The sequence below is a fragment of the Leopardus geoffroyi genome, chromosome D4, assembly GCF_018350155.1.
Source record: "Leopardus geoffroyi isolate Oge1 chromosome D4, O.geoffroyi_Oge1_pat1.0, whole genome shotgun sequence".
In the NCBI taxonomy this organism is placed as follows: domain Eukaryota; kingdom Metazoa; phylum Chordata; class Mammalia; order Carnivora; family Felidae; genus Leopardus; species Leopardus geoffroyi.
This window is the reverse complement of record NC_059342.1, coordinates 53,349,585-53,493,763: the sequence shown is the minus strand read 5'-3', so window position 1 is coordinate 53,493,763 and position 144,179 is coordinate 53,349,585.

Below are 144,179 nucleotides of genomic sequence, written 5' to 3'. Positions count from 1 at the left end.
AGATGGATTATGAAAAAATGCAGTTTTATAGCAATTAGCTATCTATTTTATTAGGGAGGGTGAGAGAATAACTGTCAATCGTTGCATTCACAGATATAAATTTCAAATCAGTTCAGTATCAGAACAATAACAAAAATTAATCAACAAACTGCTGAAAATATAAAGAGGTTGTGGAAAGCCATGTTTAAAACCTTGGAGCAGATTATAATTTGTTAATTTAAAACGGATAAACTAAAAAATAAAAGTAAAATGTATTTCCAGTATCAGGAAACAAAGATGACTTACAACTATTGATCCCAAAGATATTAAAAAAAAAAAAAAACAACAAAGTAATATTGTGAATGACTTAATACCAATACATTAGATAACTTAAATGGACAATTTCCTAGAAAGATACTACCAAATCTCAATGAAGAAAAACACTGATAACCCATATATTCCTATATGTTTTTAAAAATTTAAATACATAACTCATAATATTCCCAAAAAGAAAACTACTGCCCAGATTGCTTCATTTTTGATTTCTACCAAATATTTGAGAAAATACTTCTACACAAAAATTTCCATAAATAAAAAAGGACACTTTTTAAAATCATCTTATAAATTCACTTCATCTTGATATCAAAACTAGGCAAAAATATTATAAGCAAAGAAAATTGCAGACAGATATCCCTCATGAACATAAATGTAAATATCCTTAATGAGGTATTAGTAAATCAATTCTAGAAATTTATGAGAAAGATCATATATTATAATCAAGCCAGGATTACTCTAGGATTGCAAGATGCATTCAACTCTCAAAAATGAATTGTTTTTCATTATATGAACTGACAAAAACAATTTCGGAAGGTATTGGATTTGTTGGGTCATGCTAAACCAGAGGTACCTGTGAAAAGAAGCAAGTAGTCTGGATATTAGAGATGTAGAACTCAGCGAAGAAGCTTGAAATGGGTATATAATTATGATATGTCATTATAGAAATGATTTATCTAAAATGGATGTGGTTTAAATTAGGTAAGAAAAGTGCTCAGAATAAGAGAAAAAGAGGACTTTGATCAGAATTATTAAGATGACCAAAAGTAGGAGAAATATGACAAGGTGAAAACACTGAGAGAATGACATACTTGAATAGAAAAACAACAAGAACAGCAACTATAACAGTTAATCTCTTGAAGTCTACTAAAGATAACATTTCAAGAGAAAGGAAAAACCAAATACTTTTTAATGCTGCTAAAGTGCCAGGTGAAACAATAAACAAACAAACAAATAAATAAACTTGCATGCTATAATAGTGTAGAAAACAATCAAATTTAAGATCTATTTCAGTAGAATGATGCTGAGTGTGGGGTGTGTTGAGGAGTGAAAGATGAGAAGTAATAGAAATGGCAATACTTAATGGAAGTTTTTTTTTTTAAATGTTTTTATTTATTTTTGAGACAGAGAGAGACAGAGCATGAGCAGGGGAGGGGCAGAGAGAGAGGGAGACGCAGAATCCCAAGCAGGCTCCAGGCTCTGAGCTGTCAGCACATAGCCCAAAACGAGGCTTGAACTCACAGACTGTGAGATCATGACCTGAGCTGAAGTTGGACGCTCAACAGACTGAGCCACTCAGGCGCCCCAGTTAATGGAAATTTTAATACTTAGGTTTTAGGGGAAGGTTGAGCAGATGAATTTAGCAAAGATAACTGATGTACAGAAAATTATTATTTTCCTTTTCTTTAATATTTTTTGTTGTTATGAAGGAAACTTCTTGTTAGAGATAAGTTAATACTGATACTATTTCCTTAAGCCTCCTTTTGGAACTTACCGCAACAAATAAACGAAGAAATAAAGAAGGAAGGAAGGAGAGGAGCGCTGGGTGGCTCAGTTGGTTAAGCGTCCCTCTCAGCTCAGGTCATGATCTCACGGTTTGTGGGTTCAAGCCCCGCGTCGGCCTCTGTGTTGACAGCTCAGATCCTGGAGCCTGCTTCGGATTCTGTGTCTCCCTCTCTCTCTGCCCCTCCCCTGCTCATGCTTTGTCTCAAAAATAAATAAAACATTAAAAATTTTTAAGAAGGAAGGAAGGAAACAAAAAAGAAAGGGGGGAGGAACAATTTTCATGTCTTAAAAAACAGGAAAGGATCTGTTATCCATAATTGTGAAATGTTATTTGTATGTGCCATGTACTGGAAGGGATGGATCAAAATGAAGGGGATATTGAGATAGAACAATATTGTCTTAAACATTAAGCCGTAAAGCCAATTATTATAGAATTAAATATCACCCACCAGATGTAGATATTGATCTATCTCAAAATTATTTATTAAAACAGTGAGATCAAGGGGCATGGATAACCCAATGCAGAGACCTAGATCTATATGAATACATGACTGTGGATGGGAGATAATACCATGTTTGAGTCTCTGGCTCAGACTTCCACACTTTCTCAAATTGAAGAAAGAAGAGAGGGGGTAGCAATGGCAAATATCATCAAGTGCTCATGGTTATAAGAAGCTTTTCCAGAACCACGCTGATAAAAAAGAGTTAAATGGGGAATCAGGAAATAATAAAGCAAATATGACTGCAAATAGAGTCAGGAAATTGTAAGATTTCATACTGGAAAAGAGAAGCCTATACAGTAATTATGGTGTGGATAATAGATGTGGAAGACTACAAAATAAGTATACAACTCGTATTCCTGAAGAATAAAGAAAATGGAACTAAAAAACCCCTAAACCAACACAATATTTATACATACAATGATATATATATGGTTAGTGTATCTATCCATCTATCTATATAGTATGTGTATATATAAGCTATATATATAAGCTTTATATTTATATATATAAACATATATAAACTTTATATTTATAAATAAATATATATGTGTATGCACACACACACACACACACACACACACACACACATATATATATAGAGAGAGAAATAAAAGAAGGATATTAGTGGAGGTGATGGAGTAAGTACTTCCAAAATTCCTCTTCTCAATGAAAGCAATCCATGCATTTGCAAAAATTGTCATTTCCAACATTTTCAGAACTTATGAAGTCAGTCATAACTGCAACAGTCCTGGGAGCATTTACTCAAAAAATGGTTAAATTCAAGTAAGAATAGTGAGGTTTGTGGCATTGTAACTTTTTCTACTTTAATCCTTTTTTTCTTCTGCTCTGAGATAGCTTTGAAAGCAAAAGGGCTGAGATGATGTTGTAAACCAGTACCCTAGAAGCCTAGCATATAACATAACGGAATTGAAGTTCCTCTAAAGCCATATATCCTGAGAGTGGTCATTACTGTACCTGTATAGAATTTTCCTGGAAAAACCCTACTCACCAGGCTTGTCTTTATTTGATTGCAATCAGAGATATTCCTGAGCTAACAAATAACATTTACTTTGGGTGCATTTTCAGAAACAATCAGTAACAATTGGTTGGTTAACAATGAAAGCTGCCTACAACAGTAATAAAAGGGAAAATGTCAGACTGACACTTATTTAAAAGGAAAAACTAGGGAAGAAGATGTTCATAGGGGACTTTGAAAAGTTTCAACATATTCCTGGGACTCTAGAAGGCTACACGCAAGTGTAGGACTGTGCATGAGATGGGTGTATCCTGAAAAAAGCTGAGAAGGCCCTTAGCTCTCACTGCTAGCTGACTTTGAGTCTCTATGTAGTCAAAAATGAAATCTAACCAGAGCTCTAAACTGCCTGCCTGAGCAATAAAGGTATGCCTTAAGTGCACATAGAGTCCCTTGGCAAATGCAAGAAGATTTATTTATTTGAGACATTTAAGGTAATTTCTGTCCTGTCATTATCTGTCCACTAAGATAATTGACCTGGGATTTCAGTAGCTACTGCTAAAAAATAATATAGACTTTACAGAATAAGTTCAGGAAAAGCAAATTAAATAAAAAGGAGCAACAAGTCCTATGGAGGAGGGAGAATCTGATTTCCAGAGCTATCACATTATATTATTTAAAATTTAAAATTTCAGGGTGCCTGGGTGGCTCAGTCGTTTAGGTGTCTGACTTTGGCTCAGGTCACAATCTCACGGTTCATGGTTCGAGCCCCACATCAGGCTCTGTGCTGACAGCTCAGAGCCTGGAGCCTACTTCGGATTCTGTCTCCGTTTCTCTCTGGGCCTACCCTGCTCACAGTGTCTCTCTCTCAAAAATAAACATTAAATTTTTTTTTAAAAAATAAAATTTCAAATTTTCTTTTAAAAATATATGAGACATGAAATTACGGCCCATACACAGGGAAAAGAAGCAGTCATTAGAAACCATTCTATGGGGCACCTGGGTGGCTCAGACGGTTAGGCGTCCAACTTCAGCTCAGATCATGATCTTGGGGTCCATGAGTTCAAGCCCTGCGTCGGGCTCTGTGCTGACAGCTCAGAGCCTGGAACCTGTTTCGAATTCTGTGTCTGCCTCTCTATGACCCTCTCCCGTTCATGCTCTGTCTCTCTCTGTCTCAAAAATAAATAAATGTTAAAAAAAAAAAGAAACCATTCTAGAGTTAGCCCAAATATGGGACTTACTAAACAAAAAAATTAACTTTCCTGTTTTAAATATGTTTTTAAAAACATAGAAACCATTCTAGAGAGCTATTGGAAAATATGAGATATCATATATATGATATATCAAATAGAAAGTATCAATAATGATCAGAAATTATAAAAGAAAACCAAATAGTAGAAATTATCAGGTTGGAAAATACAATGGCTAAACTGAAAAATGTACTGAGTCCTCAACAGATTTGTGCTAATAGAAGAAATAATTGGTGACCTTGAAGATAGGTCAATTTATGTTACTCTGTCTCAGAAACTGAGGGAAAAAAAAGCAAAAACACCTCAGAGACCTAATAACTGGCACTAACTACCATATAAATGTAGGCATGATGGACTCTCAGAAGAACAAGAGAGGGAGAAAGTAACTAAAAGAAAATTTGAAGAAATAACAGCTTAAAAAGTCCCAAATATGATGAAAATCATTAATGTACATAATCAAGAAGCTCAATTATACCCAAGTAGAATAAACTCAAAGAGCCATACTTAGACATACCATAATCAAACTCAAAAACCAAAACATATGAACTTAACCAGATGAAAAATCTGTACTCTGAAAGTTATAAAACATTGATGAAAGAAATTGAAAACAATAGAAACAAATGTAAAGACATTCCATGCTCATGGAGTGGGAGACCAAATATTGTTAAAACATTTATACTACCCAAAGAAATGTACACATTTAATGTGATCTCTCTCAAAATACTGACAGAATTTTCACAGAACTAGAATAAACCATCCTAAAATTTGTATGAGACCAAAAAAGACCCTGAATAGCCAAAGCAAACTTGAAAAGAAAACAAAACTGGAGGCATCACAATCCCATGTTTCAAATTATACTACAAAGCTGTAGTAATCCAAACAGTATGGTCCTGGCACAACAAAAGACACATAGATCAAGGAAATAGAATAGAGAGACCAGAAATAAACCCACAATTTTATGGTCAATGGTCAATTTATCTTCAAAAAAGGAGGCAAGAATATATGCAGTGGGAAAAGATAGTCTCTTCAACAAATGGTGTTGGGAAAACTGGACAACTTCATGCGCAGGAATGAAACTGAAACACTTTCCTACACCATACACAAAAATAAACTCAAAATGGATTTGAAGAACTCAAAACTTGTTCACAGCAAAGGAAACAATCAACAAAACTAAAGACAACCTACTGAATTGGAGAAGATTTTTGCAAAAGACATACCCATTAAAAGGTTAATATGCAAAATATATAAAGAACTTATACATTTGAAAACCAAAAACCTCCACAAATAATGAAATTAAAAATGGGCCAAAGACATGAACAGACATTTCTCTAAAGAAGACATACAGATGGCTGATACATGAAAAGATGTTCAACATTACTCATCATCAAGGAAATAAATACACCTCAAAATGACAATGAGATAACACTTCATACCTGTCAGATGACTAAAATCAAAAACACAAGAAACAAGTGTTGGCAAAGGTATGAGAAAAAAAAAATGACTCATGTGCACTGTTGGTGGGAATGCAAACTGGTGCAGCCACTATGTAAAACTATCTGCAGGTTCTTCAAAAAATTAAAAATAGAATTACCCTACAATCTAGTAATAACACTACAGGGTATTTACCTCCAAAATACAAAAACAGTAATTCAGGGAAATACATGTACCTCTATGCTGAATGCAACATTATTTGCAATATCCAAGATGTAAAAGCAACCTAAATGTCCATCAACTGATGAATGGATAAAGAAGATGTGAAATATATAAGCAATGGAATATTATTCGCCGTAAAAAAGAAAGAAAGAAATCTTGCCATTTGTAACAACATGGATAGAGCTACAGAGTATAATGCTGAGTGAAGTAAGTCAGAGAAAAACAAATACCATTTGATCTTCCTCATATGTAGAATTTAAGACACAAAACAAATGAACAAAGGGAAAGGAGAGAGAGAGAGAGAGAACTCAAGAAATAGACTTTATAGCGTATAAGCACATGATTACTAGAGGGGAGGTGGGGGGGTGTGGGTGAAATAGCTGAAGGGGCTTAAGAGTACACTCACCTTGATAAGTACTGAGTAACATATAGAATTTTTATATCACTATATTTTATACCTAAATATAACATAACACAGTATGTTAGCTATACTGGAATCATTTTTTAAATTTTTTTAGAGAAAGAGAGCATGAATGTGAGCGAGGGGCAGATGGAAAGAGAGAGAAAGAGAGAGAGGAAGACTCTTAAGCAGGCTCCACACCCAGTGTGGAGCCCAACACAGGGCTCAATCCCATTGTCTTGGGATCATGACCTGAGCCAAAATCAAGGGCTGGATACTCAACTGACTGAGCCACCCACACACCCCAGAATCAATTTTTTAATAAAATTAAAAATAAAGAATTTCAAATATCAAGAACAAAGAGAATATTTAAAGGCAGCAAGAGTACAGTATCTGATCATTTAAAGGGGATCATGAAGAGTAATGGCAAACTTCTCCTCAGGAGCAATGGATGCCAGAAAATAGTGGGCTGGTGTATTCAGATGCTATAAGTAAAACAGTATCAACCAAGAATTCTATATCCACCGAAACAAACTTTGAAAATTGTAGGATAAATTGAGACATTCCAAGAAGAACAAAAAGTGAGAGAGACTATTGGTACCGTATCTACCCTTACAGGAAATACTAATGCAAGTCTTTGGAAATGACATGAAAAGATGCTGAGCCATAACTCAAAATTATGTAAAGAAATATGGAGCACAGTTAAAGGTAACTAGATAGGTAAATATAAAAGAGAATATAAATGTATTTTTTGTTTCTAGCTGTTTTATTCCTCCCTAACTAGTTGAAAGGAGAAGTGCATAAAGCAGTGATTCTAAGTATGTGTTACTAGACATACATAGTATAAAGATGTAATTTATGTCATTGTAATTGTTTAAAGGGGAGAGTACAGGAAGAAGTTCACACAGGAGCAAAGTGTTTGTTTACCACTGAAATTAAGTTGGTATATATCTGAACTAGATTGTTATAAGTTAAAATGTAATTGAAACCCATGTATATTTCTAAGACAATAACTGAAAACTATTGTTAAAAAAGGAATTAAAATGGGTACATTGTAAAATATATCTTCAGTGACAAAGAAGGCAATGATGGAGTAATGTAAGAAGAAAAGAAAAGAAGAGGAAATATGAGGAAAACAACATAGTGGCAGAATTCTACCTTATCTGAAGGGCAGCCTGGGTGGCTCAGTCGGTTAAGTGTCTGACTTTGGCTTAGGTCATATCTCATGGTTTCAGTGAATTTCAGCCGCACATCGGGCTCTGCGCTGACAGCTCACAGTCTGGAGCCTGCTTGGGATTCTGGGTCTCCATCTCTCTCGGCCCACCCCTTCTCAAAAATAAATAAACATTAAAAAGAGATTGAAAGAAGGGATTTAAGAAATGATGCAGGTTTATGTTGTCTATAAGAGACAAACTTAGATTCAAAGACAAATAGTTTGAAAAGGGGTGATAAAAAAACATACCATACAAGCAGTAATCAAACAAAACAAAGAGCTGGAGTAATGATAGTAATGTTAGACAAATAGACATCAAAGCAAAGTTGTTAATACATAATGAGAGTACACTTTTAAATGAGAAAGATGTCAGCCAAGAATATATACCATCTATAAACTATATAAATACAGTTAACACCAGAGTCCTAAAATATATGGAACAAAAGTACAGAATTTGAAATAGACAATAGAGAAATAGACAACACAAGAGAATTCAGCACACCGCATTTGATAATAGAATACATAGATCAAATACAAAGTAGAAGACTTAAATAACACAGTAGTATAACACAACTAGAAACACCAGGCACATATAGAATACCCTCACAACATATGCAGGATATATATGCTCGTCAAATGTACATGAAACTTTTTTCAGGATAGACTACATATGAGATCATAAAACATTTCAAGTTTAAAAAGATCGAAACCATACAATATATGTTCTTAGACCTCAATGCAAAGGAGTTAGAAAATAACAAAGACATTTGAGAAATTCACAATTTTGTGGATGTTGAAAACAACAATCATAAAAACAATGGGTTAAAGAGAAAATCGGGACAGAAATTAGAAAATACCTTGTGATGGGGGCACCTGGGTGGCTCAGTCGGTTAGGCATCTGAACAGCTCAGGTCATGATCTCAGGGTTTTTGAGTTTGAGCCTCATGTCAGGCTCTCTGCTGTCAGCACAGAGTCTGCTTCAGATCATCTGTCCTCCCTCTCTCTGTTCTGCCCCTCCTCTGCTCACTCTCTCTTTGTCTCTCTCTCGCAAAACAAAACAAAACAAAACAAAACAAAACAAAACAAAATGAAACAAAACAAAACAAAAAGAGCCCTTTGAGAAAAAAAAATACCTTGTGAGAAATGAAAACAAAACAGCATACTAAAACTCCATGGACTTCAGCTAAAGCAGTACTAATAGGGATAATTATCTGTGACTAGCTATGTTAAAGAAAAGAGATACTTCAAATTACTAATTGAATTGGTGCAGCCACTATGGATTACATTAAGGAGGTTCTTCAAAAAACTTAAAAATAGAACTACCATGTGATGCAGCAGTTCTATGTCTTGAGTGTTTATCTGAAAAAAAAAAAAAAAAAAAACGACAAAGGCACCAAAATGAAGAAATATGTACACCCCTGTGTTCATTGCCACATTATATACAATAACCAGGAATTGCAAGGAACCTAATGTCCATTAATAGAGGAATGAATAAAGAAGATGTGGTATATATAAACAATGGAATGTTACTCCATCATTAAAAGTAATGAAGTATTGTCACGTGACAAGATGGATGGATCTGAAGGGTATTATTGTAAGTGAAATAAATCAGAGAAAGGAAAATATCATTTCATTTATGTGTGGAATCTAAAAAAAAACAGAAACAAGGGAAAACAGAAACAGACTTTATAGACACGGGAAACAAACTATTGTTACCAGACGTGAAGGGTTTGGGAGGGTAGGCAAAATGAGTGAAGGGGATTAAGAGCTACCAATTTCCAGGTATGAAATAAATAAGTGATGGTGATATAATGTACAACATAGGTAATATAGTCAATAAGATTTTAGCAACTTTGTTGACATGGTATCTAGAATTATGGGAATAATTTCATAGTGTATAATAATATCTAATTACTCTAATTCACAGCTGAAAATAATAGGATATGTGTTCATTATCTTTCACCCAATACAACAACAACAACAACAACCAAAAACTGAAAGTCCATGTTAAGACACTAGAAAAAGAAAAGCAAGCCACACCCACAATAAATGGAAATAAGGAAATAATAAAATTGAAACAGGGCGCCTAGGTGGCTCAGTTGGTTGAGCTTCTGACTCTTGATTTTGGCTCAGGCCATGATCCCAGGATCGTGTAACCAGTTCCACCTCAGGCTCTGCACTGAGCGTGGAGTCTGCTTGGGATTCCCTGTTTCCCTCTGTTCTTCCCCTGCTCGCATGTGTGTGTGTTCGCTCTCTCTCTCAATTTAAAGTTAAAAAAACAAAGTAAACAAAAATAATGAAATAGAATAGAAAAACAGTAAATATTTTAACAAAACAATGTTACTAAGAAAATACTAATACAATTTACAAACCTTTATTTAACTGATAAACACTCCTGTGTTTAAACAAATGGGATAATTTACATGCAGATGTCAGTATACTTATAGGTTTGATGATTGAGAGGGTTCATATCTAACAGCTCTGGATATCTGTAGAAAATACGATGTTAGATAATTCGATGCTGGTAAGAGACATGCAATGGGGATCTGGATGGATACCTGGAGATTTAAAGGAAAGTGAATAGAAGAGTGTAATAGGCATTGCATTTTGTAATTCAGGGCCCAAACAAGCATAGTAGAATTTATAGGCAATCTAGGTTAATGATCATGAATATTTAGCTTCTGACATTGGATTTTATCCATCAGAACAAAAGCACATTTTCCCAAATGTTATTTATTTGTTTGTGTATGTCAGGCAAGATGAGATGAGAGTAGTATTTTTATTGAAAACCTGAGACTCAAGGATATTGATTAATATATGGAAGGACATAGGTAGTAAGTGATAAGGCTGAGAGTGAAGGGAGACAGTCTGACAAAGAGAAAAATGATATAAACACCTCACCACTACTCCTCCCATAGGAAAACTGACAGGGATTCGCTTGGCACCTACTGTTCAGATTTCATCATAATGTTTCTTTCTCTCTTTCCCAACACAGGTAGGTAATTGTTTTGATAGGATCTTTCAGCCTGCGTGTAGAAAACACTCATCTTCATGATAGCACCCAATGCAATGATTTACCCATGCTTGTCCAAGGCCACTTGAGAGTCATGATGCAGAACTCTCAAGTATAAAAGTAATTTTTTGAGCAACAAAGCAAAAACATATGAATAAATACAGTGCATATGAATGTCAAAATACCAGAGATGGCAGATGTGCACAATAGACTATTAAAACTACTTTTGGAGTTCTAACGTGTAATGTAGCAGATAACAGATAAAATAATGTGCCTTATTTTAATTGAATAACACGAGGGAAATAAACCCTACACCAAAAAAAAAAAAAAAAAAGATTCATTTTCCACTATAGCAGTTAGAAATACATTTATATTTTACATTACTTTTTATAATATAATCACATCAGTAAAGTAGTAAATGATGTTACAGACTTTAGTTCTTGAATGGAATTTTTAAGGCATATATAAAATATGTATCTCAGCCCATTCAGTTTTGTATTAAAATAACCAGTTAATAATGGATATCCCTGGTAAACTGTCTTGACATAGTGATGGGTAAAATGTAAGTGTAAATCAATTCTACAAAGCCCTGCTAACTACAAGACCGAAGAGTAAAGGTTTACAGCTTGCCTGTACAATTATTTATGGGCGGGTTGTTTATGTTTCAACAGAAGAAAATAACAAATCTTTCAGCAGGCATCTGGACCTATTACTATTTTTATCCTCCTGTTTGAACCAAAGCCCAGGGCATCTTTTCGTCCAGACATTTTGCTACACTTTTTTAATCTGGCTTGAATATTCACTTAAAGAGATAATTAGATGTACACATGGTCAATTGTGCAAAATTCCCTGTGTTTCTATACACATGGCCTCTTATGTGTTATATTTCATTTTTTTCCATGATTTGAAGTGATTATAGGACTGTGGCAAATTGGGATGGATTAATAAGATCTCAACAGAGTGAAGTCAATTAAGTACTGGGTGTGCATTCCAAATATTCTAATGCCCTCAGTATAGTAATGTGTAAACTTTATATTATAAATATTATAGGATATCAATATGTCATATTTGGATGCGTGGTACTCTGATAAAATTGTCTCCAGTCATCAACTGTTATTTGCATCATTAATATTTCAATACAGCATTAATATTTTTCCAGATTTTTGAGATATAATTCACACATAATATTGTGTAAGTTTAAGGTATACAACATGTTGATTGATACTGTGAAATTACCAGAGTAACATTAGTTAATATTTCCATAATCTCATATAATTACCATTTCTTTTTTGTGGTAATAACATTCAAGATCTCCTCTCTTAACAGCTTTCAAGTATATAACATGGTATTATAAACTATAATCACTACGTTATATATTAGCTCCCAGAACTTATTTGTCTTATAACTCAGTTTGTACCCTTTGACAAACATTTCACCCAGCCTCTAACCCAGCAATCCCCATTCTACTTTATCATTCTATGAGTTCAGCTTTTTGAAATTCCACTTATATATGTCAGATCATACAATGTTAGTCCTCTGTCTGATTTATTTCATTTACCTTAGTGCTCAAGGTCCATCCATGTTGTTGCAAATGGCAAGATTTCCTTCTTCTTATGACTGAATAATTGAGATAGATGTAGATAGATATAGATGCAGATATAGATATAGATATATAGATATAGATAGTCTTATATTTCACACTTCTTTATCCATTCATCTGTAGAATTTCCATATGTTGGCTATTGTGGATTATGCTGCAACAAACATGGGAATATGATATCTCCTTGAGATAGTGATTTTATTTCCTTTGGCTATATGCCCAGAAGTAGGACTGCTAGATCATATGGTAATTCTGTTTTTATTTTGAAGAACCTCTGGACTGTTTTCCATAGTGGCTGCACCAATTTACATTCCCACCAACAGTGCACAGGGCTTCCCTTTTCTCCACATCCAGCCAACACTTTCCCTTTATCTTTATTTTTTTCTTTTTTGATATCCATTCTACCTGGTGTGAAGTAATATCTCATTGTGATTTTGATTTGCATTTACCTGATGATTAGTGTATCTCTTGAGTATCTCTTCATGTAAGTGTTGGCCATTTGTATTCTTTCTTTAAAAATGTCTGTTCAGACCCACACTCTTCCAAAACTCAATCAGGAGGAAATAGAAAGCTTGAACAGACCCATAACCAGCGAAGAAATTGAATCGGTTATCAAAAATCTCCCAACAAATAAGAGTCCAGGACCAGATGGCTTCCCAGGGGAGTTCTACCAGATGTTTAAAGCAGAGATAATACCTATCCTTCTCAAGCTATTCCAAGAAATAGAAAGGGAAGGAAAACTTCCAGACTCATTCTATGAAGCCAGTTTACTTTGATTCCTAAACCAGACAGAGACCCAGTAAAAAAAGAGAACTACCGGCCAATATCCCTGATGAATATGGATGTAAAAATTCTCAATAAGATACTAGCAAATCGAATTCAACGGCACATAAAAAGAATTATTCACCATGATCAAGTGGGATTCATTCCTGGGATGCAGGGCTGGTTCAACATTCGCAAATCAATCAACGTGATCCATCACATTAACAAAAAAAAAGAGAAGAACCATATGATCCTGTCAATCGATGCAGAAAAGGCCTTTGACAAAATCCAGCACCCTTTCTTAATAAAAACCCTTGAGAAAGTCGGGATAGAAGGAACATACTTAAAGATCCTAAAAGCCATTTATGAAAAGCCCACAGCTAACATCATCCTCAACGGGGAAAAACTGAGAGCTTTTTCCCTGAGATCAGGAACACGACAGGGATGCCCACTCTCACCGCTGTTGTTTAACATAGTGCTGGAAGTTCTAGCATCAGCAATCAGACAACAAAAGGAAATCAAAAGCATCAAAATTGGCAAAGATGAAATCAAGCTTTCGCTTTTTGCAGATGACATGATATTATACATGGAAAATCCGATAGACTCCACCAAAAGTCTGCTAGAACTGATACATGAATTCAGCAAAGTCTCAGGATACAAAATCAATGTACAGAAATCAGTTGCATTCTTATACACTAACAATGAAGCAACAGAAAGACAAATAAAGAAACTGATCCCATTCACAATTGCACCAAGAAGCATAAAATACCTAGGAATAAATCTAACCAAAGATGTAAAAGATCTGTATGCTGAAAACTATAGAAAGCTTATGAAGGAAATTGAAGAAATATAAAGAAATGGAAAGACATTCCCTGCTCATGGATTGGAAAAATAAATATTGTCAAAATGTCAATACTACCCAAAGCTATCTACACATTCAATGCAATCCCAATCAAAATTGCACCAGCATTCTTCTTGAAACTAGAACAAGCAATCCTAAAATTCATATGGAACCACAAAAGGCCCAGAATAGCCAAAGGAATTTTGAGGAAGAAGACCAAAGCAGGAGGCATCACAATCCCAGACTTTAGCCTCTACTACAAAGCTGTCATCATCAAGACAGCATGGTATTGGCACAAAAACAGACACATAGACCAATGGAATAGAATAGAAACCCCAGAACTAGACCCACAAACGTATGGCCAACTCATCTTTGACAAAGCAGGAAAGAACATCCAATGGAAAAAAGACAGTCTCTTTAACAAATGGTGCTGGGAGAACTGGACAGCAACATGCAGAAGGTTGAAACTAGACCACTTTCTCACACCATTCACAAAAATAAACTCAAAATGGATAAAGGACCTGAATGTGAGACAGGAAACCATCAAAACCTTAGAGGAGAAAGCAGGAAAAGACCTCTCTGACCTCAGCCGTAGCAATCTCTTACTCGACACATCCCCAAAGGCAAGGGAATTAAAAGCAAAAGTGAATTACTGGGACCTTATGAAGATAAAAAGCTTTTGCACAGCAAAGGAAACAACCAACAAAACTAAAAGGCAACCAACGGAATGGGAAAAGATATTTGCAAATGACATATCGGACAAAGGGCTAGTATCCAAAATCTATAAAGAGCTCACCAAACTCCACACCCGAAAAACAAATAACCCAGTGAAGAAATGGGCAGAAAACATGAATAGACACTTCTCTAAAGAAGACATCCGGATGGCCAACAGGCACATGAAAAGATGCTCAGCGTCGCTCCTTATCAGGGAAATACAAATCAAAACCACACTCAGGTATCACCTCACTCCAGTCAGAGTGGCCAAAATGAACAAATCAGGAGACTATAGATGCTGGAGAGGATGGGGAGAAACAGGAACCCTCTTGCACTGTTGGTGGGAATGCAAATTGGTGCAGCCGCTCTGGAAAGCAGTGTGGAGGTTCTTCAAAAAATTAAAAATAGACCTACCCTATGACCCAGCAATAGCACTGCTAGGAATTTATCCAAGGGATACAGGAGTACTGATGCATAGGGGCACTTGTACCCCAATGTTCATAGCAGCACTCTCAACAATAGCCAAATTATGGAAAGAACCTAAATGTCCATCAACTGCTGAATGGATAAAGAAATTGTGGTTTATATACACAATGGAATACTACGTGGCAATGAGAAAAAATGAAATATGGCCTTTTGTAGCAACGTGGATGGAACTGGAGAGTGTGATGCTAAGTGAAATAAGCCATACAGAGAAAGACAGATACCATATGGTTTCACTCTTAGGTGGATCCTGAGAAACTTAACAGGAACCCATGGGGGAGGGGGAGGAAAAAAGAAAAAAAAAAGAGGTTAGAGTGGGAGAGAGCCAAAGCATAAGAGACTGTTAAAAACTGAGAACAAACTGAGGGTTGATGGGGGGTGGGAGGGAGGAGAGGGTGGGTGATGGGTATTGAGGAGGGCACCTTTTGGGATGAGCACTGGGTGTTGTATGGAAACCAATTTGACAATAAATTTCATATAATAAAATAAAAAAAAAATAAATAAAAAATAAAAATGTCTGTTCAGTTCCTCTGCCCTTTTTCTAATCATTGTCTTTGCTATTGAGTTGTATGAGGTTTTTTTTTTTTATGTATTTTGGATATTAACCCTTTATCAGACACATGATTTTCAAGTAGTTTCTTTTGTGACTTACCTTTCATTTTGTAGATTGCTTATTGCTATGAAGAAGCCTTTTAGTTTGATGTAGTCCCACTTACTTATTTTCGTTTTTGTTGCTTGTACTTTTGGTGTAGTATCCAAAAAATTGTTGCTAAGACCTATGTCGAGGAAATTTTCCCTGTGTTTTTTTAATAGGATATTTACAGTTTCAGTTCTTATGTTTGAGTCTTTAATCTATTTCAAGTTAAATTTTGTGAGTAAAGAGAGATAGAAGTCCAATTTCATTGTTTTGCACATGGTTATCCAACTTTTCCAGTCTCATTTCTTGAAAAGACTATTTCCCTGTTGAGTATTCTTGGATGCCTTGTCAAATATTTGTTGACTGTATATGTGGGGTTTCAATTCTGGGCTCTCTATTCTGTTCCACTGGTGTGTCTATGTTTATGCCAGTATCATATTGTTTTAATGACTCTAGCTTTGTGGTACTGTTTGAAATCAGGACATGTGATGCCACCAGCTTTATTTTTCTTCCTCAGGATTGCTGTGTCTATTCAGAATCTTCTGTTGTTCCATACAGATTTTAAGATCATGTGTTCTTTTTTTGTGAAAATGCTGTTGGTATTTGATAGGGATTACATCTATAGATGGCTTTGGGTAATTTGGGCATTTTAATAAGATTAACTCTTCTAATCCATGAGCATGGAATATCCTTCCATTTATTTGTATCTTCATTAGTTTCTTTCATCTGAGTCTCAGAGTTTTCAATGTATAGAAGTTTTACTTCCTTGGTTAAATTTATCTCTAGGCATTTCATTTTTTGGTGCTATTATAAATAGGATTGTTTTTCTATATTTCTTTCTCATACATTTAATTTTTATGTGTTGAAAGGCAACTGATTTTTATATGTAGATTTTTGTATCCTGCAACTATTCTGAATTTTTTTTTAGTTCTAATAGGGTTTTTTGTGGTGACTCTTTAGGATTTTATATATATGTGATAATATAATTTGCAAACAAAAATAGTTTTACTTCTTTTTCTTTCTGTTTTAAATGTAATTTATTTATTTATTTTCTTGCCTGATTGCTCTGGCTAGGACTCCCACACTGTGTTAAATGGGCACCCTTGTCTTGATCTTGCAGGAAAAATTTCCAACCTTTCACCATTTTGGATGATATGAATTCTGGACTTGTTAAATATGACCTTTATTATGTTCAGATACATTTCTTTTGCACTCAATTTGTTGAAAGTTTTTATCATGAAAAGATGGTCATTTTTGTCAATTTTTTCTCCTGTATTAGTTAAGAGGATCATATATTTTTTCTCTTTAATTCTATTACTAGGTATATGACACTTATCAATTTGCTTACGTTAAATCATCTTTACCTCTTAGGGATAAATCCCGCTTTATCATGGTGTATGATCCTTTTAATGTGCTCTTGAATTTGTTTGCTAATATTTCATACAGACTATTTGTATCTATTTATCAGAAATATTGGCCTATAGTCTCTTTTCTCATAGTATACTTACCTGGCTTTTGTATCAGTGTAATTTGGCTTTATAAAATGAATTCACGAGTGTTCACTTCTCATTTTTTGTAAGAATTTGAGAAGGATCGGTGTTTATTCTTTAAATGTTTGCTGGGTTCACCAGGTAAATAATCTAGTCCTTTACTTTGTTGGGAGGTTTTGGATTATTGAGTAATCTCCTTACTCATTATTAGAGATCTCCTACTTCTTCATTACTGGGCCTTGGTAGGTTGTATGTAGCAGTTTAACCATCCAATTTGTTAACCTGCTATTGTTCATTGTAATCTTTTATGATTATTTGTGTATTTGTGGTATCAGTGGTAATGTCTCCTCTTTCATTTCTAGTGATATTCATTTGAGTCTTCTTTTTTTCTTAGTCTAGTTAAAAGGTTGTCAATTTTGTTCATCTGTTCAAAAAACCAGCTCTTAGTTTTATGTCTTTTCTATTGTTTCTCTGGTGTCTACTACACTTATTTTTGCTCTTCTTTGTTATGTCTTTCCTCATGTTAACTTTGGAATTAGTTTGTTCTTTTTCGAGATTGTTGAGGCATAAAGTTAGCTTATTTGAGATCTTTCTTTTTTCTTATGGTAGGTATTTATCACTTTAAATTTCCCTCTTAGAACTGCTTTTACTACATCTCATAGAATTTAGTATATTATGTTTCCAGTTTTGTTTGTTTCATGATATATTTTTTTCTTCTTATTGATTTTTTTTTCAACGTTTATTTATTTTTGGGACAGAGAGAGATAGAGCATGAACGGGGGAGGGTCAGAGAGAGGGAGACACAGAATCGGAAGCAGGCTCCAGGCTCTGAGCTGCCAGCACAGAGCCCGACGCGGGGCTCGAACTCACGGACCGCGAGATCGTGACCTGGCTGAAGCCGGACGCTTAACCGACTGCGCCACCCAGGCGCCCCTCTTATTGATTTTTTGATACATTGGTTATTCAGGAGTGCTTCGTTCAATTTTCACATGCTTGGAATTTCCCCACTTTCCTTCCATATTAATATTTAGTTTCATATCATTATGGTGAGAAAAGATACTTGGTATGATATCAATCTTCTTAAATTTGCTAAGACTTGTTTTGTGACCTATTATATGACCTGTCCTGGGGATGTTCCATGTACACTAGAGAAGAATATTCCTCTGCTATTGGATAAAATGGTCTGTATATATCTCTTTGGTCTAATATATAGTTCGTGTCCATTTATTCATTGATTTTCTGTCTGTATGATCTATAACTTTTTGAAAGTGCACTATTGAAGTCCCTAATATTATTATATTCTTGTGCACATCTCCATTCATATCTGTTAGTATTGCATAATATCGTTGAATGTTTTGATGTTACCTAGATATATATTTATGATTGTTCTATCTTCTTAATGGATTGACTCCTTTACCCTTATATAGCAAATGTTATAGTATCTTGCTATAGTTTTTGCCTTAAAGACTATTTTTCTTGATACAGGGAACTCTTTTGGTTTCCACTTGCTTAGAATATCTTTTCCCATGTCTTAACTTTGAGCCTTAGTGTGTTCTGAAAGCTGATGTGAGTCTGTCATTGGATCTGGTTTTTTGTGGTCATTGTTTTGTTTTTAATCCAGCCAGCCATCTTATGCCATTTAAACAGAGAATTCAATCTGTGTACAACTTAGAGTAAATATCGATAGGTATGGACTGAACAAATGCTTTTTGATAGAATGTGTAACACACGTTATAGGGTCTCTATGCCTTTCATGCCTTTTGAGAGTCCTGTCTGACACTCTTCCAGCCTTCCTGTCCTTCTGTTTTATAGCCAGTGATTCAAGACTTTTGAGGGAGTGAGAGAGAAATGAGCCCCTTTGGGAGCATTTCACACAGTTGAGGAAGTCTGACGCTCACTCACACCCTCTCTTTCCTCCAAAGGAAAAATTTAAGGCCAGAAAGATTCTAAGCCCTGAGTTTTGCCACCTTGGGGTAGTGGTGATTGGGTAAAGTCAAACCATTCCTCTTAATCCTCTCTAATGCAAACAAGCTTATATTTTTGTATTCCAGTGGTATAGTGGAACTCCTCTGGCACAAAGGCTCTCTCATTCATGGGTAACTGTCTAAGATAGTGTTTGCCAGGGACTCTTAGACCATAGCTGAGAGGGGTTGAAGCCAGTTCATGGGCCACTGTAGAGTCTACTGCCACAGCCAAAATCTGTATGCTTACTAATTGACACACAGGTAGGCAGGACTCCTGTTGGGTCCTTTGACATAAGATGCTGACTCTCACATCTCGCACATAGGCACTTTTGTCCATGGATGCTAGCCAGTTTTTTATAGCTAAGATGAGGAACATGAACAAAGGATGCCTTATTTAGCCATGGTACTGATATCGCTCCTCCTCATTGTTTTTTTAAGTAATAGCTATCATGTACTGAATGTCTTTTTATATGTTGAAGCCTTAATCCCCAGGGTGATTATCTTTGGAGGTGACGACTCAGAAATAATTAAGTTAAAAGAGATCATAAGGATAAGGCTCTCATGATGGAATTTATGTCCCTCTAAGAAGAATAAGAGAGACCAGAGCTCACTGACTCTTCCATGTAAGACTCAGTAAGAAGGTTATCCATCTACAAATCAGAAATAGGGCCCTCACAAGGAACTTAATCTGCTGGAAAATTGCCTTATACTTCCCAGGCTCCAGAACTGCGAAAAACAAATGTCTGTTGTTTAAGTTACCCAGTGTACTTTATTAAAGCAGCCTGAGCAAACTAAGACAATAGCTATTTCTATAAATAAGTTATGAAATATTATAGCTTTAATCCTCTCTTATAAGTAATTTTAATGAAAATAGTCCAGTTTATACAGGAACAGAAAGCTATAATTGGGTGACAGTTTATAACTAATATCTATGCCTTTAAGGATATTAGATAATATCCCCATATAGTAGGTAAAGTTCAGAATTTAAAAGGAAGGAGACTAATCAACATTTTCAGCACTAGGCATCTACTTATCCTATTCACCAATGAGAGAAAAAGAAGTTCTGTATAATGGAAAACAAAGAGATGCCTATCCCTATAGGGATACAACAGTATGATTTGACTCAGTATTTCATATTCATGTACCTGCATATTTCACTTGCAAATTTACTATTTCTGTATTCAATTTTTGTATTTAATACTTGTTTTTATTAACTTTCCTTTTATTATTTTGTCTTGGAAAGGACACTTAACACGGTGTCTATCCTCTTAAATTTTTTTAAATGTAAAATATATTATTGTTGGCCATAGGTAAGTGTTGTACAGTATATCCCTAGTGGTATTTATCTTGCTCAACTGAAACTTTATGCCCATTGATTAATAACTTGTCATTTCTCACTTCCCTCTCCCCCTTAGAAATGACCATTCCACTCTTGATTGTATAAATGTGACCATTTTAGATACTTCACATAAGTGGAATCATGTAGTATTTGTCTTTCTTTGACTGGCTTATTTCACTTAGCATAACGTCCTCAAGATTCATTATGTTGTGGCTTGTTGCAGAATCTTCTTTTTTTCCAAGACTGTACACTGTTCCATTGTACGTATATACCACATTATCTTTATTTATTCATTTGTCAGTGGGTATTTGTTTCCATTCCTTGGCTATGGTAAATGCTGCTGCAGTGAACATTGGCATGATAATATCTCTTCAAGATTCTAATTTAAATTCTTTTGGGTTAGTACACAGAGATGGGATTATTGGATCATGTAATAGTTCTATTTTTAATTTTTTGAAGGACTCCCTTACTCTATTTTCCATAGAAGATGTGCTGGCTTGTAGTTCTACAATGTGCAACGGTTCCAATTTTTACACATCCTCACCAACACCTATTTTATTTTATTTTATTTTTATTTGTGATAGTAGACATCCAGTCAGATAGGAGGTAATATCTCATTACAGTTTTGATTTGCATTTCCCTGATGATTATTGCTGTTGAGTATTTTTTTATTTATCTGTTGGACTTTCATGTGTTTTCTTTGAAGATACATCCTTTAGCCAGTTTTAATTGTGTTATAAGTTTTTGTGTGTTCTTTTTGTTTGTGTTTTTGAAACCTGGTATCAGATCTATGGTTTGCAATTTTTTCCCCGTGCTATAGGTTGTCTTTTTACTCTTTCCCAATGTTTATTTATTTTTGAGAGACAAAGATACAGACAGCGAGTAGGGGAGTGACAGAGAGAGAAGGGGACACAGAATCCAAAGCAGGCTCCAGACTCCGAGCTGTCAACACAGAGCATGACATGGGGTTCGAACACACGAACCTCGAGATCATGACCTGAGCCAAAGTCAGATGTTTAACTGACTGAGCCACCCATGCACTCCTGTCTTTTCACTCTTGTTAGTGATTTCCTTTGCTGTGAGAAGCCTGTTAACTTTCACTTTGCTAAACTTGGAAAATGTTTCTATTTTCACAACCTAATCTATTTTTAGTGCACTTGCTTTTTTTTTCTTTTTCATTTCTCACTCATAAACGTTTTTAGAATGAGTTCCCTGCCAAATTAGTTATGCCAGTGTTGAAAAGAACAAGAAAAAAGTTTATTTTTATTAAAATTTCTTTAAAATTATTCTTCATTCCCTCACAGTATTTGTTCTTATTTCTGATAGCATTCACTAGGCTAATAATGAGGGTCAAGTTGTAGGGTAACCAACCCAGCCTTGGATGTGCTGGATTGAATAACAGAAGAAAGGAACCTTACTCTGTAGGAACTTCAAAACCTTGGCATCATGTACTTGAAGAAGCAGGAGGGTACATGTATGGCAGGATCTGAACTTGCCTAATCAAGGGAGCCCAAACATGGAATAGGGAATATAATTCTCTGAAGATACAGGATTGGAAAATCTAGTGGTATGCAAGATGTAATATGAACTTGCTACTTGGAAAGGTCCTAGAAGATATAAAAAGTGATGGCACCATTTCAGAAAAGTTGAAATACCAGGATCACTGTGGCAAATGTAGAGGAAGGAATTTGAAAGCTTTGAGAAGTAGCCATTGTAGAATAGATAAATTATGTCAGTCTAGAAGACACACCAGATTGCCTAAAGGATTCTTCATTTACAAAGTATGTAAGGTATGTGTTGGTAAAAAATGTAGGGTTGCTTTTTTCTCTGTGCCAGGATTATAGGTAGAAGAGGTCATTCCAAAAACAAGGCTCACTGAAAGCAATGATGATGATAAAACTCTAACATTACAGAGGCCATTTTGTTAACCCAAAAAGTCAAGGGGATACAACCATAAATGAAAGAGAGTGACAGCCAAAGGATCAAGAACAGTAGAACATTAAGGACATGGTTAAAAGAACACAAAATCCCTGGGACCAAAATATATAGTCATCCCAAAAGAGTACAACTCAACTTTGTTAGTAGAAGACACAGGATGCATAACCTTAAAACAGTTATCAAAATAAGAAGTGGTGATCCATTTCCCAGTTTCTACTTCTGAGCCAATTTTCACTTCCCAAACCCATTTGGCCAAAAGGAAACGGAGTCCCAGGAAGAAGGATCTTATAACATATAGCGGGTATATGCTGTAATTATGTCCCAGCCCTTCCTGAAGAGATGTTAAAACATTTACTCAAGTAATTGTACACAAGTAATATAAAGTACCAAAAGGTTTTGAGGATTATGAGACATAGGTCTGAGTTGACATTGATCTTGATGGCCCTTCTCAAAGTAGGGACAAACTAGAGCTGTGTAATAGACAAGATCTGGTTTCTAGATAAGATCTGGTTTACGTTGAATCTACTATATCTCCACTTTCATTTGGTGATTGCATACCCATTTCCAAAAGTGTGATTGAAATGTGCATACCTGGTGGTTGGCACAAGCCACCCATTGGGTTCTTGGCCTTCAGGATAAGGGCTATTATAGTAGGAGAGAGCCTGTGAAAGCCTCTGAAACTGCTACCTCTGCTCATTAAATTAAATCAAAACTAATACTGTATCTTCAGGGGATTCCGGAAATGAGGGTCACCTTTAAAGATCTAATGATGCATGATGGTTATCCTCATTATGTCCTCATTTTATTAACAATTTTGGTCCTTCAAAATCAGATGATTACTGTAGTACGACAGCAGGCTACAAACTCACCGTACCTCCCCTACAGTTGAAGCCACTCTGCTAGATGCATATCTTCATTACAGTAGATTGAAAATGCCTCAGGCACATGATATGTGGCCATTGATTTGTCAAATGCATTATTTTTTATTCAGATCAGAAAAGGGGTGAGAAATTTTGCAATCACATGATGTAGACAAAAATGTGCATTTATGGTTTTACTGCAGAGGTACGTTAATTATCCAACTGTATGTAATAATATAGTCTGAAGAGATCTGACCTACCTAAATATTCTATCAGACATTATGTTGCCCAACCTCCTTCATGATATTATGCTCATTTGGTTAGATGAAAAAGAGTGGCTAGCACCGTAGAGACCTGGATAAGGCATATATGCTTCAGAAATGGAAAATAACCCTTATGAAGATTCAGTAGCTTGCCACACCAGTAAAATTTGTAAGGGTCCGATGATCAGATATGTGCAAAATATCCCTTTCAAAGTAGGAGTTAATTTATTATACCTTGAATTTCCAACCATGAAGACAGAAGTATATTAAATATACCATTAAGGCTTTTAAATACTGGAAGTGGCACATCCCAAACATTGAAATACTATTTCCATTCATATACTGGATGACATGACAGACTACCACTTGGATGGGTCTTGAAAGTGCTTTACAGCACATCCAGGCTGAGGTACAAGCATCCCTGTTGCTTCAGTCATTAAACTAGGAAGACCCGATGGTATTTGAGCTACCAGTGTTTAGAAAAGATGCCATGTGAGGCTCTTGGCAAGCCACAGTCATAGAATCATGGGATTGGCCCCTGAGATTCTAGTTTGCTGCTAGAAGCTATATTCATTTTATTTATTTTTTCAATAATTAATCAACTATTTTTTAACTTCATACTTTAAAAAATTGAACCCCGTTATAAATACACTTTTTTACATGATCTAATGTTTTTGGATTTTACTTACTTACTTACTTACTTACTTTATTTATTTATTTAAAGTGTTTATTTAACTTCCGGGTGGATAAATAAATAAATAAATTCCGGGTGGTTAACATACAGTGTAATATTAGTTTCAGGTGCACAATAAAGTGATTCAGGGCTTGCATACAACACTCATCACAACAAGTGCACTCCTTGTGTGTGCTCATCACAACAAATGCACTCCTTAATCTTCATCACCTGTTTAACCCATCCCCCCTCCCACCCTGTCCACCTCCCTTCTGGTAACGATCAGTTTGTTCTCTATAGTTAAGATTCTATTTCTTGGTTTTCCCCTCTCTCTTTTTCTTTCCCTTTGCTCATATGTTCTGTTGGTTAATTACACATGAATGAAATCATGTGGGATTTGTCTTCCTCTGACTGACTGACTTTGCTTAGCCTAATACTATCTAGCTCTATCCATGTTGTTGCAAATGACAAGATTTCGTTCTTTTTTTTTTTTTTGCACTTTCATAAATTTCTTTAATTACCTTCTCGAAACTTGATCCATTCTTTTTTTAATAAGATTATCTCCATTTAATGTTTCTATATATTTTTTTCAATATATGAAGTTTATTGTCAAATTGGTTTCCATACAACACCCAGTGCTCATCCCAAAAGGTGCCCTCCTCAATACCCATCACCCATCATCCCCTCCCTCCCACCCCCCATCAACCCTCAGTTTGTTCTCAGTTTTTAAGAGTCTCTTATGCTTTGGCTCTCTTCCACTCTAACCTCTTTTTTTTTTTTTTCCTTCCCCTCCTCCATGGGTTTCTGTTAGGTTTCTCAGGATCCACATAAGAGTGAAAACATATGGTATCTGTCTTTCTCTGTATGGCTTATTTCACTTAGCATAACACTCTCCAGTTCCATCCATGTTGCTACAAAAGGCCATATTTCATTCTTTCTCATTGCCAAGTAGTACTCCATTGTGTATATAACCCACAATTTCTTTATCTGTTCATCAGTTGATGGACATTTAGGCTCTTTCCATAATTTGGCTATTGTTGAGAGTGCTGCTATAAACATTGGGGTACAAGTGCCCCTATGCATCAGTACTCCTGTATCCCTTGGGTAAATTCCTAGCAGTGCTATTGCTGGGTCATAGGGTAGGTCTATTTTTAATTTTTTGAGGAACCTCCACACTGTTTTCCAGAGTGGCTGCACCAATTTGCATTCCCACCAACAGTGCAAGAGGGTTCCCGTTTCTCCACATCCTCGCCAGCATCTATAGTCTCCTGATTTGTTCATTTTGGCCACTCTGACTGGTGTGAGGTGATATCTGAGTGTGGTTTTGATTTGTATTTCCCTGATGAGGAGCGACGTTGAGCATCTTTTCATGTGCCTGTTGGCCATCCGGATGTCTTCTTTAGAGAAGTGTCTATTCATGTTTTCTGCCCATTTCTTCACTGGGTTATTTGTTTTTCGAGTGTGGAGTTTGGTGAGCTCTTTATAGATTTTGGATACTAGCCCTTTGTCCGATATGTCCTTTGCAAATATCTTTTCCCATTCCGTTGGTTGCCTTTTAGTTTTGTTGGTTGTTTCCTTTGCTGTGCAGAAGCTTTTTATCTTCATAAGGTCCTACTAGTTCATTTTTGCTTTTAATTCCCTTGCCTTTGGGGATGTGTCAAGTAAGAAATTGCTACGGCTGAGGTCAGAGAGGTCTTTTCCTGCTTTCTCCTCTAGGGTTTTGATGGCTTCCTGTCTCACATTCAGGTCCTTTATCCATTTTGAGTTTATTTTTGTGAATGGGGTGAGAAAGTGGTCTAGTTTCAACCTTCTGCATGTTGCTGTCCAGTTCTCCCAGCACCATTTGTTAAAGAGACTGTCTTTTTTCCATTGGATATTCTTTCCTGCTTTGTCAAAGATGAGTTGGCCATACGTTTGTGGGTCTAGTTCTGGGGTTTCTATTCTATTCCATTGGTCTATGTGTCTGTTTTTGTGCCAATACCATGCTGTCTTGATGATGACAGCTTTGTAGTAGAGGCTAAAGTCTGGGATTGTGATGCCTCCTGCTTTGGTCTTCTTCCTCAAAATTCCTTTGGCTATTCTGGGCCTTTTGTGGTTCCATATGAATTTTAGGATTGCTTGTTCTAGTTTTGAGAAGAATGCTGGTGCAATTTTGATTGGGATTGCATTGAATGTGTAGATAGCTTTGGGTAGTATTGACATTTTGACAATATTTATTCTTCCAATCCATGAGCACGGAATGTCTTTCCATTTCTTTATATCTTCTTCAATTTCCTTCATAAGCTTTCTATAGTTTTCAGCATACAGATCTTTTACATCTTTGGTTAGATTTATCCCTAGGTATTTTATGTTTCTTGGTGCAATTGTGAATGGGATCAGTTTCTTTATTTGTCTTTCTGTTGCTTCATTATTAGTGTATAAGAATGCAACTGATTTCTGTACATTGATTTTGTATCCTGAGACTTTGCTGAATTCATGTATCAGTTCTAGCAGACTTTTGGTGGAGTCTATCGGATTTTCCATGTATAATATCATGTCATCTGCAAAAAGCGAAAGCTTAACTTCATCTTTGCCAATTTTGATGCTTTTGATTTCCTTTTGTTGTCAGATTGCTGATGCTAGAACTTCCAACAATATGTTAAACAACAGCATTGAGAGTGGACATCCCTGTCGTGTTCCTGATCTCAGGGAAAAAGCTCTCAGTTTTTCCCCATTGAGGATGATGTTAGCTGTGGGCTTTTCATAAATGGCTTTTAGGAGTTTTAAGTATGTTCCTTCTATCCCGAATTTCTCGAGGGTTTTTATTAAGAAAGGTTGCTGAATTTTGTCAGATGCTTTTTCTGCATCGATTGACACAATCATATGGTTCTTATCTTTTCTTTTATTAATGTGATGTATCACGTTGATTGATTTGCAAATGTTGAACCAGCCCTGCATCCCAGGAATGAATCCCACTTGGTCATGGTGAATAATTCTTTTTATATGCTGTTGAATTCCATTTGCTAGTATCTTTTTGAGAATTTGTGCATCTATATTCATTAGGAATATTGGCCTTTAGTTCTCTTTTTTTACTGGGTCTCTGTCTGGTTTAGCAATCAACGTAATACTGGCTTCATAGAATGAGTCTGGAAGTTTTCCTTCCCTTTCTATTTTTTGGAATAGCTTGAGAAGAATAGGTATTATCTTTGCTTTAAACATCTGGTAGAACTCCCCTGGGAAGCCATCTGGTCGTGGACTCTCATTAGTTGGGAGATTTTTGATAATTGATTCAATTTCTCCGCTGGTTATGGGTCTGTTCTAGCTTTCTATTTCCTCCAGTTTGAGTTTTGGAAGTGTGTGGATGTTTAGGAATTTGTCCATTTCTTCCAGGTTGTCCAGTTTGTTGGCATATAATTTTGCATAGTATTCCCTCATAATTGCTTGTATCTCTGAGGGATTGGTTGTAATAATTCCATTTTCATTCCTGATTGTATCTATTTGGGTCATCTCCCTTTTCTTTTTGAGAAACCTGGCTAGAGGTTTATCAATTTTGTTTATTTTTTCAAAAAACCAACTCTTGGTTTCGTTGATCAGGTCTACAGTTTTTTTAGATTCTATATTGTTTATTTCTGCTCTGATCTTTATTATTTCTCTTCTTCTGCTGGGTTTAGGCTGCAGATTTTCTGTTCTGCTTCTATTTCCTTTAGGTGTGCTGTTAGATTTTGTATTTGGGATTTTTCTTGTTTCTTGAGATAGGCCTGGATTGCAATGTATTTTCCTCTCAGGACTGCCTTCGCTGCGTCCCAAAGCGTTTGGATTGTTGTATTTTCATTTTCATTTGTTTCCATATGCTCAGCAGTTGAGCATCTATCTGACTTTGGCCCAGGTCATGAACTCACTGTCTGTGGGTTGAAGCCCCACATGGGGTGCTCTACTGACAGCTCAGAGCCTGGAACCTGCTTCAAATTCTGTGTCTCCCTTTATCTCTGCCCTTGCTGCACTCACACACTCTCTCTCTCTCAAAAATAAACAGTACAAAAAAATTTAAAAACAAAGTAATTATTGATAGATGTATATGTAGTGCCATCTTCTTACTTGTTTTGTCATTGTTTCTGGAGATGTCTCTGATCCTTTCTTGTCTTTGTCACTTTTGGTCTCTCATTTGGACTCTCCTTTGCACTCCTGTAATATTTTGTGCAGGGCTAGTTTTGTGGTCACAAACTCCTTTAGGGTTTTTTGTTGTTGTTATTGTGGTGGTGGTGGTTTTCTCTGTTTGTTTGTTTTTGTCTTGGAAAGTCTTTATCTCTCCTATTCTGAGTAATAGCCTTGCTGGGTAGAGTACTCTTGGCTGCAGATGTTTCCCATTCAGCACTTTGAATATAACATGCTGCTCCCCTCTGGCTTGCCAAATTTCTGTTGAGAATCTCAAGCCAGCTTTATGGAAATTCCTTGTAAGTTAAGGACTTCTTTTGTTTTGCTGCTTTAAAATTTTTTCTTTTTCATTTTATTTTGCAAATTTAATGACAATATATCTTGGTGTTAATCTGCTTTTGTTGATTTTGATGTAAAGTCTCTGTGCTTCCTGGATCTGGATGTCTGTTTCTTTTCCTAGATCTGGAAATTTTCTGTTAAAATAATTTTTCTTAAAATAAAGTTTCCTTCCCCCTTTATCTCTCTTCTTCTCCTGCACCTCCTATAATACAGACGTTATTATATTTGATGGAGTCACTGTGTTCATTAAATCTATTCTTGTGTTGCATAATTTTTCTTTCTGTCTTTTGTTCAGCTCCATTATTTTCCATTATTTTGCCTTCTAGGTCACTAATTTGTTCCTCTGCTTCTTCTAGCCTGCTCTTCATTGCATTAAGCTTGTTTCCAATCTCATTTATTGCATTCTTCATCTCTCATTGATTCTTTTTAATGCCCTTGTCTCTGGGGTAAGGGTCTCACTTATGTCTTCTATGCCTTTCTCGAGCCCAGTGAGTGTTCTTATGAATGTTGCTTTAAATTCTCCATCAGGCATACTACTTATATCTGCTTCACTTAGATCTCTGACCATAGCCGTATCTTGTTCTTTCATTTGGGATAAATTCCTTTATCTTGACATTTTGTCTAAGTTTCTGCCTTCTGTGTATTAGAAAGGCCAGTTATGTCTCTTGCTCCTGACAGTAATGGCTTTAGGAAGAAGAGGTCGTGTTGTGCCCAGGGCCTGGTGCTTCAGGGAATGTCTCCAGTGTGTGCTGCAAGAGCGCTGCTGTTGTGTTTTCTGCTTTATCCTTCAGGCCAGTCCTCTTCTGAGGCTTTCCTTGTCTGCTATGAGCAGTGTTTGGGCCCTGAAATGAATGTGGCAAGTTTTAACTAGGTATACTCTGGTCTGCTTGTGCTCTGCTCTGACACCAACTCCACCAGAACTGAGGCCTTGCACAGCTTTCTGGTTGGTAGACATGGTATGGGCAGAAGTTTGTGCTGCTCTTTTGGCAGAGGGGCCCTCCATACTGGGACTGAGGCAAGCTTGACTGAGAAGGGCAGGTCCTCCAAAGCACAGGGTGGGGAGTGCTTGGTGTCAGCCTGACTTTCAGCCAAGGTCCATACTCAGTTGCTTCCCTCAGGTGGCTCTTTGTCTATGCTGAGAGGGGTGGGAAAGGGAAATGGCACCAGTCAGTTCTTTTTCTCCTGAAAGATGTCTCTGTGAATTCTCCCTCTCAGAGATGCTTTCCAAAAGGAGCAATAATCTTCCCACTGTGTACCCTAGGTATTTTCTTCAGATTGTTGTTTCCATGCTGTCTTCCGCCAGATTGTTTGCCTGCCGTTTCTGGCAAAGTAGAGCAGTGCCCTCCAGGCTCTATGTCAGCCAAGCCCACTGACCTTTAAAACTCCAGGCTTTAAACCCCAGTGGTTGCAAGAACTGTCACAATTCAGCCCCTCTTGTTTTCTAAGCCGATGGCTATTCTTGTGCTTTCCCCTGTATGCTTCTGTCTCTCTCTTTCTCTCTCTCTCTCTCTCTCTCTCTCTCTCTCGTCTTTCTCCATGACCACAGGTCCCTCCCCTCCACAGCCCTCCTGATCCATTTCTCCCCTAAACTATATTTCTTCACTTCCTACCTTCTTTGATATGGACTCTTCTCTCTTTATAGTTGTGGAGTTTGTTCTGTCAGTCTTCAGGTCAATTTCTGGGATATTTAGGAAGAGTTCAAAAGTACATTCATTTTTAAAAGTTTCCTTGGCTTGATTTTGAGCCCTGATAGAAGACCACAGTACTCCAAATGACCATGCAGCCCAACCTACCTAAAATGAGTCAGTTCTGTCAGACCAATCCAGTCATGACTTTGATGGATTCAGGGGCAATCCACTTTAAATTTGAAGTGGAACATCCAGGATTGGGCACAAGCATGACCTGAGTTTTCCTTCATGCAAAATGTATGAGCAGGTAATCCAGACTCCTGTTGTCTACCCTTTTTTTGCACCTTAACTCATTCCTCTGACCCCATGGGGGATTTATTTTAATCAGTTTATAGAGGCTAATAAATCCTGAAACTGGAAGATAAAAGGATCCCACTAGACATTTCACATACTATCCCCCCAAAACCATCAGGCTGATGGTCTGTGGCTGGAATGGTCTGTAAAGGTGCACATGAAATGCCAGTTCAGAACAGATAAGCTATAAGAATGGCACACTGTCTTCCAGGATTCAGTATATATATTGAATACCCAGTTTTTAACAGAAAGAATATGTGATTTCCAGAACCAAAGACTAGAAACTGTGGAAGAAGTCCCCACTTACCCTTATCATCACCCCCAATGACCCACTAGAGTATTTTGTGGTGTTTCATTCCCATGAATCTGGCTTTTGAAGGGTGGGTCCCTGTAGCAGGCACACTTTCTCCAGGATAACAGAAAAAGTACCACTGATCTATAAATTATGCCTACTTCCTGAGTACTTTGGGTTCCTTACATCCAGTGGGAAGCAGGGAAGTAAATAATTCACTATCCTGACTGGCCTAATGGATCAGATCATCAGGATGAGGCAGGCCTGCTGTTATACAATGGGAGAAGGTAAGAAAATATATGTGTGGTATTCAAGTGATCCACTGGTATTTCATTGCCAATTTCAATGTGAATGAACCAGCACAGCAACCTTGGCCATAAATAGGCATGATGGCCAGGAGCACAGACTCCTTGGGTTAGAGGGTCTAAACTGTGCCACTGGTTAGGTCATAAAAATCAATTAAAGTGTTACCTGATAAGGGGAATCTGGAAAGGATAGGAAAGTAATCTAAGTTGACACCTCAAGACTAGTTTCAGTGATAGGGTTATGATTTTTCTCACTAGTCTTCTTCTTCTAAGTTCCCCCCAGGGAGCAAGGCCAACTAGAATGTTGTAGATGCTCTTCCCTATATGTGTATGAAAAAGTGTATCTGAGCAGCAGAAATGGAAATTGCCTGCCCAGAACTCCTCAGTGGTTTGGCTTAGGACTTCTCAAGCCTACATCACATGTTGGCTACCCTAGCTACTCAATCCTACTTATTTCCTCTTCCTTCTGCAGGTGTGAATTCCCAGTGAACACCCAGAATGCCAAACTCCTCAGTGTCTCCTTACAGAGAACTGACTAGTAGCACAGTAATATAAATATATGTCTAGAATAAGGACTAGTCACATTATATCTAGAATTCTGTATTTTATTTTAAGAATGCTTTACCTAAGCTTTCCAATGCAGTAGAAATGAGACACATATAGCTGTTTAAGTATTAAATTAAGTAAAATGTTTACAAAATCAGTCCCTCCGTCACATTTCCCGTGTCTCTAGTGGTCCACAACCTCATGTGACTATCATAACGGAAACAGCATTTGGTGCACGGAAGAGAAGTTGGAGAAAGGGCTTCAAGATTGTAAAAATATAAAAATATATATGATATGAAATTGCTCTATGTCTGACATTGTGGGAGATGCCTTATTTAATTTGAGATAATATTATGTTGCTGGTATCTTATTTCCATTTGAAAGGTGATGAACTGTCACACAGAAGGTATGAGAGCTAGGACTCTAACTCCAAAGCTCTTGCTTATTCTGCTATATCATTTTTAATTTTTATTAAGGAACACACCTTTATCTTACATTTACATACTAGTTTAATATGCTTACCATATCACACATTTTATCTACATAAAAATGACTTAGTAATGATGATAATTATATTAGAAAGTTAGTAATAAAACTACAGTTGTCATGATGATGACAGTTAAGTTACAGTCATAATCTCTGTGAGGAATAATACACTGTTAAATGTCTGGGATAGAAGCAAAAGTTTGCAATGGAGCATGTTTAAAGGATTAAGTCTGTGAATGCCAAGACTGTTTAAAAATGACTTGCATTGATTTGGCTTCTCAGACAGAAAAGTAATCCTCTCCCAACAGTTTTACCGTTAATATACCCTAACTCCCACCAAGAATTACAGTGCCTTGAAAAATTAAACCTACTTTAAATACAATGATTCTATTTCATTCTAGCAGCCAGTAGCCCAACGGTTACAGGGAGTTCAAGGTTTACATGTTTTTCCCTTATCAGAAGCCGACATAGTAGAGAGATTATCTGTGAATGGAATAGGAAGGAAAGCGGGGAGAAAGCAATTGCTGTTCTCCAGTATTTGAACAGACAGTTGCAATTAGTTTCTAATGAGTTTGGACAGACCCTAAGAGGAGATGGGGTTGTGTATTCTCTATGTGAGTTCAAGATTCTCATGGACAGTCACTCTTTGCTCAGATTCAGTGCTCCTTTCAGTATTACAGGAAGTCTTTCTCTGTCCATTTGCATCAAAATTCTCACTCCACACCAGTGACCTGTCCTTGTTCAGCTTGGATCTAATTTTAATGTTTACTTTCCATGATGTCAAAGAGCTGTGCAATTGAACCTATATTACGTCCCTTGCTCCCCAGTAGTTTAACACCAGAGTAATTTTAAAACTGGAAGAAAAATGCATTTTTTGTATAATTGTATTTTCACATCGTGTGCTCAGTTACTCAGGACGCTTTCACATTTTCTATTTGTATAAAGAAATAGATGCAGTGGGTGTAGAGTATAGAAAGACAAGCCTCTGAGATAAATTTTGTTCCATGATCTCTTATGAAAAGTACTAGAAAAACAGTAACAGGTAATCTGTATTACGAGATGTTTTTCAGTTAGCACAGATACAATTGAATTATGCAATTATTAATCTGTTTCTTTATTAAAAACAGTGTAAATCTTACCAGTCACTCAAAAATATTTTTCTCATTCATTTTATTATATGCTAGGTTTGGATTTAAGACAATTTGAACTTAATCTTTCTAACAGGAAATCACAAAATGAGGGTGCCATTTGTGTCATTATGTACTGTGAAGATTTCAACTAGAGATTCCTTCATTACAATTTTCTGCTATTGGAAATAGTTTCTAAAATATAAGAAAAGAGGCACTAAAACTGAAATAAAAGAAAATCAAACAAACAAGAAAACCAGCTAACATTATGTGTCTCACAGAGTGTTAGGATATACCCAATTCTTGTATACTTAGTATATTTTTTGTTACTTCCTATCATGTCTTTTGCTGTTAGCGTAGTTCACACTATTTACATTAAGGCTTAAGGAAATAAAGATGAATAGATTTTCTTAGAATGAACTGCGTCTTGCCTGCGTCATAAAGAAGCCTGACATTGATTTCCATAGCCAGCACTTCTGATGAAAATCAAACTGGGACTCTGGAAAACAAGCTACATATTTAATTTAGTCTATGAATAACAATATTTGGAGCATCCGTAAAACATTTTCATTAACATTTGGACTCAGATTTCATTGCAGGATTCGGATACGTCATAACAATACATGCGTAGTCATGCTTATGGATCTTTATAGTGAAACCATTGAATCTTATAATTGCAGAAGTAGATACCCTTAAATTAAAGATACCCTTATATTAAAAGGGAGATAGGCTTACATCTGAGTTGCATAAAGGATTACCTTAGAAATCTCATCATAGATTAATGCAAAATTATTAGAGTATAACCTACATACACCAAAATAATTAGAGTATAACCTACATACACCAATATATGTGCAAACTCTAAATAAAGGAGTTGGTTAAATTATACTTCATACATATAATAAATTATAATGCAGATATTAAAATATGACAATTTTTAAATATTTAAAGATTTTAAATTTAGCTTTATATTGATATTATTACTTTTAATTTTACTTTGAGATATGAGCTTGATAATGAGAATAGGCTACAAAAAGCTTATCTTCCATATGAGTCACATTATGCCAACAATTTTGTGAATACATATGAACACACATATACCTATGCACAGATAAATGTTTACATTGAAACACACCAAGTGTTTAATTAGAATGTATATCTCTATATTGTAGGAGTACAGTTGATTTTTAAAATTGCTTCTTTATTCTGTTCTATATTTTGTGCATTTCTTACCAATGGATGTATATTACTTTTACTTTAAAAGAGAGTAGAAAGGGGCGCCTGGGTGGCGCAGTCGGTTAAGCGTCCGACTTCAGCCAGGTCACGATCTCGCGGTCCGTGAGTTCGAGCCCCGCGTCAGGCTCTGGGCTGATGGCTCAGAGCCTGGAGCCTGTTTCCGATTCTGTGTCTCCCTCTCTCTCTGCCCCTCCCCCATTCATGCTCTGTCTCTCTCTGTCCCAAAAATAAATAAACGTTGAAAAAAAAATAAATTAAAAAAAATAAATAAATAAAAGAGAGTAGAAAAAATAAGATGGTGAATCTATGAGTTATTTATTTTCATTTAAAGAAAATAAAAACTCTTTGCTTTCATAATAAGCACTTATAGTCTTGCTTTGTAAATGAATCTCAGATGAGTGGATTGTCTTTTTGTGCTATTTTGACCATTCCCAGTACTGATATCATCCGTGATGATATTGTATGGTGGCCCCATTTCCCATGTTTGATTACATTTGTATATAATATTTAGCATATGTGTCATGTGTGCCTTGAGTTTGTATCATTCTAATGTGTATGTACTTATACCACATCATAATGTTGATAAAATAATAATTGAAGTGATATGAATATGACATGAATATAGAATCAATTTTGGAAAGTTATCGTTTTATAAATGATATGAATATAGAATAAACTTTGGAAAGTTATTGTTTTTTAAATGTTATGTCCTTGTGTATTTAGAGTGAATATGAATCTAGTCAGTAAATACTTGTTGAACAAGCATAGGCCAAGCTGTGTCCTTAGAGCTAGGAATATAAACAGGAATGAGATGTATAACCTAGCAGTGATTGTAACTAATATTGAGGGGAATCTGATGCATAAATTTCACTTGATATGGCATTATTGTATTTCCACACTATTATAGAAGTGTGTGTAAGGTGCAATAGCAAAGCAGAAAAATAGATGATTTATTCTCAGAAAATGAGAGAATGGAGCTGAATCTGGAAGGAAAATTTGTAGTCATCAAAGGCCATTTGGACAAGTAGAGTAAACCAATGTACAAAGAGAGGTGAAAAAATAATGCAGAATATTAGATACAGTCTCTATCATTAAACAATTTACTTTATGCTTATGGATTTGTGTGTGTGTGTGTGTGTGTGTGTGTGTGTGTGTGTTTGAAATTATGTTTATGGGCAATCTCTGTACCCAGAACTGTCAAGATAAACACTTTATTCATAGGTAATGGAACATTTCATGCATAAGTTTATCCATATGTTTTGGACTAAATCATTCTAAGTGATTATAACTTCCAGAGTGAACTCATTCCTGCATTTTTACAATTTCCTTTCATAGAAAAGAAATATGTAATTATCCCATATGTGTGTAAAACTATGACAAATTGTAGAAAGCAATTTTCATAGGTAAAATTATACTCTCAATTATATATCAGTGGTTATACAAAGAAACTTTTGTTAATAACATACATTTCACAAGTGATAGTCTCTAGGTTTGTATTATCCTTGTTTAGTGCCAGGATGAACATTTAAAATTAGTAACAGTGATGCATTTATCACTGAAATAACACAAGCATAGGACTGGAACTAGAATTTTATTTGTTTTTTCATTTACTGATAAGATGATGAAACATACAATGAAAACTGGTTATTTGTTTCTAAAAAGGGGGTAACCAGGAGCAAATTGATTCATTCTAGTACTAATTATAAAGAACATAAGAAAAATAAAATATATTAAGATTAAAAATAACCTAATATCTTAGCAACTACCCACTTTTCCTTTTCCCCAGCCTCTTGGAACCACCATACTACTCTTGTTTCTATGAATTTGACTATTTTAGGTACTTCACATAAGTGGAATCATGTAGCACCTGTCTTTCTGTGACCAGCACCCTCAAGGCTCATCCATGTTATGGCATACTGTAGAATCCTTTTTCCTTTTTTTAAGGCTGAAAAATGTTCCACTGTATGTGCATATCATATTTTCTTTATCCAGTTATCTGTCAATGGACATTTAGGTTGCTTCCACATCTTTGCTATTGTGAATAGTACTACAGTGAACATGATGGTGCTTATATCTCTTTGAGATCCTGATTTCAATTCCTTTGGATAAAAGAAAGAAAGAAAGAAAGAAAGAAAGAAAGAAAGAAAGAAAGAAAGAAAGAAAGAAAGAAAGAAAGAAAGAAAGAAAAGTGGGATTGTTGGGGCGCCTGGGTGGCACAGTCGGTTAAGCGTCCGACTTCAGCCAGGTCACGATCTCGCGGTCCGTGAGTTCGAGCCCCGCGTCAGGCTCTGGGCTGATGGCTCAGAGCCTGGAGCCTGTTTCTGATTCTGTGTCTCCCTCTCTCTCTGCCCCTCCCCCGTTCATGCTCTGTCTCTCTCTGTCCCAAAAAAAATAAATAAACGTTGAAAAAAAAAAAATTAAAAAAAAAAAAAAAAAAGAAAAGTGGGATTGCTGGATCATATGATAGTTCTATTTTTAATTTTTTTTAGGCACCCCAGTATGATTTTTCATAGGGACTGCAGGACAAAATTGTACCTATAGAAAATCATAATATATTAGAAATTTAAAAAAAATGGTTAAGAGGGTAGGTCTTTGGTAAGGATAGAGTGTTCTTACCAGCATAAAATCAAAATTTTTAAGAATTTTAATTTGGTAAAGAGTAAGTGTTCTTACCAACATAAAAAAAATTAAACAAATAAGAAATTCTTTTTTGAAGTTTTTGAAAAATTATTTAAAAATCTTGATTGCAGACTGAGAAGCAAATAGTATAAATGGGGAATGTGAGAGATGAAACTGCATTATCTTTAAAAGGCTATTAGCAGGGGCGCCTGGGTGGCGCAGTCGGTTAAGTGTCCGACTTCAGCCAGGTCACGATCTCGTGGTCCGTGAGTTTGAGCCCCGCGTCGGGCTCTGGGCTGATGGCTCGGAGCCTGGAGCCTGTTTCTGATTCTATGTCTCCCTCTCTCTCTTCCCTCCCCCGTTCATGCTCTGTCTCTCTCTGTCCCAAAAATAAATAAACGTTGAAAAAATAAATAAATAAAAGGCTATTAGCCATAAGTTTAGTAGCCATCAGTTTGAAGAAACATATTTTTATGGTCATATTTGCAATTGTAATAATTATTCTTAATTAGTGAATTTACTAATAGTTATTCTCTTCCTAAGACCATTTGCTCTATTTCTGATGAAGCCACATTATGAAAACAGTTTCAAAAAAATTCAACATCAAATGATTTGTTGTATTTTTTAAAGACATAAAGGGAATACTTTCTCTTATAATTTTTATTAAAATATATTTACAGAAAAGTCCCCAATCTCTAAGTATACCCTGCATAATGATTTATTTTACAAAGTGAACATATGTATATAACCAGCACCCAGAATATTAGCAGCATCCCAGGATATGCCTGTATATCTCATCACATCCCTGCTTCTCTCCTCCTCCAACTCCCAAAAACACTCTGTTGAGTGCAAATAGCCTGAATTGCTTTTGTGTATTTAAGAAAGAAATTGAATTTTAAGTATTAAAAAAAATATGAGCAAGAATACATTTGGTACAATTAAAGGCTACAAAATCAATTTGACATTCTTGGAATGCTATATATTTGGGTAAATATGAAATTATATCCAGCACGCTTTCATGTAGACTGTACTCCAAAAAGATAATTCCTTAAATCCCCTTTGACATTTTTAGTTCAATTTAAAATGCATAAAAAATGTTACACAAACCCCATAGGCAGGGGACAGATATTGATTCCCATTCATGCATTCATTCATTCATTAATCAAAACTTAGCAGAAGACTTATTATATGCAGTGCTGTGTGAATTATGAAAACCCAACTAACATTCGTTTCTTGCTCTCAAGAGTCTCATAGAGGAGAGGTCGAGAATGACAGGTAAATAAATATTAGCAATTTAAAAAATTCAATGCCATTATAGTCTAGAGATGTGTATAGCAGAAGCCAGAGCAAAACAGATAGATTAATAGCAAAATGAAACAATGAAAACTTAGTTTGCTTTAGAGATATCACTAGACTTTTTAGATGAAATTAAATTATAAAGGATATTAAATATTAAATCCTATAGTAGATTATTAGCTCATATGAGTTTTTATTATACCTAAATGTTATATACATATGTGTTAAGGTAAATATATTGTGTAATTATGCATAATAAACTTTGTTTTTACAATTTTAGAAGATTTTTAAAACCCCTTAATTGTTTTTCAGCTACACCAAAACAAAATTGTAAAATATAAAATGTCAGATAGATTAGTTGGTGTACAGAGGGAAGAAAATAAAGGAATATTTTTCCATAATCATTATTTTGATATTAATTGCTAAGGGAGAATGAAATTTTGTAGTGACTGGTTTTCTACACTTGAGTAACTGTGCTGGATTATTGAATAAAGCATAACATGTAAGATGCTCTTTATGAACCTAAAAAGCATTTGATATTTTTATTCTTTTAGAAAAGACATTTAATTGTTAATAGTTATTCTAGGAATAAGATCATCGAAAAGCAGAGGAAACAGGGTGGTAGGCAAAGCAAAGGATAAACCTAAGAATGTGTTCTATTAAAGAGATCTGAACCCCCATGTTTACTGCATTATGTACAATACTTGAAACACAGAAGCAACCTAAGTATTCATCAGTGGAGGAATAGATAAAAATAAAATGTGGTATATATCTACAGTGTCTACAATGGAATAGAATATTATTCAGCCATAAAAAGAAGGATATCTTGCCAGGTAACACCATGGATATACCTTGAAAGTATTATGCTCAGACAGAGAAAGGCAAATGTTGTATGATCTCGCTTATATGTGGTATCTAAAATACAGACAGAATAAAAAACAGGAGCTCATAAATACAGTGAACAGATTGGTGGTTGCCTGAGGCAGAGGATGAGGGGTGGGTGAATTGGGTGCAGGGGGTCAAAAGGTAAAAACTTCCAGTTATAAAATAAATAAGTTCCAGGATGTCATGTACAGTATGGTGACTATAGCTAATAATGAATACATTGTGTTTTAAAATTGCTGAGAGACCTTAAAAGTTCTTATCAGAAGGAAAAACAAAATTGAATCCATATGTTGATGGATGTTCAACTAGACTTACTGTGTGATCATTTTGTAATACGTACAAATGTCAAATCATTATGTTGTACACCTAAAACCAATATAATGGTAGATGTCAATTATATTTCAACTTTTAAAATCTAACTTGAAAGAACTTTTGAAAAGAGTGTGAAAGGAAAAGTTGAAAAAAAAAAAAGAATTTTTCTGAGTCTAAAGTCACATGTCTCTATTTGAAAACACAAAAAAGTACCTAATTATGTACTATGGAGTTATATTTAGAAAGCTTATTCTTCCCTGAAGTAAACAAATATGGTAAATTAAAATGGATGACATCTATGACATCATCTGGAAAAGCTTTAACATTAAATAATTAAAGCCTCAATTGATGAATAGTATTTGTATTATTTGTGAACTAACATGAGTCATCTTCTAGGTTAGTTTCAGTTCAAGGTAGATTTTAATAGCATCTAGGGCAGGACTCTGCATACAATACTTCCTAAATAAGCATGGTTGTTTGAGGGAGCTCAGGACAATATGAAAGCAGTTAATCTTAGAGTATAAGCCCAAAGGTACAGTGAGATTTTCAGTCAGAAATTTTGTGTGTTGGGACCATCAGTAAGTATCAATGGAGTGGAACAGGAAGAATCAAATCATCAGACGTTAGGGGTGCCTGGGTGGCTCAGTTGGTTAAGCATTGAATACTTGGTTTCCACTCAGGTCATGATCTCGTGGTTTGTGAGTTCAAGCCCCACATTGGCTCCACGCAGATAGTACAGAGCCTGCTTGGGATTCTCTCTGTCCTTCTCTCCCTGCCCCTCCCCTCCCCCCAAAAAAATAAATAAATAAACTTAAAAAAATTTTAAGAGAAAATCTGTTCAATGGACAAAAAGGATTAAGTATTACATGCAATTCAATATCTGTATACATGCCTTGATATTCTCCATTTTGCTACATTTCCTGATTTCTGATTCTTTAGTGATTTTGATGTCTGATGATTTTTTTAAGTTTCAGTAAACATGGGAAGCACTAGGAAGAATATTTCACAACAGTTTATGTATTGGCAGTTTTAAAATTTAGGCTAAGGGAAAATAATGCACGTGTTCTTCCCAATAAATATCCAATATTCTATAATCAGAAATCCAATGCCACTAATTTGGTAACACAGGTACAAGGTAGAACTAGAAAATCAGACAATAAATGACTTGTTTGACATGTAGAAATCATATTCAAACTTTTGTTTCGTTGAAGATATACTTCAACAATGCACATGAATAAGTAATGACCTTAAGATTATTAATCATTTTATTTATTTTTAATTACAATTTGGTTGATAATACAAGAATAAGTAATGGCTATAAACAACTAATAATTTCATTTAATAATTACCAATTTTATTACTAGCAGATTATTAATACAATACTTATCTATTGACTTTTGTTTTTGTACTTACCTATCTACTATTCTCTCCTCCTATGAATCTATTTATTTCTGGTGATTACCTTGTCTGCTCTCATTTTAAGTCAGTGTCAATTTAACTCTTTGATAAGGTAGGATGGGCCATCACCCACTATGCATTAAAAAGAAATAATTTTTCTATCTGTCTCTTTCATCAATATTAGTTGTTTATACTTTAGTATATATGTCCTCTGATGTTTATTCTCTTGCAAATATATTTATCACATTGAAGCTCATTTTCACTCTGTCCATCATGTCTTTTACTGGAAGTTTTAAATTTTAACACAGGGTTATCTTTCCTTTGTGGTTATTGCCTTGTTTCACTTGTATAAGAAAATTAACAGCATCATGGTAGCCATCTAATGTTTTCTTTTAGAAACTTTGCTGATTATGTGTCCGTTTGGACCTAACATCAATTTGCAATTGTGGTGCATGGAGTAACATTCATGGTCAAAATTCATGTTTTCCATTTGGAAAAGACACTGGTATACAGTGTTATTATTTCTTACCATAAATGAAGTGAAATTTTTGTTTTCCTTATTTTGGTCTGTTTTGTTTAGCCTTACACAAATATCACACTGCCTTAATTATGTTAATTTTATAATAAATCTTGATTTCTTTAGCTGTGTTTAGACCATTTGTTTCCAGATGAATTTTGGAATCTCCTTGACACAAAACACCTGCTGGTACTTTGACAAGGATTGCATTAAATCACTATATTACTGAAGGAAGGGTATTTAATTAAACTTTTAATATTTTATTCCCCATGGAATTATGCAGATTTTTTTACACAAGGTAAATAAAGAGATAGACAAATATTGGTAATAATGATTCTGGAATAGTAAAATGTAAATCAAAAACTTTGAGTGTTGAATAGACAATATAAGTTTGAAGTAAAGATATGTGATAAGGATACATGGAGGAACAAGATTTAGTTGAGGTCAAGGGAGTGGAAAATAAATTTGTGAGGATATTAGGAAATCAGAGAAAGCATAAGGCCAGGATGATGAATGAAACATTTATTTAAGTGTCAGGCAGTAGAAGAAGGGGCATGAAAGAAAGTCAGAAAAGAAGTAAAATGAAACTTGTTCAGAAACTTGTTCAGAAACTTGTCCATAAAAACTTGAAATTGTCCTTAAAGAAACACCAGCATTAGTATGGAGATACTAAAACAATGGTGACGTACTTTACCCTGGGGATAGAATGAATAATAAACAGAGGTGGATTACAAACCTTAAACCAAGCTGTTATGACTTTGTTAAATTAACATTCATTACTTGGAACACAGGGTGCGGGATGGTGAAAGGCACTTCAACAACAGACCACAAGAGAAAGTGAAATAGACAAGTTCATCATTCTCAGTCCCAGAGGAAATACACAGCACCCCTTGAGGGTACCATTCACAGAGATCAAGACAGGGTGCCAGCAGAGAGAGAGTCAAGATATGGGGCACATGCTTTTATTAAGGTCTCTGAGTGGAGTTCTTGGGGGTTCCTGGATTAAGGCTGGATTGGTCAATTCAAACTAAAAAGAGCAGAGTTTTGGTAAACTCCAGAAGGAGTTTGCACTCTGTAAGGGTACAAACGGAGAAGGCCCTGGAAGGCAGAGAGACTGTTGATCAAAGGCTATTGGGGAAGTCATAACAGTATTTATGACTTTACAGTCTTTTCTGTAGGTCATGCTCTTGAGTGAGGGGCTAATGTCAGTGAAGATCCCTGCAGGCTTTCTGGCCAAACAAAATGAACGCTGAGGCATTAATACCATGAAGTGGCTTAGCCAAACTCAACACAAGCCATGAATAAGTTTCAAGGCTGGCTATGCAATTTATAGGACTCAGTCCAAAATAAAAATATAGGTCCTTTATTTTAAAATCCAAGAAAAACACTGTTAATGATAATAATAATAAAGGTTTTTTTCCCCATTCTTCCATGGTCTCTCTCCCTCTTTTTTTTTTTTTTTTTTGAAACTTTTCTTAAGTTTATTCATTTATTTTGAGAGAGAGGGAGAGAGTGTGTGTGCATACGCATGAGTATGCATGCAGATATGTAGGGGAGGGGCAGAGAGAATCCCAAGCAGGCTCCTGCGCTGTCAGCACAGAGCCCCAGGCAGGGCTCGAGCTCACAAACCATGAACCATGAGATCGTGATCTGAGCCGAAATCAAAAGTCAGAGGCTTATCTGACTGAGCCACCCAGGCGCCTCCCCCTCCCCCTTTCAAATGGTCATGGAGCTTTTTACTTGCTATTGAAAGTCATTCAAAGAAAAGAAAAACGAAAATTTTAGACAATTACCATGACTTTGACTGTTCATCTTATATTGTGCAATTCCAATTTTAAATGCAAATGTAAGAATATTTTGCTGATAATGTGGAATAACCAAATTGCCCAATTAGTATGTACACGTACTAAGATTACACATGTGTTTTTTCTTACCAGAATCATGAAAATGCCCTACAGACCTTAATCAGCTGTTTATGTTTCATCTTTTGGTTATGTAAATTCTACCAACACTCTCTACCTTCAGCATACTAATGAGTAAGGAAAGACAGGAGGGAAAAGGAACTAGAAGGTGTCTTTCATGTGGCTGAAACACTTACTGTACACATCTCTGCTCATGCTTTTGTTTCATTGTCCCAGCAGACGTCCCTGACAAAACGCAGTTCAAAGATTAAATTATTAAGAATGTAAAGGTAGGGAAAGTAGAGCATTAAACTCAGTGTGGGACCTTTCGGAGCCCAGGACCCCGTGGTGCTGCATAACTCACCTGTTCATGAAGCTGGCCCAGCTATGGTTGGAGTAGCCAGGTAAAGCTGGAGGATAGGAGTTCCTGAAATGTTGCTGCCTGTCTTACTTTTCACTTACTCACCAGTTGCTTATATGTGATGGTAGCACATTCTGTAGCTCCATTACTTTTCTTAGATTCTTCCCAACCAATTTGCTCTGCTTCATCTAGATTCCCGTTTGTTTTTGTTTTTGTTTGTTAGATTGAGCTAACTGATTAGAAACAACATTTAATGATTGATGTATTCCTCCTTTCAGATTCTTTTGAATTTTCAAATGGTTTCCATTTGGCTGAAGCAAAAAAGAGCAAATGTTGATTCTAAGCTGAGTATGCAATCCCAGATATTTAAGAAGAATCCAGTTTTACCAGTAAATGAGCACATAGTTATATAATTATTATGTTTAGTTACTTTCTGAACAAATCCAGTGATGAAGATTCTGTGAGTTAGGTTTTTTACAGTCAATTCCTCGATGGTTGGAAGAACAAATATTGTCAAAATGTCAATACTACCCAAAGCTATCTACACATTCAAGGTAACAGCACTTTAAAACTTAGGTGCTTGGGGCACCCGGGTGGCTCAGTTGGTTAAGTGTCTGACTACAGCTCGGGTCATGATTCCATGGCTCATGGGTTCTAGCCCTGCATCAGGCCCTGTGCTGACAGCTCAGAGCGTTGAATCTGCTTTGGATTCTGTCTGTCTGTCTCTCTCTCTCTCTCTCTCTCTCTTTTCCCTCCCACCCTCCCTCAAAAATAAACATTAAAAAATTAAAAAAAAAACTGTAAAACTTAGGTGTCTATTTTACTAAAGCAAGATTTTTGAAAGCTGTGCACTAATTTAAAATTTATGAACTTCTAAGTTACTTTGAAATAACACTATTTATCCACTTTTATACTTACAGTAAAACTTTATTTGTGCTGAGTATAGGAAATGGGTGAAAAATGAGATTGTCTATTTCAAATTGATGCATTTTACTTATTTACCTCATAGTTAGACTAAATTATGATCTAGAAACATTGGTTAAACCTACTCATGTATTTACATCAAAAATTAACTTTCATGGCAATTTTTCATACTGATACACAATGTAAAAGACATTTTTCTTTATTTCTTCTTTTATCTCATTGAAGTATTTGGAAACCTGGATGTATATGTTAGGGTGAGGAGTTTATCCTGTAATTTTCTCCTAAACTTCTCTCAGTATTCAAACTATTTATAAGATTTTAAAGAACTGGGCATTTTTGAGAATTCAAATGGTAATCATGAAAAGGAAGATATACTATGCTTTTTCAAGATAGATGTTTCTCTCTATTCAGTATCAATGAAACACCAATAGTTTTGTGACGGAAAACACTTCCAAAGATCTATTCTTATCCACTACATTTTGTTTAGTTTGTTAATTAATAGTGCTTGATCATGATGTTCTCCTTTAATCTACATACTGTCTGTAAATAAAATAGAATTAGTGTTTGCCAGGAAAGTGTATCCCAGCTTGAGCCTTTGTTTATGTATTCATTTTTTTCTTTCCTCATTTTCATTTTTATTCAGTATATACTACATGCCAACTGTCAGAATTTCTTTGTGGATAGAAGTGACAACACAGTTTCTATTTTAAATAATGATTTGCCTGTTTGGTTGAAAGAAGCTATACTAATCACAGTTCATTTTTCTTTATTTTTTTTTTAAATTTTATATCTTATAAATGGAAATAAAAACATTTGAATTTTGAAAATATTTATTTTTTTAAAGAAATATTACCTACCTCTTTACTTCCCACTTTAATTACTATCAGACGAATTTATTAAAAAAAAATTTAAGTCAAAAATTTCATTAACATAAAATTAGTTGAGTATATATTTACATTAATGAATAATAATAAAATACATCCTTAAAATATTATGAACTAGTGATTGAAAAAACTGGTCATATATCACATTTATAAAGTCTTTTAAAATGGAAAACATGACATGAAAATTTAGAAATAAGAAAATAAAATCATCTAAACATATCTGAAAAATAGGTAACAATAAAATGATTAAAAAGCTGAAAAAATGCTTACCATACTGCTCTGAACCTTTTGATAATAGACAATATAGAAAAAATAGGTTATATTTTCTACAGTTTTTTAGTTAAATTGTTCTTTGAAACATCTTATTTTCCTCAAATTGCTTTTCTTCATTTTTTTTTTTTTTTTACACAAAATGGCTGTGACCAAGAAAAAAATTTGCTATTAGCTACTACAACGAAAGACTGCAGGGGCGCCTAGGTGGCTTAGTCAGCTGAGTGTCCAGCTCTTCATTTGGGCTCAGGTCATGGTCCCAGGGGGGCAGGGTGGAGCTTCACACAGGGCTCTGTGCTGAGCGTGGAGCCTGCTTAAGATTCTCCCTCTGCCCCTCTCCCTCAGACTGTATCCCCCATTTGCTCTCTTGCCTCTCTCTCTCTCTCTCTCTCTGTCTCTCAAAAAAAGTCTCTTAATAGTCAAATGAGTTTAATAAAAATACAAATAATCATGTTAAGTCCACTTCCACTTTAGGTATTACAGGACCTTGACTAGGACAATGCCCACAACTTTGTTACCCCATATTGTGAACTATTTGGTGGGTTGTAGAACAGGATTCCTTAGTATTATTCTTTTATACCTATAACTTAGAAGGAAACAGAATTTACATTTAAGCTAATATGCGTTTCTATTATAGAAGTAAAAAATCTAGATTGTATATGCTCTTCCGTTCAATTTGTCCCTAACATCCAGAGAGGTACTCAACTGCAATCAAATTATTATTATGATTTGTCATGTAGGGGCACCGCATCATGATTTAGAATGTATTTCCAGTGCCTCCACTGCTCAAGCCTTGCTTTTCTTTTTTTAGCCATCTCAAAGCTTTGACAAAAGCTAAATTTTCTAAATTACCTTTGTTACAAGTTCTATATTAAGAGTGAAGTAGATTCTCAGCATCCTTGGATCCCAGTTATCCTTACTTGTGAAATGGTAGGTATTTTAATACCTATGATGAACATATATAAATTATTCTTGTTAAATACACAGACAACCAAAAATGAAAAGAAATGCATGCTTATTGAAAGGTATAATTAGAAAGCAAATTTTTCATTACTTTCAAACACACGACATGATTTAGATTTCCATTTTAATTAGGATGTGTAATGTTGCAAGAGACTTTAGTGTTACCATAAAAAGAATCTGGACCAGCTACATTATTATAGTTTTGGGTTTTGGTTTTTTTTGTTTGTTTGTTTTTTTGTTTTTTTTTTACTTAATGCAATAAGTCACACAACAATCCTGCACCTACCTAATTAAACTTTTGCTCTGAAAAATTATACTTTTGTTCTGAAAGTTCTGGGCCTAAGAGCTGAAAGAAACCATTGGAAATTTGTGGGAAGTTGCTTAAGTGCACAACAGTGGGCTGGTAAAGGCTGTGTGTATACCACACAGAGTTCTCAGAAATCCCATCAATGTAGTTGTGTCCCTAACCAAGCTTAAGTCAGCAGTTTCTAATAGCTAGGGACAAGACAGCAAGCAATGATAAGATGTTCTATGGTAAAAAACACAAAAAAAACCACACAAACAGAAAAACAAAAAAACCTGGAATAAGATTAGATAGTGAGGAAAACTCATCTGTGATCCAAACTGCTGGCAATTGGGTTAAAAAAAGCAAAAAAGGCGGGGGCTGGGGGGGAGACAGAAAGAGAGAGGGACTGATTTCCAAAGTCTTGCTAGTCTTCCAATTCCAAACACTTCTGAAAGCCAATATAAAATAAATCCATCTGAAGATGAACTAAGGCACAAAGTAGAAAAATACTATCGAAATTAATTGTTTACCCAATACTAGAAGCCTGACAAGAAGGAGCATGCCATTTCTGGAGATAAATATTACTAACTTTGATCTCAACTCTTCCCTTACCCAGTCTATTCAGCATAAATAAAAAATAATGAGACAAAGGAAAATAAAACAAAAAAAAAAACAAACAATAAGAGCAGATTCAGAGATAGCCCAGATATTAAAATTAGCAGATTAAGACTTTACAATAATTATTGTAAATATATTGAAAAGGAGAAAACCACGCAGGAACATATAGGGGGAGAATCGGCACAGATGTAAATAAGGATGTAAATGAAAATACCAGGAAATGAAAGCCATAATAAAAGGAATAAGGATTGCATTTGATAGTTTAAGATGTAACCCCGTGCCAAGGAATTCAGTGGAAAAGAATAACTGTTTTTTATTCTGTTCATGAAAACGATGTTGGAACACCTGTATATACACATGGAAAAAAATGAAGTTGGAACCTTATCCACATGAAATACTAATAATAAATAGTAATAACAAGGCAGAAATGGAGCAAAGACCTAAATGTGAGGGCTGAAATTATAACACACTTAAACAAAAACAAATGAGTACATTTTTATGATTTGGGGTTAAGCAAAGCATTTCTAAATACAACACAAAAAGACAAGCAGCAAAAGAAAAAAAAGAGATAAAGTGGACTTTGTCAAAATTAAAATATTTCGTGTTGCAAAGATATTAACAATAAAATCAAAACAACCCCTAGAATAGGGGAAAAAAACATTTGCAAATCATATATCTGATAAAGGACTTGTATCCAGAACATAAAAGGACTCTTAAAACTCAGTTATAAAAAGAGAACATAATGAAAAATTTGCAAACACTCTTCATATACATTTCTTCAAAGAAGATATACAAGTGTCTAGTAATCACATAAAAAGGTGCTTAATCTCCTTCGCCTTTGGGGAAATAAAAGTCAAAACACAATGAGATACCAGTTTACAACTTCTAGGATGGCCATATTAAAAAAGATAATAAAGAGTGTTAAGAAAAAAATTAGAAACCCTATACTTTGCTGCTAGAGTTAAATGATGCATCCATTTTAGAAAAATCCTTGGCAGTTCTTCAAAATGTTAAGTGTTGAATTTAAAGTGAGCCAGCATATCAACACTCAATTATCCTCCCAAGAAAAGTGAAAACATGTCCACATGAAAACTTGTACATGAAAGTTCATAGCAGCATTATTTATAATAGAGGGTGTCCATGACTGACAAATGGATACAAAATAAAGTGGTATTGCTACAATGGATTATTAGTCACAATATTTAAAAAATAATAAAGGAGGAAGTACTGATGAATGCTACAATAGAGACAAAGCTTGAAAACATAAAGCTAATTCAAAGAAGCCAGCCACAAAGACCACATACTTTACAAATCCATTTATATAATATCTCCAGAATGGACATATATACGAGAGAGAAAATAAGGTGAGTGGATGCCTAGGGTTGTGAGGTAGAAGTAATGGAGAGTAGCTGCCACTGAGAACATTGTTTCTTTGAAGGTTGATCAAAAACAAGATATTATTATTTTAATTTATTTTTTTTTAATTCAAATTAGTTACCAAACAGTGTAGCGCTGGTTTCAGGAGTAGAACCCAGTGATTCATCATTTACGTGTAACACGTCTTGCTCTTCTCAAAAAGTGTCCTCCATAATGCCCACCGCCCATTTAGCCCATCCCCCCACCCACCTCCCCTCTAGTAAACCCCAGTCTGTTTTCCGTACTTACAAGACTCATGGTTTGCCTTCTCTGTTTTTATTTTATTTTTCCTTCCCTTCCCCTATGTTCATCTGTTGTATTTCTTAAATTCCACCTATGAGTGAAATCTTAATATTATATTATTGTGATGGTTTTACAACTCTGTGAATATACTAAAAATACCATTGAAGTGTACACTTACATCTAGGCAATTGTATGGTTTGTAGATTATATATCCATAAACCTATTTAAAAGGAGAAGAAAGGAAGGAAGGAAAGAAGAAAAAGACCAGACCCAGCCCAGAGAAGAAAGTGTTAATAAATGTGATATCAGTGGGAATTAAACCATACTGATACATAATTTGCATCCAAGAAAGAGAACAGACCTAAACTGTTTGAACAGATATTTGAAAGTAATTGTATTAGTTTTCTAGGGCTGCTTTAATAAAGTACTGCAGACTGGGTTGCTTAAACAATATACATTTATTTTGTCACAATTCAAGGAGTGTCTGGGTGGATCAGTCAGTTAAGCTTCCAACTTTGGCTCAGGTCATGATCTTGGTTCAGCCCCACATCGGGCTCTGTGCTGACATCTCAGAGCCTGGAGCCTGCTTCAGATTCTGTGTCTCCCTCTCTGTCTGCCCCTCCATCTGCTCACACTCTGTCTCTCTGTCTCTCTCTGTCAAAAGTAAATAAACATTAAATATAATTTAAATAGAAATAAAAGAAAAAAAACAATAAAACAAAAAAAATAAATTCCCAGGGGGAAAAATAAATAAATAGAAATAAAAGATTTATAGGGGATAATAACAGTATATGGTGTGTCTAAAGTCAATCTATCACCATGTCTTTTATATGTGAAAAATTACTAGACAAGTGAAGAGACAGGAACAATATGATTCCTGGTCGAAAGAAAAAGCGGACAGTGGAAACTATAACAGGCAAGCATTTTTTTAAAAAAAATATTTATTTATTTTGAGAGAGAGAGAGAAAGAGAGACAGAGAGAGAGAGGAAGAGGGAACAAGCAGGGGAGGGGCAGAGAGAGGGGGAGAGAGAATCCCAAGCAGGCTCCACACTGTTGGCACAGAGCCCAATGCAAGGCTCCATCTCACAAACAGTGAGATCATGACGTGAGCCAAAATCAAGAATCAGATGCTTAACCAGTTGAGCCACCCAGATGTCCCTTCAGGCAAGAGTTTTAAAGCAGTCATTGTACACATGTTCAAAGACTTAAAGAAAAAAAATGCCATAATGAATAAACAGAGGAAGGATTTCAACATAAAGATGGGGAAATGTTTTAGAAATGAAAGGAACAATATATAAAGTAGAAAAATCTTTTTTAAAATGTTTATTTTTTGGAAGAGAGAGCAAGCACACGAGCAGGGGGTGGGGGCAGAGAGACAGGGATACAGGGAATCCCAAGCAGGGCAGAGTCTGACAAGGGGCATAATCTCACAAACCATGAGCATGGTGGCCCCCAAAATCTTTAAATTTTTTTAAACGTTTATTCATTTTTGAGAGACAAAGAGAGACAGAGCATGAGCAGGGGAGGGGCAGAGAGAGAGGGAGACACAGAATCTGAAGCAGGCTCCGAGCTCTGAGCTGTCAGCACAGAGTCTGAAACAGTGCTCAGACTCACAAACCATGAGATGATGATCTGAGCTGAAGTCAGACACTTAACCAACTGAGCCACACTGGCTCCCCCCACCAAAGTAGAAAAATCTTAATAGATGACATGAACAGTAAGTTGTAGATAGTGGAAGAAAGTGTCAGCAAATTAGAAGATAGTTAAGTAAAAATCTTCAATTTCAAGAACAGAAAGAAAAAATGGACAAAAACAGGTACATAATCAAGAACTATTTTAGAAATTATTACACTGTATAACAAACACAGAATTTCCAGAATGAGGATAGAATGTAACACAAAAATATTTGAAACACTAGTGTGTAAGTACTTCCCAAGTCTTGTTGTTGTTGAAAACCAACAACAAAAATATACAAGCCCTAGTTTAGCACATTCCAAAGTTAAATGCAAAGAAATAAAAATCTAGGCATGTCATAAACAAAGGGCTGAAAAATAAAGAGAAAATATTGAAAGCACCCAGAGCAAAATGAGTAGAATGGTTGCCCCTAAGTGGAGGTTGGATTGACTGGATAGTTGTGAAAGGGAATCGCTGGGACTAGTGGAAAATTCCACGTCCCAAGTTTGCCTGGTGATTGATTATATGGGCATACACAGTTTTCAAAATTCATCAAGTTGAATACAAGATTTGTACATTTTGTTGTACATGCATTGTACATTGCTAACAAAAATATTTATTCCATGATGTTCCATGAAATCAAAGGAATAATACTTTTATTGAATGTTTTGTTGATTAAACATTATCATAAGTACCTACATGGATTACCTAAAAAATAGCGTTCATTGTCACAAAGATAAGTAGTGGAATAGTTAGGACTTAGTTTCTTTTTGATATGATATTTATTAACCTGAGTTTCATTTTGATATATAATTTATTAGCATGATAAAATATTAACTGATGATTTTCCCATTTTGTGAACACTCAAAATTGATACAAATTTTACGCTAAATTTATATAAACATTTTAGATGTTCTGGGTCAGAAAGTATGCTTGTTTCTGTTCATTTCTCTGTTTAATGCTTCTTTACTTACTCCCCGGGTCTGATCACTTGTCTTCTGATACATATACTTTAATGGTAACTTCTAAAATTGCATTATGTAGAACAAACTGAAAATCATTTTCAGAAACTTACCACTTACAACTTCTTAATTACTTTGAGGCAACTGGAAACATCTAGTCTTGGAAATGCTTTCAGCAGTTACATTTTGACTTCCTGTTACAGGCATATAGGAGATTAGTCTTTTTCTTGTTTTGCATTCCCCACTTACCAGTAATAGAGGTGCCATTTTGTTCTCTAGACACAAGAGCATAGTCAGCTGTAAAAACATATTCATGGCAGGGGCGCCTGGGTGGCTCAGTCGGTTAAGCGGCTGACTTCAACTCAGGTCATGATCTTGCGGTCTGTGAGTTCGAGCCCTGCGTCGGGCTCTGTGCTGACAGCTCAGAACCTGGAGCCTGTTACAGATTCTGTGTCTCCCTCTCTCTGACCCTCCCCCGTTCATGCTTTGTCTCTCTCTGTCTCAAAAATAAATAAACGTTAAAAAAAATTAAAAAAAAACCAAAACAAAACATATTCATGGCAATGGATATCAAGGAAGTCCTTAGATGAATCTGACTTTTAATCTAGTCTGAATTTTACCATTGATTTTATGAACCTTTACTCATAGCTAAACTGATATTATGAAAAGAGGCAGTTTCAGAACTGCAAGGCTGTATTGTTACAGCGTTTCCAAAACTTAAAGAAGACTGTGAGTATAAAGTGGGGGTGTGGAGAATTTCAGATTTGATTAAATAAATTCATCACAACATGATTCTGTCAACACAAGGCACATAGATATTAGATAGCGTCATTTTGTAGATCAGAAGTTTCCAAGAAGGGAAATAGTATGAAAGAAATAGAGCTGTAGTAAGATAGGCTGAAAAACAGAGAAGCCTAGACCCCAACTTTACTGTAATCAAATAAATCTGCATGTGTATGGACCTCCAGTTTTGGAATATGTTCACGATTCTGCAACATCCTATCTGAGTAATCCTCAAGCAAATCCATTCTTTGAGTTTTAGAAAACAACCATTTTGCTTTTTCCCATAAATTGATGAAAGTAGACAATCATAAAATCATAAAATAAACAAGAAACTTAAAAAAGAGCTTGACTCACTTAGTTTTACAAAATAGGAATCCAAGGTCATGGGATAGTTTTTTTTTTTTTTTTTTTAAGGTAAAACTTATATGGATATTTACATATACAAAGCAAGTATATTTCTAAACCTGAATTCACAAAACTTATTTTCAGTCACACCCATAGTGAGATTTGCATTAAAAAAAAACAGAATGCTTATTTTCAGCAATAGAAGATATTGCAATGCCATACAATTCTGTACAACTGTCATTAACTATATAACATAATGTAATCATTGATGTATATAGATGAAAATGGTATCAATGCATAAAAACAATCCAATATGGTTTGGAGCTCTCTGCAGTCATTGTGCAATGACACGGAAATCCACATCGAGAGAAAAACTGAGCCTTTCAATTGGATGCAAAACTATAAATAGAGTTTTTAAAAAGTCACCTTAGCACAGTTCTTATCATACAATCCACAGTGTGATTTTGAGTTTGGTTGGCAACATCTATGAACTATTTGATTTTATTTCTGGTTTTGATCAGATGATAGAATTGCCAGATTCTAATCAAATGGCAACCTCTATAACTATGAAATGGTCTTTAATTTTTCATAAACATAAAAATGGTTCAGAGCTTTAATGCTGTCTTTTATCTAAGCAATTTTTTAATATTCTAATAAAAACCCATAAAAGGAATGAGCTTGGAAATGGTGTACTAAATGGAATAAGCATTATATAAATATTTTCATTAATAAAATGTTATGTTATATGGAATAGCTACATGTTAATTTTTCATCACATAAGGCAAAATAAGCCAAAAATATATTTTGACTTGTATAAAAGTATTCTTAGGCATAGGACAATATAGCAGCCATTCTAGATTACAAAGTAGCATTTATATATAATAAAATGAATCACATATTGGAAAAAATTAATTCAATTGAAAACAATACCAAACGTATAAAAATACATTATGAATCTGGTTTTAAAAATTTTTAAATGACCAATGATTAAATTGTACCGTCACTAGATTTGGGAAAAAAATACTGATTTAAAATGCCACTTCTTAATAAACTATGATGTATGTGAAAGGAATTATTGCTTAGAGGTAAGCTGAGATTCCATAAAGCACTTTACATTTGAATTGAATGCTTTAGTACTTTGTGGTTTATATCCCAGCAAATTATCAAATTAGCAGAAGCAAAATAGGTCTATCACTTTCAAATTCAGTTTTCCGTGTGTGTGTGTGTGTGTGTGTGTGTGTGTGTGTGCATGTGTGTGTGTGTGTGTTTGTGTGTGTGTGTGTGTGTGTGTGTGTGTGTTGGCTTTGCAATTTAAAAATACATTAAATATGGGGGTGCCTGGTTGGCTTAGTGGGTTAAGCCTCAAATTCTTGATTTCGGCTTAGGTCATGATCTCATGGTTCGTGATTTCAAGCCCCACATCAGGCTCTGCACTGACAGTGCAGAGCCTGCTTGCGATTCTCATCTTTTTCTCTGCCCCTCAACCATTTGTGCTCTCTCTCTCTCTTTCAAAATAAATAAATAAACTTAAAAAATACATTAAATATGGATTTCTAATTTATTTGCCAAGAGTTAAAAGAAGTAAATAGGTTAGGGCAGGAGAGTCTAAATTCCTGTGAAATGTATTCGGTCACATCAAGAGGGAGGGATTTTTAATAGAAACGTCAAGCTTTTAAAATGAGATCGATATTAATTAGAACATTAACATCGCGGGGCACCTGGGTGGCTCAGTCGATTGAGCATCAACTTCGGCTTGGGTCATGATCTCTCAGTTGACGAGTTCGAACCCCATGTCGGGCTCTGTGCTGACAGCTCAGAGCCTGGAGCCTGCTTTTGATTCTGTGTCTCCCTCTGTCTGCCCCTTCCGTGCTCATGCTCTGTCTCTCTCTGTCTCAAAAATAAAGATAAACATTAAACAAAATTTAAAATAAAAAAGAACATTAACATCAAAAAATGGTATGTAATATAATAGTTTATATTTTTTAAGAGAACAGAATTATTTACTGTCTCTGTTATTATGTTTTCTTAGCTAGTTGACCAGAATGAAGAGCATGATATTTGAAAGTGAAGGCCCTGAAGTGAAAGCTTCATGCCGGCTACTACCTCGTATATGAAATAGAATTGAGTAGATTAAAGGGACAATAGAAAAGTTTGTGATGTGCAGTGGGAAGCCATAATGGTGGAGGAATGATACTTGCGTGGTAGGGGAGCAGACACGAAGAATGGAAGAAGTGTTATTTGTATCTTAAGATGATGAAATGAAACAGGTTGGGATTGTTTGGATAGAAGACTGTTATCAAAGAGACAGGGAGCATTGTACTTAGATTTGAGTGGAATTACAGGAGAGGAGTAGCATTTTAAGATTAATTTGCTGCCAGTATGACTATTTTGGGGTATAGCACAAGGCAGAAATCAAAGAGAATAATTAGTATTTTTCTTCTTTCAGTCCAAACCTAAAGTAATAAAACCAAAAACTGTGAGCTTGAAAAAGGAATGGAGTAAGAGAAGGGGAAGCTTTAATGAATAAGTCTACTTAGGAAATTTTTCAAAGGAAGAAATGACTAATTTAATAACAGAGCAGATGATAAAGAAAAGAAAAAAATCAAAACATCTGATATCTCTCAGTGTGCCTGGGTGGCTCAGTCAATTAAACATCCTACATAGGCCAGGTGATGATCTCATGGTTCGTGAGTTAGAGCCCCACATTGGGCTCTCTGCTTTCAGCGCAGAGCTTGTTATATAGACCCTCTGTTTCCCTCTCTCTCTGCCCCTCCCCCATGCGCTCTTTATTTCTCTGTCTGTCTCTCTATCTCTCTCTCAAATATACATAAACATTAAAAACGTTTTTTGAATAATAAAATGTCTTATATCTCTAGTTGAGGACATGGGGTATCTAAATAACATGGCAGAGACTGGCTTTCTGTTCAAAGCTTTCTTTTATTATGTGATTTCTTTCCAGCTATAGATACAGTATATTTATCATACACTTTGAAGTGTTTTTTTTTTTTTTTTGCTAAACTGTAAATATTTCTAACATTTTCAGAAAGATTTACTTTTCCTTTCAAATTCTTTTGGGAGCGAAAATTCTAAAATGTTATTCTAGGAGTTATATTTGTTCTGCAAGTTCAAAATACATTTTCAATTTAGAGATTAATCTGTACTGTGATGCCTGGGTGGCTCAGTGTTTGAGAATCCAACTCTTGATTTTGGCTCTGGTCATGATCCCAGGGTCATGGAATAGAGCCTGTGTTAGGCAACTTGCTGAGCATGGAGCCTCTTTAAGATTCTGTCTGTCTGTCTGTCTCTCTCTCTCTGTCTCTTTCCCTCCCCTTCCCCTCCCACTCATGTGCACATACTCTCTCCCTTTATCTCTCTTTCTCAAAATAAAATAAAATAAAATAAAAAAGTAAAGATTAGTCTATATCAACAATTGCAAAACATTCAAAAGAATGCTTCTCCATTGGGCCAGCCAAAATGAAATGAATAAACAGTTCAGTAAACAGCTCTAAACTGTATATTTTATTTATTTTCTGGGGAAAATGTGAAATTTTGCTTATTTTTATAGTTTTTAAAATTACATAAAATATGTAGATATGAAATATTGTGTTATGAATGCAGATTACATACCTTTTCTCTTATTTTTATATTTTCTTCTTTCCAATTGCTTGGGGTTTGTTCTGCTTTTTTTCTTTAAAAGTAGAAACATAAGGCACCTGGGTGGCTCAGTCACTTAAGTGTCTGACTTCAGTTTAGGTCATGACCTTGTGGTTTCTGAGTTTGAGTCCCACATTAGGCTCTTGGCTGTCAGCACGGAGCCCACTTTGGATCCTCTGTTCCCCTCTCTGCCCCTACCCCCCTTGTGCTCTCTCTCTTTCTCTCAAAAATAAATAAACATTTTTTAAATTAAAAAATAATAAAAATAAAAGTAGAAACATAGGTTATTGATTTTGAGACCTTTCCTCTTATGGTATAATTATTTAGTGTTTGACTTCTGTCATGACCATTTAAACTGCATTCATCCAAAATTGTATGCTGTATTTTTGTTTTTACTTAGTTCTATGTATCTGTTAAACCATCTCTGAGAATTCCTCACAATCCATGTGGTGTTTAGAGATGTGCTGTTTAATTTTCACCTGCTCAAGAAATTTCCTATTGTTTCTCTAATGTAATTATGGTTTAGTTATGGTTGGGTAACATGCCTCATATGATTGGATTTTTAAAAAAATTATTTACATCTGTTTTGTGAACCCAAATACTGTCGATTTTGGTGAATACCCAATAATTGGGAATTTTTTGCCTGGTAGTTCCATGGAATACTGTGAATGGAGTACTGAATATATTCTTTCAACTTCTGTCTTTTAGTTGGTATATTTAAAACATTTACCTTTAATTACTGATATGTTAGATTAAATCTCACATTTTTACCTGTTTTGCTTTTCATTATTTCTCATGTCTTTGTTTCCCTTTTCTTGCCTTCCTGTCGGTTACTGGGAAATTTTTGTAGAATTCCATCTTTTTAAAATTATGGTGTTTCTAACTACAGCATTTTGTGGGTGATGGGTATTGAGGAGGGCACCTTTTGGGATGAGCACTGGGTGTTGTATGGAAACCAATTTGACAATAAATTTCATGTATTGAAAAAAAATAACTACAGCATTTTGTTTAGTTTCCTTAGTGGTTGCTCTAGGGATACAATACATATAAATAGCCTAGAAGAGCCTACTCTTCTTGACAGTTTTCAACTTAGTGAATGTTGAAATCATATTTCCACTTAGTTTCCTTTACTGTCCCCACTTCTTTTTTTTTAAGTTTATTTATTTTGAGGCAGGAAAGGGCAAAGAGAGAGGAAGAGAGAGAATCCCAGTAGGCTCTGTGCCACCAGTGCAGAGACCAGCACGGGGCCTGAACTCATGAACCTTGAGATCACCACCTGAGTTGTAGTCAAGCGTCGGAGGCTTAACTGACTGAGCTCTTCAGGCGCCTCCACTCCCCCACTTTGTAAATGTAGTTGTCTCAATGTATTTTCTTACATACATTGAACACCACATTATGTCATGATTTGCTTCAACCATCAAATATGATCTAATACATTCATGAAGAAAATAATCGATTGTATTTATCCTTCTGGTCACCAATTCTATGCCTTTTTTTCTTTTCTTTCTTTCTTTCTTCCTTTCTTTCTTTCTTTCTTTCTTTCTTTCTTTCTTTCTTTCTTTCTTTCTTTCTTTCTTCCTTTTGCCATTCCAACCCTTCTCTTATTATTACCTTTGTGACCAGACAACTTCCTTTAGCCATTTTTTAATAGATGGTCTGCTAGTGACAAATTATTTTAATTTCCCTCCCAATATTGTCTTTATTTCTCTTTTACTCCTTAAGTATATTTTTGCCAAATAAATAATTTTTGGCTGGCTGTTGTCTTTGTTCAGCAGTTGAAAAATACTGTCTCACTTCCTACTGTTCTGCCTAGTTTCAGATGAGAACTCCGATGTCATTTAAATTAGCATGTTCCCATAGGTAGTATGCTATTTCTTTCTAGTTTCTTTTAATGTTTGTTTCTTTGTCTGTAGTGCAGAAGTTTAATTATGATGTGTATTGGGATGGATATCTTTGGATTTATCCTGTTTGCCGTTTTCTCAGCTTCTGAGCTTCTGTCTTTATGTCTTCATCAAATTTGAGTTTTTAGCCATTATTTCTTCACACTTTGTTTCAGTTTCACTTCTTTCTTCTCTCTGCTCCTTTTGGGACACCAAAGTAGAAATGTTAGTCCTTATGTTCATTAAGACCCATGGGGCGCCTGGATGGCTCAGTTGGTTTGGTGTCTGACTTTGGCTCAGGTCATGATCTCATGGTTCATGGGTTCAAGCCATGTCGCACTCTGTGCTGACAGCTCAGAGCCTGGAACCCGCTTCAGATTCAGGGTCTCCCTCTCTCTCTGCCCCTCTGTCTGCTCACACTCTGTCTCTCTTTCTGTCAAAAATAAAATATGAAAAAAAACCTTATCTACTATTAATTTTCCTTCCAATCTATTTTCTTTCTCTTATAAAAGATTAATTTATATTAATCACCATAAAGTTCCTTGATTCTTCTGTTACTTCCATTCTAGAATTGAACCTATCCAACAATTTTTTATTTCAGCAATTGAATGAGTATTTATTTCAATCCTACAGTATTCATTTGTTTCTCTTTTAAAAACGTGTTTCCTTGTTGAGAATATTTTTCCTTCATTTGTTTCAGAAGAATGTGAACTGATTGTTGAAACATTTTTGTCATAGTCCTAGTCAGATAGTTCCACTATCAGATTCATTTTAGTGTTAACATTAGTTGATTGTATTTCCTCAATCATGCTGTGATTTTCCTGGTTCTTGGTATGATAAGTGATTTTCAAGTACCTTAGACATTTTGTGTATTATATTAGAAGATTCCCAGTTCTATTTTAATGTTTTATTTTAGAAGGCATTTGCCTGTTTAATATGTTGGGCTATACTTCTGATGGCAATTTCGTTTACTGAACCCTTGCACTGCTATTATTGTCTGGTTTCATTGAGCTCAGAAGAGGTTTCTGCTGGAGCAGCCTGTGGGAAGGAAGGTATTTTCCTGGTCCACACTGTCCTTATGCTGAAAGAGAGGTGCTGATAGATTCCAGAAATTCATGACAGAGAGTGTTTCTCTTGACCCTTTCTCTGGCCATCCACTGTTGACAATCTTCCCACTCTGTCTTTACCAGTTATACTGGGGGGAGAAAACACCCCCCTGGACAGCCTTCTGACCCTGGGCAGAGGACCCAGGGCTGTGGGGTTGGGTGGTTCCCTGTTACTGGGTGGACATTCAGGAGCTGCTGGAAGGAGTTACCTTGTGCCATTGAATGGAGAGTTGGTGGTACCTGGGCTGACTCATCATTTGCTGCTGCATAGAAGGCAGGAGTTACTGTGTCTGAGTGACCACTACTCTTAGGTAGAGGATTGGAAGACACTGATTTAAGGTTGCTTTTTGCAAGTGGGTGGAAGTCCAGGAGACACGGGGCCTGTTGTCATCTCTAGTTCTATGAGAAGAACTTGTGTTCTGCCTATGCATGTGAAAGCTGGGTTGAGTCACCCTGCCCACTCCCACTGTTGCTGCTGTTGCAAGAACTTCTTGGGGCAAAGGTTAGTCCTTGTTCTTCTGGAAGATTCAGGACACTGCTGACACTAGCTATACACCTTCCAAATAGGCACCTCCTCAATTCCTCTTTCCTATTATTTTGGCCAGAGAGTACAGACTTCTTTTCATTTGTTCCTCCCCTCCCCTTCCTCCTTTCCTCCCTTCCTTCCTTTATTCTTCCCTTCTTCTCTCCCTCTTTCTCTTTCTGTCCCCCTACTTTTCCTATTCCCTGTCTCACTCTCTGCTTTTCTTTTCTTTTCTTTTTCTTTTTTTCTCTTTGCCTATGCCTATTAGTCATTCATGGTTGCAGGTCTCCCTGACACTCAGTTTGAGCTCTATAGAAGATTTAAAAACCCAATGGAACTTGCCACGTATTATTCTTTAAGTCCTACTGTCAAAGTCCACTGTCTTCTTTCCAGCATTTAGGTTATTTCTACCTTTCTATTTTCAATGACTGTTGGATTATTTTCACAGCATTGACTTGTATTTAAAGTGAAAGAACAGGAGAATGTGAGTCTATATCATCTTGTCCAGAACTGAAACTATACCTTATCTTTTATATTTTAAGAAGTCAGTATGTATGAAGAGTATAGTTGGAAACCCTCATTCTGAAATGACCCTGAATAAGTGTTACCATTGTATTATCATTGATCCAAAAATTTGATAAATTTTTAATTTATTTAAAAACTAAAATAATGGCTATCAATGTTAAGTGCCTTATGTTACCTTTTTCTTCACAGAGCTCTATTTTCTTCCCTAGAGGCAATCACTGTGATGAATTATGTATAGAGATGGCAATTTCATACTTCTGGTACAAAAATATGCATTCACACACAATATTGTTTGAACTTTTAGAAAAATGAGCCAGTGGTGTCTTAGTATGTATAGTATCAATAGTCAACTGATCAGTCTTATATCTGTTCCCCCACTCTTCTAAGATACTACACATGGAATTGCAAGAACTGCTGAGGAAATCTGTATTTTCTGAAACAGTATTCCTAGAGCACAAGAATGAGGTTGATTGTATCAGCCGTGGACCTAGGCCATCCGTGCTATGCTTGGTGTTTGTTTTACTACAAGGTGCTCTGCTCGTTGGTGTTCCATTTTCAGAAATCCTTACACAAGAAGCTGGTATCAGTCTCCATGCTCATATAAGTCCCCAGACTCCAAAAGACACATGTCGTTCCATCCCCAAGAATATTTCACCCCACTCTGATCTTTCCTCTGAATACAAAACGGTAGGCCTGGCGATTCCACTAAAAAGTTGCACTCAACATGAATCCCCCCACCTTTGTTTTCTTTGACTCTCCCACTTTTCTACAGTTTTCTCTTATAAACTGTGATAGAGTGATTTTCTAATAGCTGACGGTAATGGAATTTGTTCTATTGTAATAAAAGAGAGAGAAAAAGAGAAAGGAAGAGAGAGAAACCCTGCCTTAATGTTTGGAGCCTATCTATATAATGTGAATTGCACATATTTGGGGGTAACATTTGGAGTACCAGTTTATAGCTTTAAAGATTTAAATTTCAAAAAAAAATCTATCTGCAAATACTTTTCTGGTTCATAGGGTGGTAAGAAACACAAAGTTCACATTTTCAAATTCCAAGGTTCTAATGAATAATGAACACTTTAACTTTAAAATGACTTGCGTTAAAATTAGAGCCATCACGTCTTAGAATTCCATTGGGAGATCTTGTCGTATTTTGAATGTCATGATGACTAAAATTTCTCACTCGCGTCACCATTCCCCATCCTCCACAAAGTCTTTGAGATGAAATTTCCTGTGAATTCTTCAGCTATTATGACTTGTACTGGGGGAGATATATTTAGTCATAACCTTACAATTACCGTGAAATAGGAGACTCACTCCAACTGAAGAATACATCCTTTGTTCTCTCAGGAAAATGTCCTATGAAGATGTCTATTGGCACTAAAACTGGTAACATGCATGGACCAATGCTTGTCCCCCAAAAAAGGAGTTCCACAGAAGGCTATACTCTCAGTCCTCATACAGAAATTAGTGCCTGTTTCCTAGGGTTAGGATTTAAAATTTTTCTTGGCTATAGTATTCCTATTTAAGATTATTTCTGGTATACACTCTGAAAAGCTGTTCTTTTGGAAAAGGAGATGCTTTCAAATGTGTTATTTTCATTTCCTAACTTTGTCTTACATTTGGAAGATTTGTGTTAATGCTTTTATTAGTTAACTCTACAAATGTGTCAGAAAATTGTCCCCACTCTGTCACTAGCAAGGGGGTATGTATGTAGTACATTTGTGCACAGTTTAGAGCCCTGTGCATTTCTAAGTCTGGCAAGCACATCAAAAGAAATACGAGTGTTAATGTGACATTTTGACTTTGTGAGCTAGAAGGTCACTTGAGTAATTAGTGCTAGATAAACCCAGAGGACATACTGTGCTAGCGTGATCATTCTAGCAATACCCGTTGTGACTAACAAGCACGAAGCTGAAGAAACTTATTTATGAATTATGAAAATCTTCTTAGCTATAGTTTAAATACTTTGGGTTTGCTTAAACTTCAGCCTCTTTGAGAGAAGGGACTTGGCCTAATTTGACGAAGGACACAAAAATCACAGAGTGTTATGTGCATCAGATAGAATCTGAAGGTAGCTAAAAATATTGTTAATGGCATGGTTGACCTTTGTGCTCTCCAAAATAGATTTTAATAATGATTTTTGTAAAATATTTTTTCTCATAAATTTCATTTTTTTAATTATTTTGACTTCATAAAGAGTGTGAGTAGAATTAGGGGATTCCATTATTCCAGATGATCAGTAAACATTTACCACTCTCAATGGAATTTAATTAGATATCTTATCTATTCTTTTGAATTAATTTATGCCTTAGATTTATTTATAAGGATTTTTAGGTTACTTTCTAGGTACTTAAACAAATAGACAACATAAAATAATTAGAATAGGAAGCCAGTAATAATGAGAACAACACACACATGCCAATATTGGATATTTACTTTAAAGAGATTCAGTTAATTCTGAGATTGTGGAAATGAGGGGAATGTGTATATATTCACCAATGTTATTTTCCCCACATCACAGGGCCACATGGAGAGTGTATTATTTTAAAGAGTACTTCATAATCAAACATATATACTTGAGTGATATCAGCAAAGTAGCAGAGTAAGGAGCTCAGCTTATGCTAGATCTTATTCCTCATACGAGGGAACAGAAAAGATGATGAGCCCTTATTTTTGTAGTAAAATTTCTTTATTCCACTATTTTAATTTTTGTGGTTCTAATTTTATAAGTTATAATGTAATTAGAGATGTAAAATATTAATATACTTTTGTTTTATATATATATAATGTACATATGTCTGTTGATGTGGATATGTATGTCTGTACATGTGTATGTATGTATATGTATGAATGCATGTGTATGTATACACATTCACATGTTATAGCTAAGCCAAAAGTTCTTGTATTTTATCCATGGTATAGAACATTACATTGGGCACCTGGGTGGCTCAGTAGGTTAAGTGCCCAACTTTGGCTCAGATCATGATCTCACAGCTCCTGAGTTCGAGCCCACGTTGGGCTCTGTGCTGACAGCTCAGAGCCTGGAGCCTGCTTCGGACTCTGTGTCTCCCTCTCTCTCTGCCCCTCCCCGCTAACACTCTGTCTCTCAAAAATGAATAAACTTTAAAAAAAATTTAAAAACACATTACTGCGGCACCTGGGTGTCTCAGTCAGTTGAGGTCCGACTTGAGCTCAGGTCATGATTTCATTGTCCGTGGGTTCGAGCCCTGCATCGCGCTGTGTGCTGACAGCTTGCTCAGAGCCTGGAGGCTGCTTTGAGTTCTGTGTCTCCTTCTCTCTCTTCCCCTCCTCCGCTTGCACTCTGTCTCTCTGTGTCTCTCACAAATAAATAAATGTTAAAAAAAAAAAGACATTACAAAGCAAGGATCATAGTACTGATGAATATGAAAGCATTTAGGACACAAGTATATTCTCAAATTAGCATGCATAAATCACACTCTATGATTTATGAGCTCTGTATCCATCGCACATTTCGTTTGGAAAAGCTGTATCTAACAATGATGAAATTGGTTTCCAGGTGCTGTCAACATGAGTTTGTTTCTGTTGACAATAAATCAATAACTCTTTCCGACATGACTCTCATAGTAGTAAGAATCCTTGCAGTAATCTACTTTCTTAGTGGCAGACAGATAGCTATGCCTTGGATTCTTTGAAGGTGCTACTCAGACTAACTGTTGTTCCAGATGGACATTATTTCCTTGGCCCAAAGGTGAATGTCCACTTATGTGATGAAGAAAAGCAGTTGTCATTTAGGATTAAACAAAAGGAAGTAGGAAAGGCACTAGTCATGCACACCAAGGTAGAACAGGAAAAGGAACTGATACATTCAATTGTAATCAGTGGAGAAAATTCAGATGGCAGATCAGAATATGAATGATTTTTTTAGCATGTGAGAATTAGCAACTGAGAGAACAGTACATACATGGTCTCTTTGGGTCTCTTAAACCTTGTGAATTGGTTTATATTTTGAAAACCTACTCTATGAATTAGATATTATGACCTTAGATTATGGATAAGGACACTAAGTTAATTAAGATCTCACACCCTGAAAATGAATTAAGTTCCAGGTCTCTTGGACATCAAAACCTTTGGCTTTCTAAAACACTGGTAAGGGGCACCAGGGTGGCTCAGTTAAGTGTCTGCCTCTTGATTTCAGCTGAGGTCATGATCTCATGGTTTGAGAGATCGAGCCCCGTGTAGGGCTCTGCATTGACAGTGTGGAGCTTACTTGGGATTCTTTCTCTTCTCTCTTTCTGCCCCTACCCCACTTGCTCTCTCTCTCTCTCAAAATAAATAAATTAACATTAAAAAAATGAAATATGGGTAAATTTCATAGTTGAGATAAATCACTAGTATAGTATAACAAACTAAAGCTTTTTTCTTCCCAGTTAATAATGTGTAATGCACATAATACATTCTGCAATGTATGACACATGCTAGATAAATACATGTTTTTACATATATGAATTTTAAGTTATTAATTCTTTAGTGACAATAATTTTGTATTCATTTTAGTGGGGCAATGAAGCTTTGTTTTTGACTGTCAAATTTCACACAAAGAGATGAATTTTTGTTAACTCCACTTTTTGTCAGATTCTGCTTTGCATGATGGAAATATTTTGTAACAAATTCTATGTCCATGACTATGCTTCATTCCTCTTCTCTCTTAGCTTCTGGCTTTTCAACTCTAATAAATCTACAATATTTATATAGGAATTTTGTATAGCTAGAGAATAATGTCTTATGGAAATACCTAAGAGGTAGTGGAAATCTGTCTGGGGACTAGGAGTCATGGAGGTGACTTTAGTTTATTCATATCTCTAGAGTTAGGTTTCTCAATAAATATCCTGAATAGGTTTGATTATTTTTACCATTCAAGATTTTTTCCTAGTTTAAAGGTTGTAGCATTCAGTAGTGGCCAGATCAATTCTGAAAATCAGTTTTATTGACTGACCACACAGATAGCATAGCTATTTGTAACAAGTCAACCAAAGATAACACATGGCATTAGTAGTGAACTTTTGCAAAAATTTGTGTTGTCTGAATACTTCCAACATTAAAATCCCTTCTATCTTAGTATCTTTCATCACATACCAACTTACATTCTATAATGATCAAATCTAGTAATTAAAATGGCTCATTGCATGATTTCACACATGCTTAATCATTTCATATTATTTTGAAGTAAGGGATGAATTTCCCGGGGTGCTGGAGTCTGCATATTAATCGTGTATCTGTCATCATTATGCTAACTTATCATTGGGTACAATTTTTTGAGCCCTGTTGTTAATGTTGATATTATTTTTCTGCTGGCTGTCTGAACCATCGAAATGCCTTCTTATTTAGAATTAGACATCTCTTTCATTTTAACCTCTTTCTTCTTACTTTGTATAATAGAAAATTCTTACCACTAAAGCTAAATATAAATAGAACAGGTGCTTGGCAAAAATTATCCAGGTTCTAATATCCTGTACTTGAGCAATATCAGGTATTCCCCAAGTATGAGTGGGACTCATGACCTATACCCACTGTAGACCCCCAAGGAAATGTTAGTTAACAGAATGAATGCAAAAAGGAGCTTTAACAAGCAATGTGTGCAAATGTGTCTATAGTGACATAGACATTCAGGGTACACGTCTTCATGCCATTGCTTCTCAAACTTTAGTGTGTGCAAATTACCCAGGGCTCTTATTAAAATGCAAATTCTTATTCAATAGATCCAGGGTGGAACCCAAGATTGTGTATTTCTACCAAACCTCCAAGTGATACTGTTTGTCCAAGTACCAATATTATGATAATTTCTGTAGACTTCTCATGGACTTTAAAATACTTGAATATAGTGACTTTGTCTTTAATCTCAGCATTCTCCTATCTTGTAACAATACCTAAGAGCTGCTCAAGAAATTTTGGTTGGGTATTAGTTGAATGAAGAAACAGGTGAAAGATAAGTGAAAATATATTCTCTTTGTTCTGATCTTATTTAATAATTGTGAATAAGATTAGTACTTTTTTTTCAATTCCTTTGTGAAACATTGTATAACAAAGTGGGGACAATCCAGTATAGAACAAGAAGGCAGTATGATGCAACAAGAAGGCATTGTGGCAGTTGAGTGAGAGCAGATTCTGGAGTCAGATTACTTTGGTTTCAATCCTGGCTCCTGTAATTACTGGAAGTGTGATCTTATATAAGTAATTTGATCTATTAGTGCCTCACATTTTTCATTATAAAGTAAGGATAAAAAATAAATTTCACTTATAGGTGAGATTTAAATAATTCACGTAAAATACTTAAAAGAGTGCCTGGCCAATAGCACACAATACATAGTAGCTATTTTTATAACTGAAATATTAATGCTTACTCTTTTCAAAAATTTTAATTATGTTCAAAGTTAAGATAACGAGGTTCACATGTTATTGGGTAACTTGTATACCTATCTGATAGCAGCCCATTAAATCAGTATTTCTATTTATACAACTATGGAATATTTCTAGAGGCTCTTTCCATTGGAAAAATTATGCTAACACTTTATTACTTAAAATACTATAACATAGACAGAGTCAAACCACAAAAGGGGTGTGAATATTTAGAACAAGTTAAAGACAGATAGTTTTAAAAGCAGTGCAAATTGCGGTTACGTATTTTATACCTTCATTTTGCACACATCTTTAATTGATTCAATTACAGTTCCTAGGTGCATTTGAATATACATTGGAATATGGGTATATTCTGTATAAACTAACGGGCAAGGTTTACTATGCTCTATTTTTAAGACAGTTACCTGCTGCTATCGTATAAAATTTCTCTTTCTTTCTGAGTCATTATTACAGTGACACATTTAATAAGTTATCTGGTTGAGTCTTTATCTTAATCTTGCTTTAACTTTTGCATGAAAACTTGTATGTGTGAATTATGAAGGGATTCTATAACACAAACTTTTAAAGAAACTAGAATCTAGCTTGCAGCTCTTTTTACAAAGTGATGAGGGAAGGGAATGCTATACATAGATAAGTGTGAGGTAGAATTATATTATTCTTTTGTAATTTATTTATTTAAATTCAAGTTAGTTAACATGCAGGATAGTATTGGTTTCAGAAGTAGAGCCCGGCGATTCGTCACTTACATGTAACACCCAGTGCTCATCCCAACAAGTGCACTCCTTAATGCCCATCCTCCCACCTAACACCCCCCCAGCAACCCTAGGTTTGTTCTCTGTATTGTCTCTTATGGTTTGTCTCCCTCTCTCTTTTTATCTTATTTTTCCTTCCCTTCCCCTATGTTCATCTGTTGTATTTCTTAAATTCCACATGTGATTGAAATCATGTGATAATTGTCTTTCTCTGAATATAAGTCAGAGGAAGAACTATATCATTTTTATGCATAAATAAAAATGCTCAGAAATAATAGAGTGAAACAAACTATAATGATGACTAAAGGGCCTGTTATGAAGATCATCTGATTTTGAGCAGTGATCATGCTAGCATTGTAATTTGAGGTAACTTTTATAATCTGTCTGGACCATTTTGTTTGATTAATATGACAATTAATTAATTAATTTAGGAGGCCTCTCAGGTCTTTTCCTATAATAATGTTCACCAGTTATGTTCCCCCTCCACCTACTTTTCCCAGTCACTTATGTAAAAAAGTCATTCTTTTTCTATCTCAAAAACAGTTCCTGGTGTATCTGTCTTTCCTTTTTCACTGCTACAAGGTTAGTTCAATTCTCATCTTAATTAAGTTATTCTAGTAGACTCCCAATAGTTGTCCTTTGCCTGCTCTTACCCTAGAACAATTGTTATACCACAATATAGCCAAAGCCACTTTTTAAAAGATGAGCCTGATCATGTCATTCCCCTACATAAAACTTCCAGTAATTTCCCAATATATTTAGAAGAGAATCTATTCCTTAGCTTGACCTACAGTAACCTACCTCTTCTTACGCCTTCTGTATCATTAACTTATTTTTCTGCCACTCTCCCACTCACTTGTTATGTCCTACCCACAGTGGATTTGAACTTGCTAATAAACCTTTCCTTCTTAGAGGCACTGGGTGTGAAATATTTTCTTTCTAGAGCACTCTTCCCCTTTATTGTCACTAGGCTAGAACTGTTTTGTCATGAAGGTCTCAAATTAAATAACATCTACTTAATAAGGCCTTTCTTAACCATCAAGCATAAATTAGATTTTTCTTATAAATTTGTTAAATGTTTATTAATTTTGAGAAAGACAGAGAGATAGAGCACAAGCAGGGGAGGGGACAAAGAGAAAGGGAGACAGGAATCCGAAGCAAGCTCCAGCCTCTGAGCTGTCAGCACAGAGTCCGACATAGGGCTCGAACTCATGGACTGCTAGTTCATGCCCTGAACCAAAGTTGGTCACTTAATCCCCAAATTAGTTAGATTTTTAGTGAGCTTTAAAATATAGAGTTAGAAAGTTGTCATTCTTATCCATACAACAAGAAAAAAAGAGGACAAACAAAAACCAGGGAATGTTTTGGACCCATCAAAGAAGTGAGTTTGCAGGTAAAAACATATTCCAAAATCTGGAGAGACAGGCAACTCTAGTGAGTCAGAACAAAGATCTGTTTACCAATAGCAGAAACTGCTGGAGAAATACATTAGTGGAAAACTTAAATAGTAACTTTGAAAAATTGCTGGGGACTGAATGGGACCAGTGACGAGAGTGAGAAACTCCTGGGGGCTTCAGTAATAGCCTGGGAAGGTCACACTTCCATGAATTGTCCCCATGTTCTTAAAGAGAAAATTTGAGAACAACCCCTTCTGGTTCTGATGGTGAGAGGGAGTAACTCTTATGAAATACATCCAGATTCTTCTTCAGTAGCAAGGCCTACTGCTGTAAGAGAAAGACTTTACTAGAGTCTTGTCCCAGAGTGGTAGGAGGAGGGCATTCCTCTCACTCCAGTCCTCTCACATCTTCCTGGCTGAACTAAATAAAGGAGGGGAGGGAGCTCTATGGAAAGAAACACTTGCAAAGTTCACAGACCAGAGCCAGAGGCCTCTCACCCTCACCTAACCACCACATCAACAAGGTTCTACTATATTAATACTGGGTTACAGCTGAAATTTTAGCAAGACAGTCTGTGGGGGAAAAAAGAGTATTTAATGAAAACCCACATAAAGGAGAAGAGACTAAAACAGGGACACTAAAGGAATTTTAAGCTTCCGTCGTCTGCCACTACAGCAAATATTAAACACAGCGTAAATTCCAGTGAGATCAACATAAATTTCCCCATTTGAGGCTTATTTACTTCAGTTCATATTATCTAACACAGGTCCAGCTTTTTTTTTTCTTTTTTTAAAGAGTGAAAGTGTGCCTAAGTTGGGGAGCAGGGTAGAGGGAAGGAGACAGAGAGAGAGAGAGAGAGAGAGAGAATCTCAAGCAGACTCCATGCTTAGTGTGGAGACTGACTCGGGGCTCAATCCCCCAATCCTGGGATCATGACCTAAGCCGAAAACAAGAGGTGGATGCTCAGCTGACTGAGCCACCCAGGCGCCCCCAGGTCCAGCTTTCAACAAAAAATTATAAGGCGTGCCAAAAGACAAGCAAAATGCAATCTAAAGAGATAAAACAAGGGGCGCCTGGGTGGCGCAGTCGGTTAAAGCGTCCGACTTCAGCCAGGTCACGATCTCGCGGTCCGTGAGTTCGAGCCCCGCGTCAGGCTCTGGGCTGATGGCTCAGAGCCTGGAGCCTGTTTCCGATTCTGTGTCTCCCTCTCTCTCTGCCCCTCCCCCGTTCATGCTCTGTCTCTCTCTGTCCCAAAAATAAATAAACGTTGAAAAAAAAAAAAAAAGAGATAAAACAAGCCTCAGAACCAGTCTTAGATAGGGCATGTATGTTGGAATTCTCAAACATGGAATTTAAAATAAATATTAATATGTTAAGGGTGCAATAAAAAAGAATAGATAATATGCAAGAACAAATGGATATATAAGTAGAGGATGAAATTCTAAGAAATAATCAAAGGAAGTGCCAATGTTCAAAAACATTGAAACAGAAATGTATAATGCCTTTAATGGGCTAATCGGTACACAAGATATGGCTGAAGAAATAAGCAGTGAGCATGAAGACAGATCCATAGAAACTTCCAAAAATTAAAGGAACATCTAAGAACTGTGGGACAATTTCGAAATGTGTGATGTGCATGTAAGTGGAAAATCCAAAGGAAAAGCAAGAGAAAATGGAGAAGAAAAACATTTGAAGTCTTAAGGCTGAGAACTGTCCAAAATTAATGACAGGCACCACACCACAGATCCAGGAGGCTCAGAGAACACAAAACAAAATAAACACAAAAGTAACTACCCCTTAGTCATATCATAGTCAAAGTGCAACAAATAATAATAAAAAAAGTCTTGAAAAAATGCCAGGGTTGGTAGGGAGGTGGGGAACCTTGTCTATATATAGGAGCAAGGGTAAGATTTACATCAGGATTTTCATCAAAATTATATCAAAAACTTGGAAAGAAAGAGAGTGGAGTGAAATATTTAAAGTGATGAAAGAAGAAAAAAGCACACCAGCCTAGAATATGCAGTGAAATGATCCTTCAAAACTGAAGGATAAATAAAAACTTTGTCAGACAATAAGTGAGGCAATTCATTGCTAGAACACATGCCTTTTAAGGAGTGTTAATGAGTGTCTTTGGATACGAAAAAATGGTATAGGTTCGAAATATGGTTCCATATAAAGAAAGGAGAAGTAAATGAAGGTGAAATAAAATACTTTAGTTTTTTTATTCCTAACGGAATTAAAATGCAATTTATTTGTTTAAACTAATGAGAGTGGCAAGTAATTGGATAATTATAGTATGTGGATAGGTAACATTTATGGTATTAACCTCACAAAAGACAAGAGAGATGAATTGGGAATATTTTGTTATTTGGTATCTGAACTACACGTGAAGCAAAATAGTGTTATTTGAAGGTAGACTTAAATTAGTTAAAAATGTAAATTCTAGGCCAATCACTATTTTTTTTAAGAGAAGTATCATTGATCCACTTAAAAAAGAGACACATGGAATAATACTCAGTTAAAACAAAAGAAAGCAGAAAACTCTTGGAACGAGAAGAAAATAATTACAAATATGGTGTATGTTAATCCAAATGCATTAATTCTTACTTTAAATATTAATGACATAAATACACCAATTGAAAGAGATTATTGAAATGTGTATATATATATATAATATAATATTTATCTCCACCCAAGTATATGCTGCCAAATACAAAACTCACCTAAAATGTGACTCTGTAAGGTTAAAATTAAATGAATGAAGAAAGATACACCATACAAAAACCTTCTGAACAAAACTAAAAGAGCTATAATAATTTCACACAATCCAGTCTTTATAACATGGGCAATTATTGGAAAATAAAGAGAAGAAGTATATAATGATCAAGGGATCACTTCTCTCCAAAGACACTACAATCTAAATGGGAACACACTAATCCAAAAGCATCAAAATATGTAAGGCAAAACAATATAACAAGACGAAACAGATAAATCTACAATCATAGTTGAGGACCTCAAAACTGCCCCCCCACCAATATTTACAGATCAAGTAGACAGAAAATCAGTATGTACATAGTTGACCTGAACATCAATATCAATCAATGTGATCTAGTTGACATTTGTAGAATGCTCCATTCAAAAACAAAAGAATATATATTCTTCTCAGACTCTCACAAAACAGTCGTTCACCAAAGGACCATATATATATATACCAGGTCATAAAACACACCTTAACAAATTTAAAAGAATAGAAACCATACAGAGTATGTTCTTAGACAACAGTGGAGTTAAACTAGGAATCAATAACTGAAAGATAGCTGGAAATTTCCCAAATATTTGGAAGTTATGCAACACACTTTCAAATGACACATGGATCAATGAAGTGTCAAGTGAAGTTAAAAACCATTTCAAACTGAATGATAATAGAACTTAAAATTTCTGGGAGGCAGCCAACAAACGAATAAACAAAACAATTCTTAGAAACTTGGAGCACTAAATACATATATTGGAAAATATTTGAAATTATTAAACTAAGTTTCTAATTTCCTCTATAGTCCCGGAACCCAGAATAGTCTGTCAAGCACATTTGTTCCTGAAGTCATCACATTGGCAGCAGGTACTGTTTTAATTACCTATAATAATAAGCTTAACACAGACAATACTAAGTCTTAAAGAGAACAGACTTTCTGAGAAAGTACTTTGGGTTGGCCCCAAAACTTAAATGAAATGCATTATACTTGCAGAATCTAAGAGTAAACTTATCCACTGAAGAATATAATTACATTTGACCATTTTTAGTATTGACTATTTTAATAATATTAAGTCAATATTATAAGCTACACATTTGGTCTATTTAACACTATTTTAATTATTTGACTTTTATTTGTAGATACATTCCTTTCTTTCACAGTAATTTCATTTTATTATTATTTTTTTATCCCTTTCCCAGCCTCAATTTGCATTTAGAACGCTTGTTATAGAAGTACACAGAGTGAAGTTTTTCAAGAGGCATTAAGTGCTGCAGAGGCTTTGGAAATGAGGCCTTTACAGAGCAAGCAGAAACTCCTTCTAATATATTGCTTTGGTTATGATCTTACTGTGAAACCCATCTATTATATATGAAGAGTACGAAAAACTCCTTACTACTTAATCAAGTCCTCTTGAATATTCTCCCTGATTTTTAATTTTGGCTCATGGTCTCATGATCTACAGGACTGATACAGTTTAAGATCACAGGCTCTCATCTTGGCTGACTAAGCATTAATTACAAAGAGACAAAGTGAAAAAATGATGTGCATTGCCTTAGGTGTTATTTTTTTCATCTTCCATAACCTTCTTCAAATAAGTTCTATAGATCAAATAAAGGGAGTGTATCGAATTCTTTACTTTGTTGCCATAAAATATATCACCTTATGTTTTAAACTGCAGTAACTTCTTATCCACAGTATTAGTTTGGAAGAAACTAAAAAAAAAAAAAAAAAAAATAGGTCATCAAATAGCTGCACAAGCAGAGTGACATTATCTGTCTCCTTTCAGAGACTTCATTTTTCTTTTACGTTTATTCATTTTTGAAAGGCAGGGAGAGACAGAGTATAAGCAGGAGTGGGGTGGAGAGAGAGGGAGACACAGAATCTGAAGCAGGCTCCAGGCTCTGAGCTGTCAGCACAGAGCCCGATGCAGGACTCGAACTCACGGACTGTGAGATCATGACCTGAGCCGAAGCCGGATGCTCAACCGACTGAACCACCTAGGCGCCCCCAGAAACTTCCTTTTTAATTTCAGGAGAAATACATGCTTTTTAAAAAGATTCCGGCTGCATAAATTAAAAAGTGAAATTACTCTTCACTTGGCCCTGTGTAGCTTTATGGCCCTCTTCAGAGACAACCTAACAGCTACCAGTTTAGTTTATATAATTAATGACTTTTTACTATATGCATTTTTCTTTATATTTCTGTATACACATAGAGTATTGTACATATTCTATATTCGATCATTTACATAGTTGTAAGTTATTCAATACAATAGGAGTGGTATAATGTGTTTGACCATTTCTATTTTAAGCCACTGTGATAAATGTATAAACTGCCACAGTACACACACACACACACACACACACACACACACACACACACAAACACACGTGTTTTATGTAAGAATTTCTATAGTATAGATTCCTGGAAACAAAGCACCAGATTGTATGTGAGTTTATACTAATATGGCTGAGATTATATTAAATGTATATATTAATTTGGGAAAAAACCTGATGTCTTTAAAATTGTATTGTCTCATCCAGATAATCACTGGTTTCTTCATATTCTTCATGTCCTACAGAAATTTTTTAGTTTTCTTATAAATATCTTGCACATTTATTTTTGGCTTAATACCAATTACTTTAAAATTGTGTTGCTAGGTTTTTTTATGTACGCTAAATTCTGCTGTGGTTATTTCATGTTATCCTAAATGCGGTTAACAACTGGTATACTTTAAATATTATTGGTCATATCAATTTAGCCAAAAGGATTTATTTTCAATTTCTAGTTTATCTTTTGATGATATAAAATTGATGAATATATACATAGATTAGGTATTTTGGATGGAAGAGAAGAGGGAATACAGTTATTTGAAATCTCAACTTATTTAAAATGGGATTTGGGGGGAAATGGCTCAAATATTATTTATGCAAATAATCAAATTGTAAGGTACCTGAAATACAGGCTGAACATGTTTGTTGATACAATTAAATGAATGAGCAAATGAATCGTGATTAACTTAATGACTAGGTATCTGAATATTTCTACCAAACTATACTCACAGGTTTCTATGGCTAAGATTATCTTTTAACCACAAATAATCTTTTCTCCTTTACTTCTAGGCAACATGATTATTCTTTACTTTTATATTTTTCTTATAGTTATATACAGCTATAGAAGTAATTTAGCTTCAAGAGAAGTAGAACAGAGACCCCAAGGCTATTGGTATGGCCTCTTCACTCTTTCTCCCATTTCCATTGACTGCAGCCTCCACATGATGCAGACCTCTCATGGAGCATGCAGTGCCCTGGGTGATGACAGAACTACACAAGGTTAACCATCTAGAACTCTGGGAATAGGACTGCTTGCAAACTTAACACTCATATTCAGAATTGGACGTGCAAACAGGGGGAAAAATTTCAAACAAGCAACAACAATAGTAAAACCATCTTTCATTGGGTCTTTTTGTGACAGTGCCTTGCTTAGTATAATACTGTAATACCATCTATTACAGCTTCCCAAATTATTACCCAGTTGGCTATCCTCTAGTTGAAATATCTCTTAATTGATTTCATGACATCATACTTTGCAATTGCTCCCATATCAAGAAGTCATTGCTTCCTAACCTTCTTTGCCAGCTCCACCTTTTCTACCTAAATTCCAAGCCCAAAAAGTAGATGTTGGCCTCCTATCTTTTCGATACTCTGCCCTAAAAATATCTCATTTATACTTATGGATCAAAATACCACAGTTTATAGAAATAGCTCCAACTACATCTCCAGTCTTATCCACAGAGTTCAAGATTCATATATCTAATACATGACTTAAAAAGTATGATTAGTTTATAAGAGCATGGATTCTCCAGCCAAACCAGCTGATGCTTAATAAATGTGTGACTTGGGGCAAATCAGTTAACTACCTTTTTCTCATTGCAGTATCATAATAGTAAGAAGGCTTATTTCGTGTGGCTGTATTGAGAATTAAATGAGTTTATGTAGTCCATATATATACAAAACACTTGTAAAACTTGTAAAAAAAAAAAAAAAAAAAAAAGAAACTGATCAGTTGCCTGATCAGAAGCAGTGTTATGTGGAATAACATAATGGTGGGTAAGGCATTTTGTAAGTCTATAGCTGATAGTTTGGACAGATATAATGTGTGCAAGGAAGGCAAGTCTGTATCCAGGGTAAACATCTATTCTGGTAAGAACAATGCAAAATATCACCCTTCCATGATAGAAGTGGTCCAGTATAATCCACCTGCCACTAGGTAACTGGCTGATCACAGTGGCGAATGGTGTCATAACGTAAGGTACCATGCTGGCAGACTGGGCACCCAGCAGTAGTAGTAATCAGGTCAGCCTTGGTGAGTAGATCTCCTTGTTGCTAAACCCATGCCTAACCTCCATATCTGCCACCATGGCGACTTTATGAGCCCATTAGGCAATGACAGAGGTAGCTGGGGAATGGGGCTGACTGGAAGCCAAAGAATGGGTCATCTTATTCACTTGATTATTAAAATCTTCCTCTGCTGAAGTCACCCTTTGATAAGCATCCACATGGGATACTGTTATGACTTTGTTAAATTAAGAAACTCAAAGAGTTCTGGGTGCTTGGGTGGCTCAGTTGGTTGAGCATCTGACTCTCTTGGTTTTGTCTCAGTTCATGATCTCTGGGTTTATGAGTTCAAGCCCTGCATTGGGTTCCATGCTGATAGTGTGGAGCTTGCTTAGGATTCTCTCTCTCTCTCTCTCTCTCTCTCTCTGTGGCCTTCCACCACTCATGTTTTCTCACTCTCTCTCCAAAAAGTAAATTCTCCCCCCCCAAATTTTTTTTTATAAGTAGTAGCTATTAATTTGCATATGTGAACCACAGAAAGGCACTGTCTAGCTCTTCTTCATAGATTTTCTTCTGAGCATCTGATAATAGCCTGTGGAAAACAAACTGTGAGTTAATGCGAAATCCTCCTGTGTCTAGATACCCAGCTTACCCCAAGTGGCACATCAGTTCATACTTGACCCCTAAGCATTCATTAATATTTTACCTTATTTCTTCTTACCTCCATTAATGTGGTTTCCCTTGCCTTCTGAACTCTACAAAAGTTCTGGCAGTTCATACATCCATTTGCTTAGAGTTATAGTCATATAGTTTGTTTTATATTTTTGGTATATAATTCAATATAAGGAATTGCCTCATGCATTATAAAGGCTGAGGCACCCCATAATCTTGCCATTTGAAAGCCAGAGGTCCAGGAAAACTACTGATGTTTCAGTTCAAGCCCAAAGGCCTGAAAGCCAGGAGAGGTGGTCGTGTAAATTTCAATCTAAGTGCAGGAGAAAAACAATGTCCTAGCTCATCCAGTCAGGCAGAGAACAAATTCTTCTTTTCTCTGCCTTTCTGTTTATTCCACCCTCACAGACTGGATGATGCGCACCCACAACCCGAAGGGCTATCTGTTTGATCCAGCCTGCAACTTCCAATGCTAATCTTAACCTGAAACATACTCTCAGACACACCCAGAAATAATGTGTAGCCAAGTATCTAGACACTTTGTATCCTGGTCAAGTGGATACATAAAATTAACCAGCACATTCCCCTTGGACTTTAGACTAATTTAGCATCCAGTGTTCTAAACTCTGATGAACTCGAGAAAATTCTGATTTTGTAGATCATCCTTTTATATTACTTCAGGATAAATGTCCGGTTTTCTAATAATAGATATAAGAAATTTCAGATTTGTCTTTTAAAAGTATCAACGACATCACATATGCCCCTGTTTGCAATCATCCAGTGAATTCCAGTTGGATTTAACACAAAATTCAAACTTGTTACCATGGTTCTGAATGATTTTTCTCAGGCTTTTTCCTCCTAGCTCTCCCCCCACCTGGCCATTTTGACCTTTTTTTTTTCCCCTTCTCACTCATTCACTCACTCAGTCTACCTAATTAGCTCTTCCAAATATGCCATGGTATTTATTACCTGATGCCCTTTGTACACATTCTCTCTAGAATTCCTTTTCAGATTTAAAGCTATTTCATTGATTACAATATTTAATCTTAGTTCTTGGTTTAAATATCATCCTAAATGATGTAAGACATTTTAAGTCCATACCATTTTTCTTTCTTTAGAGGATATTTTCTAATAAGTGTATTTCTTTTTATGTTAGTACTTGATTTATTTGTTTACCCAAAGCAAGCATCTTGAGAATTGACACCAATTACATCTTACCCAACATTAAGACTACAGGGTTTTGAACAGTTTTCCATGCATAGTAGGCCATTGACAAATATTTATTGGCTGCTTTGGTAAGATAAACCCTGTCATTTTTGAAATTCTAATCATCTATTCTCTTGTCTCATCAAAATCAAGGATGATGCTGAAGAAAATAACTTTCCTATATAATGATTTGGCATAATTATTAAAGCATAAAGATTAATTTAAAAGACCAAATAACATGTTGTATAGTTTTTGTTTCTTTTACCCTTGACATAGCTTTTTGTAATCCCATATGCTTAAAGCTGTTAATTACTCCCTATCTTACTTTATTGTGTTTGTTGTATCTGTTTATACTGAATGGGTTCTCAGAGGAAAACACAAATCGACCAGACGTAATAACAAAATACATACACCATATGAGATACTGCTGGGTATTTTGCAATATAGATTGCATTGAAACTTCTTCATATGCCAGTGTCATATATTCATCAAACTTATCTTTTAATACAAGCACACTGACTTTATAGTTTTACATTTACTTAGCCCACTTGTGTATTGTGTGCTGATTTTAGAACTTCTTTAGCAGTTCACTGAATTTAGTTCAGAGGGCTCTAATGATGAAAGATAGGAGGAAAATATTATGTGGGAGTAAAACGTTGATTTCCTTTTCCCCTAATTATCATGCCCAACACTTGGATTGTAAACCTAAATGGCTTCTGTTCTAAATTCTAGTATTATAATTTACTTGAGGTTTTTACGTGTTTCTCCAGTGATGTTTATACTTTCATAAGAAAGTGGCAAGCCAATGTGGATGGAGCTAGAGTGTATTCTAAGTGAAATAAGTCAGTCAGAGACAAATATCATACGGTTTCACTCATATGTGGAATTTAAGAAACAAAACAGGTGAACATAGGGGAAGGGAAAAAGAGAGAGAGAGACAGAGAGAGAGAAGAAGACGAACCGCAAGAGACTCTTAACTATAGAGAACAAACTGAGGGTTCCTGGAGGGGAATTGGGTGGGGGATGCACTAATGCGTGATGGGTATTCAGGAGGGCACTTGAGATGAACACTTAGTGATGAATCGTTAAATTCTACTACTGAAACCAACATTACACTAGAAGAAGAAAGTGGCACACCCACAATAGGAAAGGATTTGCAGAACACTCAAGGAGAAGACTGGGATATCATATTTGGGGGGAAATTGCACTTTTACTAGGGTTCCTATTATTAAATCTCCTAAGTTGAGTAAGGTTTCTTTTTCATCTCGTACATTCATACATTTACTCAGTATTTTGTTTTTTCAAGAGATAGATATCAGTCATTTGGCATCCTGTTGGCCCTGTAAAAAGGATTATAGAGACAAATAAGATAGCTTTGAGAAGAATTCAAACTTAGGTGTAGAAAAATAGATTTTAAAGAGCTATTTTGCAGATAAATAACCTGATTTTGAATATATGATACAAGTCTAAGTGTGGAAGATGGGGAGGCAGAATTATGTAAGATAGGAGACTAAATAGGAAAACAAAAGGAATTAATAGAAAGTGGGAAAAATCATGTAAATAGTTTTATTAGAAGGCAGTCATGTGACATTTTGATAGAGGAGCAAAGTTTGTAAGAAGTCCATAAAGATAGGATCACATTAATGTCATGCACATTTTTATATTTTGATATGTAAGTATTTCAGACTTATTTAGATAGTTCTATCGCTCTCAAATCTCTGATATTGACCTCACAGTCTTGACTACATGGGTTTTGCAAAAAGCACTTTCCATTTGGGAATATGGCAAGGGTCACAAATAATTTTGAAGTGAAACTATGGGTTAAGTAAACCAAAAGGAGTCATCATTACTCAAAAAATAATACAACCTACATGAATTACAATTTTACCAATATCAGTTTCATTTTTAAAATAATATAACTATTATGATAGATTAACTTTTGTTTTATTTTAAACTATTCCTTCTAGTAGTCCAAGTCGACCGTTGTGTGAAAAAAAAATCAATAATATTAATAATCAAGAAAATTTTGAGGTGCCTGAGTGGCTCAGACAGTTAAGCATCTGACTTTGCCTCAGGTCATGATCTTGCATTTCGTGGGTTTGAGCCCCACATCGGGCTCTGTGCTGACAGTTTAAAGCCTGGAGCCTGCTTCGGATTCTGTGTCTCACTCTGCCTTTGCCCCTCCCCCACTCATGCTCTGTCTTTCTCTTTCTCTCAAAAATAAATAAACATTCAAAACATTTTTTTAAAACATAATAAGAAAAATTTCAAATTAAATAAAATGTATGGGGCGCCTGGTTGGCTCAGTCAGTTGAGTGTCCGCCTTTGGCTCAGGTCATGATCTCATGGTTCATGAGTTCGAGCCTGACATCGGGCTCTGTGCTGACAGTTCAGAGCCTGGAGCCTGCTTCAGATTCTGTGTCTTCCCCTCTCTCTGCCCTTCCTGTGCTCTCAGTCTGTCTCTCTCTTAAAAAATAAAGTAAATATTAAACAATTTAAAAAAAGACATCCAGATGGCCAACTGACACAGAAAAAAATGCTCAACATCATTCATTATCAGGGAAATACAAATCAAAACCACAATGAGATACCACCTTACACTTGTCAGATGGCTAACATTAACAACTCAGGCAACAACAGATGTTGGTGAGATGCTGAGAAAGAGACTCTCTTTTGCACTGCTGGTGGGAATGCAAACTGGTGGAGCCACTCTGAAAAACAGTATAGAGGTTCCTCAAAAAACTAAAAATAGAACTACCCTACGACCCAGCAATTGCACTACTAGGCATTTATGCATGGGATACAGGTGTGCTGTTTAGAAGGGACACATGCACCCCCGTGTTTATAGCAGCACTATCAACAATAGCCAAAGTATGGAGAGAGCCCAAATGTCCATCGACAGATGAATGGATAAAGAAGATGGGGTATATATATATATATATATATATATATATATACACAACACACACACACACACACACACACACACACACACACACAATGGGGTATTACTCAGCAATCAAAAAGAATGAAATTTTGCCATTTGCAACTACGTGGATGGAGCTAGAGGGTATTATGCTAAGCGACATTAGTCAGTAAAAGACAAATATCATATGACTTCACTCATATGAGGACTTTAAGAGACAAAACAGATGAACATAAGGGATGGGGAGCAAAAATAATATAAAAACAGGGAGGGGACAAAACATAAGAGATTCTTAACTATGGAGAACAAACAGAGGGTTACTGGAGGGGTTGTGGGAAGGGGGATGGGCTAAATGGGTAAATGGCATTAAGGAAATGAAATCATTGTTGCACTATATGCTAACTAATTTGGATGTAAATTTTAAAAAATAAATAAATAAAATGAAAAAAATAATGATAGAGCTGCTGCTGGTACAGTTATGGAAAATCTAGCATTTAGAAAAGAATGCATGTATTTATTACAGCCCTGAAACTTCAAAACATTTATACATTCCTCTGAGTAGAGCATAAGTAGATACGGTGTTTTTTGATAAATAAAGTGTGATTCATGGCCACGTTAGAGAATAAATTAGCCAATGATATCTCTCATTATGATATTAAGTAGACTTTTTGCAAATTTAAAAAACAGCTACAAAAAATATTCTTTTGACTCTGTGTGGAATATTCATAAAGTTATGAGGTAGTTTGGTCTTAAAATATACATTTCCGTCCCCCACATATATATGTATTGCAGATTCACTACACAAAGAAGTTACTCCTCTGAAGAGTCATATTGAATAATAGATGAACAAATGCACTGGGAAGAACTAGGGTAGATTCCAGTCTTTGCTTTACAACCTGTTTGTACGAGGGAGGTCCGTAGCTCCTTTGAAGATAATTTCTGATGATAAAATGGTTCTGATCCATGTTTGTCTGACTCACACGCTGTTGTGAGAAGTAAATGAGATAAAGGGTACGAAAGCAACTTATAAACATGAACCTATCAACCTGCATGTATTTATATTTGTTCAGCAAACCGAGTTTTCCACACATGTCTCATAACAGTGGAATTTAAGGGTAATGCTCTTTAAGTTCGGATTAAGATCAGAACATCAGGAACAGCATGTTCCATTGTCTAAATTTTAGTTGGGGATAGAGCTAATAGAAATCAGTTGTTTCCAGACTGGGTGGTTTAGAAAGCTTAACTCTTCGTATTTATACATAAAAACCAGATAGTGATGCCCTTTGCCTATTTTACATTTCCAATGACGTCAATATTACAGCTCTCGAAGTGTGCCATGTAACCCATTTTGCTTTAGAGCTATTTTGAGCCAGAGATTGACTGTGGGGAAAATCTGCACACCAATCTCTATCTTGAGTAAGCATCAAGCATCAAGGAGTGAAAAATATATATTGGTGCTTTTCTCTAAAGACGAAGGTTTCAGTCTCATAATGCTGGATTTAAAAAAAAAAATCTAAACTTGATTTCTTAGTTTGTTTTGGATTTGTGTGGTATACAGCCCCAAAGATCTTGCTAGAGAATGAATGTACGTTTTTCATGCTGGATACTATGACTCAAATCTTATAAGGCAGACATAATAACATGACATGTTTCTCAATACCTCTGATCCTATTTGATAAAAAACAAATCTCAAATTTCCCATATTTCTAATAAAAATACAGCTGACTCTGCACCCGAGATTCAGAAATCCTAAAGATCCAATAGCTAGGGAAAAGCTCGCTGGCACTCACTGGTATGTCAATGCTCTGAAGAAAAGGATATATATGAAAGTGGCAGAGCTCACCCAGGTGACTTCAGTTGAATAACTTAGATACGTAATCAAATAAGTAAGAATTAAAACTTTAGCTGAGACTACATTTTGAAAACAGGTATTTTTATTCTTCATCAACTTCTTTTATGTACTCCCTACCTATAGTCCCAACTAATTGTATGTATGTAGTATGTATAGCTGGTTAAGAGTTCAGGTTCTGGAATCAACAAACACGGTCCGTAACCAGGCTCTGCCGCTCACCAGGTGAGATATCTTAAACCAATCTCAATTTCTGCATTTATCAAATAGTGGAAAATAATAATGGCTACCTCATAGAGTTAATAAAATTGAGTGCATGTTTGTGAAGTGCTTAATACAGTTTAATGTGTGGGGCACCTGGGTGACTCATTTGGTTAAGGGTCCGACTCTTGATTTCAGCTCAGGTCATGAGCTCATGGTTCATGAGTTTGAGGCCTGCGTTGGGCTCTGCACTGACAATATGGAGCCTGCTTGGGGTTCTCTCTCTCTCTCCTCTCTTTCTGCCCCTCGCCCACTTGTGCTCTCCCTAAGTAAATAAATAAATAAACATTAAAAATATATTTAAAAACACAGTTGAATGTATACCATGGCATTAAGTACATCATTGATAAATGTTATTAGTAGTAATTATATATATTTGATAATAATTATGAAAAAACATGTATTATGGGCTCAATTCTGGGTGGCTCTAACAATGACACCTTATTTATTTTGAGGTTGATAAAGGATTATGATGCATCTTTCAGGACTTACTGATTGGCGAGGGTGTGGGATGCAAAGGATTTTTACCATTTCAGGTCTAATTGGAGAGACTCTGAATGTTGCACAATAGTGTCCTATTGGACAAGGAATCTCCCTACTTGTCATGTGACCCACATATTCTCTAAAAGGAGAGGAAAGTTAGCTGATAATTTCAGCGTTTAAAAAGCCAAAGGACTAGTTTCAAGTAAAATAGTTTTGATTTAAAATGTTGTAGGTGGATGATACTTTTATTGTTCAAATCAATCTTGCCTTTTACCTCTCTGTTAAATTTCCTCAAATGACACTTACAATTTTCAGAGCAAACTAAATGGATCTCTGTATGATTGAACCCTATAGTTAGGTTAAATTCTAAGGGGGATAACAAAGGTAGCCACACTCTGATACTAATATTTTCATGCTCTGCCTCTTGGTTGAAACATTTCTTTTAGAGCACGGAAAAAAGAAATCCGAGACCAAGAAAATTATGAGTTTACCTCGTATGAACATTTAGATGGTGTTTACTCAAACATATTCTCACTTAAGAATGTCCCTGAGGGAAATGTCAATTGTCAAGTTTATAGAAAAATATATACAGATTAAGATGATAAGTTTAGGGACACCTGGGTGGCTCAGTTGCTTGAGCATCTGACTTCAGCTCAGATCTTGTGGTTCTTGGGTTCGAGCCCCGTGTCCAGGCTCTGTGTTGGCAGCTCGGAGCTCAGAGCCTGGAGCCTGCTTCACATTCTGTGTGTCTCTCTTTCTCTGCCCCTGCCCCGATGGTGCTTTTTCTCTGTCTCTGTCTCTATCTCTCTCTCAAAAATAAAAACATTAAAGAAAAGAAAGATGATCAGTTTAAATTCTACATCTGTTAAATGCTAGTTGGATGATCATAGGACAAGTAATTTTCTTATCTTAAACAATACAAACACCCTCTACCTTATAGGTATACTGAATGGAATACCTAAAATAGCATTAATGATAACTAAAATGAAAGCTTTAAGAAAAGACCTTATGGAATGTTTATTATGTTCTTGGCACTATGATTATTAATTGAATGTATTACTTCATTCATCTATAAATGCCTTATATGGTGCCTGAAAATAAGGACGTTTTAATATGTTTTTTTACTCTCTATATAGAGTCATAGAGTACTCATCTATGCATGGCTCTGTGACAAGGAAATATAACATAGTATAATTAGCTGCTTTTTTGTATCTTCACTATTGGACTATGAATTCTCACAAAGTAGGAAAAAAGGTTGTTTTATTTGAATTTTCAGGAGACTTTTGGCAGATTTTTAGAATATATCATATCCTCAAAATATTTCTTTGGTGAATAAATACAAAGAAGTAAACTCTGGATTGGTAAACTCCAGTAAATAGATTTAGTAAAAGATAGGTGCTTTAAAATGTAAGAAACCCTATAAGGATAAGGATACAATTACATAGATAGGGCAAGCCAAAGCCTATTTAGATGCCCAACAACTGGCATAGAAAAAAGGATTACAGATTCAGAGAAGGAAGGCATTATTTGATTCAGAATTAAATTTTTAAAAAGCTCAGCAAGTAGGACCTCAAGATATGAAATAGAGAGAGAAGAATATTACAAAGCAAGAGAAAGCATATACTGAAACCTAGAACACTGTCACATCTTGATAGCATAAGGAGCAGACTGCTGTGGCTTCCTAAAATATCTGTGGAGACAAGAGTGGGGAGGAATGGGGAGATGAGAATGAAATGAAAACTTTGATCTGATTTGACCTTGGTACTACTAGTTATCTATTGGTGTCTTTTGAGCAACAGTTTGCTCTTGTTCAAAAATTGTGTGTGTGTGTGTGTGTGTGTGTGTGTGTGTGTGTGTATTCACTCAGTTATGGTTAAGATCGATGGAGAGGGACATAATTTAGGGAACTAGGACCCTTAAAACTCCTATTAAAATTCTGTATTTGTGGAGATACAAGTCTAGGCTTAGATGATAGTACTGCAAACATAAAGGGAAGCATAGACACAGGAAGTAATGAAGACACTGGAAGAATTGATGAAATAATTCCAGAAAACTAGAAATGTACTCCTAACCAAATGGGAATCCATTAGCAAGTTTCGTCATAAATTCAATGATTTTTGAATCGGATGGCCTGTTTCTCAAACGTTTCTGCCAAATGTAATTTTAAGGTAATAATAATAGTTGTTATATGAATAAAAGCAAGACCCATGGTCAAATAAGCTTAAAATTGACAGTTTGAAAAAATAAGAGTGATTTCTTAACTCACTAATCACTGTGATATACGAAGAAATTAATACAGCAATTATTATTATTTTTAACACTATTTGGCTACATTAAACTAACCTCTTTCTGCTCCTGCTTGTCAGAGCATTTCATGTGGTTTCAATCTAGATTTAGAAAATGCTGATCTACATCACAAAGAATAATACATGTTTTATTATAGTCTGTTCTCAGACTGACACTTTTACTTTTCAGTTGTAGTTGATGTTATTACCCCACCTACCTCCTTTAAATCTTGAAGGATTTTTTTTCTTGTTTTTAAATTATTAGAGAACAATGAGTCATGTTTTCATATGGAAAAGAAAAAAAAAAACTTTAAGGAAGCTGGTTTTCATGTTGTTTCTAACTGAGAATCAATTAGTGAATCATTCAGTGCCATGAAAATGTTTGTACATCTTGCTTATGAGCATTTGTTTATTTGAATTCATATTTTAATATCACAAGGAAAATGACTTGAGTTATTTCATGCATTTCCATGGAAACTTAATGAATTTTCATTGCTTGAATTAAATAAAATGCTTAAGTTAAAAATTTATTATCATTATCCTTACTTATATTTATTTTCTTGAAGTTTTTAAATTATTTATTTGAACTTCATGTCTATAAATCACATTTTGTCACCATTTCAGGTTTTATATTAAGTGATGGATGAGGATATATTCCAGGAATTCAGGAATTTGTACTTCTCCAAATGACCCAAAAGATTTGCTTCAAATTTCATCACTAGGTGCAGTTCCTCCCAGTCTAAAATGCTGGATTCATTATGGATCAAATACAATATCTGTTAAAGAAGACTTACAACTTACAGTTAAATGTCATCTGTGTTCTCAACATTGGTTTTCATCCTCTATGGAGTTCAAAGGACAAGGGGCAAGATATTCTTTTATCATACAGATGAAACCAACATCAGAGCGCTGACTCACAGGAAGCACTTGGGGAGCTGGGTGGCTCAGTCAGTTGAGTGTCCAACTTTGGTTCAGGTCATGATCTCATGGTTTGTTGGTTTGAGCCCACGTGGGGCTCTGTGCTGAGAGCTCAGAGCTTGGATCCTGCTTCAGATTCTGGGTTTCCCTCTCTCTCTCTGCCCCTCCCTCACTTGTTCTCTCTCTCTCTCTCTCTCTCTCTCTCTCTCTCTCTCTCAAAAATAACTGGGTAAACATTTAAAAAAAAGAAAAACAAAAACACTGACTAGGGAAGGTATTGTTTGGTCCCCTTGAGTGTTCAACTACCCTCAAGGTACAGAAACAGTTAGTCATAAATTAAGCTACTTACACACCATGTTATTCACAGTGATAATAGGCTAAATATTAAGTAGTTAATATGTCTAACCTTTCAAATAATTCAGTCCAGTATAGTAAGGGGGGATTTCACTTCTATAATTGACTATGGATATTGTATCGAGATAATACATATTTCTGCTTTTATTTCAAATAATTGCTTGAAATGAACATATTTTTGTCATTCTTAATAAAGGTATTTTTTGTATTTTTTTCTTCAACTTGAAGTTAGAAGCCTTAAAACCAACTTTGTAACATAATTACTAGGAATGATAATGGACATCCTATTCTATTCTATTCTATTCTATTCTATTCTATTTATTTTATTTTTCCTTTTTGGCCTATTTTTCCTTTTGGCCAGTTATTCATGAGCAATGAGTATTACATTTTAACACAGAGAAATAGAATAATATATTTCCTCTCAAGATGATCTTTATTTTGGGATGGCACAATGATTCAGTTGGTTGAATGCCAGACTCTTGATTTCGGCTCAGGTCATGATCCTAGAGTCATGGGATCAAACCCCACATTGGCCTCTGCACTGAGTATGGAGCCTGCTTGGAATTCTCTCTGTCTCTGCCTCTCTCCTGCTCTCTCTCTCTCTCTCTCTCTCTCTCTCTCTCTCAAATAAATAAAACATTTTTTAAATTTTTTTATTGTTTATTTATTTTTGAGAGACAGAGACAGAACACGAGGAGGAGAGGGGGACACAGAATCCGAAGCAGGCTCCAGGCTCTGAGCTGCCAGCACACAGCCTGACACAGGGCTTGAATTCACAAATTGCTAGATCATGACCTGAGCCTGAAGTTGGTCGCTTAACGAACTGAGCCACCCAGGTGCCCCAAAATAAAACATTTTTTGTAAGTTTTATTTATATATTTATTTTGAGAAGTAAAGAGAGACAAACAATGGGGGTGGGGTAGAGATAGAGGGAGACAGAGAACCCAAAGTAGGCTCTGTGTTGTCAGCAAAAAGCCAGATGCGGGCCTCGAACTCACAAACCGTGAAACTATGACCTGGGCTGAAGTTGATGCTTAACCGACTGAGCCACCCAGGTGCCCCAAATAAAATGTTTGTTTAAAAAAATAAAAGGTGATCTTCATTTTGTATATTTGTTTAAGCCTTTGAGAGCTAAAGCTACCTGTGTATTTTTTAGTATTAGTAATCATTAACCTCCTTTACATATATTCTTTGCATAAAAAAGAAAAAAAAACAGCGTTTTCATAATTGTGTATTTCCTGTCATCCCCAACCCTAATTGCACAATAACACTGTAAAATTTCATTTGTAATATTTTACAAACTGTGGCTTCTTCAAGAGAGGCTGTACACAGATGCCCAATATCATATACTTAAACTCAGTGACAAATATCTTTGAGTTCACTGGTACCTGGAAAAGACATGGTAAAAATCAACTTATCACATAGAAAGAATGTTGGAGCCAGAAAAGATATTCCTACACGGAGGCCAAATGTGACTACGTCATTTTCTGTTTTGCACATTGAGAATTTCCAAGTGTTTGTGGAATTGCATTGAGAAAGGAGGCAGGGCTTCTGCATGGCAGATGGAGAGAAGGGGCTGTCCCATACCCTGCCTGTATTTCAGATCCCTTTGTTCTTTGAGACTGAAAATCATGGAGTGAGGCACAAAGGAGAGCAGTAGTGTGCATTCATAGTCAGGAGGCATCTGTCCTGGTCTCCATCTCTTGCCCATTCTGAACACTGCTTGTATATGACTTTTGGAGTATGTGACCATGACAACCACCATTGCAGCAGATATCTCAAAAGGGATATTTCACTCATTTTTTGGTTCCTATTACTTCTTCTAGATCTACTGTTAACTTCACACTTACATTAAATATTTTTTGGACAATCTCATCCACTTCAAAAGCTTCAAATTCATTTCCCCTTTACTATTTCTTCTTAGCTCCAGAAAGATATAGCCAAGTCCAGATTGTCTGTCTCTAATAGGATGCTCCAAAGACACTAAGGACACGATAGTTCTAAAGTAGTATCATCCCCAAAACTCTACCCCTTAAAAATGCTTTATTGCTTGAAATTCTCTAAGACTTAATATTAATGCTATCAATTTGATCACTCGGGGCAAATAAATCATTGATATTAATACTCTTCTTTGCCATATCAATAGGTGACTTAAATTCTAACCATTATACATTACAAATTTTTAATATATACTACTTCTGTTATCCTCACTTGTCCTATTCCAATTACTCTTCATGCATAATTCTCATATTTCACATTACAACTTATTTTGCAGTTGTTGCAAAGTAGATAAACTTGGCATATGCAGAGAGAGAGAGGGTGGGATGTGTTGAAGAGACTAAGACATGGGAAGAATGAGGAGGTCAGAAAATGGTAGAGACTGCTTACTTTAATTCTTGAAACACCAAGTGAGTAGATTCTATTATAAATGTAATGGTAAACCAGAGCAGATGTTTAAGCAATGGAAAAATACAAGTTGACTTATGTTTATAAGAATCATCTAGTGGTATGTATGGAAAAAGGACTGAATGGCGTGTTGGAGAACACATAAGAAGATAGTTAATAAGTGTGGGGGGAAAATGAATTCACATGATTCTATAAAAAGTTTATAATCATTTACTAAATTAACGCAGCGACTATTTAGAGATAATTTGCCATATAATAAAGAGATAAAAGTTTAGCATCCTGCTCACAGGACAATTACAGGCTGGTGGAGGAGTCTTAAATAGATACCTGCGTATATCTCAATGTGGACACAGGGAATAAAGAAAGCCTTTTTGGAAGAGAAGGCACTTGAGCCCGATTGTGAAGTTTTTGCATCATATAATTTTATGTAAAGGCGTATCAGAAAGGGCATATGAAAAAATGATACAGATATGGAAATAAGGTACATTCAAAGGACCTCAAATCAGTGTATTTATAGAAATGTACAACTAAGAGTTCTTGAGGGAAAGTGCCTAGCTTCAAATTCTGGGTGTGGAGTAATTGGAGATTACTTGCTGTGTGGTCTCTGGTTAGTTACTAAAATGATGCACTTTGATTTCATCTATGAAATTAGAGTTAATATATTCACTAAACTATAAACTCTTTTTAAGGATGAAAAGATGGTAAAATACATAGTATAGTGCTCGACAGAGAGAAGACAAATGCTAAATGGTGCTGTGATTTATTATTATAGCTGGTACGGTGAGGGATGTTTGTGGCAGAAGATGGTTTAAAGAAGTGGTTGAGGGGAGGCAAAATGACACAGGGCAACTTTTGGAGATGATCGGTATGTTTATTGGTTTGATTGTGGTGATGGCATCACATGTGTATGTGTGTGTCCAAACTGTGTATATTATATGCTGTGTGTGTGTGTGTGTGTGTGTGTGTGTGTGTGTGTGTGTATATATATATATATATATATGAAATTTATGTATATATACAACGCATACATCAAATTGTGTACATTATATATGTATAGAATTTTATGTTAATTATGTCTCAAAAAAGCTATAAAAAGACTAAAATATAATTAATAAGGTAGATAATATCAATATAGAGCCAACTATAAACCACAATGACAAGCATCCTTTTTTTTTAACATTTATTTATTTTTGAGACAGAGAGAGACAGACCATGAGCGGAAGAGGGTCAGAGAAAGAGGGAGACACAGAATCCGAAACAGGCTCAAGTCTCTGAGCTGTCAGCACAGAGCCCGACACGGGGCTCGAACTCACAGACCGAGAGACCATGACCTGAGCTGAAGTCGGCCGCCTAACCGACTGAGCCACCCAGGTGCCCCATGACAAGCAAATCTTTAAAAAAGAAACAAACATGGGGCGCCTGGGTGGCGCAGTCGGTTAAGCGTCCGACTTCAGCCAGGTCACCATCTCGCGGTCCGTGAGTTCGAGCCCCGCGTCAGGCTCTGGGCTGATGGCTCGGAGCCTGGAGCCTGTTTCCGATTCTGTGTCTCCCTCTCTCTCTGCCCCTCCCCCGTTCATGCTCTGTCTCTCTCTGTCCCAAAAATAAATAAACGTTGAAACAAACAAACAAAAAAAGAAAACGTAGGAGGAAGAAGGAATGGTTGTGTTTGCTGTAAGTATTGACTTCATCATGAAAAGAACTGGCAGTCCTTCGTAGTTACCTTGCAAAATTTATATAATTAAACAGATTTCTCAGACACATCACATGGTGGTGAATGTTACATGGCAGGGGGAGGGCTTTTATCAAACTGCCTAGTGAGAAATCCGTGCTAACTCAGGTGTGATGTGCCGAGAGCTGAACTAAGTTACAGGTCATGGAGGCAAAAAAGAGGATATGCAGAGAAATATGTAGGATGCATACTTTACAATTCTTGGAATTCCATTGGATTTCTGTTATGAGTTCATGCCAGGACATAAAAATGAAGAGATGGAGTATTTGTTAGAAGTGTGAGATGACTGAAATTCCATGAGGTTAAATAATAAATAGGTCAAAAGTCATTCAGAAAATTGAAGAGCAATAATTTATTTTTTTTAAGTTTATTTATTTATTTTGAGGGAGAAAGAGACAGTGCTAGTGAGGGAGAGGCAGAGAGAGAGGAGAGAATCGCAAGCAAGCTCCACACTGTCAGTGCAGAGCCCCGTATGGGGCTCATGACCTGATCCGAAACCAAAAGTTGGGCCCTTGACTGACTGAACCACCCAGGCGCCCCACAAATAATTTAATTTTGATCTGACTCCAGGTCTATAGCATTGCCTTGTTCTTTTCCCCCACCCATCAGTCTGGTCATTAATCTCCCTAAAAGGAATGCTTTCTTTACTTTACCCCTTGATCCAACCAGATAATTACTTTTTCTATTCTCTCAGTAATTTGTATTAACTGCTACTAAAGCTTTAATCTCATTATGTTTCAACTATTTGTTTAGTGTTTTTTTTTCCTAAAGAATTTGGAAATGTCTAGCATTTTGCAGCAATGATATTTAGTTTACATAAACACTGTGGGTTCTCAGTTTCTGTAGAATAAATTGATAGATTAAAGAGTTAAAAATATAGTGGCCAGTAACCAGGAAGTGGGATATTTCATAGAATCCTACTTAAAATGGCACCATTATGTCCTACTGTTCAAAGGACAGGTTGAACTATCTGAATTCACAGCTCTGCCCTCTTGTATGTAAGCTTTGCCCTGTGGAGAGAAAATATCTTTTGTCTTTAGAAGGCTGTACTGAAGTTCAGCCTATGCCATTCAATATCACAGCAGGAATATCACAGCCCATCACTTCTAAAAGTTAATGTACCATCCTTCACAAGATCCTCTCTAGACTAATATTGCCAAAGGTTAAATGACATTAATACAGAAGTTCATGACTGCATAATGCAGTTTATAATCCTGAGGACATACTTTAACAGCAACAACCATTCTTCTCATATTCCCCTTGTCTTTTAGATATAAAAATTGCTCTTGTGGAAAATTGTCATTTCCCAGAGGTACAGTTCTTGGTGATGGGGCTACATGGGGCACAGAATAGCTGAAACCTGAGTAAGGAAGAAAACAGTAGACAAAGAAAGTCACTGCAATCTAAGGACGGTTAAATTCTAACAATTGGATTTCTTATATTCTGTCTTCCCAACAAAACAGAGAATCGGAAACTGTTTTATGTTTTCTGTATTCCTGTGAGTGCATCCTTTGTGTGTGCATGTTTGTATTTGTGTGACATGTCTTGCTGCTTTTCTAGTTATTATCTCCTGATGACAGCAGACATTAAGTGTCTCCTAATAATCCTGGATCCCAAGTGACTATGCCTCTGTTGATACATACATTTTAGAGAGAGACATGTCAGGGACTCAAACTGCCTGAAACTCATTATTCAAGACTTGGCACTTGTTTAAGTTCCTATGTACTTGCCTATCAGAAACTGGGCTAGACATGGGAAGTCTTCAAGGAAACTCTGTAGCCCATAAATCCTAGATTACAGTCAGGAGTAAGGAACTCTTTGGGATTCCATTTTTCTGGGTGTTCTTTGGCCTTGCAGTAAGGACAGTATTTTATTAACAAATGTCCCGTTTTCCTAACCAAATAGCTGATGAGGAAACAGAACCTCTCTGCTATAATAACTATTTTCCTCCTCCTATAATGTCATCATGCTCCAGAATAGCGGCCCTCGTCATTGTTCTAAATAATGCCAGTTAAAACTAAAAAGTACAACAGTATATGCCAAATTGTAGTTAGAAAATGTTTCTCCAAAATGTATCTATGTCCATTTGTATAGTTCAAAAATCATGATTGTCAATTCAGATGATGAACAATGGTTATAAATTACTAGAAGCAAATGAATAACAAACATAATTCAAGGAGGTATTTAAATACAGATAGTAAACTTCTTCAATATTTTAGAAATATTCAAACTTTTTATTTTTTCATGAGACATGTTCTTTCTTTCTTTCTTTCTTTCTTTCTTTCTTTCTTTCTTTTTTTCTTTCTTTCTTTTAGGCTTATTCTTAAATTTTAGTTAGTTAACATGCAGTGCAATATTGGTTTCAGGAGTAGAATTCAGTGATTCATCACTTACATACAACACCCAGTGCTCATCACAAGTGCCCTCCTTAATAGCCACCACCCATCTAGCCCATCCCCCCACCCACTTCCATCAACCCTCAGTTTGTCCCCTATCATTAAAAGTCTCTTGTGCTTTGTTTCCCTTTCTTCTCCCCACCCCCCATTCCCACTTGTTCAGCTGTTTTGTCTCTTAAATTCCACTTACCAGTGAAATCATATATTTTTCTTTCTCTGATTGGCTTATTTCTCTTAGCATAATACATTCTGGCTCCATCCACATCGTTGTGAATGGCATGATTTCATTTTTCTGATATATATATACATATATATATATCAGATATTTATATATATATATATATAATTGTGTAATGTATATTGTGTATTTCAAATATATATACACACACCATGTCTTTTTTATCCATTCATCAGTTGATGGACGTTTGGGCTCTTTCCCATAGTTTAGTTATTGTTGATAATGCTGCTGTAGACATTGGGGTGCATGTACCCCTTAGAATTTGTATTTTTGTAATCTTTGGGTAAATACCTAATAGTGCAATTGTTGGATCATAGGGTAATTCTGTTTTTAGTTTCTTGAGGAAGCTCCATATTGTTCTTCAGAGGGGCTGCACCAGTTTGCATTCCCACCAGCAGTGCAAGAGGGTTCTTCTCCCTCTGCATCTTCACCAACATCCGCTGTTCTTTGTGTTGTTAATTTTAGCCATTCTGACAGGTGTGAGGTGGTTATCTCATCGTCATTTTGATTTGTATTTCCCTGATGCTGAGTGATGCTGAGCATCTTTTCATGTGTCTGCTAGCCATGTGGATGTCTTCTTTGGAAAAGTGTCTATTCATGTCTTCTGCCCATTTCTTAACTGTGTTGTTTATTTTTTGAGCGTTGAGTTTGATAAGTTCTTTGTAGATTTTAGATAATAACCCTTTATCAGATATGTCACTTGCAAATCTTTTCTTCCATTCTATAGACTAGGTAGAATTCTGTTATGTCGAGGTACCTAAAGGGAATTCTTAGAACCAGGTCACTTTAAAATAGCATTCTAAGGTGAAATAAATTTAGGGAAATCTAGATTAAATTAAGTTACACAGATCCTGTGGTGGTTTAGCAGTACATCTATGATCCTTTCTATTCTTCCCTTTAAGAGGTAAGGCTGAGACCCTCTACTCCTCAATGAAAGTTGCCCTCAGTGATTGGCTTCTAATGAATAGCATATAGCAAAACTGTAAATTCTTAGAGTAGTTTATAAAAAACACTGTAGCTTCCTCCTTGCTTCACTCTATAGATTGCGTGTTTTCAAAGAATTTAACTACCATAACTAGCAGAGTGGCGCAGCGGGAGCATTCTGGGCCCATAACCCAGAGGTCGATGAAAGAATTTAACTACCACATCAAGAAGACTTAAGCAGCTCTCTTAAGAGATCCTTGTAACACCAGAGTCCTTACGCCAATGATCTGTACTGATTTGCCAGGTGAGTGAGTGAACCATCTTGAAATCAGGTCCTCCAACTCAGTCAAGCTTTCATATGGAAGCTGGTGAGGTTTCACTGGGCACTGAGCCAGAACCAGTCAGCCAAACTCCCAGGTTTCTGATCCAGTGAACCTCTGGGAGATATTACGTGTTTATTGATTTTCAGTGCTACATTTTGAGGTAACAGAAATATGCAGCAGTAGATAATAAATACAGATACTTTTACTCCAGAACTTCTCATAGACTTTAATATGTTGATTTTTTAATTCTAAAGGAAAAACCTACAAATACATTGTGTAGCTCAAACATATTTAACCATACTATTCATTCCTCAAGCCCATTTTCTGGAATATGATTTTGCAGAATATTCTTTGAATAAAAAATGTACATATAAAAATTAATATTTATTGGCAGCTAATATGTGCTAGTAATTTTATATATGTAATATCATTTAATCTCATAAAATATGTTAGTATATTATTTATCCAATTTTGCATTTAATGATGATAAGGCTAAAAGAGAAAAGTATTTTTTACCTGATAAACTATAGTTATTTTTCATGCATTATGAGATAAATACAGTTTTACTTAATTTAATGATATAGGGACAAAGAGGTAGATTTTGAACTAACTAGATTTGAACATAAGTTTTTAAAGTTAAATAGAAGTGGCTGGAATTGTTGATACGTATGTATTTTCTAAGTACCAAAATTAATTGTACTATAAGAACTGGAAATCAGAAAAAAAACATGTTAATATTCCATTTCAATATATATGTAAATATTAAATGTTAAAATAATTTTGTAATGGCAAGAGCCCTCTAATTTGAATCACCAGTCATGCTTTTAAATTACTGTTCCAACAATTGGTAACTTTGTCAGATGCTTCCATTGGTAAGTAAAAGACATTCTGGTGATATACTAAAGACACCTATAATCTCAAATAATCAGAGGTCCATAGGTAATCCGTTATAGGTTAAGTTAATACAGTTAATGTAAAGTAAGTTAATGGTGCAAGAACCTGATTAAGTTAATCTCTTGGCATGTGTTCTATGATTACTACTTGGATACACCAGCTCCCAGCACCGTGTCTAAACACAAATATGTGCAAAGTCTAGAAGATGGTCTTTATCTTGTTTGTTTATAAAAGCAAAGAAAACACCTCCAAAAGTCTTCTTTCTGTCTCATTAGTTTAGGCTATGTCATCTCTATGATCACAGAAATAGAATTAGCAAGATTGGTTTACAGTAATTAACACTTAATCCCTTGGTCTAGGAAAGGACCACAAAACATACATATTCCAATGACTGATCAAAATTAGAGTGGTATTTTTTATTTATTTTTTGAAATTTATTTATTTAATTTGAGAGAGAGAGTGCGCACATTCAGGTAGGGGAGGAGCAGAGAGAGGGAATCCCAAGCGGTCTCCACACTGAAGAGCAGAGCCCAACGCGGGGCTCAAACCCGCCAGCCGAAACCGAGAGTTGGTTGCTTAACCTACTGAGCCGAGTTGTATTTTTTAAATAAGGAATTTGGTGGCAGGAACCTATAAGTTAGGCAGCCCATGTCTGTTGAAATATTGATGCTGAACATTATGCAATTTAATTCTCTTTTGTTCATTTTCTCTAAAGGTAAATGAGAATAATGCCTGCCTCAAAGGGCTTTTATGATTATTACATGGGATAGTATGCTTTTTAATATGCCTTAGGACGATCTATATGTGGAGAATGAATTTATACATACATAACACATGTATGAATGAAAGAATATAAATTTGGGCTTTTTTTTATTAACGGACACTGGCTTTCCCTTCAATTGTCCTAAATTAGTAAAACTTGATTCTGTTGGAGATACTAGGGCATAGCTAATTATATGGTAATTTTCTGAATACATTGTATCAATTTGCATTTTCTTTTATTTGTATAACCTCCCCCACCCCCCACCAGGTCTTTAAGCATACCTAAAAGCCAAGTTTATCTACCTGTCAGACCCTATTCAGGTCCTTTACTTTCCTTTTGTTACATCTGTGATGTGAAAGCACATGTTGCTGCCTTGCCTCAAAAGTTCACTTGAATATAGTTTTGTTATTATCTATGAGAACAGGTAGTTTGATACTTCTGCACACCCAGGAGAATGCACAGTAAATGCTCCATCATGTACCGAGTGGGACATGAACTGAACAGAGATCAGTGCCAACGGCAGAAAGTGACTGGTGTTGCTATTAGAAACACAATTATGAGTTCCTGCCTTGAATAATAGAATTGCCGCTTTAAAACTAGTACATCTAATGAGAAAGCATACATCTTGTGTATTTAATTCAGGGAAGAGAAAAGTCCATGACCTTGAGAGTATGGAACCTTGAGGGATTTTGTGAAGGATTGCTCGAATTACAGTGGGAAATCATTGGAATGTCATTTTGTCAGGCATTTGATTAGCTATCTTCCCCGTTGAGGAACCCAGAGATTGTTTTCTTTTTTTTTTTTTTAATTTTTTAATGTTTATTTATTTTTGAGAAAGAGAGACAGAGAGAGACAAAGCATGAGTGGGGGAGGGGCAGAGAGAGAGGGACATACAGAATCTGAAGCAGGCTCCAGGCTCCGAGCTGTCCACATGGGGCTCGGACTCACAAACTCTTGAGGTCATTACCTGAGCAGAAGTCCAACACCTAACCAACTGAACCACCCAGGCACTTTCCAGAGACTGTTTTCTTCTGGTTGTTTCTATTTTGTTTAGATACCGTTAGTTAGCAATACCTAGCAGTATTATTTAAAATCTGAAATTTAAGGATGTATATATAATTGATTAGGGGAATTAAAACCACAGCATGCTATGAACTAAAGACGACTTGACAAGTCACTTAAAAACATATAAGTCTATAGCCAATTAAAATTAGAAAACTGTAAGTACTTAAGCTGGCTTTGCTTTACCAATCCTTTTAATATGATTCTTTTAAAATCCACAGACATTAGTGACTGCAGGATTATATTATCAAAGAGTACTGAACACTGGGGCACCTGGATGGCTCAGTTAGTTAAGCATCCGACTCTTGATTTCAGCTCAAGTCGTGATCTTGCAGTTTGTGAGATTGAGCCCCTTATTGGGGCTCTGCGTTGACGAGGCGCAGAGCCTGCTTGGTATTCTGTCTCCCTCTCTGTCTCTGCCCCTCCCCATCTCGTGGGCATGCGCTCTCTCTCCTAAAAATAAACATTTTTTTAAAGAAGTATTGAGCACTAATTATACACATATTTTGGAATACAAAAAACCTTCACCATGAAGTAAGTGTGGCCACAACTGCTTATTACAACATTGTTCAAACTAATTGACAAAATGGTTTCCACTCATATCATCTTTAACTCTCTAAAGGAACCATTTATACTCCCATTCTCTCTAATGAGACCATCAAATATTTTTGTCAAAATTATCAATGACCTTCAAGTTGTTAGATTTAATGACTATTTCTCAAGTATAATCTTCTATGACATCTAAGCCTTATTTGATACAATCACTCACTGCTTACTCCATGGGGGGGGAAAATTCCTCACTTGGCTTTTTGGACCCACTTTCCTGATTTTCTTCTTACCTCCCTGGTTGCCCCTCAGTCTCTGTTGTATGTTCCAGATTTCACAGACCTCTTAAAGTCAGAGTGCCTCAGGGCTCATTTGTTGGTCTCTTACTCTTGTTTATTCATCATTAAAAATTCTATTTATATGTTGTTTTTCCATAAATTTCCAAATATATTTCCATATATTTATATGTTGATTTCCATATATTAAGACAGGTTTGTTAAACTACCATCTCTTGTGTGCCTAATCAATACCTCTAAATCAGCATTTCTAGCTGGTCTTCTAATCTTCTCTCCATGAGCCTCAGGCACCTACATATTCCTTCTCCTCCATTGTTAGTAACTCCATCAGACCACAAACCTCAAGGCCACGTTGATTGCTCTCTCTCTCTCTTTCTCTCTCTCTGTCTCTCTCTCTCTTGCTCTCTCTCCTTCTTTCTCTCTCTCTGTCTCTCTCTCTCTCTTGCCCTCTCTCCAGTTCCCCCATCTCCACCCAACTTCTGTACAAGGTTTATTGGCCACTCTGGTCCAAGTTACCATTATCTCTTATCTTTTAATTAGCTTAATAACTTCCTAACCCTTCTGAGTATATCAGATCACTCTTTAGCTCAGAACCCTTATCCTGCAATAGTTCACTATTTTACTCAGATTAAAGGCCTGCATATAGGACTGGTGCTACATAATCTGGTCTCAATTCACTATTTCCAACTCATGTCTTATTTTCTTCCCCTTGCATACTCTGTTCGGCCACACTGGCTTCCTCTGTCTGGTTCAATGACATGTTTCAAGTGTGTATAACAGTTCCTACTGCATAAGAGATGGTCAATATATAATTGTTGAATACACTGCTTAAAATTTATTCATTAATTTAAAACTTAATAAAACCTCCTAAGAGAAAAACATAAGTATTTTTTACAAACAATGAAAATATAAATAACAAAGTAAAATAACATTCTTCTTAACTAGAATACAAATGAGATTCAACTTTCATCGTTATTAGTATTGTGATGTTTTTCTCAATCCAATGAGGTATAATAGAGAAATGCAATGCAAAATTATTATAAATTTGAATTTTAGATAATATGAATGAAGAATTACTGAAAATATGTGAGTTAAATAGAGGAAAGAAATAAATACTCTAGGATGTATTCCAGTTTTCAATTTTTTCCAGTTTTATTGAGATATAATTAACATATAATATTGTATGAGTTTAGGAGGTACACCATAATGATTTGATATATGTATGTATTGTGAAATGATTACCACAATAATTTTAGTTATCATTTATCACCTCACATAGCTAGAAATTTATTTTCTTGTAATGAGTACTTTTAAGATATACTCTCTTAGCAACTTTAAAATATACAATGCAGAGTTGTGACTGTAGTCACTTAGCTGTACGTTACATCTCCAGAACTTATCTATCTTATAAGTGGAAATTGGTAGTTTTTGATCACTTTCACCAATTTCCCTCACCCCTCAGCCCCTGCCTCTGGGGTTTCCCACCCTGGAAACCACCAATCTGTTCTGTTTCCATGACTTCATTTTTTCTAGATTACACATAACAGTGAGATCATACAATATTTGTCTTTCTCCATCTGACTTATTTTACTTAGCATGATGCTTTCAAAGTCCCATCCATGTTGTCACAAATGTCAGGATTTCCTTCTTTATTTTGGCTGAATAATGTCCAATTATATATAATCATGTATGTAATATATATGATAATAATATATATAAGGTAAATCATTAGTTAGTGTTTTCATTGAATTTTGGTATACCCCCAAGAGTGGAACTGCTGGCTCATATGGTAGTTCTATTTTTTGGATTTTGAGGAAATGCCATACTGTTTTCCACAGTAAATCTCCACGATTTATATACCCACCAAGGGTGCAAAAGAATTCCTTTTTCTCTACATCCTTGCCAATATTTCTCTGTTGTCTTTTTGATGATAGCCATTCTAAGAGGTGTGAGGTGGTACATCATTATGGTTCTGATCTGCATCTCTCTGATGATTAGTGATGTTAAGCACTTTTTCATGCTTGGTGCTCATATATCTTCTCTGGCAAAGTGTCTATTCAGGGCCTTTGCCCATTTTTAACTTGGATTTTTTTGCTTTTGAGTTATATAAGTTCTTTATATATTTTGGATATGAATGTCTTGTCAGATTTGTGCTTTTGCCAAAATTTTCTCCTATTTCCTAAGTTGCCTTTTCATTTTGTTGATTATTTCTTTTTCATTGCAGAAGCTTTTTAATTTAATGTAGTCTCACTTGTTTATTTTATTTTTTTTTTATTTTGTTGCATGTGCTTTGGGTATCATATCCAAAAAGTTCATTGCCAAGACCAATGTCAAGGAGCTTTACCCTATGTTTTCTTCTAGGATTTTTATGGTTTAAGTTCTTACCTTTCAGTCTATAAGCTATTTTGAGTTAATATATATATATATATTTTTTTTTTTGATGTGTATTTATTTTGAGAGAGAGAGAGAGAGAGAGAGGCAGTCAGAGTGCGAGTGGGGGAGGGACAGAGAGAGAAAGGGAAACACAGAATCTGAAGCAGGCTCCAGGCTCTGAGCTGTCAGCACAGAGCCCAACACGGGGGTCGAACTCACAAATCATGAGATCATGACCTGAGCTGAAGTCGGACGCTTAACCGACTAAGCCACCCCGACGCCCCTAGTTATGTTCTTTATTATGTGAATATCCTGTTTTCCCAACACTATTTATTAAACTATCTTTTGTTCATTGAATATTCTTGACTCCCTTGTCAGATATTAGTTGATCATATACATTTATTTATTTCTGTGCTCTCCATTCTATATGTCTGTCTTTATGCCACTACCATACTTTTTTGATTACTATATTTTTTAAATATAATTTTAAAGGATAACATCAAACACAATATAACTAACATCATATATGTTAATGAATCCACGTGAATAAAAATATGAGGCCATAATCAAAAGAACTGTATGAAATGGATATTCAGTCAGTCACAGGAGAGAATCACTTTTATTTATATGTAATTAATGTGGCTGTGAGGAAATTAATTGGGGCCTGACACTCTTTATCTGTAAATTGAGGGGATAGAAAACTATCAGCAGTTTAAACTCTGTTTAGCAAACTCTCAGCTATTATAAAGAAGTATGTTAGTGCCCTAAGAGAGGTGAAGTACATAATAGAACAAATGGGAGAGGTTAGCTTTCCTTCCATAGTTTCTCCCAGAGACATTATGTCTTCTTAGATATGTTATTTTGGTATGAAGTTTTCTTCTAAGAAAACTTAAACTGCTAATATCCAAAGTTTGGTTACCACTGGATTGTATAACACCTAAGATACCTTGAGCCTCAAACATTTTTCAATGAGTTGATTTACTACAGCCCACAATGTACAATAAGTTATGCTAAATGGTATAGGAAGAAATACAGGCATAGGAGTGGATTTCTTCACTCAAGGAACCCATAGCCTTTTCTTGCACAGTATGACATTGAAAATAGAGAATATTTAGTTACAGCTTCATTGACGAGTACAGAAGGGAAGAGACCATGAGTCGTTGCCTAAAAGAAAAGCTGTATTATTTTGTTTTAGCAATCTGTCTTTTCCTAGGAAGAAAGGAAAAGCCAAGAGCTAATCTTACATAGACTTTAAGGAAGTGGTGCTTTCAAGGACTGGCAGACTTTGACAAGTGGGAGTGTTTACGGATTGGTCAGACCCCAGCTGTGAAAAATCTGTTGCTGCTTGACTGATTTCTAAGAAGTGTGCTACTGAAGGAAGTTGTCATTGATCAAATATGATGGGCTTATAACTGACTCAGGTGGTTAGTTATTGCTATGGCCAAAAGCATTAGTCTTTTCCTAGGAGGAGAGAAATGTGTGATTCCTTACAGAAACAGAAAACAAGTGTTTCCTTTCACGTTCAGTGTGGCAAAATCATGTTTTCTCACCACTTTCTCCTTTTATTAAAACCCCAAATCAAAAAACTGGTAGAATTGTGGTCAAAAGTAAAAATGCATATAATATATGAATAGAGGAGGGTTAGTGTATTGCTGGTTTTCTGATTATTTTGTTTCTTCACCTATGAGGGATATGAATGGAGCAGTCCAAGGAAAGAGTGTAGGTCAGGGTGATAAGAATGACCATATTTTCAAAAGAATAAGCAATCTGCAAACATGACATAGCTTTGGTGCTCATCATACTGTACAGTTTTGGATGTGAGTGTAGGAAATGTTCAAAGAAGGGAAAACAATGGAAAGGATAAGAAGACAGATCTTGTTCTGGATGTTATACTCAGAATTTTAACAATGGACAAACATTAAGCTGAGGAAATACAATAAGAATTACATTGTATCAACATAACCTCAAAATAGGTTTAGGGCACAAATAAAATGTGTAAACATTATAGCATTATTTGTAATTCATTAGGGAGTAGAGATATCTTTAGAGAACATATTCTTATTTGATTCTTAAAAGAGGATTGATTCATTTACCAACAAATTTCTATTGTGATTTGTTTCTCTAGCAAAGTAGATAATTCCTTCCAAGATCAGGCCACAAGAAATCTTTCAGGCTATTTTTATTATTTTTTTTTTTTTAGTTTTTTTAAAAACATTGTCTATTTGTATGATTACAGGATTACAGGTCAAAATATTTGCCAAAATACATATAAATATACATATATGCATACATATGTCAGCTATACATGTGTGTATATATACATAAATCTGTACACTTTGCTTAGAAAAATTTGCTTAGAAACCATAGATGTTCAGCATTTATGTATTTGTTTTATATATTTTGCTAGTTTGACACACCTAAATTATTAGACCAAATCTTATTTATTGATATGTTCTTTTAGTTTTCTAATGAATTTGAAATTTTTCTCTTATATAGCAGTTATGTACTAATCATATATTTAAGGTTCTGTAATAATAATTCCATTTTATCGTCTCCATTATATTTCTGAAGCAAGATTACCTTTATTTTTTTCTTTTTAAAAATACGATTATTAAAGTCAATAAAATGAAAAAAATAATAAATCAATCAATAAAATGAACCAATAAAGGTATTTTATATTAAATGAGTCACTGAAGCATAGTCCCTAAGCTCTACAGTCAGGCTACTAGGGTTGAAATCCTAGCTCCACACTCATTTGTTACAGAATATTGGGCAAGTCATTTTATATTTCCAAACATTTGTTTCATCAGTTATGGAACAGAGAAGATGATAGCACCTACATCAAAGGATTTAAATGAGTGTTAAATGGGAAGATTCATGTAAAATTCCTAACTACTTATGCATAGTAAGCAATCAATAAATGTTCTCTTTTCTTCGGAAGATACATAAATATGATTGATTACACATGTTTCAATTTTTAATCAGATAGAAATTAAAATAATCAGTTTTCATCTATCCAATGGGCAGCAGCCTAAAAGTTCAATAATAGAATTTTGGGAAATAGTCCTATCTTGTTGGTGAGTGTATAAATTAGTTGAATGCAATAAAATTTGTTTTGCACAAACAGCAGAAAGTAATTTATTGAGAGTTTACTGACTATCACACCAAATTTCTGGAAACGTTGAGAGGAGTTTAGAGGCTACTCATCATCAGAACCATAAGCAAACCATGTCATAGAATCAGCCTCGTGAGCACATCGCTGCTCAGAACTCTGAGCACTAGATGCAGCTGACCCGATATTAGAAGCACTGCACCCTCATCATCTCTGCTGGAGTTATGACAATGCTGCCAAAATTGATGGATATAATCGTGCCCTGTAATTTGGTTGTTGCTGTGAGTCTCATTTTTTCAGTATTCACTGCTGTTTTGTATCTAATGCTTATTCCTGATTCAGAGCCTAGGATAGGTCACAAATCCTCATGTTAATCTCATGAAAAGTTCAAAAGTAAATACTTATTTTTTTAGTGGGTGGTTCATTAAAATACACCAGACATGCACTGTCATTTCCCCCTCTTAGCAAATTTGTTTATCGATAAGCAACAGAGAGCAGACAGACCAAGAAGAAAGTAGAAACCTAGTGCTTTTACTACTACCGTGGGGCTAGAACACAACCATTGATGTTCAGGGTATCAAAGATGGGTAAAACCTGAGGGGCTAAGGTTCCAAAGAAAAGAGAACAGAGAGGATAGATCAATAATCAATACCATTTATCCTTCCATAACATTTCCATATTTTTTTATCTGCATGGAATCAGAGGCCAAGACAAACAGAAAGTGAAGGCTAAGAGCCCTGGAAATTAAGCAGAATCTTTGGTTTTCTTACAGAATTGGGTTTTAAAAGCTAGAGTTTAGAGCCACTCCTACTGGGCATGCTCTGATGAATATTCCATGTCTAGTTGAGTGCCCTAAAAGCTATGTACTACTAGTAAAGACAAACCATAAATAGACCAGATCCTATGAAGTCTGAATTTCAGGTTCTAGCACAACTAATATAATTTTCAGATGAAGATTAAATACTTTCTAGAAAAAGATAACGTCATTCAGAAACTCTCAAATTGTTTATATACAGTTCAGTAAGAGTATCGGGAAAGAGTCACATATTGTTGGTGATTGTATAAGTTATTCAGTACATGAAAAACTACTAGATATCCAAAAGCAATATTAAATTATCTAAACCAACAAAAGAACATTCAACAAAAATAGACCCACATATGATCAAGATTTTGGAGTTACTAAAAACATTAAAGCAGCTGTCACTCACTGTACCTAACAAGATGAAAATTCCCCCTTAAAGAACTGGAACACAAAAAATAATAAATTAGATAATCTAGAAATAAGAAAATAAAATACAGTGATAAATAACTTAATAAATGGTTTTAACAGCAGATTGGAAGAACAAAAAGACAAAATTAATAAACTATAAGGTAGGTTAGTGTAGCCATGAAGGAAAAGTATGGAAAATGGAGAAAAGAGCATAAAAAAAAAAAAACATTTGTACAAAAATGGATCCGTCAACTATCCTGATTAAAGTACCAGGAGATAGGGCAGAGAGGAGTGAGGCAGGGCAAAAAGAAGAAAGAAACAAAGATTCAGGGGTAGCAACAGTCCTCAAATGTGATAAATACAAAGAAAACAACACATAACAAAATTCCTGTAAATAACAACAACAACAAAAAAAACACCAGAAAATCTGAAAAGCAGAGAAAAAGCAACCTTATCTTCAAATGGGCAATAATAAGATCAATGGGGGCACCTGGGTGGCTCAGTCGGTTAAGCGTCCGACTTCGGCTCAGGTCATGATGTCACAGTTTGTGAGTTCAAGCCCCGCATCGGGCTCTGTGCTGACAGCTCAGAGCCTGGAGCCTGCTTCACATTCTGTGTCTCCCTCTCTCTCTGCCCCTTCCCTGCTCATGCTGTGTCTCTCTCTGTCTCAAAAATACATAAACATTAAAAAAAATAAAATTGATGGATGAACTTTCAAAAGAAATATCTGTATGGGGGGTTGTTACATTATGTTTTATTATATTTTATTTAGATATAGTTTATTAATTTAGCTTACCATATTATCTCAGGCAATAAATATTTCTTTTAGCAGATTGATAATCTTGTGATATAATGTGTTTATTCCTCTCCAGAAATAAAGGTTTTATTCGTCCAGCTGCTGTGAGTGCTGCTGGCTTTCAGCACTCAGCTGTCAATCCTTATCAGAGATTACTTTCTTAATGCTGCACGATTGCTTCAGTTGCACATCATCACCAAAGGTCATGACCTCATTCCTGATTGGTTCACATCAAGTGATTGCTCAACACTGGGTAAAAATATCCTGCTTTCTGAGCTCATCTCAGGACATCTGTGATGGATCTCCCTATCTTCAGCCCCCCTTGCAAAGATGGCTGAGCCATTCCATTGAAATTACATTGCAGTTTGACTTCTTCCTCTGATGCATCTTCCTTTTCCTCTCATCGAAATCTGTTGACCCCAGGAGAACTCTTTAACAAATCTCCTGCTCTCTGCTTTCTGCCCCAGAGTCTACTTCTCGAGAAACCCGGACTGTGACAAGTAGGTTCCATATTTTTTTTTTTCCTGCTAATTGGGACATACCTTACTAACAGTTAAATTGAAATAATTTTTATATTATATTTTACCTCTCAGCCTATTTATGTTATTTTGTAGTAGATATTCATATAGAAACTAGAATAAAATTTTTATAGCCAAGTGATAATATTAAGTTAAATGGGAATAATAGAGTGTTAAAGGGACAAAGATACAAGAACTGCAAATTGGAATCTCTCTCTATTCAACTAAGTGTATCAGCCTGGTACAAGTAAATAACATTTGGCAGTAAAGAAAAGGGAATTGATTTCCAAGTATCTGCATCAGAGCTTTAAGGAGGTATTGACTATCACTAAGAAAAACTTTATTTGAAGTGTCAAAAGTTCATAAATAATAGAAATAGAACTAGTGAATCACTGAAGTAATAATTAGTAGAGTTTTCAACACACCAAAAAGATGCTTGGTGAGCAGGGAGTATTCAAATCAAACATGGAAGGAGGCTCAGGAGTGTTTTGTTCTCAAGCAGCTTATACAGCGAGGAGGCAGTGGTCCTTTGTACTTCATAGTGATTAGTTATAATGTCAACAGTTTCTTTAAATGATAGGGGATTGGTCACAGGTTACTTCATATCATTTTGGGGAAACAGTTTAAGTTGTGCTTGTAATTTCCAGAGGCATAAACAAGAAATGACCCAGGTCAAATTAGTCTTACAAAACCGTTAAATTTAAGCTTTGCTTGTGTGACTAAGTTGATTTTACCTGCTCAGGGAATTTTCAAGGCTGGTCTCTATTTTTATTTAACATACCAACGATGTCCCAAGTGTTGAGCAAGTTAAGCAACACATACGCAGTTTAGAAGAATATATTTATTTTTTAATAGTGGTATGGTCATATATTTTTCTTTTTATTGTTTAGCATTTGAGAGATACAACATTAAATATTTTTACTTTTACAATGAAGTTTGTATTAACTATTTTTGAACAATTTTACTGGGGTATAATTTGCATACCATATAATTCACCCATTTATCGATTGCAATTCAAAGGTTTTTTTTTGAAGTATGTTCAGAGATAGGTGTGACCATCCCCACAGTCTGTTGTAGAACATTTTAATCACCTCAAAAAGAAACCCTGTGTCCTATGACTATCATCCTCTTATCCCTTCAATCCCCACGTTCATCCCTAAGCAACCACTAATCTACTTTTCATCTCTATATATTTTTCTATTCTGGATATTTCATATTGATGCAGTCATATAATAGGTGGTATTTTGTGACTACTTTTACTTACTATATTTTTTCTAGATTTATCCGTATTGTAACATATATCAGTATTTCATTCCGTTTATGTCTAAATATTCCATAGTACGAGTATATCGTATATTGTTTATCCATTCTACCATCCATTCTGATCGTTTCCACCAATGACTATGTAAATAGTGTTGTTATAAGCATTCCTGTGTAAGTTTTTGTGTGGACATATGCATTCATTTCTCTTGAGTGTATACCTGCAAGTAGGATGCCTGGGACATATGGAGACTCTATGCTTAACCATCACAGGAGCTACCAGAGAATTTTTCAAAGTGCCTGTGACATTTTACATTCCCACGAGCAGTGTATCAGTATTCTTTTTTCTCTGTAGAGTCAACAACACTTGTAGTTGTCTGACTACAAGACTGTGACCATTCTAGTAGATAGGAAGTAGTTTGGAGTACTATCTCACTTTGTTCTGCATTTGCATTCCCCTGATGACTAATTATGCCCAGCGTGTGTTCATGTGCTTATTGACCATTTGGCTATCTTCCTGGAAGAAATATTTATTCAGATCATTGCCATCTTTTAATTGGGTTATTTGCATTTTTATTATTGAGTTGTAAAAATTTTTTATATATTCTGGATATAAGCCCCTTAATAAACACATTGTTTGCAAATATTTTTTTCCCTATTCTATGGGATTTCTTTTCACTTTCTTGCTGGTGTCTTTGAACTACTAAATTTTTAATATTGATGAATCAAATTTATCTATTTTTTGTTTGTTGCTATATTGTGTCATTTCTAAGAAAACATAAAGGTAGATCTCAGAGCTGTATAGCTTCCACTCCTATATTTAGGTTTTTGATCAATTTCGGATTAATTTTTTGCAGATGGTGTGAGATATGAGACTTCATTAGTTTGCATGTAGCTATTGAGTTGTCCCAACACCACTTATTGAAAAAAAAAACTATTCTTTTCTCATTGAACGATCTTGTCACCTTGTAGAAAATCAACTGACCATTTTGGATTTTTAATTCTATTTCACTGATCTATATTTCTGTTCTCATATCAGTACTACACTGTTGGAATTAGCACTGCTTTGTAGTAAGGTCGTATACATTATTTTGTTTTTTAAGACTGTTTTGGATATTCTGGGTTTCCTTAAAATTCTATATGAATTTTAGAATCAACTTGTTTATTTCTACCATGAAGTTTCTGATAGAAAATGTGTTGAATCTGTAGTTAAGTGAGGGGAGTATTGCTATCTTAACAAGGGAAGTGTGCCCATAATGGACATGGAATGTCTTTATAGCTACTTAGATACAATTTAATTTCTCTAAACATTTTGCTGTTTTCAGATTATAAGGTTTTTACTTCCTGTGTTAAATTTAAGCCAGGTAAGTTTTCCTTTTATATTATTGTGAAAGGAATTTTTTTTAATTTCATTTTCAGATTGTTCATTGCAAGTGCATAACAAGACTGTATGTATGCAAAGATGTTATGGGATAATTATTTTTGCCTAATGAAATGTTTTCAATGACCCAGTTACACAAAGTCTTCTGTGTTTTGGGTAGTGTATACCGTTTCTCAAGAAAAGGAATGAAACCAGAGAAGGCAAGAAAGACTGTAAGCCTGAAAGAGATAGTGGTTAAAAAATATCTGTACAAATAAATATGAATTGAATGATTAGAAGAACCTTTATGAAATGTATTAAATATGTTTAAGTAAAAAATTATTTTCTACTTACCCCCTCAATCATTCAAAATATTTAAGTACTAGAAGGTGTAAATTTTGATAGTCACTGGGAATTGAAATAGTCAAATTCCTGTCTTCAAATGCATTCTTATTTAATTTTTCTTGTCATTCACTGAATTATAAACCATGTGAGCTAAATGATTGTTTTGTTTACTCTTGCATGATAACAACACCGTAAGTTATAATATATAGGAAGGATACAAGAGTATGTTATAGAGCTTTTTAAAAGAATTTATTTTTAGTCTGAAACCTTAAGAGTGAGTGTGGTGGGCAAAATGATGACGTTCACATCCAGGGAACCTACAGATAGGTCGCCTTATTTGGAAAAAAGAGTTTTTGCAAATAAGATTATATTAAGTAATTTGAGATTGGACCATCATCTGAGATTATGTGGGTGGACCTAGGTAATCACGAAGGTTCCAATGAGTAAAAAGAGGAAAGCAGTAGAGTCAGCGTCAAAATGAAATGATGTGAGATGAGACCAGCCATGTCTGGCTTTGAAGATAAAGCCAAAAGCTGGGAGTAGTGCAGGCAGGCTCTCGAATCTGCAGAGGCAAAAACATGGATTCTCCCCTACAGCCCTCAAAAATAAAGCAGCCTGCCAAGGCCATGACTATACTCAGAAAAACTCAGTTTAGACTCCTGCCATGCAGAACGATAAGATCACAAATTTGTGTTGTTTAAGCCACCAAGTTTGTTAATTTTTTTACAGTAGCAATAGGAAAGGAATACAGTGAGTAAGAGTTAGGCAAGATGGTCTTGTCCTGGTAGAGTAATTGCCATATGTCTGCCATTTTCCAATTTTAAAAGTAGTCTAATATGGTTGGAGCATAGATTTAAGTCAGGAGAAGAAGTAAATTGAAAGCAGAAACCAGTTTATGAAGAACCTTGTAAATCTTGTAAGGAACTGAATGTTCACTAAGGACAAGGAGAGCTTGTGAAAACTTTTCGAGCAGGAGTAACTTGATACTATTTTTGTTTTATAAAGGTCATACCGAATCCAGTGCAGATTAATGGTAGCCAGAATTACATTTGGCTGTTGTTGTTAACACTTAAACCACAGATATTGATGACCCAAACTAGGGTAGCTGCTGTTGTCATTAAGAGGATGAGAAAGATAAAGACTTAGAATTAAGGGGCGCCTGAGTGGCTCAGTCAGTTAAGCGTCCGACTTCTGCTCAGGTCATGATCTCATGGTTCGTGAGTTTGAGCCCCATGTTGGGGTCTATGCTCACAGGTCAGAGCCTGCAGCTTGCCTTGGGTCTGTGACTCCCTCTTTCTCTGCCCCTCCCCCACTCACACTCTGCATCTCTGTCCCTCAAAAAATAAACGTTAAAAAAATTTTTTTGCAAAGACTTAGAATTAAGCCAACAGAGTGAAAATGGTGGACAAAGAGATAACGATATTGACATCAAGTGCTCTTCCTTGGGCATTGGTGGGTGGTAGAATTATCAAGGCTATTTTAACACAGAACATGCAGGTCTAAGAAAATAGCAGTTGAGTTCAATGATGGATTTACCAAGCTGATATTCCAAGGTAGATAGATGCATCTGAAGAACAAAAAAAGAAGGTTCAGGTTTGAATACCTAAAAGGTAATAGAAACAGTGAGGATATATTGTATACTTTGCCAAAAAAAAAAAAAAAAAAAAAAACAGCAGAGATATGGATCTAGACCCATAACATAACTCTGGGAAAACTAATATTTAGGGGATTTTTTAACCCTAATTTTGATCTGACTGTCATTTTTGCTGTTTTGCATAGCAGGCTTTAGTGTCAGAGAAAATAGGATATAAACCATGTCTCCATATTGACAGGTCAGGTTCTTTAAATTGAAACCATTTCCTATTTTTAAATAGGTATAACAATTTCCAATTCGATGTTTGTGTGAGAACAAAATAGGGTAAAATATGTATGACGCCTAGCGAATGACTGATTTATAAAACTGACAACTGATTTAGTGACATTTTGTGGGGATCACTAAACAGTGGCATTTGTTTCTTTGTTTTATAACTGAAGTATAGTTGACACAATGTTATATTAGTTTCTGTGTAAAACTTCATGATGCAGCAAATCTATACATTATTCTCTGCCCACCACAAATGTAGCTACCGTCTGTCACCATACAATACTATTATGATACATACCTTCATTGACTACACAGTCTTTGTGCTGTCCTTTTATCCTATTATTCATTCCATAACTGGAAGCTTGTGTCTCCCACTCCCCTTCACTTGTTTTTCCCCATCCCCCCACCCCTACTCCTCTGGCAACCATCAGTTAGTTCTCTGTATTTATGGGTCTGTTTATACTTTTGTTTCTTTGTTTATTCATTTGCATTGCTTTTTAGATTTCACATATAAGTGAAACCATATCATATTTGTCTTTCGTGGTCTGAGTTATTTCTCTTAGTATAATGCCTTCTGGGTCTGTCCATGTTGTCACAAATGGCAAGATCTCATTCTTTTTTATGGGTGAATAATACTCCATTGAATGCACTTTTCCACTCTTAAACAGAATAATGAATGATAATGAAATGGCAAAGTCCTACATATAAAATTTGACTTAATCTATTTAATCAAGTCCATTTTTATGGAACCATGAGCGATGATTCAAAACACACCTATTGTTCTGGGAAATAAATCGGTATTTTACATTGGTTGATACAGGACATGTGTTCCAATTAATGCACTGCTTGAGATTAACCAAAGCCTTGAAAAGTTTGTTATTAAAAACACCATTAAGGGGGCGCCTGGGTGGCGCAGTCGGTTAAGCGTCCGACTTCAGCCAGGTCACGATCTCACAGTCCGTGAGTTCGAGCCCCGCGTCAGGCTCTGGGCTGATGGCTCAGAGCCTGGAGCCTGTTTCCGATTCTGTGTTTCCCCCTCTCTCTGCCCCTCCCCCGTTCATGCTCTGTCTCTCTCTGTCCCAAAAATAAATAAACGTTGAAAAAAAAAAATTAAAAAAAAAAATACCATTAAGTAATTGATTCAGGAACTAAAGAAATAAAGCCTAACATAGTAAGATTCCTCTTCTATTCTTTTTAATTTTTGGGACTGTGATGTGTGATTGTTAAAAATTTGATCACACCGTTCTTAAAGGTATCAGAGGTTTTAAAACATAAATACGACCTATTATCTTCCCCAAATATTATATATTCAATGTTTCACTTCACCCATATAAAATTTTTCTAGATGCCCAGGCATCTAATAACTCCATTTCCTATGTTACTATTATAATTTTTATTAGACTGCAGTTTAGAATTTAATTATTTTATATCATTCTTTCTTCAATTAAATTGTAAGATCTTTAGCTATAGTAGTTATGCTTAATCATTATGTAGTATCTTTTACAGTTGCAAGCCATAAGTGTGTACATAATAGATACATTTTGATTAAGATTTAGAAATATGAATAATCTCAGCAATTTTTTAATCTGAGCAAATGTATAAGAATATTGACCTATAATTTCTCATTTGTTTGAGTTTTCTAATAATTATGTGAAACAGAGATTATAACAGGAGTTACAACAACCAGGGGTGATGGACATAAAAACTATCAAAACAAACAAATAAACAAACTTTCTTGAATAGATGTGGAATAAATGCCTCAACAACCTCACAAAGCAAAATCTACAAAAAATAATGACTTGTGTCGAATTAAATCTTAAAGTGAGTATATGCATTCATGCCAACATGTGCCCACACAGGGGGATGTACATCCCATATATGTATTGTCTATTGCATTTGACTTCCAAATAGAGATAGAGTGAAAAGAGTTGAAACTTTGACCAGAATTTATACATATATATCGTTTTCCTCACACTCATTGCTGTACAAGTTGACAATTAAAACCTGTTCTCATAGGATCTTTCAAACTACCACGTATCTCATTAGTTCTAGAGTTGTTAGTTAAGAGGTAACTAATGAGACACAGGAAAAAAAAACTCCTTATAGTAGATGTAAGACTATAAATAGTGCTTCTACAATTTTATAATAAATGTACATCCTATTAGCTCAGGCTGCCATAACAAAATATCCTAGAATAGATAGGTTAAGCTACAGGAATTTATTTCTCACAGTTCTGGAGACTAAAAATCCAAGATCAACACCAACCTCTGTTGAGTTGAAGATGACTGTGTCTTCACATGACCATTTCTCCATGCATATGGGTAGAGACAGAGAGAAAACAAGCTGTGGGGTGTCCTTTAGTGTAAGGGCACTAATCCCATCAGTAAGGTCCCAGTTTCATGACCTCTTCTAAACCCTGTGACTTCCCAAAGGCCCCATCTCTAAATACTACCATATTGGGAGTTAGGGTGTCAGTAAATGAATTGGGGGAGAATAATTCAATCTGTAGAATACATATTTCAAAAGCTACTAAAACCTTCAGACCTTCTAAACCCTGTGACTTCCCAAAGGCCCCATCTCTAAATACTACCATATTGGGAGTTAGGGTGTCAGTAAATGAATTGGGGGAGAATAATTCAATCTGTAGAATACATATTTCAAAAGCTGCTAAAACCTTCAGACCTTGACATATTTTTTTTGAGCAAGAGCTAGAAACAAAGTAGTAAAAAATTAAGGTAGGTGTAGCTTCATGATCACAAAATTCACTCTGTTACATTTTTAGGATGTTGATTAGAAAGTGACAGTTTATGTCACTAAGAACAGTTTGACAACAAAATGCTAAATAATTTTCAAGGTTCTGTCTAGTAGGTTTATTTAGTGATCTAGCAGTGGTTATGAGTCAATTATCTGCCAAATATCTGTATTTTTTAGTGTGATAAATTATTACTTGTTTTCACCCATGACTGGAGATGATGATTTTAAATTAGTTTTTGAAATAAAAATTTTCATATAAAATTAAATCAATAAGGGAAAGAGTTGATCAAGTCTTGACTAATTCACAGAATATATATAACCTGAAAAAAATTTAAAAGAAGAAGTAGAAAATGAGAATTTTTCAATATAATATTAAAATATGCCATCCTAAAATTATAAAACATTCCAAAATAAAGGAAATGTGAACATGTGTATGTAAAAATATGCCAAGTAAATGAGAAATTCATAAAAGACATTAATAGATAAATTTATGCATCAAAAATATACTAAAATACCAATAGTTGCTTAAAACCAAAATATTTGTCAGGAGAATTATAAAAGAATTCTTCAATTTTTCTTGATGTGTAGAAACTAATAGTTTAGCATATTTTCAGCGTAGCATGACTCTATTAGTAGTAACTGTTACTTGAACATATTCCAAAATAACAGGAATTTACAAGAGCTATTATGAGTGCAATTTAATGATTCAAATTGCTGTTTTTCATAAGGTTGGATCTTGTCATTTCATATTAGAGTGAAGACATTTTAATACTTGTTTTCATGTTTGCAATTTGATGTGTCAGGTATTAGAGCATAATACGAAATTGCACTTTTCCCATCCACTTTGTTCTTGCCTCTTTCTCCTTCTATTTTCCTGTCATTTGTTATACTGTGTCTTCTTTAACATGCTAATTTTGGTTTATATGTATTTGTTCTTTCTGGAGATGGAAGAAAAGTGTCATTAGCAGGTGGGAAGTATTATTTTCATCATTTTTGTCATGTTGCCAGTGTACCATAACAGTTGCTCATCTCATGAGGATTGACAACAAAAACAGAAATCCAGTCTAGAAAATCAATTTAAAGGATCACTTTTCATTTATTACCTGTTTGTAAAACAGTATAATGATGTTAGACATCATGTCAAAATTGTAGTAAATAATTCAAATAACTCAGTACTCTTAAAGCATTTTTAACTAGTTAGTATGACATTAAAAAGTAATTATCAGCCCCTGTGAAAATAGTGTGTCCAATGTTCTATTTAAAGGTAATTTAATACACTAACATGTGTGTGATAGTTCTTATGTCAGAGGTATCTGAAAATATGCATATTTCTAACACTACCGCTTTTTAAAACCCTATATTTGGATGGATTTGAATTAACCCTACTCTAGAATTAATAAAGGGGTTGGAGAATAGGAATGGTGTGTCTTTGAATGGAAATACTTACATTTATTTTTTGAAAATACTTATGTTTAAAGCTCATCTTAATCCAGGCCAATGATAAACTCTTTTTTGACTTCTTTCTCTAAGACTTGAGAAATACACAAGCATAATAAAATACCATAGTGATAAACCTTCCTAAGGTTTTTTCATATTGGGAGGCATAGTCATCTACACATCTGTTCTGTCTCTCCAGTCTGTTTACCTTAATAGCATTGTTTCATTGTAGACTGATCTTTTAAGATCGATCTTATCTTCATGGTTTTTGAAAGCCCATGACATTTACAAGAGGTGTTAATATTTCAGGGTCCAGGATTAAATAGTGATGTTTAGTTAGAGGGGCTTCCAAATGTATCATCATCATCATTAAATTATATTAGGCATTTGAATAAAACTTTCATAACCTAAATGTGAATATTATACCAAGAAACAGAGTTTTGCATTTTGTATTGCAGTTTTGGATACATGCTATAGAATTTCAAAAAAAAAATTATGTACTTACTGAAATAATAATGAAGCATTCACCAGCACAGTAGATTAGGTTTCTCTGAGCATTATGAGTATCTGTAATAAAATGTAATTTTAGCTTACAGTTTTAATGTGTCATATAAGGGATGAGAAGAACAGTCACAAAACAGTGCATAGCATTAATCTTGAAATGGTGGCCTTACATTAAATCATTGTGGGAACCAGTTGAGTTTAATGGCAATCTAAAACTAATATTCTGGAATGACACTTGCTTTTCCTTCAAGATTGTTTTAGTGACCACTGACCTGAAGATTAAAAAAAAACAACAACAACAAATGTTTCCCCTGGTTAGTCATTGTCATCAGCAGCTAGCACATAAGCCATGTGTGTGCGGGTGACAGGCACCAGTAACTTACGCCATTTCCTTTCTAAACCAGAAATTGATTCAGCCACACTTGATCTGGTGGAATTTCAGAAAAGTAGCTGTAAATAGTAAACTCTCAGCACAATGCCTAGGATTCCTTCTAGATGGTGTATATCTATGCCATCATGCAAAAAACAAAAACAGAAACCTCCACGGATTAACAAACTCTGCTTAGATAGCAGGGTATAAGCAAGACAGTGTTAATAATGATGTAAGGTTAAAAAAATTGACTTTAGGGGCGCCTGGGTGGCGCAGTCGGTTAAGCGTCCGACTTCAGCCAGGTCACGATCTCGCGGTCCGTGAGTTCGAGCCCCGCATCGGGCTCTGGGCTCATGGCTCAGAGCCTGGAGCCTGTTTCCGATTCTGTGTCTCCCTCTCTCTCTGCCCCTCCCCCGTTCATGCTCTGTCTCTCTCTGTCCCAAAAATAAATAAACGTTGAAAAAAAAAATTAAAAAAAAAATTGACTTTATAAATGAACCCCAGTCTTGAAAATTTCAATGTCTGTAGATCTCCACAGTTTCTCGAGTTGCACGTGGTCACTAATTTAAAGAGGCATCTTAAATAATCTCCTAAAGTCAATGGAAAGAGCTCATTCCCAGAGCATAGATGAGTGAAGCACCTGGAATCTATAGAAATGGAAATTTATTTGGAAGTCAACAGCTGAGTGAGATGAGAAACATGAATTCATACATTCTATGCCTAATAAGCCTACTTCTACACATACTTTATACAGAAAATGCTTACGTAGTTATTCTAGGATTGTTTGTGGGGCTATTTAGGGACTGAACATATGACTGTTCAAGTGTCTGTTGTATTTTCTTAAAAGTTAGAAAACAGGTTCTGAGAAGGAGAGGAAAATTAAAACTGGCTAATCTGTTTCCTATTGGAGTAGGACAGAGGGGATTATATCCATCTGGGGCAAATGCATACCAGTTCATCTCTGCTTGAAATGACCTCTCCTACAAGTTTGCTGAATTCCTCTCTCTCAGACAAGAAGTTACTGACAACCTAAAGAAATTTGAGATCGTACCATGCAAAGAAATTAAATTAATTAATATATTCATGTATCAGTTGATTTGTTGCAAAGAAAATGAAAAGCATATTAGTTCTGGGCTAACGTTCATCTGACTGTCCATCCTCTGTTGATCCTTAATTGTTCTGTTTGATAATCCAAGTCTATTATTTCCATGGCCAAGTATTCTTAAAGTGATAATAGTCCAAAACAACATCATATTAAACACTCAACCTTTCAGGGAAGAAAACAGGAAAAACTACAAACATGTAATTTAAAATTGTAGAAACCTCCCTAAAACTCGCATTAGTGCTTTTATTTATATATCCTGTTTTGGGATAGATATTCAAATTTTTTGAACAAAGTAGAAAAAAAATGCAGACTTACCTATACAAAACTAGTATCTACAGTTAGGTAGTATAGTGGATTATGTAACCCAGAACTATTATATTCAATCCATCGATTTCTCGGTATTTCTGGTTTGTAGTTTCAAAATCAGCATCAATTCCTACAAATTATTTCCTTCTGAAATTTTCTCCTTGGAGTACAATCAAATGGATAGTGCTACTTCATTTTGAGGAGAATGACTAAAGTGTTCTAGGTAGAATGCATATCAAGACTTATTTAGAATAAATATGAGAAGAATATACATATTGAAAGTCCATAAGATTCTATGACTTTGACTTTAAAATTCACATGAAAATAAGCATTGGAGCTAATACTAAGACTTCAGATGAAAATAATTATAGTTGAATAATCTCACTGTAATGTATATCTGAATGGCAAACTTAAGAATTAAAAAGACTGGGGACTCCTGAGTGACTATTGATTTTGGCTCAAGTCATAATCTCATGATTTGTGAGAAGGCAGAGCTGCTTGACATCCTCCCTCTCCCTTTCTCTCTGGTCCTCCCCGCCCCCACTTGTGTTGGATATCTCTCTCAACCTCTCTCTCTCAAAATAAATATTTAAACAAAAAGAATTAAGAAGACTTGGTTTATAACAAAGGCAACCAATGCTAATATGATGACATCATCATATTTTAATGACAATATTAATCTCTATTTCAAACAGGTTTAAAATGCTCTGGGTAACAGCCTTTGGAAGAGTTTTCCTCAATTTCTAACCAAAGTACCTTTGAAAACAGAAAATGACAACAAAATAATTCAGTGATAGAATTTGAAATTTTCATTAATTAGCAAACCCAGTGGCCAAATACTAAAGTAAAAATGGTAGACCAAGATACTGCATTTAAAATATGCACATCTGAAATAAGTAGACATAAATAAGCTTCTGGATTATAAATGCAGTTAGTAAATTATTTGCTAAGTTCTATGTAAACTTTGTGAGGATCTAGATGAAATGGATGATTTTCTAAGAAATTAGAAGTTATATAAGCTGATTTAGTATTAACTAGAGGGATAATGAAGTAGAGATAATTTTTGAAGACTGAAAATATAACAAGGGCAACTAATATTATTATATCCATCATATTTTTTTAACAACATTAATAAATTTACATTTCAAAAGTTTGGTTTAAAATGCTCTGGATAACAGGTCAACAATGACCAGATACAGTCAAATAAGAGAAATTTTTGAAACTTTTAAGAAACATTAATTCCAGTATTTTCAAACTTTTTAGAAAAACGTTATAATTAAAAACTTCTAAATTATTTTGAAACCAGTAATGTTTATAATGTATTCATAAACCTACTACAATGTTGGGGTACCTGGTTGGCTAAACTTGATTTTAGAATTTACCTTTCCCTATCAAATACACACATGTATCATAAAAGTAAGTCACTACAGTGGGAGTTACTGGTCTTAGTAACTGACGAAAAGAACAATAGGGCATTTTCTTTCTTTCTTTTTTTTTCTGTAAGTAAACTCAAGTCTAGTAGCAAGTTCAAATATCGGAGCAAATGATAAGGAGGGCTTATCATTTGGTTTAGTTTGCTACCAAAGCAGTAAAAACAAATTTGAAGTATAGACTCAAAGTTAAGTATACACCTAAGAGAATGTGGCATACTGCTAATTCTCATGCCTTTTCTATACACACTGGAGTGCCTGAGTACAACTTTATCTCAGCTTTGTCCAGAAATCCTATCTTATACTCCAGGTTCTTAAAGGACCCAAAGTGGGATGAGCTGGGAAACACCTTGGGGGAGGAGGGAGTTGGGTTCACAGCCTTACTTGCTCCAGGGTCTCTCAAGGTATTTGGATCTGAGGATCTTTGCCCAGATCTAGCCAACCATGCTGCCAGGACACCCTAGCCCGTTATCAGGGAGAGCTGACTTTGCACATTCAGTACCCTTTCAGAACCCAGTTCACAGACCTGGAATTCAGGGACAGTTCCAGGTTAGTTGTGGCATTGCCTAGAGAACCATTTGGGTCCAGTAGATACCATAGGCTTCCCCACAGAGGGCTATAAAACTCCATCTACCTATTCCCCTAATGTGAAGCTGCCGTAGAATTAATAGTGTGATGTGATATATGACGTGGTATGATATGATACAATATAATACAATAAAATATAAGGACTTCCAGGCAAGTCCTTAATAGTACCTGAATGCCAGAGCCAGAAACCCTGGCCAGGTCAGACTTAAACAGAAACACTAATATGGGGACTCCCTTGAACCAGATGGCCTGGGGAGGCTAACCCAGTAGGGCCTGGGGACAAGTGAGAGTTTCAATCCCACCAATCTCACCTCTAGCTGGCTGTTGTCGCCACTTCTAAATGGCTTCTTTCTAGGGATCCTTTTTGGAGTGTCTGGCTTGGTCTGATTTGAAATCTAATACCACTGAATAAATCTCTGAATCCACAACAGACTCTTGATAAAGATACCACAAAATCTGTACACAAATCACTTCGAAGTAGCAAGACCTTCCCATGTGCTCTCATCCCTGTGATTTCTAGGGCCTGGATATAGCTAATAGTGGCTACGGAAATGACATTGGTGTTGGTCTTAATCTCTGGCTCTGGGATTCAAGACCTTCTCATTGCTGATACTGGTTGAAGTCAGTAGCAGAAAGCTACTGTTGAAAGTGAAGCAGGTAGCTAGGTGGTAATTACACTGGAATTAGTGTCACTGGATATATGTTCTGGCTCTGAGAAACTATTTTCAGTATAATGACTGAATTTCAATGTAATTATTGGTGAACAGCAATGACTTGCCAAAGTTCAAAATATTCTGTGAATATTTAGTTAATGAAGAGGGAATCATCATAAGATATTATTGAACCTAACTTATTTAAGATATTATTATATATCTATCCAGATAAATAATGATGAAAGAAAATTTGCTATTAAAATCAAATGTGTTGGGGCGCCTGGGTGGCTCAGTCAGTTCAGCAGCCGACTTCAGCTCAGGTCATGGTCTCGCAGTCTGTGAGTTCGAGCCCCGCATCGGGATCTGTGCTGACAGCTCAGAGCCTGGAGCCTGCTTCAGATTCTGTGTCTCCCTCTCTCTGACCCTCCCCTGTTCATGCTCTGTCTCTCCCTGTCTCAAAAATAAATAAAACGTTAAAATTAAAAAAAATAAAATAAAATGTGTTTGCAATAAAAAGCAATATATGTTTATTATAGGAAAGTTAAAATTCAAGGATATGATAGTGAAAGCAATACCACTTTTAGTCTCTCTCTCTCTCTCTATATATATATATGTGTGTGTATATATGTATATATATACATACATATATATATACATACATATATATACATACATATATATGTATATACATATGTATATACATATATACACACATATATATAGGATATGGACATATATATATATTTGTGTATTTGTATATATTGTGTACACACACACAAATATCAAATAACTCAAATAATATCAAATATCAAATATATATGTATATATATACATACATACATATATACACATACATATATATATGTATATACATATGTGTATACATATATACATACACATATATATATAGGATATGGACATATATATATTTTTGTGTATTTGTATATATTGTGTACACACACACAAATATCAAATAACTAGGGGGAAAGCATATTTACATTATCTTAGAATTCTTCATCTAATACAATACACACCATATACACCTCATATCATTTGTTTATATCTTATTTATTGTATTTATAATTATCTAATATATATTTTATTATTGCTCCCCACTAGAATTTAAGGTCCACAAAGGCAGAATTTTTTGTTTTTGTTTATAGTCTATCCTCCAATCCTTGGTTATGGCTAGCTCATAGTATGTATACAGTAAATATTTGTTGATTGAATTAATAAATGAGGACAATACCATTCCCAGTTTATGAAGAAGGAAACTGAAACTGGTTATTTAGTAACTTTTTCAGTGTCACAATAAAGAGTAGAGCTAGAAATTGAGTCTAAATCAATTTTAATCTACAGTCTATATTTTATCCCTAAACCAAGTGCCCACAAATGTGAAATTCCCCTATATTTTAATTCCCTAAAGGTCTGTAATTAGTCTACAAGTAAAAAATGGGTATATGTGTAAGCCACATGTAAGAAAACTTGAACATTTCTTACTGATACTACAGTATTAGTAATCTGTAATTCACTTGACTCATCAGTATATCAAAGGACAGCGACTTCTAAAATATCCCGAAATTTTCTTTATATTTATCAGTTTGAGATCACTAGCTAGTCCTATTTGCTAGTCCTATTTCTTATATCTATCGCTGTTAACAGGAAATGAAATATACATGGACACTAACTATGCTATCCTGTCAGAAACTGTCTTTCATTGCCGTTCTTTTTATTTTATACTTACAATATACTTAAGATGGTGAAAGAGCACAGAGGAACAGATTTAATGTGACTGAAGACTCCCCACACAGAATCTTAAATAGCACACAGACTCTTCTTTAGAAAAGCAGATACAAGATTGCAACCATTAAGAGGCCATGAAAAAGAGGACAAAGAACTTAACAAACATTTAGATTCCTCCACAAAGCATTTCGTCTTTGTCAGAATTTAATTTAAAACATTTCTGACATTCAATTATTCACTGTAGACAGACTCTGAATCAGATCATCTGCTGCCAAAGCTAAATTATCAAATAGAGAGACATAAACCTGAGTGTTTTCTGCATAATGATAGCCCATAATGATAAAAAATTCTTCCTAAAGGCATCATGTACTGTAGATATTAAGACAGGATCTAGGAAGGAAATGGAGACCTAAAATAGGTATACACACACACACACACACACGCACGCACACACACACTCAAACATAGAAATACCTTAAAAAACAAAGTTGAAACTCTTAGAAAGCTTTTAATTGGATCTAAGCTTGGTTTAATAAATTTCATGTTGTTATTTTACCAGTGTCATCCATTTATTAACACCCTTTCAAATTGTCTTATCTATTTGCATTTTATCTTGTTGACATGTTTTAATGAATATTCAAATTTGATGTATTAAAATAGATTAACAACTAAATATAGCAATACTGCCACATACTCAGGGCAATATTATCAGGCACTAAAATAGAATCTCTATTAACCATATGTGGCTTATACATATCACAGTGGGTTCAAGTGTCCCACGGGGTGTTTCCCGAACCACAGTCAGGTTTTCTACTAATCCAGAGCCTATACTTTCCCTTAATATGGGTTTCATTTCCATAGCCTAGCTGTCTATAGCATGTAGGTCCAAGATGCAGAGTCCTAACCTCAGAACACTTGAAATACCTTGAGCACCTGGTTTAATTTAAATATCTTAGCCAGAGTTACCTGTCTGCTGATAAAATGGTAATTGGAGTGAGCAATGTTTATCATCGTCATTGGTAAATCCGGTGTTTTATTATCAGAACCAATCTTTCTTTTAAATGATAAACACTTCACTCCCACAGGTACAAGCCATAGGATGACTTCTGCAAGTGGGCCACATACTTTGCATTCTTCACCATTGTTTTCACCTACAGTGTGCATCCCATTTAACATAGAATCTTTTTAATCCTTCAGAACTTATTTGATATCAATGAAAGTAATTGTCATATAATCAGAATACCTGTTTGCTTAAAAAAAACAGAATCTCAATTTGAACCAAGATATACAAAAGGAGGAATTTATTTTTAAGATACAGTAGTGTTGAATATCACCAGATAGTCTACATGAGGTACCAAAATGTTGACATAGGAGCCTCCTGAACTTGTCTCCTCCCACTGATGCACCAAATGTACAGTTATACACAGAGCAATTCCCTCTGGAAGAAATCCAGAAACTACCTGAGTGAATCCTACACATCAGGCAAATGAGAAAATACCCACAATGAAATGAGTATGAAAGGCTGAGACACCCTCTTGCCATAAACCACACCCTTGGTACAGTGTGCCAAACAATCAGGTGAGAACCCCCCGACTCCCAGAATTGCTGGCTGTGATTCTCCCCAAGACCCAAAAGAGTTAGTGGACACCTTACCTGCCTTCTCCCTTGAGCTCATTTCACAAATAAAACCATATTACCTGCACCTCCCTGGAGTAGATAGTCCAGATATCTAGTGCCCCAACTCTTGTTGCTGCTACCAAAGGCATGGTCCCCCAAATCACCTAGCTCTGGTAGCTTAGAAGCCTTACTCCAGGACTAGAGCAAAGAAGCAGTTGTTAATGGAGTGAGAGCACTATCTTTAGCTATCCTGCCAAAGCTCAGAGCAAAGGAAGGAAGCCAAAATGTCCATCTCCTAGTTTTTCACTGGAAGGGATTTGACGGCACACTTGACAAGCTGCTGTTGGAGGATCTGTCTTCTAATTAGCATGTAGATGGGGTTTACTGCAATCATCTCAGGAGCCTGGAAGAACCAGTAGGCATTTCCTCCACCTTCTCTCTCTGGCTCATTCCAACAATAAAACTAAGTTGCTAGTATCTCTCTAGAAGGAGCTTGTCCATATATCAATAAGTTTTACAGTTACCATCCAAGGGAGGATGGGCTGTCAAATCACCTAGCTTTGATTGATTGTCAAAGGGTCTTGCATTCACAAGTCCCACAGCACTATACAAAACAAGGAAGCAGTTTTTAAACATCAAACCGAACAAATCCCTTCCAGCTAGACACCAGGGCTCAGGCCTAGAGGAGAAAAACAAAAACTACCATCTTCTAGTTTTTCCCTGAAAGAGATTTAATGATATTACTTTACCAGCTGTTATCTGAGGGTCTAGCTTCTAATCAGCCTGCTTCCAGGTGTTCACTAAGATTCTCAGCTTTGAGGCACTGACAGATTTTAGCACATTCTCAACTACTGGAAAGCCAGTAATAACAAAGATGGTCGTTTGGACAATTAAAAAGTTTCTAGAAACAACCAGAAGCTCAGGCTAGACTGACAAGACTCATCTCCTACACAAGATCACAGTCTGTCAAGTCTGAAAGGGTGGCTCTTTTATCCAATGTGTAGAAACTAACACAGAGTCAAGGAAAATGAAAAACAGTGGAATATGTTCCAAACAAAAGAAAGAGATAATTCTCCAGAAAATTATGTTAATGAAACAGAGATAAGTGATTTATTCTATGTATAGAGAGCTCAAAATTACAGTCATAAATATGTAAATTGAGGTCAGCATACTAATGCATGAACAAAGTGAGAATTTCGATAAAGGCATAGAAAATATGAAGAAGTATTTAGCAAAAGTCCTAGAACTGAAGAGTACAATAATTGAACTGAAAAATTCAATGTAGAGGTTAAACATTAGACTAGATTAAATGAAAGAAAGGATCATGGAACTCAAAGACAGGATACTGGGATTCATTCCATTAGAGGAGCAAATTTTTTAAAAAGAATGAAAAGGAGTAAAGAGATCTTAAAGGACTTATGGAATGCTATTAGATGGAAAACTCTGCACATTATAAGCATCCCAGAAGAAGAGAGAGAAAAGGAGCAGAAGCTTTTTCAAAGATATGACTGTAAGTTTCTCTAACCTGGGGAAAGAAACAGAGATCCAGAATTAACAAGCCCAAAATTTACCAAACAAGATGAATCCATACTGACTCACACCAAGACATATTATAATTAAATTGTAAACAGTTAAAGACAGAATTTTAAAAGCAACATAGCAAAGTAACTTGTTACATAAAAGGGAAACTCATAAAACTGTCTAGATTTAGCAGTGGAAACCTTATAAGCCAGAGGGAAAGCGTCTATTACAAATTACCACACATTTGTGTCTCAAACAACACAAATAGAGTAAAACCTTGGTTTGCAAGCATAATTCATTCCAGAAACATGCTTGTAATCCAAAGCACTTGTATATCAAAGGAAATTTCAAGAATCATTGGTTCAGTTATGATCATGTGATATTCAGTGTCAGTTACTACTTGTAAGACATCACTCATTTATCAAGTTAAAATTTATTAGAAATGTTTGCTCACCTTGCAGAGCACTCATGGAACAAGTTATTTGCAGTCCAAGGTTTTACTGTACATTGTCTTACAGCTCTGTATTTCATTGGTCCCTACTCTGGAGGGGTTAGCAGGCTATGTTCCGTTCTGGATATTCTAAGGAAGGGTCCATTTCCTTGTTCATTCAGGAGGTTGGCAGAAATGTGTTCCTTTTGGTCTCAGGACTGAAAACATACTAAAAGCCACTGAGTCATGACTTTAAAGAATGAATTATTGGTGTGTGAATTACACTTAAATAGAGATTTTTTAAAAGGTGCTGAGCCATCTATGTGTGTTTATATAGTAATCAATGTTGACAAATAGGTATAATAGTTCAAGGGATCTTTGATAATTGAATTATTACTCATGGTGCTTGCCCTCTACATCACCATCATTGTTATTTACATATTCTTTTATGGAATCACTTAAAAAGCTGTCATAATCTTTACCTACAACTAAAGTACTACTTAGCCCATTATATGGCAAAAGTCATATAAGAATGACCATAAGAGTTCAAAAGATGGTATTTTTTCCTTATCAGATGGTCAATGAAAGCTACTTAAAGAATTTGACGTCTTTCCAGCCAGTGTGTAGAATAAAACTCTATTGTGACACTTCTCAAAAGGTGAAGGACTATAAACTCTATGGCACTAGGATGGTGAGAATGACAACAGTAGTAATAATGAAAATCGTATGTTGGAAGCAGAATAAACAAAATATGACACCTGGGGTCCTGCAGTAATCTCCACATGAGAATAAAAGTGTAATTAGTTGGCAGCTTAAAAATGGAAAGTGAGCAACACCTTTTGGTGATGCCATGAGGAAGTTACCAGAAACTTGTTCTACTTTCAACAATATTTTTTTCTTCCCCCATTAAAGATTTAAGGAATACATTGTACAATTGGCATAAAATATTGCATCATACCTGATAAAAACACATTATTATGCATACAGTGTTATAAATCACACAGAAAAAAGTTCAATCATTTGAATGTTATGATCTAGTTAGATGATTTAAATTTTTTCTCAAGCAAAATACGGTTTTTGAAAGATTACAAAATGACTTTCAGAAGGTTAAAGGAAAAAACAACAACAACAAAGTGTGAGGGGAAAATTACACTGTTTGTCCTTAACTGTACAAAACTGGTCCTCCCTGAACCCTTCACACAACAATATGCATTATTTGACCTCATTACCTATTCATCTTTTGCAAAGCTTAATGTTTATTTCCTAGTTTACAGTTTAGGCACAAATCTCTGACATGCCATGTGCATAAGGATTGCTAAAACAAAGAGGGATTCGATTTATAAGAAATGAGTTAAAGAGTGTGAAGAGCTATAGTATGCAGTAAATATTACATAGTGAAAATAAGTGTAGTTTTGTTAAGGGAAAATCATATTGCGTTGAGGATTGTAATAGAATCACTATTCCTTGCAGAGCAGAGAATTTTTTTAAGATAAATTTGTCTTTTAGGTTAAAACTCATATTTGAAATGCTGTTTAAAAAGGAAAGAGAAGTTTAATACTTATGGGTGTCCAGTTCCCAGTGGCCGAGAACAGTCAGAACAGGTCAGTTTGACATAGACTTTCTAGGGATCAGTGAAAGAAGTAGATGAAAATATAACTGGTATTAAGTGAGCCTGTAGTAGCAATTGACTATAACCATGAATTCTAAAGTATATTTGAAAAAAAAAAACAAACTTGTGGAATAGTGTCACATTTCAAAATCTATCAAAAAAGAATTGTGTTCTTGGGAGCCTCTCCAATCCCATACTACAGTCCTGCTTTTCCTAATTTTTTTGTTTATAACTATATTGTTGTAATCCTCCTTTTAAAGCACTACTTTGAGTAAAGTGAAGTGCTTAGCATGTTAATATTTTTAAGCCTCTTTGTAATTAGTGTTTCTGTATTTTTAGTTTGTAATATAATTCTTTTTAACAGTGATTTAGGAAACATGAATCTCATGACACATTCATTTCTATTTGTGCTGTGACCTCCAGCTTGATTTGGCTCATGATCGCAATCAGACTTAAGAAATGTAAACAAGTCACTTAACTTCTATGAACCTCAATTTCCCCAGTGAGAGGTTATATTTAATATGACTGCAAAAGAAATCCATATCATCTCATGATTGTAAGACATATTACATACTTGGTGCCTGAATCTCCTCTAGACAGGCTATCATTTTGGTGATACTCTTTGTAAAAAACTCTTACAAATGTACAATGCATTCTGTATTTGGACAGCCCTGACTTTAGCAAACTCTTCTAGACTGATGAATATAATACGTTGATTAGTAAAGGATTACTAAGGGCACCTGGGTGGCTCAGGTGGCTCAGCTGGGTGAGTGTCTGACTCTTGATTTCAGCTCGGGTCGTGACCCCAGGGTTGTGGGATGGAGCCCCACATTGGGCTCCACAGTGAGCATGGAGTCTGCTTAAGATTGTCTCTCTCCCTCTGCTCCTCTCCCCTGCTCATGTTCTCTTTCTAAAGAGATAAAAAAATAATTAATTAATAATACATTAGCCATTAATGGACAGTGATTATATTGATTGAGGATAAGACCAAATATACACATTCAAATGTTGTTCTAAAGACAAGATGTTTATGTAACAGTTATACAAAATAGCTATATAAAGTAAATGTCACTAACATATAAGGTATTATATTTAGGTTCACTTAAGACAAATTAAAATGTCAAACTGAATGCAGACTGTGTAACTTATTAGCCATTTTGCATATTAAAACAACATCAGTTTTCTCAGGGTATGCTTTCAAGATTTGCTAAGCAATTTTTTTGTTTGTTTGTTTTTGACTCACTGCCTCCCGGGACTGAAATATGCCACTTCATTCTCTCTGTTCATCTAAATCTCACTCCTCTGTCAATGACTATAGAATTTTTTATACCTCTTCCGTTTTTTTTTTTTTTTTTTTTTTTGCTTAAATCTGAAGAAATATCTCTTGGCTTAGAAGGATTATTATATCTACTTCCAAAGAATGGATTATGTGTTCTGATCAGCGTGCTAAGTGGCATTTATATAACTTAGTGGGGAGTTCTTTTTAAAGAAGTTAGAGTAAAGGTATCTTTGCCTTGCAGTCCTTGGTAATGTTTAGGATAAAAGAAAAAGAAATTGCACTTTGGGAAAATTAGAAAATATCCAGATGCTTAAAAATACAATATAAAAAATAACTTTTAAAGTCTCTAAAAATTGTACTTGGCTAAGGGCAGATCGATCCTTTTGTAGATCATCAGAAGCGGTAAGATTCCTCTTTAAAAAATACGAGAAATGTTTGGAAATTCATTTTTATAACCTATTGCTTGAAAATCTATTGCTAACATGTTAGAGTAGGCTTCCTAAATATCCTTGATTCCTTATGTAAGATATAAGCAGAAATAAATGACTGAGCTAATAGATGACATATTCATATACTATCTTTGTATATACATGTTAGGTATGAAAAAGCAAGGGGGGGAATGTACTAATAATTTGTGAACTTGTATCTTGGTGACATGATATAAATAATTGGTAAATCGCTTTGTAAGGGATTCTTGGCACACAGCAGTACCTAGTTTGTAAGACAATAGTCGATATATTTAATTTAAACCTGAGCCCGTAAATGTGCTACTTCCCTGCCACACTCTCATTCAACATCTAATTGGCCCCTAAAATAATTCTCCCACTTACAGTCTAGTGTGAGGGAAGAAACCTAGCAAGTGGAAGGGAAATGTTCTGAGAATAGATGTTAATTGGGGATAAACATGTTACCATGAAATAAAATAAATAAAATAAAATTAAAAAAAAAAAAAAAACAAAAATCAAGTGAAACCTCTTCAAAATATACCCCAAAAAAGAGAGACAGAGAAAAGATCAAGCAAAAGAGGTTAGGACAAAAAGACAAGAGAAAAATTAGAGTTGTAGAACTCAGAAAAAAATTTTAAAGGAAAATAAAAACAAAAATGAACACAGTATAAGAAACATCAAATTGGAGAAAAGGGCATCCTAAAATATCAGAAGCAAGATGATACGCTCAAGGCATATAAAGCCAAATTCATTAAAAAGAAAAAAAAAGTTTAAGGATAAAAAATATAGAAAACAGATAAAGAAGAATCCATGCACGACTAATTGATATGCCCAGTGAATAGAAAACAAAATGAAGTTAACATACCAAAATAAACCAGAGAAAAAGCTTTTTCCTCTTGAACAAAAGACCTGAATGTAGAGATTTAAAGAACTTATTTTTCAAGAAACTTAAAAAAAACTGATCAGTAGGAGAGAATATTAAAATACATAATTTTCAGTTTTAGAGGTTAATGAAAAACTCATATAGTGTCAAAGAACTCATACAGTGTCAAAGTCAAGAAAAACAACAAAAGTTTTCATAAGCAAGGGAAATTTTCTTAACTTCTTGAGTTTTCATTTTTCCCCAACTTACTTACTGTCTATAAGCAAGTTCCAGAAAGTCACCAATGCTGAAAAACAAGAGAGAAAATGTATTTTTCCAGTTTTATCAAGAAATAGCTGACATACATCACTGTATAAGTGTAAGGCATATAGCAGGATGGTTTGATTTACATGTATTGTAAAATGATTACCACAATAGTTTTAGGTGTTAACATTCATCATCTATTGATACCATAAAAAGAAATGGGGAAATGCTTCCCCTTGTGATGAGAATTTAGGATTTACTCTCTTCTTTTTTAATATTTATTTTTGTTTTTGAGAGAGAGAGAGCGCATCAGAGCATGATTGGGGGAGGGGAAGAAAGAGAGGGAGACAGAATCTGAAGCAGGCTTGAGTCTCTGAGCTGTCAGCATAGGGCCCAACACTGGGCTCAAACTCAGGAACCATTAGATCATGACCTGAGCTGAAGTCAGACGCTTAACCTACTGAACCACCCAGGCGCCCCTAGGATTTACTCTCTTAACAACTTTCCCATCCGTCATACAGCAGAGTTAGCTGTAGTTATGGTGTACGTTACATCCCTAGTACTTATTTATCTTATAACCAAAAATTAGTCCTTTTGACCACCTTCCTCCAAGTCCTCTTCTTCCCACCCACCTTTTCTGGTAACCACAGATCTGGATCTCTACTTCTGTGAGTTTCATGGGGTTTTCTGTTGTGTTTTATTTTGTTCTGTTGTTTTTTAGATTCCACATCTAAGTAAGAGAATATAATATTTGTCTTTGTCTGACTTGGTCCACTTAGCATAATGCCTTCAAGGTCCATCCATGTGGTCACAAATGGTAGGATTTCCTTGATGTTTTATGGCTGAATCATATTGCATTGTACATATATGCCACAACTTCCTTATCCATTTGTCTGTTCAGAGGATGCTTACGTTGTTTCTACGTCTTGAGTATTGTAAATAATGCTGCTATGAGCATGGAGGTGCAGATATCCTTTTGAGTTAGTGTTTTCACTTCCTTTGGATATTTCTCCCAATGTGGAATTGCTGGATCATATGGTATAAGTTTTAAGGAACTTCCATACTCTTTCCATAGTGGCTGCACCAATTTACATTCCCATCAATAGTGTACGAGGGTTTCCTGTTCTCTGTATCCTTGCCAACACTTGTTATTTCTTTTTTTGTTTGTTTGTTTTCTTGTTTTTTGTTTTTGATGATGGTCATTCTAGCAGGCATGAGGTGACATCTCATTGTGCTTTTGATTTGCATTTTCCTAATGTTTACTGATGTTGAGCATCTAGTAAATAAATACTGACTTAAAAATTTTATAGGTAGCTAAGCTGCCATTATTATCAATACCACACAGGTTATATTTTCCAGCATGCCCAAGCATAAGGACTAGGGCATCCATGAACACTTCTTGAAAAAAATACTCCTGAAGATGAACTTCATTCAACTAAGTTATGAAAGAAGTGTTTCTTGGAAAAATGATAAAATTGACTATTAAAATATAGACTCTGGATATTTAATCACTAAACAAAATGTAAGCGAAACTTAAGTGCATGTGTGTATATTTAAGTGTGTGTGTGTGTGTGTGTGTGTGTGTGTGTGTGTGTGTGTGTGTAAAACACTGTAGGGGCTCTTGGGTAGCTCAGTCAGTTGAGGGCCCCACTCTTGAATTTGGCTCAAGTCATGATCCCAGCATGACGGGATCATGAGACTCTGAGCTGGGTCTAGAGCCTGCTTAAGATTCTTTCTCTCCTGGAGTGCCTGGGTGGATCAGCTGGTTGACAATCCAGCTCTTGATTTTGGCTTTTAAAAAGGAAAACAAAGTATAAGCAAAACACAAACATCATCAGGTTGTGGATAAAAGAGGAGTTTGATAAAGACAGGTACTGCTGTGCCTGGATGGCTTAGTCGGTTACAGTGTTTAACTCTGTTTTGGCTCAGATCATGACCTCATGAGCTGTGGGATCAAGCCCCATGTCAGACTCTGTGTTGACAACACAGGACTTGATTGGGATTCTCTCTCTCCCTCTCTTTCTGCCCCTCCCCAGCTCTCTCATTCTCTTTCTCCCTCTCTCAAAATAAATAAACAAATTTTAAAAGAAAAATAGTGGTACTATGATAGATGTGGAGCATGATAAAAGCTAATGAGTGATAAAATAAAATAAAATTCTTAGAACAATTGCTATGTGCTATAAAATTATTGGTGTTGGAAACATGCAAGTAAGAGTTTCTGGAATTTTGAAATTATTTCAGATAAGGGCCATGTTGTTGTTTTAATTGTGGAAGAAGCTCTAAGGGACTAGACCACTTGAGTCATGGCTTTAATCTGGTTACATAATTGAACAATAATTTAGGAATGTAATTGGATGTGCCAGAGTATTGCAAGGAATCTGAATGTCTCATCTCTTTCTGGAAGGTCCATCAGTTAAGTTAAATCTAATATATTAAATAATAGAATTTTAGGTGCACTGTTTAAAGGTGAGGAGATAACCACTAGAAGTAGTAAGAATAATAATATAAATAATGAAATTGGGTTTTAGACTAGGAAAGCATAATTAGAATTATATAATTAGTTTGCAGCAGTGTGGTTGTACCAATTAATATTTGTTTTTACTGCGACCTGCCGGACCCTCCTGCCAATCTTGTCATCCTGACACCTCCAAGGACTCCATGCACCTTCGTGATCTGGATCTCAGGGAAATTGCTCCAAAGTGACAGTGCACATCTGCTGTCCTGACTGTTGTGCCTGGGCCATGACAGCTGGAAATATTTTGAATACCTGTCCTGAGCTTAAGTTAAAAATACTGATTTCCTCATTTTCAGAAAAGAAAACCTATAGATATCTTCTAAAGTTGATCATTTAAAAATGCAGCCTGTTTACTTCATAAATCTGTATCATTCTAATGAAAACAGGAGCATTCATTCAGAACTTTATAATTTTTGAAGCATTTCACATGCATTATTTTATGTGATTCTCAGGACAAACTTTGGGGGACAGTCAGAATGCATTAGTAGATGGCAGAGCTGAGGTTGGAGTCTAAATCCATCGTCACTTAAATCTGTAAAATATTTAATCCGTAGAACCCTGCTTTGCTTATATATTCTTTTAATAAGATATGACATTACTACTCAAAATGGGTTTAAGATAGTGTCCATTAAAGAAAGATAGAAACAAAAGACAAGGTAAAATATATAATATGTAGTAAAGAAGGAAAACATTGCCCAGTATATTTTATCTTTCCAATAAAGCAGTCTAGTGCTTGAGATTAAGTCTTACATGTTGCAGCCCCTGATATTCTCAATAGGGAGTAACCCAGTAGATGTTCAATTTTGTGTTGATCATTTGTAATTCTCCTTTATTTCAAGGCTGTGCACTTATTTTAGCTATTATTTAAGGGAAGACTAGACATCAAAATCAATGGCCAGTTAGACACACACACACACACACACACACACACACACACACACACAAAGACACACAGAACTTTTGCCACTTAAATGATCAAAAGTCTCCTGTAACACATACTGACCTGATTTCATTAGCTGGATTAACTTTTATAGTTAAAATACATTCATCATATATTTTGGTACGCTTGAGCTTTAGATGCAAAATAAAAAAAAATTACCTATACGCTTTCGTAGTAAAACATTTAAATTTAAGGTATAAGAGGATATTCCTAAGATAAGTTATATTTCAAAGTGATCATAGTTTTATAGTCATTTAAAATTTTAATACTGCTATAGTTAACATACAGTGTCATATTAGCTTCAGGTGTAGAATATACAGATTCAAATATTCTACACATTACTCAGTGCTCATCAAGGTAACTGTACTCTGAATTCCCTTTTCCTATTTAACCCAGCTCCTCGCCCATCTCCCCTTGGTAACCATCAGTTTGCTCTCTATGGTTGAGTCTATTTTTTGATGTGTCACCTTTTTTCTTTATTCTTTTGTTTGTTAAATTCCACATACGAAGTGAAATCCTATTTTACAGTCCTTTTTGAGTAAAATCTTTATCTGCTTTTACCAACATAAATCTGCTTTGAATGTTTTGCAGAGGCATTATGTTATTTTCATTATTTATATTTGATGTCTGCTATTGGTACAATCATGTCTATGGATAGTGTACTGATAGAGCCTTCAAATACTAACAAAAATAAATTTAACAGAATGGTATGGATTTAGTGGATTTGGCTAAGTACTACACTTTCATAAGAAATAGCAGTAATAGTATATCAGCAACTAATACAAAACTCGTGTCCTCAAAGAGCATGTAAATCTGGAACAGAAAGGGTAAAAATAAAAGAATGTAAGCAAACCATATAGCAAAACTATGTAACAAAATCTAAGAGATTGTACTCAGTGCTCATCATGATGAGATTATATAATAAAATCTATATAATTTGGGATCTATTTTTTAAAAAAAATTTTTGATGTGTTTTGAGAGAGGAAAAGCATGAGCGGGGGAGAGGCAGAGAGAGAGAGGGTAAGAGACAATCCCAAATGAGCTCTGTGTTGTTACCGCACAGGGCTCCATGCCGGGCTCAGTCTCTTGATCTGTGAGATCATGACCTGAGCCAAAATCAAGAGTCTGTTGCCTCTGGAATATTCTAACTAAAGAAAGTATTTATCGTGTTAAAAAATGAGATAAGAATATGATTTTGTGAAGGAGACCCCATATGCTGGAGGTATGTGGGAACTATCTAAGACGAAGAGAACGGTTCTGTCAGAGGTTGAAGTGACTACAGGTTGGGCCTGGATTTTACTTCAAATGCCATTTCTGACACTTTGGTGTTGTGTGGTTTACTTTCTGGGAATACTGTACTGGCATGTGTCAATGAAAGAGTGCCATTATTAACTGAGTATTTCACCATAGTCAAGTAATGCATAATGGGAGTCTTCTTGCTGTACCAGTCACAAGGAAAATACAGGATATACCAGTCGTCCCATTTAGCTAGTATAGAACAAAAGAGATAAGATTAGTGTTAGTTAAACTAGAAAGAATGGGCACTGTTTAAGAGAAAGAAAAATTACAATTTCAAAGATAACTTGCCCTTCCAGCTCTGTGGCTATGCTCCCAAAGGTGTGTTGGGAGCATATATATAATATACCTTATATATTTCTGAATTCCCAGTAACTGACACAGTATCTAGCTTGCAGAATTACTTCTGCTTGGAATAGACCCTGTCTTTCCAAATCTTCTCCGTAGGGTTATGCAAAGTAAGTTTCCTATGAAATTATATATGCAAAAGCAATTCAAGTAGTGTAAAGCATTGTGAAGGGACTATATTGATAACAGAGAAACTACATCATTGAGCTGTTTATTTTATGACCCTTCTGAGATTATTACTACCCAGAGAGTAGGAATCATCATTTTGTGGACTCGTTGTGACTCCTGAATGAGCCATATATAGTCTTCGACATACTGTGGATTTCCATAAATGCAGAAAGAATATAAAACACACCCTGAGTGTTTGGTGAGAACTCAACATCCCAACACCACTTAACTTTATTTAAAGCATTCATCTAACAATGAGATCAGGATCATGGCTATCATAGGAAAGTATTCCTTAGGGAAATGAGCTTCTTGTTCTCCATTTCTCCTCATCCTTAGATGTCTCTTCAAAGCAAAACTGCAGTACATGGTGTTAGGAAATGAAAAACAAAAACAAAAGACAGTCCTGTCAGAGGGAATAGCAAAATAGCATAGTGCTTATTTTAAGTAAGACATTTCAACACTTACTTCACTTAAAGTGAGTAAAATGCCCCTTTATCTAATTACAGTTTCTAGTAAGCACATTGTCTTGCCAGAGAATTGAAGAAAATTATAGACAAATAATTTAAGAAAGAAATAGAAAATTTTAAGGTTTATTATAGATGTCTAAACCAAAGATTTGCAGTTAAGAAAATGAGATCCTGTTTCGGCCACTCTGCTTTATATGGGTATCAGCAGTATAGGCTGGGTCTGAAATGAAGATGGTTATTAAGTGGAATCGAGTGTGTAGATACACCATTTGAAATGATAGGCATTGATTCCTCAGATCATGTCAGCACGACCTCAGAGACCGTGCACTTGCTTTCTAGCCTTTCACTCTACAAAGAGGTTATTAAGGAGTATTGTATTTTTGAAGGAAATACATAGCTAGCTGAACAGTTCTTGTTCATAACACATTTATTTAAAAGTAACAGGCATGGGAGGTTCTTCAAAATGACTTTTAATAATAGCTCAGTATTCCAAAGAAAACTTAAGTTATTTGAACTCTTTTATTTTTTTAAATGCCTGAATGTCAGGAAGCTGGCTTAGCTTTTATTAAAGTACTTACTAACTCGTTGAGCAATTATTGTCTCACCTTCCTAACACATTAACTACTGCTATAGCCAAATAGCCACCTGTGCAAGGGGGAGACTGATGTCAAACTAGAATCTTTGTAAAACTTCCCATTGTACACTATTGTCCCTTTAATATTTCATAGGCCTATATGTAACTGTTAAATTATTCAAGTCACCTCTGCTTCTTGAGCATCATATCTTTTTGTATATGGCTTTTGTCAAAGGGCCTGAAATGTAGTTGTCTACAGGAAACCTGATGATGCATTAAGATGCATGAGCAGAACTCAGGAGGAACTGCCATTCTTTTCCAGAGCATTCCACTGGCACTCTCTTTGAGTACCTTTGCTAGGGAAGAGGATACCTGCCCTGGGAAAAATAGCATTCCAAGTAAGTATATTGCTTTTCCTAAAGCAAATTAGTAAAGCCTTTTCTGAAAAAAAAAAAAACGTACAGACACTTGTGTCTCAAGTCTTTCCTCTAAAATCTTCTCATTTTTTTTTGTCTAAATTATTAAATAGAAAGAGATGTCTCCTGTGGCTCTCTCTTTGTGTCTCCCGCAGTTTTGGAGGGTTGCGGAAGACTTGTAAACAAGTAACATTGAACTATTTTGCCTCTTGTAATAATGTATTTTCACACTAGAAGTAAACTAAAGCCAGTTGGAAATTTGAATCCTGAGAGTTGTCGATGCATTAAAGAAGCTAGGATTGGAACCCAAACTTAATAAATGCCTAATAAGAGGCCAACTAATGTGCTGCATACTCAGTCAAACATTATGGCAATTTATCTGTCAAAACAGTCTTCAGAAAGAGGACTGTCTAAAATTATAACCTTACAGATAAAGAAAATGAGGCTCCAAGTGGCAAATTTCTTGCTTAAATTCACACAGCAAGTAGTGGCAGACCTGGGAATAAAACTTATCTTTTCCTCCAAAAAAAAAAAAAAACCTATATACCTGTTGGCCACTCCACTTTCTCTCATTATTACCACCATTACTGCAAATCAGCTACATTGAAAGCTAATTAAAACTATCTTGAGCTGGTTGTTCATTTATTGCGGGCATGGTATGCTCAGACTCAGACTTCGTTATAAATAATGAAATCTTAACTCTAAATGGTAACGATAATTTGCAGTGATCACCCAGTGTTTTCAATATACATCTACATATTGTTTATACTAGCCAGTGCCCTGAATCAATCAGAGTAGATGTTATTTCTGACTCATATTTTGTCTTAGTCCTTGAAATGTGTTTAGTTATGTTTAGTTTCCAGGGCTTAGTATATGACTATAACTAAAAATACTATGTTTAAAAAATACAGAGTATTGTTCTTAGACTTGCCATCAACTGCTTGCAAGAGTATAGTCAAATTGCATTATTTTTCTGGTAAACCAGGAGTCCTGTGAAGGGAAAAAATACATTAAGATCCACAAACAGCGTGATTTTCATTTCTGTATTTTATTACCACAATGGCCATTCTAAAGAGCACCCTTTAACTATGAAAGATGACTTGTGAGAGGAAAGGTCATAATTTGTTAACAAAATTCATTGGTAAATAAGTGTTTTTAAAATTGTGTGTTTATACCTTACTAATTCCAAAAGCTCCACACTTGAAGCATTAATAATGTATTTGATGAATCCCAAAACCATCACTACGTACATTCTGTTGGTGCATAATAATTGTCTGATCTTTTCTGTCGGTATATATAAATTAAGATGCTAATATTGTTGAGATGTCAGTTCTTCTCAGTGTGATCTATGAATTCATATACCAATAAGAATCTCAGCAAGTTATTTTGTGGCTATGAATGAACTGATTCTAAAGCTGATGTGGAGAGGCAAAAGACCCAGGAGAGGCGACACAGTAATAAGAACAAATTTTGAGGACTGACACTACTTCGAGTTTTCCTGTAAAGCTACAGTAATCAAGACAGTTTGGTACTGGAGAAAAAAGAGACAAATAGATCAATGGAACCATATACACAGCCCGAAACAGACCTATGTGAATATGGTCAACTGGGTTTTGACAAAAGATGGAGCAAAGCTAGTCATTTCAACAAACTGTGCTGGAAAAGCTTGACATCCACACTCAAAAAAACGAATATACAGACCTCACACCCTTTACAGAAATTAACTCATAGGGATCACAGACCCAAATGTAAAATGCAAAACTATACAACTTCTAGAATATAACACTGGAGAAAACATACATGACCTTGAGTCAATGACTCAATAACTTGTTTTTAAATTTTTTTTAACGTTTATTTATTTTTTTGAGACAGAGAGAGACAGAGCATGAACAGGGGAGGAGCAGAGAGAGAGGGAGACACAGAATCCGAAACAGGCTCCAGGCTCTGAGCTGTCAGCACAGAGCCCGACGCAGGGCTCGAACTCACGGACTGTGAGATCATGACCTGAGCCGAAGTCAGACGCTTAACCGACCAAGCCACCAGGCGCCCCTCAATAACTTTTTAGATACGAACACCAAAGACATGATCCATGAAATAAGTAATTCATAAGCTGGGCTTCATTAAAATTTTTAAAAATCTGCTTTGAGAAACATGTCAGGAGAATGAGAAGATAAGCCACAGACTTGGAACAGTATTTGCAAAAGACACAATTGATAAAGGACAGTTGCACAAAATACACAAATAAATCTTAAAGCTCAATAATAAGAAAAAAAATGAGAAAGTGGGCTAAAGAATATAACAGACACCTCACCAAAAAATATGTATAGATGGCAGGTAAGCCACCTATACATTATATGCCATTGAGAAAATACAAATCAAAACATCAGTGAGCTAACATTATATGCCTGTTACAGTGGTCAAGTTCCAGGTCAGTGAGAATACTAAATGCTGGTGAGGATGTGGAACAACAGGAACTCTGATTCACTGCTGGTAGGGATGCAAAATGGTATACTCACTTTGGAAGAGAGTGGTTACTTATAAAACTTAGTGTATTCTTACCATACAATCCACTGGTCATACTCCTTAATATTTACACAATGGAGTTGAAAATTTATGTCCACACAAAGTATTTCATGGAAATGTTTATAGAAGCTTTCTTTATAATTTCCAAAACTTAGAAATAACCAAGATGTTCCTGACATGGGTAAATAAACCCATGGGTACATCCAGACAATGCACTATTTATTATTCAGTGCTAAAAGGAATAAAGCTATCAAGCCATGAAAAGACATGGAAGAAACTTAAATTCATATTACTAAGTGAAAGAAGCCAATATGAAAATCACACACTGTATGATTCCAACTATTAGGACACTCTAGAAAAAGAAAGCTGTGGAGACAGTAAAAAACATGAGTGGTTGCTAGGGGTTGGAGGAGTAGGAGGGAGGAATGAACAGGCAAGAGTACACACGATTTTTAGGGCAATGAAAATACTTCGTATGCTACCATAACAATGGATACATATAATTATACATTTGTCCAAACCCAGAAAATGTACAACACCAAGAGTGAACACTGATGTAAACTAAGGATTATGATTATGACATATAATTGTAGGTTTATCAGTTCTAACAAATTTTCCACCCTGAGGGGGGTTGTTGGTAATGTGGAAGGATAGTGTGCATGAGAGCAAGAGGAGGAGTATATGGTAAATCATTATACCTGCCCTCAATTTTGCTGTGAATCTAAAACTGTTCTAAATAATTAAGACTTTATGAAATGTTTTTAATTTAAAAAATCGAGGTGCTTTCTATTTAACTTTGAGGAAAAAACAATAGGCTTAAGGTTAGAAGTCCTTGATTTAAGCTCTGATATTATATACCCTGTAAGTTGCTTTCTGAGATATTCTAATGCGAGTATCCTGAGAGTTCATTCACTCATTCATTTATTCATTCATTGACTCATTTCATATACTCATTTATTCATTACATATTATTTAGCAGCTATGATGCTATTTTTCAGGACCACAAAAATCATTTAGACATGTTTCTTGTTTGCAAGGAATTAGAAATCAAAGTGTGACAAGAAAACAGATTCATATGCTGAAAAGCTTTTCTGTGTCATCACCAAAAAATTGGGACAATAAGTGCCATTGTAGTGATCAAGTGAAACAATGATTATGAAAGTGCTTTCTAAACTATAAAGGGTCTATTTTTTAACATATCAATTATGCAATTGGGGCACCAGGGTGGCTCAATTGGTTAAGCCTTCAACTTCAGCTCAGGTCATCATCTCATGGTTTGTGGGTTCAAGCCCCGTGATGGGCTCTGTGCTGACAGCTCAGAGCCTGGAACCTGCTTCAGATTCTGTGCCTCCCTCTCTCTCTGCCCCTCCCCCACTTGTGCTCTGTCTGTCTCTCTGTCTCAAAAATAAACATTAAAAAAATTTAACGTATGAGTTATACAATAATAATCCTATACAATTTAAATTTTACAAGCCTCACTAATAAAAAATGCAAATAAAAAATCAACAAATTCCTAGCACATAGGGAAGCTATGTTTACATTATAGAATTAATGAGAGCTTGTTGGAAGAATTAATGAAAATACTGTACTATCAAGTATTATACAATTACACTCTTAAGATTACCAAAATATTTTAAATGATATTTCTTTTTTTTTAATTTTTTTTAACATTTATTTATTTTTGAGACAGAGAGAGACAGAGCATGAATGGGGGAGGGTCAGAGAGAGGGAGACACAGAATCTGAAACAGGCTCCAGGCTCTGAGCTGTCAGCACAGAGCCCGACGCGGGGCTTGAACTCACTGACCATGAGATCATGACCTGAGCCGAAGTTGGCCACTTAACCAACTGAGCCACCCAGGCGCCCCTAAATGATATTTCTTAATGTTAATAAGCATGTGTTAGGAGTATAAACAGTTTTTAAGCACAAAAAAATTTTGGTTTTTATGCATAAAACAGTTATTATGCCAAAAAACAAAATTATTTTATGAAGAAAGCAGTTCTTCAATGTGACATTTATAATAGCTACCTTATTAAATAAATACTTATTAACGTGGATAAAGCCATATGAAAGGAACATTTAAAAAGCATATTTACAGGAAGAGATTGAGAGAGAAATAAACAGATAAACAGAAATTATATGTATAACTAATTTTTAAGAATATAAATACTTATAAGCTATTTTTGTAAGGAAAAATAAGCAATTTATATTTTTAAGTACTTTTGACTGTTATATTTCCATTATCACATTGTTATCCATTAACCTATATTTTGAATGTCATTATGTGCCAGTGTTTAGACCTTGGAGACAGAAATGTGAGCAGAATTGGAGAATACCTGCTGTTATGGAGATTGCATTGGAGTGGTGGTAAATAGACAAGAATCAAATGGCAGGTCAATGACTAATACTGCAGACTGTGGTATGTGCCCAGGGGTGAAACAAACCTATACTGTTGGAGAAGAGGATTACTGGACCTGTGTGCCCAGGGAAATTATTTCATATAGTGTGATCAGGGAAAGCTTCACTGATGAATGCATTTTTAGGCATAATTAAAAGCAATGAAGGAACAAAGAGTATTATTCCAGGCAGAGGAAACAAATGCAAAAGCCCTGTTTTAGGAGCCTACTTTTCCTAGGAAAGCAACAAAAATAGTGAGGCTGAAGCAGAATGAGGGAAAAGGAGATCTTATTAAACTTGCAACTCTCCACTTGAAGTTGTCTCAGTGTAGAACATCCCATTTTCCCAGAGTACATTAGACCTGCAGAGTGCTAGTAAATATTTATCAGACAGCTCCCTGAGGGGAAAAAAAAAAAAAAAAAACGGGAAGGGGAGCTGATTGATACCATTTACCAGTTCCCACATTGTAAATGTGTCTAATATGGTGATTTTAAGGTATCAGTATGATGTCACTGAGCACAGAGTTCAGAAGAGGTATACCCAGTCGATTCTTGAGAGCCAGTATGTGCCAGCTCCAACACACCATTGCATTTATGCCTATGTATCTGAAGTAAACTTCCATAAATACAGAGGAGAATACTGCATAATTTTGCATACAAAAGTGAGCAGGTATTGACGTTCTGAATAACTGAAACTAGGAAAGGTCCTATAATTGGTGACTAACAACAAAGATTGTAAATTTTGACTAAGTGTAGAACATTGTTGCTGGAAAACAAAGGCAGTATTCAAGATACATAATTGATCTTGTCACTTTGGTAGTAACTGACATAGAAAAATATTAGGACTCTACAGTCTTTATCTTCACGGAATGACCCCAAGTATATTCTTTTTAATGGCTGCGATATGACGTGGATCAGCTGTAATGAGTGAATTGTATAGTGGAAAATGGCTGGAAATGCTAATAGTAGCTCAGTTGATAAACAGATGGAAATTATTGTGACAAAGTGGTGATTTTTCTGGCCTCAATCACTTATTTCGCTTTAACTTGTCATATGTGTTCAGTTGTAAATGACAAAATAGTTGTCAAAGTAACAAAAATAGGAGAAAATTTTGAAAATGTTTCTTTATAAAACATGTGTAAAGAGCCAAATATGTGAAGGAAGAAAAGGGGATTTTATGTTTTAATTCCGTTTAAGAATCTATATGAAAAAGGAAAAAAAAAGGAGATTGGGGAAAATTTTAAGATAATATCAGTGGCAATAGTATATTTTTAAGCTTTTTCATTTAAAATATTTTCAGGCTTAGACAATTGAAATGATTTATAGATACTCTTTATCCCCATAGCCATATATACATGTATATTTATAACCAAATATATGTGTGTGCATGTATATGCATGTGTGTGTGTATATATATACATATATTTATGAATCTGT